The sequence below is a fragment of the Hippoglossus stenolepis genome, chromosome 22 (assembly GCF_022539355.2).
Source record: "Hippoglossus stenolepis isolate QCI-W04-F060 chromosome 22, HSTE1.2, whole genome shotgun sequence".
NCBI lineage: Eukaryota > Metazoa > Chordata > Actinopteri > Pleuronectiformes > Pleuronectidae > Hippoglossus > Hippoglossus stenolepis.
Window position 1 is genome coordinate 9,589,055 of NC_061504.1, and position 144,179 is coordinate 9,733,233.

General features: G+C 42.9%; 6 protein-coding genes and 1 long non-coding RNA gene across 16 annotated transcripts in view; 1 reads left to right on the forward strand and 6 right to left on the reverse strand.

Moving 5' to 3' along the window:
* gxylt1b (glucoside xylosyltransferase 1b) overlaps positions 1–2,815 on the reverse strand; it is a 10,595-nt gene extending 7,780 nt beyond the window's left edge. The window contains exons 1-5 of the mRNA XM_035146864.2: positions 2,567–2,815; positions 1,139–1,346; positions 904–1,035; positions 329–580; positions 28–151 (exon numbers count right to left, since the gene is read on the reverse strand). Coding sequence (XP_035002755.2) covers positions 28–151; positions 329–580; positions 904–1,035; positions 1,139–1,346; positions 2,567–2,754 — 904 coding nt within the window. The 5' untranslated portion in view covers positions 2,755–2,815. The remainder of the gene's footprint in view (positions 1–27; positions 152–328; positions 581–903; positions 1,036–1,138; positions 1,347–2,566) is intronic.
* Positions 2,816–3,990: 1,175 nt separating this feature from the next.
* Positions 3,991–24,139, reverse strand: yaf2 (YY1 associated factor 2). Its single transcript, XM_035147816.2, has 4 exons — positions 23,942–24,139; positions 23,446–23,568; positions 9,356–9,511; positions 3,991–9,236 (listed from the first exon to the last, which is right to left on the reverse strand). The coding sequence occupies exons 1-4, from the start codon at positions 23,965–23,967 to the stop codon at positions 8,981–8,983; spliced, it is 561 nt and encodes a 186-aa protein (XP_035003707.1). The 5' UTR covers positions 23,968–24,139; the 3' UTR covers positions 3,991–8,980.
* A 1,382-nt stretch (positions 24,140–25,521) lies between these two features.
* zcrb1 (zinc finger CCHC-type and RNA binding motif 1) lies at positions 25,522–27,969 on the reverse strand. The gene is made up of 8 exons (XM_035147815.2): positions 27,823–27,969; positions 27,537–27,639; positions 27,426–27,454; positions 27,201–27,312; positions 26,620–26,727; positions 26,351–26,460; positions 26,192–26,270; positions 25,522–25,907 (listed from the first exon to the last, which is right to left on the reverse strand). The coding sequence occupies exons 2-8, from the start codon at positions 27,618–27,620 to the stop codon at positions 25,764–25,766; spliced, it is 666 nt and encodes a 221-aa protein (XP_035003706.1). The 5' UTR covers positions 27,621–27,639; positions 27,823–27,969; the 3' UTR covers positions 25,522–25,763.
* Positions 27,932–45,265, forward strand: pphln1 (periphilin 1). Of its 7 annotated transcripts, none has more exons than XM_035147808.2 (12): positions 27,932–28,059; positions 28,565–28,601; positions 28,936–29,000; positions 29,220–29,435; positions 30,255–30,316; positions 31,599–31,715; positions 32,210–32,388; positions 32,538–32,624; positions 33,700–33,735; positions 34,478–34,533; positions 38,801–38,941; positions 44,278–45,265. In XM_035147808.2, coding segments are annotated over exons 2-12 (1,227 nt in total). In that variant the 5' UTR covers positions 27,932–28,059; positions 28,565–28,600; the 3' UTR covers positions 44,545–45,265. The 7 variants fall into 7 exon arrangements, with proteins under 7 accessions (XP_035003699.1, XP_035003702.1, XP_035003703.1 ...); XM_035147811.2 differs by having other exon boundaries at positions 32,210–32,382; XM_035147809.2 differs by having other exon boundaries at positions 27,933–28,011.
* Positions 45,266–45,548: 283 nt separating this feature from the next.
* Positions 45,549–76,484, reverse strand: prickle1b (prickle homolog 1b). 3 transcript variants are annotated; one of them, XM_035147807.2, is made up of 8 exons: positions 76,368–76,484; positions 53,406–53,606; positions 52,165–52,278; positions 50,997–51,134; positions 48,921–49,124; positions 48,622–48,808; positions 47,542–48,531; positions 45,549–47,448 (listed from the first exon to the last, which is right to left on the reverse strand). In XM_035147807.2, exons 2-8 carry the CDS (start codon positions 53,592–53,594, stop codon positions 46,493–46,495), a joined length of 2,778 nt encoding a protein of 925 aa, XP_035003698.1. In that variant the 5' UTR covers positions 53,595–53,606; positions 76,368–76,484; the 3' UTR covers positions 45,549–46,492. The 3 variants fall into 3 exon arrangements, with proteins under 3 accessions (XP_035003698.1, XP_035003697.1, XP_035003696.1); XM_035147806.2 differs by lacking the exon at positions 76,368–76,484 and adding an exon at positions 73,352–73,590; XM_035147805.2 differs by lacking the exon at positions 76,368–76,484 and adding an exon at positions 57,519–57,890.
* A 15,945-nt stretch (positions 76,485–92,429) lies between these two features.
* LOC118101265 lies at positions 92,430–103,348 on the reverse strand. The gene is made up of 2 exons (XR_004694514.2): positions 103,263–103,348; positions 92,430–92,627 (listed from the first exon to the last, which is right to left on the reverse strand). It is a non-coding gene; the product is annotated as an uncharacterized LOC118101265 (long non-coding RNA).
* A 34,455-nt stretch (positions 103,349–137,803) lies between these two features.
* Positions 137,804–143,510, reverse strand: pus7l (pseudouridine synthase 7 like). 2 transcript variants are annotated; one of them, XM_035147471.1, is made up of 10 exons: positions 143,428–143,510; positions 141,649–142,468; positions 141,343–141,502; positions 141,032–141,251; positions 140,028–140,126; positions 139,695–139,776; positions 139,261–139,426; positions 138,699–138,825; positions 138,489–138,542; positions 137,804–138,405 (listed from the first exon to the last, which is right to left on the reverse strand). In XM_035147471.1, the coding sequence occupies exons 2-10, from the start codon at positions 142,427–142,429 to the stop codon at positions 138,088–138,090; spliced, it is 2,007 nt and encodes a 668-aa protein (XP_035003362.1). In that variant the 5' UTR covers positions 142,430–142,468; positions 143,428–143,510; the 3' UTR covers positions 137,804–138,087. The 2 variants fall into 2 exon arrangements, with proteins under 2 accessions (XP_035003362.1, XP_035003361.1); XM_035147470.1 differs by having other exon boundaries at positions 143,305–143,441.
* Positions 143,511–144,179: the final 669 nt, after the last annotated feature.

A 144,179-nucleotide genomic window follows, 5' to 3' on the forward strand; every position in this document is an offset into this window, starting at 1 on the left:
AATTGTGGTCTTGTTCATTCTCCTCACCAGGGTTGTGGTGGAAAATGATATTGAGAAGGTCCTGGTCCCCCCAGGTTATGTTCAGTTTGTATTTCTGGAGCAGAGGCATCAGCAGCTCCTCCCAGCGCAGCCCCACAGACGTCATGTCGTTCTGTCAACACACACGAGAATCAACAGTCAAAACTCTGTAGGTATTAGTGCGGAGCTTCAGTTTGCAACAGCATCGAATGGATCCGTGGTGGACAACTGCAGCAGGAGAAGGACATCTAGTGGCCACTTATGGTGGTACACTGATACACTGGGCAAAGTTCCCCCTCTCAGCCCCTACCTTAAAGAACGTGTTCCTCATCCTGGTCATGTTCATGAGCATGACCCCCGAGTTAATGCCCGTCCTGCCGTAGAAAGGGTGGCGGGCGAAGCGGTTGTACCAGGCGATGCGGGGCTCCTCGTGCTCGGGGGCCATGGCCGCCAACTGGGAGGAATTGAAGCGGGGCAGGAACGCCCACAGTCGGTCTACGGGCTGCAGGAAGAGGATGTCCGAGTCCACGTACACGACCGAGTCGATGTCCTTGAGGATCAGCTGCACAAGTGGAGAGTGACACAGACGTTAGTCACTCAGAATATGGAAATAGTGTGGATGCTCTGCAGTGTTTTGATTGGTGCATTAAATTGGTATGTGCTGCTCAGGGGAATTTTCCTCTTATTTCATGACACTACATTTCACTATAATGTTCCTGAATATATTGAGGCAAAATGTAGCTTTTCATTTATTTACATTTATAGCAAGTATTAATTCATGTCAAAATTCAAATTTGTATTTTTGCAGCCACCATCTCAAATTGTTCACAGAAAACCCAGAATAGAATCAGGTCAGAGTTAAACTGGGGTCTATCTGAAACTCACGGGTAAGAAGAGCCTCTGAGAAGCGCAGGGTTTGAAGAGTTTCTTCCACTCGGCTGCGTTGTCACTGGGGAAGCTGATGGAGTAAACTGTGTACTTGAACCTGGAGCGAATGAATCCAGGCCACGAAGCCAACTGTGACAAAGACGGGGGTGTTCAATAATGGACATGGTCAACACAAACTCCGGGTCCCCAACACTGTTTTCCAATTTAAAGATTCCAAATGTTTCCTACTCACAGCTTCCATGAAGCTGGTGTGGAGCTGATCTTCAGCAAAGATGTGCAGGTCGAGTTGTCTGATGCTGAAAAGCACAGCGGACTTGATCATGGTGAGGGTCTCCTCCAGCCGCTCACCACAGGCCACCACAGCCAGGTGCATGGGGGGCTCGGGTCGGCTCTGGACGCTGCCGCCGGCCTCCACCTGACCCCGCTGACGCATGACGTACCTGTGAGAGAGAGAGTCGCACAAAAGGATGTTTGACAAATTTCGGGAAAAACACACACGTTCAGTAATTTATTTATGGGTACGTTTTTATTTGCTATAGAGATATTTCAAGCACAAGGCTCTTCCACCTCCTATAATAGTTTGAAGTTATCAAGTTTCCTGACTTGCACTTTTTTGTAAGGTAATCGGAGTCCTAACTTGTAATCCTGCATTGTGAATATCCAAGCACAGTCTAAACTGAAGGCTTCATCAAGGAAAAAACATTTTAAAAATAATAAAAGGTTGTATAACACAAAACTTGCACTCTAAATATCTTTTTTTGGGAAATAACATGAACCAAATGTCAAGCTACCAGATGACATTTTAATAAATCCTCCAGAGAAATACAAGGACGTGACCTTGATTCTTGAGTCTGTTAAGTACCTAAACTTAACAATCTAGAGAAGTCCAACTTTTTTTTTATTGTGAAGTTAATTGTCAGGTACATTTTCTTCTGCCTTAAATGACTCAAAGTATTGTTTGACTGAAAAGCACCAACGTGTCATTTAAGAAAACAAATACCATCATACTCTGGTCCCATTTATGACCAATTGTAGCTTTCCTCTATCTAATGACTGTTCCTGACCTGTTGGCCAATCAAACAATTAATGGAAACTTAATTAGCTCCTCCCATCAGGCCCTCTCCTAAAACCCTTAGATACATAAACAGTGAGGTGTGAACACCAAACGGTTTATTGGCTTGTGTCAACCAACTTCAAGGTGCATCTACTATATCGTCTTCTTCCTGCCTACCACCAATCATCTACTTGTTATTGTTGTTTTTTATAATGGCCCTTACAAAGTGCTTAACAAATAAGAAAACAAAACATCAAATACAACCAGCAAATCAACACAATAACATGTCAGATCAAAGGCAACACATTTAACACATCATTTGAGAAAGGAAACACAATGATCGCTCAAAACAATCCGAGTAAAAATCAAAAGTAAGTTTGGGGAGATGGTTTTAAAACGTGACTTGTCTGCAGCCATAGAGAAAGTTGCGGCTGAATGACGTGAACTTCAGTGCAGCAGCGTCACATTCCTGCACATACCCAGCACCGTGCACAGTCCATACAAACACGCGCGTGTGCACTATTATAAAGTGAAATGCAGTTGTATAGATTTAGTTGTATAGATTTCCACTGGAGACCTTTGAACACGCAGACACACAAACTGTACCAGTGAAGGTTTCGGGGCCCAGTTTGGTCCGCGGCCCCTCGTCTGGCTCCGGGCACCGGGATGAAGCCGCTCTTCGGCCCGGTTCCTGCGACAGATGCGTCCGTGTCCTGAAGCTTATTGTACACGTACAGACCCGAGAAGACGGCGAACACCGTGCACAGCGTCAGTGCGCGACCGTAGCGCCGCATGATGGAGTTTAAAGACGCAACTCGGGACGACAGTCATGACACAGAAACTCACCACTCATAATAAACGTGAGAAGTGGTGAGGCACTTCCGGTTACAGTTTAGAAAATAAAAGTCGTGTTCAGGATTATCAGGTGGAGAAACTACACCCTCTGGTGGTCATGCCTGTCTTTTTTTAAAGGGACAATGCACTCATTATCTACTCACCACTATGCCGATGGAGGGGTGGGTGGAGTGTTTGAGTCCACAAAACACTTCTGGAGTTTCAGGGGTAAACAGCGTTGCAGCCAAATCCAATACAACTGAAGAAACAATGCAATGCAATTCTTGTGTCACAGGTTCCCTTCTAGCCATGCTCCAAAATATTTGAAAAACCACACAAGCAAAAAAATTGAATATAAGAACTAAAATATACATTATAAACTAAAATAAAGTATCTTACTAAATAGAACGAATGAATGAATGTAAGTAATACTGATTAAGTAGTGCAAATATTACTAGGTGCAAAGTTTAAAGGAATGAGAGTCTTATGGCAGATTGGAAGAGTTTAACAGTCTTATGGCCTGGGGGATGAAGCCGTCTCTGAGCATGGTGGTGCGGGCCCGGATGCTGCAGTACCGTCGGCCAGATGGCAGGCAGAACAGTTTATTGATGGGGTGATAGGGGTCTTTAACGATCCTGTTGTCCTTCTTCCTACACTGCTGGGTGTAGAGGTCCTCCATGGATGGCAGCTCCATCCTGGTGATGTGCTTTAGAGCCTTGCGGTGCAGCTGCCATACCAGGCGGTGATGCAGCCAGTCAGGATACTCTCTATGGTGCACCTATTGCAGAGAATCCTCGAATCCATGTTGAGCCTGCGGAGGAAGAAGAGCCGTTGTCTGGCCTCTCTTTGTGATGGGGTGCATACTGCTCCTGTGGTGTCACCAAAGTGTCCGTAAACCCCGGCTATCAAATTCGCTTAGAAACTAGGTCGTTTTTTAGCTTAAATGTCTGTGGCTCAGTAGGATGATAACAGCGGACATTCATTTTGGGTGAACTATCCCTTTAACCATATTTACTTTAAGTGCTTGAGTAAAAAATAATTTTGAGGCTTTCATTTACCTGTCACCTGTTTGTGGTCCAACTTTTTCTGCAGTATGCTGTGCTACATACTACCTTGTTACAATATACATAAACAATCTAAACACAATGACATAAATTAATGGGGTGGTATGAAAATGCAGTATAAACAACACAATATTTTACTCACATCAGATTTTTATTGTATTTGAACTTGCAGTTTATTATGGTTTTGATTCTTAACACTTTTAAAGCTACTTTTTCTTTCCAGAAAGAACGTATTAGTGCCAAGAGTCAGGGGCTCAAGAGCTACATATAACCATTTTGGGACATATCATTTTGGGCATTTCAGTTGAAAACCAGCATTTGAATTGGGGAAAAAATATTAATTTGCAGCCACTTGTTCATTTTAAAATAACAGTCTAAACTCAACATTGAAATTAATTCATTCTTAATTCTTAACTAATTCAAACTAACATTCAAAATATATATATTCAGATTTTCCTCCTGTTTGGCCAGAGGTAAGAAAAGTGACTTTTGTGTTACATTTCTGACATTTCATTGAATAAAAATAGTGACAGCAATAATAATAATTATTTTCTGATTACAATTTTGGTCCAAATTGACCTTTTGCATCTCTAATCACCACTTCCCGTGCTTTTACTCTGAAGGCCACCGCAGACTTCCGGCTCCTCCTCTCTTTCTCATTCAAACCGCTTCACTTGACTCTCTTCATGCAGCTGAGGCAGGAGGTTGAGACCCTCACGTGGGGGGAAGGGTGGGAGCGATAAGCGGTGTTGACCCTCTCCCCCTCCCCCCAAACACTAACCCCCTCACCCCCCAACCTCCAGTCTGTGTCTGCTGCAGCTTTGAATTGGTTTCACCTCCTGAAAAGACCCATTCAGCCTGGCTTTAAGTGACTAGTCTTTATTGAGGTGGCTGCATTGGACAAACAGAGCTGCACGTCAATTGCATTTGGATGTAGTGGGGGGGGAGATGAGGTTATTGACTGATGCAGTGGTTAATTAGTGTGATAACCATACCCTAACTACTCTATGCTTATATACAAGTATGCCATCAAGAGTTCTGATCTAACTACTGCATGGTTAAAAACAAACTTCATATCAATAGTTTTGCATGATGAGCACTCTCTGTTATGTAAACTCTGAACCTGCACGAACACGATCTGAGGAGGCCAACGTTACACAAGTGTTTCGGCATGAAAGAACTGGAAAGATGGAAAGAATCGAGAGCTTTTGGCAGTTAGGGCCCACGTCTGTGTCAATTGGCTGTAAACAAAAACAGTGGAATTTAAACGTCATGCCCTGCCGCCTGCATGCTCTACCCAGGATCCACCCTAACCTGAATGCTTTGGACATTTTCCTGTTGTTGTGAACATGTCCGACCTGGACAATGTCCTGCTGCGTCCTTCAGCTGTGAAAGGACAATATTCGGACCCAGTTTTCATCCCCGAGTTCATGTCTGAAAACGGCTTTAGAGAAGTCAATTCACAATCTGTTTTTGTGCTACTCTAATTTATTGTAAATGTTAAACAAATGATCAAATTGCAGGCTAATTATGTTGGGCAGACGTTAACGATTTAATGTCTGAAAACAGCTTGTGTGTGTGAAAGAAAATCATAAAAATGTGTGCATCAGAAGAGGACATCTTTGTTTCGACTTTTCTTATTTTCTTATTCAGACATGTAATAAACAAGTTCACACATTGAGCATGACAAAGCAAAACAAACAGAAACAATATCAACAAGTGACACCAACACATTTTTAAGTGTCTTCCACTTTTGTAACAACCAAATAACAAACGTCTGTCCGAACAATTCCCACGAGTCCACCCACCTAGTCCCAGCTAGTGCAGTGGACCTACGAGAGTACATCTCCGACAATCAAAACGATACTAACGAACTAAGAGACATAACCCGTCCCACAATATACCGAGACCGTAATATTATCATGCTGTGACAGTTCTCAGAATGTGTGCTAAAATGTTTAAAAGTAAAAATATTGACAATAACACTGATATGATGGATAATAAAGCCACGTCAAGACATTGTAGTACAATATTTTTTTTAGAAATATCCACTTTTATCTGTGTACTTATTCTACAGGTTTTTATAAGTTAATGTGTAGTTAGCTTGATCTATAATTGTTCTGCTGGGAGTTTAGTATACTCTATAAAGTTTCTCCACTTTGTCCTTCGTCAAAATGGAGGATTCAAACGGCTCCTTGAGTCCCATCACACCGCAGGATGTCCCCGAATCCGGCTCATAAATATGTCCAGAAGTCCAAACTCCCCCGTTTCAGTCCTGCCGTGTGTCCAAGCTGGGTCCCGTATGGCAGAAGAACAGTGTGAGCACCCACTGGTTTTCCACTCGGACCCTGAACAGGTGCAGCAGAGATTAAAAGGAGAATACCGGCGTCATGTACAGCCAAAGTGCCTTTTTGTCACCTTCCAGTTCGCTGACTGTTTCTTTTATGTCTCTGACACAAACTTTACTCTGATAAACCTGGTTTGAAACTGGCTCTTGTTGAAGAAAATAAAAGCACAAATGAGATCAGTGAGGCTACAAAAATTGTTGTCGTGACTACCTCGATATAACTTTTTGTGGGAAGTCATGTAATTGACAAAAACCACGGTGTACCATTAAAATTAAGGATTGGTAACCAGTTTAGGAAATTATGTATTTTCAATGTCACGAGATAAAAGTATGACCAAAAACTCTCGCATAGAAGCCATCTTGGAAATGCCCATGGGTAATTATTTCAGGCTAACAAGACCAGGCCCCCTATCTAAATGATAAAAGACGGCCATAACTGCACTTTCAATGGACCCTGGGGCATAAAAACCTGCATGTTTAGAATATATTGACTTTGCCCGGAAAAATAAAAAAGTTTAGACCACTTTTCCCCCTTCAGGTTACAGTTCTGTGACGCAAGCGCAAGGTTTCAATGCACCAACTTCTTTTACGGGTCACTCCCCAGTGCCTTATATTCCTTTTATTCTTTCTCCGACCGACTGCACCTGCAGCAGTTTAAACAGTTGCGGACCCAAACTGTGGGCTGAGGTCAGTGCAACACGATTGGTTTAATGTGTTTCCGTGCTCAGATGTAAGAAAGCAGACGACTGGCTTTTATGTATTTTACGACTGCCATCTTTGCCGTTAAAGACTTTCTATTCTGGATTCTTTTAAATGGTTTGTTGGTTTCTCTCCTGTACGTCTCTGCAGAAGTTTAACGCCGACAGTGATGAGTTACAAAACTTGGATGATTGTAAAAGCTGCAGTGAGTTTGTTGTTTGACAGCTAGAGGGCAGAAAAGAAAAACTTCACTACATGGAACACAGTCCTGAGATATTATGGACTTAAGCTGTTATAGCTAATGTTTTTTCCCCCCGCCTGCTCTCATCTGTCAGCTATTTACATTAGTAACACTTAAGATGGATGTTTCTACCTATTTGACCAAGTTAAGTCCTATTTTCACCTGACTCTTAAGTTTTTATGTAGCGAGTTAGTAAATTTCTTTACAAGCTTCTAGCTAACTTTAAACTTATACAGTTTCATTCTATCTAGGTAGCATAACAACAGCTTTTCTTAAATATGTTTGGAGTAGTTGTTTATCTAGTTGCTGGTAAAGACTTCCTCGACCAGCAACTTGCTAATTGCAAACTTCTGTATCATGCTTGCTAGGTAGCATAGCGTCAACTTTTTTTGAACTATGTTTATAGCTGTTAGTTATCTAGTAGCTGGTTAGAACTTCTACTGCTGCACGATAGCTAGGCTCTCAATCTGAACTTTTTGCTTGACAGGGAGGATCAGTGGTTGGTCTGTGAGAAAAGCAGAAAACCAAGACAATGATTGAAAGGCTACATCACCAGAGAGTTCTCTATATTCAACTTTTCAAATTTCTTACAAAATTACAAGTATTTTCGTTCTGTTTTATATCAAAATTATCACTTAAAGCTGGAGCACTGGACTTGCGTATAGAAAAAGCAGTCTGTTACATTCAAGCCCTTGCGAAACAAGTAAACTATGAGCTGATTAAGTCTACCAGTGCCAGGTAAATCTCACCGTATTTCATTGTACACCAGAGAATGCTAGCAATGATTGGGTTTACCCGAGCTTAAAAGGCGGGAGTTGGCTTTAACAACTATAGCGTAAACCTATTGAGTTTCTGATACTCTGGTTTAAAAAAGAAACGAAAGAAAGAAACTATTGGTGTGCCTAAGACGTTATGTTCGCGTCAACAATGTTTGTCATTACTTTCACTGCCAGAAGGGGGAGATAAAAGTTTTGCACTATAGGTTTAATGCAGGTTTGTTTGTGGGCGTTTATAAACTGAATAAAATGAAAGGCCGCTAAGATAAGAAAAAATTACACTCAAATTGACTCGGGCACAAATTTAAAAAACAAACTTAACACCGGTATTACCCTTTTGAAATCATGTGCTGTACATTCTCTGCCAGGTGCCATTATGAGGACATGTGGAGCATTACTGAACGAAACAACCTTGCTCCGAACATTATGGAAATCAACAAACAGTTCCACAAGTGTGGCCACTATGCTGTGTCAGAAGTCACTCTTCAGCAGACGCAGTCCTGAAGTCAAAGCTTGGAGTGTCAAGAACAGGAGCAAAGGTTCGCTGTCACATTGAAAGTTCAGTGTGAGGACACTGGGGAGAAAGTGTGAACTAGACGGTTCAGGTTTATGACAAGGTAGGTAGAGAATCCAGGCAGTGGCTGAGAATTCCACGTGGGGGAAGAATAGGTCACTCTGCCGGCCACTGAGCACAACACCAAGGTTGAGGCTGCACATTTTGTTCAGTAAAAATATTGGAAATCTTGATAGGCAGGTGCATCTGAAGGGAACCACAGAGGATGAAAAATGCAAAGGTCCAGCACACTGTCCAAACATTTTTGCGACGTAGACTACTGCATCATCCAAGATGCGCTAAGGGTTTCTAGGTCGCTTTCTAAACGTGGAGAATTTGCCAAATCTGAAGGGTTGGCACCTTGCTCTGACAATTACTGGGAGTCAAAACTCCAGAAGAAAGTAAACGATAAACTGTGCAGCTCTAAAGTAAAAGTAGGATTCCCTTCCAGTGACTTGCAGATGAGATGTGGATGAGGATTTGAGGGAGGGGGGGAGGGGTGGGACTCAGTGGGACTCTCCGTTGACTGAGCTCCCCTCTCCCCTGGGTGAGGAGGAGCGAGAAAGACCCTTCTCTGTGTTTTCTGAGCTGGAGCCGTTCTGGCTGTGGTGGTCGACCACCGACGACGCGGCGCTGGAGGACGTGGCTGAGGTGGACGAGGGCTTGACCTTCTCCTTAAAGTCTGTAATGATGACCGTCAGGTCCCCAACCGTCACCTCCAGGTGCTGGGCGCTGCTCCTGTCGATGTTTTTCAATCTAGGCCTGAAGGTGGAGAGAAGGATTTGAGAAAGAGATGGAAAAAGAAGAATCTATGAATTCCAATGTTCATGAATGCATCCCTATAATATCAGATTCCTGCTACCTGGTGTCAGTTTGTTTACCTCATCTTCTTGTGACTGTTCTTCTTGAGCGCTGGCTCCCTGTCGCTCTTCTCCCTCTCTACCTTCTCCTTCTTTTCCTTTTTGGGCTGCAAGGGCAACACAAACTGCTGCGTTACCTGCTGCTGTGAGACGAGCTGAGAGACGGGACGAGGCTTCCTGATCCAGGGGCAAGAGGGGGGAGGTAAAGAGAGAGACATAAAGAAGGGAAGAGAGGGGGGAGACAATGTGGCAGATTAATGAGAGGGAAAATCACAGTGAACACCTGGCTCCATCTAACGTACCACCATAATCAAGAGCCAATAATCACTGCCAGTGCTGGTTAGGAATGGAGCCGCTGAAGTGTTCTTAACACTGGCAGCAAGTGGCAACACATACACACTCTCTCTCAGCGTGCATTCAGAATAAAACCCAGGATTCAGCCATCTGTGAGATATGCAGAATACCTGCACAGGCTTGTGTTGGCACCCACCCACAGGGATACACACTGACAAGATGAGATGTGTTTCGCTGAAAACAAAAGATGTGACAGGAATTTTAAGTGTGAAAAAGACACAGTTTTCAGAATGCATCACAAGTATGCACGTGCATGTATGGTTTTTCAGGAGGAAACTTAAAACTACGAATGATGCGACGCTGTCACGAAAAGGAGCTCAGCCATTGCTGGAAGTACAATGCCACATTTTTATTGAAGGTCACACCCAACGTGTTTTCACCCCTTTCTTTCCAAATGAAAAACATTAACATCTCCTACACTACAGTTCTTGTCTCATAACTCCAGGGGTGGGTGTAGACAGTGCAGGGTTTCACATTAATTACTTAGACTGTGGCAGCCTGCCATAGTTTCATAATGGAACAATTTTTTTTTTTACACTTCTCATAATAAACATGACATATCTAACTTTGTGTTTTGTGCTGTCTTTTCATAGCAGAACTGTGTGCTGCGCTCTCTCTCGCTCTCCATCGGCTGCACCAGTAGAAATCCTGTCAGTGTGTCGTCAAAACATCCATCAGGTTTTTAATGTCCTTGCAAGCAGTCTTCATCATAGCTGTGTGTGTGTGTGTTCTCGTGAGGGTTATGCGGTTCTCAGCAGGCGGGGAAACTGCAGTCTTACTTGTCACTCAGTCTCTGTATGTGGACACTCTAAGACCCCTGTGCAGCTACTGCCACAGTTTGATATTATTCAGTTGGAATTAAGTGGGGTCTCCTGCCACTTCTTCTCCATAAGCACCGGTCTTTACTGTCGCTAGAACTCCGCAATCCCTCTCCAGCTTCCCACTTCCTCCACAATCAGTTGTGTGAGGGGCTTTTGTCCAAGTATAATACTTTCTTGTAGGCTCTACAAAAGGTTGAACATGGATCTGATGTCAAATAATCACACAATGTAACGTGCTTCGCCAAATGTTCCTCTTCAGTCACATTCTTTTCCTCTGAGTATCAGCGGTCTAAAAATTGATGCATTATGCAATTGGTCTTGTAACAGTTTGCACGCATGAGGACTGATCACATTTCTCTTTGTTTGTTGAATGTTCCGAGTCCGTGAGTGTTGAAAATGCTCTGTTGAGAGTCTCCACATCCACACACAAATAGGCACTTATGCATGTCACAGCCTGCAGATACTTCACCTAAAGCCACATGTATGTACAAATCAAAAAAAATGAAAGGCATGCAATTAACAGGCAACACATTTAGACCCATGTCTGTACACATGAATGCATGCACGCAAACACACACGCAGCAGTGAGCAGATGAAGTATCGGGGCATGATGAGAAGAGCAGAGGAGCACAGCGTGTCTGTTTTCTGAGCTCTGTCGAGCAGTTGTACTTGAAACAACAGCTGTTGGAACCAATTTCATATTTCACGAGCCAGTTCATGTGTTTAATAAGATAACTAATATATTTACCCAAATCACCATATGCTGTGATATTTGAAAATAAACCTACTGCTCAGAGAACATAAAATATCTTAGTCAGAATTTAAAAGCATTAAAACTCCCACAGTCCCGAAAAAGGAAAACAGCTTCAGTCGAGTGTACTAACCTGTGTATGAACCCTTTTGAAAACGTATTGAAATGACAAAAACGCTTCAAGGTGCTCCGTGAAAAGAAATGTCCTTTTTGCACTTGCCTAATGTAATTATAAGGGTGCAACACAGCACAAGTACAGAGTGAACTGAACGCACTGGACTTAAAACAGAATCCATCCATGGAATTAGTGTGAGCACCGAGACAAGCAGTTGCAGAGATATGCGACACAGAAAGAAATCGAGCCTTTGAGGCTTTTATTTCATTTTCTACGAGGAAATGGTGAATATAAGCCGAGGCTGCCGTCTTGTTCTGTGGGCCAAGCTGTTGTTTAACAGTTCTGGGATGACCTAAATTGGGGCCCAGCTTCAAAGCGTCTCTCCTAGAGTCGTCTTCTTTTTTTTCTTCCCTTTGACTTACTACTGCCCTCACAGAACATGCAGTGATGCTACTGAGGCTTGAGTGGAAATGCAAATGGGTCTCTTGGCCAACATAACTGTCTGATAGGGAGGAGATGTAGAGATCCTCTAATATGTCTGTCTTGTCAGCACAACGTTACAGAAGTGCTGACACTTTTTTATTTATTTTTTTAATAAAAAAGGCAGAAGCGTCTCAAAGTCCTCTTGTTTCCAGCTCGAGCGATTCGCGGCTCTCTCCTTGACATCCGTTAACTCCTCCTGCAGCAACAAAGGCGGTGTCTGCTGCTCTTGAATTTACTGGAGCTTGCAAACAAAGCAGCGGCTGTCACTAACACAATCGAGCGTCCTGCACTCGGGACAAATGTTAGCAGCTTCCCGAAATATAAAAGAAAACAAGACTACATCTGCCTCATTCAAAACCATCTTTTTGGTTTGTGTTTGTTTGATGAATTCAGTGTGATTTACTGAATCACTGATGCCTTTTTAACGCAGCAAATGAGCACAGTATAGCAGTTTTTAGGCTTGAGCTGTAGTGGGGTCTCTCCAATATCGCCGTCTTTCCAAGTTGACATATCTGTCTGCGTCTTCTACGTGTATGACACCTCTTTTTCATCCTGAAATATTTGTTTTCTTTTGGTTTTCAGCTTCGTGTTTTTGTGTCTCAGAAAAAGTAACACGCCCACTCGCTCGCGGTGAATGTTCCTGACATTTTCCTGCTGTACACTTGGACGTTTTACTAGGTCGCTGCCAGGAAATGTTCTGTAAAATGTCTGGCGCAACTAACTCAGATATTTGTGTTCTCACATACAGCCCTTCCAGAAAATTTCTGGAAAACGTGGGGAATTCAGTGCATGTCTGAAAGCAGCTTTGGTGTTTGCTTAATGGGTCATTAAGGGGGGAAAAGTAATCTGAGCCTAATAATGATCTTTTCTTTAAGACTCAAAGACTGTCTGTGCCCAAGAGCTATGAACGCTAGCTATAAACATATTTTCTATTTCCTATTTTCCTCATGCATTACAATGAAATTGATTCTCACCAACAGAGCCAGCTCAATAAGCTGGAGGTGAAAGAGGAGACCACCTAATACCACGGCGAGGCAAAGCAGCCGCTCTAAACAGAGCTGCCTCTGTTAACCCAATCAAATGGTTATTATCTTAGCACTTAGGCCTCAGAGGCTATGTGTGCGCGTTTTTGTGAGTGTGTCTATTGATTGCAACAAGAATTTCTGTGCCTAATGTAACAGCCTATTCTTTCTGACATTAATACTGCGTGTTGGAACTGTTGTTCCAATCGATACGTGCTCTACTCATGCTATTCCACGGCAGCTAATGGAGTCCCACACTGGGAAATTAGGACGTTACGGAGAGGGATTAACCCCACAAACCCAACTGTATTTCCTTGAAAAGAGGAGAGTGAAGACAACAATGGACATAAGTCACAATTGCTTTGTTTTAGGCTTTTAATTCGCAGAATGTGATCAGGAAAACAGTCTATCTAAGAGGATACTAAGGAGGAATCCTAATCGTCTGAATCATAAAAACAAGCATAACTCTCACACTCCAAAGCCGTTTTCAGACATGCAATGTTCAAGACCGGAATTTGTCTTTCACATATTAATAATTCAGTGGGAGATTTTCCTGGTCAGACGTGTTCACAACAAAAGGAACATATCCGAAACCTGCAGGAGGCAGGACGTGACGTATAAATTCCACCGCAAAAAATCATGTGTCTTTGTTGACAGCACATCGAGACCGGCATCTGCCCTCATCACCAAAAGCTCTCAAAGTCCTCTTGTTCATCCTGAGATATTTGTTTTCTGTTTTGCATCCGTCATCAACGTGCCCAGTAGTTCGCTGTGAATTTTCTGGACATTTTCCTGCTGCATTGTCACATGATCTAATATTTTGAAAAACTTAATATTTTATAGAAAATGTCTAGAGCAACTGAGACAGACATTTGCATCCTCACATACGGCTCCTCTGAAAAATGTCAGTGTGTTTGAAATACGCTCAACTCTCATGCTTTGTCTTGAAAGCTTTGCTTGCCCGCCTTTCCTTACACACCCCACTAGATCCCCCCCGTCAAAAAAGATACAAATAATAAAAACCAAGGTCCGAACCGAACCGTGGATTTGGAGAATCGTTACAGCCCTAGTAAAGATGAACCTGTCGTGTCAGATGCTGTCACTGATCCCTCAGCGCTTCATGGACCTGGGGGACTCTGGCCGCCCCCCTTCTCAAATGTGTCATCCGCACACATGCACCCACACGTCATCTATCATTATCGCTATCTCACTCGCCTCTGTCCTTCAGCACTCCTCTCCCTCCTCCACATGCACCCACTGACCTCACTTCTGGCCCGTGCTCGAGAACAGAGGAGAAATAAATACAGAATAAATAATTAACGTCCTTCATGAACCAACACTACAGGAAATTAACGCCTCTGGTTCGGATCCTGTCAGAGTTGGAAAATGTTTCTACATGACCGATTCAGTGGGCGGTCACATTATGAGACGGTTATGTTTCTGCCACAGTGGACAAACGGGTCAACACCACTGCTTGTTGTGAATCAGCAATTGGAACAGATGGTGTGTCGGTGTATGAGCCAGGATTTTTGAAATAGACAAATGTGGTAATAACAGACTTTATAATACAAATGACTTTGCAAACTCCTGGTATATTAGATTTGATCCCACTGCCAAAGAACATCTGCTGACTGTTTTATTGAGTTTTACTACATATCTGGTTGAACAGTAATAATAAACCTGAACACGTGCTATAATAAATCTACATCAGAGGGTGAAATGTCTGTACAAGGACATGAAGGCCTACAGAAGAGGTACAAATCAAAAATCTTGTTTTAAAAGTTGGAGCAGTATTTAGAGGAAACCTTACAAGTATTTATATGGCACCCAATGCCCTATTTAGGACAAGTTGCCTTTACCCATTCAGGCAGAAATGAACACAGCGTTTCTATACACAGGACTTTTACTATCACCCACCATTCATACACTGTCAGCAGCCGTCGGGGGCAATTTGGGGCTCAGTATCTTGCCCAAGGACACTTGGGAATGTAGAGAGGAGGAGCCAGGGATCAAACCACTGACCTCTGACTTCAAGGGGGCCCATGTTTGGGTGGGTGGACTTATCGGGCCCATCTATCGGACAACATTGCCCGTTTTATAATATTGTATAATGTACTGTTCTTTGCTCATACAATATTTATTATACCAGGCCGAGTCATATTGCTATACTGTCTATTATATAATATCTCTTTGAGATGGTGCTACTGTAAAAAGCACAAGGTAAATAAAGGGAATGCGTTAATTTGTTCATTCATTAAGCCCGTCTGTGTTGTTTATGTTGAAATTCAAATATTCTGCTGATATCTGTCAAACACTGAAGATGACAATCTGCTGTCTACTCGGCAGAATACAACCTCTCATCTCACACACACACACACACACATATATATTCATATAGAGTGTGTGGGGGCGGGACAGGTACAGAAAGATGTGAACGCTTCTCAATCATCATGCTCACACTGTTTTATGGCAGAGGCAGTCAAATATACAAAGTGAATCGAATAAAGAAGCCAGCTGGACTTGAAATGAGGAGTTGGCTGATTGGTCGGCACTTATAGAAAGCTCTGGTTACATCCAAAAGGCTGCAGCACAGGACTGCAGATGTTTGGACGGCTCGCTAACATTTGTCGAGGACAGTGGGTGATGAGCAAACAGCCCACACGACAGCTGATGGACTGCGAATAAGCGTGTGTGCTTGCACAGATATCTTTTGTGAGGACCATTTTGAGCCTACAACGTACAGAGTGAGGACATTTTGGACGGCCCTCCTTTTCTGACCCACTTATAATTGGCTGTTTGAGGATTAAGACTTGGTTTTAGGGTTGGAATTAGGTTTAGGTTAGGATTAGGGTATGGGTGAGGCATTTAGTTTTGATGGTTACGTTTAGGGTAATGAGCTAAGGAATGCATTATGCCAAAGAGTGTCTTCACTAAGATAAATGTACAAACGTGTGTGTGTGTGTGTATGCGCTGCTATAGACAGATCCCTCAGTTCTAGGATAATGATTGTAAGATCATTGCGAAACAGCTTATTTTATGCCCTGTTGAACACCCTCGGTTCAGGTGGAAGAGTGTGAGTGTGTGTGTCACGTTTTCTATCAGCAGGTTGTAGGCTGCTCCTGGGAGCTCCTCCAACCCAATGATTAATGTCTCTCCCTGCCTGTACTTGCTATCACCGTGCACGTGTGTGTGAGTGAGAGAGAGAGAGAGACAGATGGCTCTCCACGTCCTGTGGTTTATGACACCATCTACAGCCTGCTCGCCACACTCTACCACATTCTCCTCACACACACACACATCCACACAGAGCAGTATGTCATGAATCAGTGTCACCATAGTAATTACAGGCTTATCGTGTAGCCATAATCTTGAGCCACAGTGACGTGATAACAGCCAGCTTCATTGTCCCTGGTGTACGCTCGGTTTTGTAGCCTGTGCGAGCGCCAGCACCAGTAAACCCACACCACTGAGCCCACTGTGTGACTTATAGAGGATGTCATAATTCAGATGGGCTTATAAAACACTGATTGGTTTGGTTTACATGCATTATACCTGTTTATAGATGCAATCTGTGTTGTTATTGTACTTCCTCTATTTAATTGGTTGCAGTTATAATGGCAGTTTATCTCCGCTGCAGATTTGATGTGGCTCATAAAAGCGTTGCTACACACTCTTTCCCCACACTTCCTGTCTGTCATCACGGACTCTATGAGGTGGGAGTCAAATGTGTTGATCTCTGCCAGTGATGCGTTTCTTTGTGGGGAAATTAACACAGCAGCCAAATAGGGATCTGTTAAGGTGGAATGTGGTAAATATGCTTTTTCCCTAAAAAGGCTGTAACATGAGTGGAGGAGGGCAAACCTAAACGAGAAGCTAAAGCCGTTTTCAGACATGAACAGAAAATTGGGTATTTTCCTGACTTTGTGTTTCAAATATGAAGGACGCAGCAGGAGATTGTCCACGTCAGACATGTTCACAACAAAAGGAAAAGGTCCAGAACATTCAGGTGAGGGGCGGGGCCTGGGTAGAGCATGCAGGAGGCAGGACATGACATAAATTCTATTGTTTTTGTTTACAGCACCTTGACACTGGCCTCGGCCCTCATCACCAAAAGGTCTCGAATTTCTTTGTCTTTACTGGTGGACATCTTCCTTTGTGTGTTGTATATGACACATTTTTTTCAGACTGATAGATCAGTTTTGAGACGTTGTGTATTAGAAATGTCATCGCACGCCCACTCAGACATGTTACTAAGGGGCTAAGTTCAGAAAAATGTGACTGCAACTGACTCGGACATTTGCATTCTCACTCACATCACCATAAACAGATTTGACATGAGAATTTGCATAATCCTAATCTTAAAGCAAGGGACAAGATTTTGGAGCCGAAAGCTTTCTGGTTTCTGTTTTCAAGTTACAATCACATTTGATTGCCTGCAGATAATCATTCCGTGTGGAGAGTAAAAGAGACATTGACCGAAAGGCATCGTCTATTCAATCTCTGCATTCATATTCAGATAGCTGGTAATTGAGATCAGCCAAAATGTTGTCCGGACCTAAAACATTTACTAAAAGTCAATAGCTGCTTCCTTTCTCATATACAGCCCCTCAGAAGACTTTCAGGAAAATGTCCAGAGTTCAGTACATGTCTGAGAAACTCCTAATAATATGACAGAGATGTAAAGATGGAGTTACTGATTTTACATCTTCATTCAAGTTCATGTTTTAGTATAAACATGAACACAGGCAGTTTCATAATATTGAAATACAGAAAACTTGCACTTCAAACTATGAATTTCAATGATACATATTTATCTCCAGGCAGCATTTAATCTATGCACAAGTGCACATACAGCATTATATGGTGTATTACTATTCCACAGAAGAAGCACTTATTTTCCCCAACGTAGCTAATCTGAGGGAAAAGAAAAAAAGAGATAATTAATCTTTTACTTTTTGCAAATCAAATTGATTCTAACCCAACTTTGAGAATCAGCTCTCTGTGCCACAGCTCCCGGTTTCCATTTCCCATGAATCTAGACGACTCCAGCGGGCTGATGATTATCTCTTGTTTATGATGGATATCTGCTGAAACCAATCACTGGCTGGCTGCATGAGAAAAAGGCTTTGAAGCGGCAACAGTTTTATTGTTGGTATCTGCATCGGAACATTGTGATTCTTCTGCTGTGCTCCTTTTTTTGGGGGGGGGGATTTGTGATCACATTTCATTTATCTCGTTTATATACTGTTGGTGACGCTTTTATGTTGAGCTGAAATTATTTGACGAGCGACAGAGAATTGCTGTACAGCTAGACTGATAATCAGCTGATCTTTTTCAATCGTGTTTCAGATGAAAATGCCCAATATTTGCAAGTTTTCTTTGCTTTGACTTTGAAATTTAGGACTGTTTAAGAGACAAAACAAGACATTTGACTTTTCCTGGATTTAGGGAGACTATACCACATTTCAGCAGATGAATTTATGATAAACTAGCACTTAGCAGTCGAAAGCAGACCTCCACCAAGGCCCAACAGTTCCCTTAAATTCAATCAAGCTGCCCCTCCAAACCTAATTTCATACATAGATATAATTTCCCTATATGTGCCCAATTTTTCCACGTATTACCTGGGAAATTGATGAAAATGTTTAAACATTCTCTATCTCGCAATGGAAACAAAAGTGGATAAAAGTCTCTGGATCTTCCCCCTGATCTGGATCCGCACCAACATTTAATGGCTTCTTCCCTGACCCAAACCGCATCCTTACACCAGGTTTTGTGGTTATTATCAAGTAGTTTTGTGTAATCGTGCTTGCAATCAAACAAACAAACCAACAAATGGACCGGGGTGAAAACATAACCTCCTTGGCTGTGGAAAAAAACAATTTGGAGCCCTACCATGTTGGTATTGGATATTAAGTACTTCCCTTAATGCATTGCCCTGCTGCTGTTCTTCCTCAGTTTCATTCTTTGATATTAATGTTTCAATAAAATATCCTGGATAATTCAGACTGTCATGTTGAAAGCTGCATTATTTAAAAGTAAGAGAACGAACTGGATCTGCGCCAAATGCACGGTAACAGGTCAATTTTGAGTGTGTGGCACTGCACATGAACTGTGAGGGTGAGCTTGTGCGGAGGATGATAAAACAACATCTAAGCAGCCAAAGGCTCCCAGCCAGCCAGAAGGCGCTTGTGCTCATTTCAGGCGGAGCCGACAAAAAACCTTCACATCAGTCAATCTGTCACCGGGAGATGCCCAAGGTTGAGTTCAACTTTTGAAAGGAGCGTGGGACGGAGACGCTGCTGAGAGACGGGAGAGTAAAAGGTAGCGAGAGAGCAAACACAAACGAGAGGGAGAAGTAATACTCCAGAAACATGATCAAGCTCACTGTCCTGACCTGTAGAAATATGATGCTGCCAAACAAGTTCTTCAGCGCAGAGCGTGCACACACTGAGTGTTTTCCCTGGTGGGCCTGACGAGTCAGAGCTCAGCGAACAGATTCAGAGAGTTGAGGTGAGACACGCACACACACTGCTCTATTACACCCGGCAGTATTTGCCTAAGGAGGGTGTTTAGATTTGGGCTTAACTGCTTTCTGTCAGCACCTTCACACACACACACCTGACATTTTCAGCTTTTGTTCACGTCTCAGCCTTCATTTTGTATTTCAAACCTCAAGGTGACGCCCTAATCCAGAACAAACCTTCATGGTTGAACTGGGCGGGGACCTTCACTATCTTGCTCAAGCCAAGTTCACACGACACTACGTGCTGTCTTGTGTGTTCATACTACAAATTATGTTGAGTATAGTAAGTTTGAATGATCCTCCTCCCATTCTGTCACATCCTGCTCACAGAATGACAGATCAAGCTGGAGGATCAGAAACGCTACAGTGGACATCACAGTTGTATCGAATACAGAGTGGCTCGACCCATACCTGACAGGCATTCCTTTTTTTTTTTTGTCCAAAACCTGGTGCGGTTCATATGAGCTGCAATGAGTTTGTGTGACTCTAGTCGGAGTCTACGCCTCTGTAATTGTGCCTTTGAAGAGTTCACACATGGCGATTGGCCACTGCAGATCAAAGCCCATTTGGCTTTGACCTGGAGCTTTTGTCAGCAAGTTTCAAAAGTCGTTGTTGACTGGAAAATCAGGCTTAAAGTGTTGTGTGAACTAAGCTTCATCAAGGTTTTTTTCTATCTCGTTATTTCAGCTGATGCAGCAATCAAACCTGTGACCTTGCACTTATCAAACAGCCTCTTTTTATGTACCACACCACTGTGCTATGACGTTCATCTATCACACTGGTTTTCAAAAGGCGGGAACTGGGGGCCAAAGAGTCACAGCAGATAAAACAGCCATTTTTCCCTCAGCAAAGTCTTGAGGTAATGAGGCCGCGTTGTGATCTAAGCTCCTTTATGATAGCTTTAATTTAATACCCTAAGCTTGCAGCTTGATCTAGAGGAGCAACATATTTTTCCATATAAATCTGCACAAATGACTTGGGGATAGAGAGAATGTTTTAACACGCAATTTCTGTTTTATGCCTTGATCCACTCCTCGAATTTGACTTCCGAGCTGCAGAAGCCAGGTCGCTCTTTCTTCCATTTCAACTCTGCCGATCTGCCCGTCAACTTGGATCGTCAGACAGATTTAGGGGCAAGATTCCTCCCAAAATTCATAAGGCATTCATCTTCATCTTCTGAGGCTATACATGCAAACTCTCTTCCTCTGAAAATACTTCTCTATCTCATCTTAAAATGCTCCCCCCCCCTTTTTTTTTTTTAAGAAGCCATCACTTCTTACACTGAAGAGACTCAGATCCTGTCAGGAAAAGGGACATTTCATGTATTACGATAAGGCTCTCAAGCTCTGACAAGTGATAAATTGATTTTAATCCACAGAACCCACTCTAGCTGTCAAACCCGTGACCTTCAGGCTATATGGGACACTTCCTCTCACCACCGGACGCTCAGCTCCTGCCTGTGCGAAACGTGAATTCATTACATCACGGTAATAGCTCAGTCATGCTTGTTTAGTAACCAGTGAGAGAATTTGCCGTGTCCTGCATTTTATATTCCGCGTGGTGTTTTGCCCTTCAGCGCTTACGGCTTGCTCAGCGGAGCAAACCCGCACTCGTCTGCTGTGATCGGTCATTAACAGCTGCGACCACCTGTGTGGCCATTTTGCTGCAGCGTTCGCCCCCGTGTTTCGAGTGCTTACGTGCGGCCTTGTGCAAGAGCGTGAACACACTACTACTGCTAAAACGCTTCTGCAGCACTGCAGAGGGGAAGAGGAGTTATTAACATTAAATAAGACCTTCACGCGGACGTTGGCGCTGGGTTTCAGGGGTGTAATGGAGAATTCCTGGACCTTTGCGTCCTTAGAACCTACGTAACTCCAACAAAATGATGGGGGAGGACAAAGGGTGTCCAAGCTTGCGGTGGATATTCCTGGCAACCCCGTGGGCCGCTTGTTTGTTACAGAAGCACGCCACAATCTCTGAAGCATCCTCAACAATCAAAACTCGATTGCACTAAAGCTGGACCAGATGACAACAGCATGTCTGCTGCTCAGGCTCTTTGTTTGTGTGAGCGGCAACTGTGTGTTCAGTGTGTGTGCATCAGGAACGTGCACTTGTGTGCGAATATGTATGCAGTCATGTGTAAAATTTGCATGTTGAGTGCATCTGAACATCAGCGTGTGTGTGTGTGCGTCTGACAGCGGGCTGATTAAGCTGTTGCATAGTAATGAGCTATGGCTGTCTGTCTGGCAGCTGCTCTGACAACCTCTTTTCACAACTTGGCCCTCCCACTCACACACACACATACACACACACACATTAACGCAGACTCACACACACAGGCGTATATTGTGTACTCGCATGCACCAACAAAAGAAACAACTCTGAACAGATATCAGAACGAAGAACTGCACCACATTGTTGTACTTGTTAAATCCGTGGAAAAGTAAAGTTGCGTAAAAGCAGACGAGGATAATTAACAAAGAGTTAAAGGAGATCACGTAACAACACACTGCTTCTAATAGGCCGAGAGGAAACGGCAACAACTCCTCTCCTTCACCCTTTTGTCTCTGTTGTTTTCATCCGGATAATGACTGCCACTCAGGAATAAGTCATTTCCTGCTTCAAATCACTGATGTCAGGAGAAAATATCATCCACAGACACAGAGAGGGGGACTGTGTGTGTGTGTGTGTGTGTGCATTTGTATGCTTGAGTACCTGTATAGCACCCCCACCTCCCCACCCCCCCTTACACATATCTCCAGGGCAACAAGATTGATGTGTGCGCTTTCAAGAGAGCGCCGTGGCAGTCCCTCATTTCACTGAGGTCAGTGTCAGTGAGGGAACATGGAGACTAATGCGGCGCGTAGAGGAGGTGTGACGAGGAAGGAAGTGACAAATAAACATGTTGGGTTTGATAAGAGAAAATATGCAATAAACCAGTGTTTATGTTTACGGACTGATTGTCTGTCCAAGGGAAACACTGGGAAGGCTTCAGAATCTAAGGCTACATCCACATTACAGTGTTTTCATTTGAAACAGTAACTCTGCTACAGGTTCGCCTGGTGTCCATACTACTCTGGAGTTTTAGAGCCGATAAAAACCGTTTGAAAACTTCTAATCTGTACGGGCAGAAACAAAGATGTTGGAATAGAATGATGCTGACACTCGCAACTGCTTGCTGAATGTTTTAGGTCTGGACGTAGCCTTCTTCATTTTACAATGATACTACTGCTTACATGCGCGGGAGATGAGCTATTATTCGATCGATCTGCAACAATTCCTGTGTCCAGCGGGACCCGAGCAGGACGCATACATGAGTGGTCGTGTTGTGTGTGTTTTCAGGCATGTAAGTGTGGACAGGGATTCAAACTGGTACGGAGCCAGAACGTTTGTATGGACAGATCGTTTACACATACAAGGAATTTGCTGTAGTGTGTTAGTGTACTCATGAATATAAAACATCGGAAAAAATATAGATCTAAATGTAATATGTGTTAAATTTAAATAGTTATTGTGGTACAGGGGCAAACAAAGGGGGGGAGGGTGGCGGTGAGATCAAACTAATGTCCCTGTGGGGAATCACCTCAATATATGGTTGTACTGACTCATGAAATGATCTATAAGCTGGTGCCAAATATCAATATTTACAGATGCTTTTTCGATTTTTGCCATTTATTGGTTATTTTACATTGGAATAATGGCACGTGTGGACACTGACAGGTTACAGTGTGTTTGTTAGAGACTATAGAGGCACTAAGATAAGACTTTGTGCACTTTATTTTGTACACGGCTTCAAACCGACGCCAATCTGCAGCGAATAAATACACAAATCCTGCTCTTCACCTATTCTGATTCATTTTGTGTTATTCTTGAGCTAGACAGATGTATGACTGTCTTGCAATTTAACGATAATCGCAGAATCGCTGTACCGTGATATTATCGTTATCGAGGGCCATGTATCATAATCCCAAAAGACCCCCCCAGAACAAACACACACACACACTCGTACAAAAGACACCAGGGGCACATCCATCCTTACCTTGTTGAAGTCCCCTTCCTCACATCACACATCATGCACTTGAAAGCCTCGGCCGTGTTCTTGTACGTGCACACGCTGCAGTCCCAAAACCCCTCGTCGGAGGGCTTCAGTTGACGCTTCGGCCTTTAAAACAATAATAAGGAGAAAATTAAAACCCAGATGAAGGAGGGAGGTGGAGGAGGAGGAGGAGGCGGAGGAGGAGGAGGATGAGTCCGCGGACACTATCGACAGCAAACATCACGGTGAGCCTGTGGGATTTTAAGGGGGAAATCATGTGCGCGCGCTGTGATCCAACACTGTAATTGGCGATGAGCTCTTTAAAACACACACACACACGCGCACACACACACACATGCAGTGCGCGCGACACCGCGAAGAAGAAGAAGAAGAAAACCCCATTTTCTCCCCCCCACCCCCCACCGCCGCCGCCGCCGCATGTCCGCTCAACCCTCTCGTCGTCGCCCTGAAAGCACCGCGCACTCGGCCCCGCGTTTACCTTGTGGGACTCCGCTTGTCGCCCATGCCAGACCGGGGTTCCTCTGGAGGCGCTGAGACGAGCACGGCTCCGGTTCTTTCTCTCCGACGACGTTTCTTTTCACAGCGGAAGGGAGAGAAAAAAAAAACGGAAGCGATGCGCCCGTCGTGCCCGCTCCGCTTCCAGCTGTCGCGGAAACTCCGCTTTGGGAAATGGTCACGTGACGCGCCGCGGCCAATCACGCGCCGCGCTGCGTCCCGAGGCTGACATTCCTCATGGTGAGTCTGTGAGGCCTTCGCGTGCGCGCTGCAAGCTCGGACTTTTCCCCATCCATCGAGGGTTATTAATGTGTGGTTGTTGTTGGTGTTGTTGTTGTTGTACTTTAATTTAATGTGCGCGAGTGGGATGGTTTTAAAAACACCTTAGGGTTGTTTCCTACATCATCCTACAGTAGACCTATTTGATTTGAATATTCTAGATTACAGATTACACGGGAAAGATTGACTTGTATATACATGTATATTATAAATTATTTATGAGAATGATTTAGCCTATTGTATACCGTCTGTGAAAAACGCTCAGTACAAAAAACAAAGCCGACCTTAACTATTTAAAAACGGACCTTTTCTTATAAGAATCTAAATTATAAATTACTTATGATTATAATCACCTTATAGCCCCAATTGATTTTAATATTCTTGTAAATAGATTATACAGAAGAAAAAAAATCTAAATCTGTCAACGCCATGAACTGTTTATACATGTATATTATAAATTATTACTATATTGTATAGTCTTTGAAAAACATTGGGACAAAAAACCAAATGTAGGAACACAAAAGACCAATCTATACAGATGAGGACTTTAAAAAAATATATCGGTGACTTCTAATCATCGCATACAGCAGTAGTTACCCCTTTCTCCTTGACGTAAACGCCGTCGTTTTCCCATTTCCGACAGCACCCAAACGCAGCAATAGACGGTAGCTGATGTTGCGTCTGCAGCAGCAGCGCGTGAACACGCTCCCACTCACTGTCCCCTCGCATCCCTCCATCTTTGCGTCTGCTCTCCCACCGCAGACTCGCCGCACAGGTTCATCATGAGCACAGACGCGTGAAAACATCGGGGAATCCCTCGCTTTGTTTTCGTGCTGACGCAAGCGAGCTCCACAGATCCTCCCAAAAACCTGGCTCATTTCAGGGATTAACAAAGTGGATCCACCGCTAACGTCACCAGATGGAATTCTACCGCACTGAAACCTGGATTGCAGCAATTTAAGACTCACATGTGCTCATTCCCTTTGTGATAATCATCTTCCTCACTTTTGAGAATGTAGCATGTGGACATTTTTTTGTATAAATAAAATGTTTCTTTGGCAAGACATGGTTATTCAAAGTATACAATCTTATACTCACCTGACATACACAATTACTCATATACAAAAATAAAACCAATAAATTGAATTTTTTCATCAGCTCTGTTTACTACCCTATTGCCATTTGCTTTATTGAACTTGTATTATTGAATCTCTATTTTCTTCAAAATTCTTTATCTGATTTTGTGTGAAAGCTGGACTAACCATTCATTTATTTAGTCGGCCATTAAGAAACAATTCTTTATTGACTGACATAAAAAACATACATGAAGAAACACAATCACTAGTCAAACAAAGAAAAATTCCACCGTTTTTTTCTAAAAATGTAAAAATGTCTCGGCTCTGGAGGGGGAAAAATGAAGCATCTTATTATTTTACATACCCCCCACTGTAACACAAAGAAACTCAGAAAATTGAATCCATATGGACCAAACTATTTGGTGGTTATGTACTAAATGTTCATTATTATTAGTCGCTGAGCTCCTCCTCGTCACTGAAGTATGCGCTCTTCTTAATCCTTGGTTTCCTAGAATCTGAGGATGTTGACGCGTTCGCCTCTTGAGACAAACGCGTCTGCTTCCTCTTTTCCTCCTCTTCCTCAATATGGGCTTGCTGGAGGGATACAACAAGAAGAAATATGACAAATTGGTGATTGTTTAGTTTTCAAACTCCTATAACTTCCATCTCAAACAATGATACATATTAAGCTCCTCTTTTCAATAAGTAAACATGTTTTATTTCTGTAGGGATGTTACAAGTGATGTTTAGGTCACAAGGACAAAAAAGGACACGAACATTACTAGATATAATTCACAGTATAATATGCAAAAACTTGAGCCAGATGTTACACTACACTGTTTTTTAAATTGTTTTCTGTAGTATATGTGCACACTTACCTCAAAAGCTATAGCTTGGCTCAGACTGTCTAAAGCCGGATCCTCTCCCTCTTCTTCACTTTCTTCTTCTTCCTCTTCGCTATTAGAGAAAAGGTGTAAGAATTAGAAAAATAGTCAATTGTACAATATCTCACAATATTGGCTTTAGTAAATACTTACACATGTTCATTCTGTAGGGCCTTTTTCTTCTTTTTCTTTTCCTTCTTCTTCGGGGGCTCCCTCTCTCCCAGCATGTTTTTGGGGCACGCGTAGCTCAGATGACCTGTATCCTGTGATTTTATTAAAAAACACAAATAAAATGAGAGTCAGACATCAGACAAGCTTCTGAGATATTTTCTACACACCACATTTTATTTTCCCCCCATTCAGAAAGGACTGGAAACAGATAACTTGCAATTGTGATTCAACAAAGTTTGATCCTCACTCACCCCACATTCATAACATTTGGTCTTGTCGGTGTAATTCCGCCTCCTTATGAACTCAGTTGCTCGTCCGTTGTCGACTGCAATGCTCGCTTTCACCAGTCTGCCAAACAACTGGGACATGAAAGCATTTGTGAATATCAATTAAAGAAGCATCAATAACAAGGACACTGAAAGCCTATGCTACAATACAAGGACACCAATATTAACAAGATTAAGAAGAGAATATTTTCTGGTTACCTTAACCTGAATATGGTCATATTCTGAATAAGCAATAATTAAGAGATCTGGAGTATTTCAACCTTAGTAGCATTATATAGATATATATATGTCTTAATCTCATTATGGTGTTTACACAGCATTTGCAACGACTGATGCCAGTAGTAGGACGTAATGTTGATGTGAGTTATAATCAGACTCTGCTCTGTAACATGTAAACAGGAATATGAATGGAATATTCTCTTAGCAACTTATGTGAACATCATTATTGAAATAACGTCTTATTCAGAATAAGGTAAATAGTTGAAATATTGCTATAACAACATAGTCAGTGGCACACGATATGTGAAAACATAACATAGACTCACCTGTTTGTTATTTATTGCTCTTGCACAGTTATGAGCCGAATCTCTGTCCAGGAAGAGAACAAACGCCACCCCTTTACTCAGCCGGGTGTCTTTATCTTTAACAATTGTGACCCTGAAACACATTTAAAATGGAGAAACACATTAAGAGCATTTAACTGAAAATTGCAGGGGATCTGCACCAGCTACAGTTTGGTTTTCATTAATCATTCATGAGCCAGGACTTACTTGACAACTTTTCCATATTTGGTGAACAGCTGAAAAGACACAAAGAACATCGTCTCTATATGAGTTAACTGTTATTTGTGGTTAACAGATATGATTATTAATATAAATTACCTTGTGTAGATCACTGTTGGTCAGAGAGAAAGGCAGGTTGGACACATACACTGTGCTTTTACTTGGTGCCAACCCTCCACTCATCCTGGACACACTCAACACACTGTAGAGACACAAGCACTGTCACAAAATGTCTGAATAAACAGTAAACAACTAGCTACTTGGGTAGCCTTCACGCTACACTTCATTAAGTCCACCATTAATTCTTGTCACGTTTGACCTCATCAAGTTACGACAAACGATTGATTGCCAATTATATATACATTATAATAACCAAACGACTTACCGCCACCATTAGAATGTTGTAAATTCGCTTAAAATCGTAATATTTCAATGCAGGAAGCTAATGGCTAACAAACAGCAACAAACGCCATACATCAACGTCGCAAGTCGATGACGTACACTCGCCTCTCGTCCAATGAAAAAACGTGTTGTCCAAACGGGAGAGGCTACGCTAACTATCCGATAGAGGAGGGTGCGATTGTGTTTTGCTATTTTGCGTGGAATAAACCACCTTTTCAGTGTAGGTTAGCACACGCACGTCCATCGATAGGGGACATTGCTTCATTATACACATTTATACTTTGTTTTGTATGTAACGTTACGCTAACCGCCGGGTGGAATGAAACGTGCGGATGTTTGCAGCATACATGGAGGCTAGCTAATTAGCAATGCTAGCTGCTAGCTCTACATGGAGACACAGAAGCTAGGAGGGAATTACCGCTAAACAGGAGATGTTGCGTTTGTTTTTGTAACGGTGTTGTTTTGCGGGTGGGTCGGTTGCGTGTCAACGCGTTGTGTGCCGGTGTTGTTAGTCAAATGGATGTTGTGGGTCTGTGTTGTGCAGAAAGTAACCTCAACCTGCTCAGTAACTGGATTCATGTTCAAATGCAAACACTGGTCCTCCTCTTGTCTCATTTCATGCAAACAGAGGTCTCCCTCCTTTGTCTGTGAAGACCTCGTTAGAAATACAGGCACGAAAGCTTGTTGCTAATATATGGTGTTAATTGCTGTTTGTTGTTTTGCAGATTGTGCTGATCATCTTATATAACACAGAGTCCAAAAGTAAGTTTTTAATCAACTCTGACAGTGCATCAGTTTAACTGTGGTCTAGAAAACAACAACAAAATGCCTCTACTGTTACAAATTAACAAAACATGGTCATTTATTAGAGGATATTTCAAGTGGCACATACAAGGTTTGGGTTAACATTTAGAGATTGTATGTCTTTGAAAGTGTTTTCGCATGACTGGCTGTACTGTTGCAAAAACTAGTCATCAGAATAAATGTATTACTCTCTTTTGCATCTGAATGTCACTTGTAACTGTTTTTTATTTATTGTTGTGTGGGATGAAATGTACAGTGCACTCAGCATCTTTCACTCTCTGCCTTTTTGCAGTGACATACAGGAGAGAGAGGAGCATACGAGAGGTGTATGATGAACGCTTTTTAAACGAGAGACCAGTGAGTGTGAACCCAGTCGCTTCAGGATCTATTTTGTTTCCCTGGTATTATGTATAATACACTTTGCTTATCATAATTTAAAGTATACAAACACAGTGAAGAATGTCTTTTGAGAAGCTGGAATATGTCCTTTTATTGGGCAATGGTGGAAAGAGAATAACACAGCTTAGTCAACTGAGAAAAATGTCCAATCCATCAAATGTACCTGTGCTTTTGTAGGGTCCGTACCCACGAGCAGGTGGACCAGTGGAGAGGAGGGGCCCCTTTGGCAGACCTGAGGAGGACTACAGCCGGGGTGGGTACGAGTACGAAGGAGGTCCCCGCTTTTTCCCGAATGGAGGCGGCCCCCGGAATTACCATGAAGATCAGAGGAGCTATCACGGCGACAACCTTCATTTCCCTGCTGAACGCAGAGCCGTTCCGCCTGCAAGAAGGGTGAGAGCCACGTGTCAGACATTACTGCATCACTTGTAATATGCGTATGAGCTAAGGCAGAGGATAAAAATGAGTGAGGACAAGATAAAACTGAAAAATCACAAGAATTCGGCTGCCTCTACTCAAAAGAACACCATTAAAGAAATTATTTAATTCATAATTTAACAAAGTAAATCAGAGACAAACTAAAGCTGTAGAAACCTTCTTCAATAACTTAATATGAGAGCCAAGAATGTTTTTAAAAGTCAGACATCTCAATCCATCTACACTCATCCTCGTTGAAAAGTCAGTTAAGTTAGATTAATCTGAACGTAGGTTATTGCAGGTTTTTTAGTACAACTGCAGTCAAGTGGCAGATGCATACCATGGGAGTTAATCATGCACACGTATAAATGGCCAGCTGAAGGTGCTACAGTAAAGGGTTAACATTAGATATTTCAAACTCTTCCTTTTGAGTTGGAGTTTCATGCCACAGTGTGTGGCAGACATTTGACTTGTTTGATTGTGAAATAACATTATGATGGCTTTTATTTTTTTAACTAAGCATTTATCTTTATAGCTGATGAACGAACTCTGTGGCATTTTGTTTATACTCGGCATGTTCTGACATTCTTGCAAACATTTTCAGCCATGAATCCAAGAGATACGATTACATACACTGTAGGGAAGTAATTGGAGAAGAATGGAAGTTTAATGCACCTCTTTAAGTAAAAATAATGTTGGTTTACATTGGGACACATCCAAATCATGCAAAAGAAATGGCATTTAGATTCACCCTCACAGTTTTTATTTTTACATTTTCTCAACTGTGTGTTGCAGGAGGATTTTCCTTACAGAGTACCCAGAGAGGACCCTCATCCAGGCCGGACGATGGAGTTTGGGTAAACTTCTCCTCTGAGGCTTGCCACAAGTCTTTGGTGTTTCATTCCTCTGCTTCAGCTCGGGCAGGATTTCATCAGGCCCCTGTTTGCAATATTCCTGTTTTCAAAAGCGTGTTTACACAGCCACAATCATTTATCATGGTTGGCTTTGGCCCATATTGACCCGTCGCACCTTATTTACATTTCTTCAAGCCTCACGTCTCGCCTGGCTCCATAGTATTAGACAACTGCTAAGATGAGCAATGTTTGCTGAGCAGTGGCAGTACTTAAGCTGCAGATCGGATTGCAGGAATTCAGACTGGAGATTTTAATTGACAGATTCACTCTGTCTTTTGACCTGTGCTTCCATCAGGGCAAGCAAGTCTAACATTAGTTGACCTGTGACTAGCTATAGCTCGCTACAAACAAGTGTGCAAATGCATGTGGAAACTGTACTTGTATAGTAGAAGATTAGTCTTTTATCCTGTGTGTTACCAGGTAGCAGTAGCAATATTGTTACACAACAGACAACAGACTTCAGTGTGTAAATTGTGTAGCGAGTGGGTGTGTGGAGGCAGGGCTGTGTTGAGATGGTGCTTTGTTGTTCTCCTGGCCTGTTTGCATAAGCAACACTTTATACAGAGGCAACATTTTACAAAAGAAACTACCCCTAGTAGAGTTGCCACTTGGCAGACACACAAGGATACAAAGGCTTTCATTGCGAGCAATGATTGCGAGTTGTGAAGGGGCGCTGAGGTCAATTCCGGCCTGTTGATTGGTGAGTTTGGTCCAAGTACAGGTCAGAGGTCGGTAGAGAGGTTATGGGGAGTTTGGGAAAGGGTCACAGAGGGAGCATGAAGGGAGCACGAAGCTCTATAGAAGCAGCTTCTCATGCACATTTTGACCTTCTGATTCTTAAACATGAATTACACTAAGAAAATCGTCTTTGTTTTAGCCACACTGAACCAGAACTTGTCTGTTCAGCCTGGATAAATGTTTCAAGTCAGGTCAAATCCTGATAGAGAATAGAGACATGATCCAGCTACTGGATGAGTTCCACCTTATATGCGGCAATATATTGTGTGTAAGTCAAAACCATATGTGACTACTTTTGGGTTTTATACTTCTCCAGATTCTTTATGAGACATTTTTGCATATTGAGGAAGATGCACAAGCTTAAACACTAAACCAAATGATTATTACAATCACTGTTGAACCAGATGTTTCTCATCTTTCATATTATACAATATTTGTTTGTGTATTTCTGTTTATGTACTTCTAACACTGTTTTTTATTGCCTTAGTGCCCGTGCTCCACCTCCTCACAACGTGCGAACCCAGGGAATGTACCCGGCGCCCAGGTCGCTCCCAGAGAGCGGAGAAGACACACTAGTCCAGGCCATCCTCAACCTGGACAGAGGGTAATAATAATCATGATAGTACATTTTATTTATAGGCGGCTTTCACAGCACTCAAGGTCACCTTACAAGGCACAGATAAAAAAAAAATGCATCAGAAAGATCAATAAAATTAACAGTGATTAAAACATTATGTAGGTTTGCCAGATGGAAATCAATCAGGCTGAATATGCCAGTTTATAAAGATGGGATTTGATACCAGATTTGAAGATGGAGAGAGAGTCAATGAGATTTCTTTTAGATTTTTGACATTGAGAACGGTTTTACAACTGATATCATTGGTAAGAATGAGTCCTGTGCAGTGGCCTTTAAACACCACTAGATGGCAGCATTGTGCCTTGTTTGCACAGAACAATACTAGTTGTAGTGGAGACTGGTTCAGAATTGGAAAGGTCTTTTATGAAAAGATTAGAAGGAGATGATTTTTCATTCACTGTGACACTAAAAGTTTGGAGCATTAAAATCATAATAGGTCACACGTTCCTCTTCTATTCCAGGGAGGACAGAGACCATTACAGGAGAAAGGCCGCCCCGTTCCCCCCCATCAGAGAGCGCTCTCCTGTACGCCGTGAGGTGGCACGCTCCCCCCACAGTCGCTCCGGCTCCAGCGTCAGCAGCAGAGGCTACTCACCAGAAAGGGCCAAGAACCTGCCTTTTCCTTCACAGCAAGGCAAGAGTATGTAGAGTTCTTAGTTTCCCCGCAAGCTGACGCAGTGTGGAGCTCTTTCACATCAGGACAACCACCAGCAGAAAATTATTTTATTTTGTTTTTATTTTTATTCACTATCAATCCACAACTGATAATCTGGCCGGCTGGCTTTGCAGGTGCAGACGGTCCAGATGGTCCCGCGGGTGTCACTGAGCACCTTTGGGGGTCGCTCTTTCCTCAACAGGGCGGAAATGACACTATGGGTCTGTACATGGAGCCATGTGCACATGAGCTTGGACCTGGGTGAAGAATAAGATCATCTGTTGTTCCTCGAATGTCACTTTGCATCTTTGTCATGTCAGACAAATGTTGGCTTTTGTTTGGATGTCTAAATCTTGAGAAAGATGCACGGACGGAGGAAATAATTAATTTAAGGCCTGTAGATAGTTAGAATCATTGATACATTCAAGTTCAACCCTATAGAATATAATTGAGCACCTATATTATAACCTAAGGAATCCAATTTAAACAGAAAACCTTTATGACACTGAAATTCGATCACCCAGGTCTGAAGTAAATTGCATCATCTGTTTTGTTTCTTAATTAGAATTAGAACTAAGTGGTGATTTTGGTGTAATGAAGTCTTTCTTATAAATCATTTCTACTTCCTGTTTTGGAGTTGCATTAGCACTTCTACACTGTACCTACACTGATCTGATTCTGATTTGAATTTTCTGGTCTGGAGCAATATTCAAATGATGATCAACTGTACATAAAGATGGCCGAGATTACAAAGCCAAAGCGTCTCCATTGACGTGACCACACTACCATCCGCTCCCTCCCCCGATCACTACTGCACACACTGGCTCTCTGGCTTAATTTCTTGATAGTGGGAGGAAGTCCATTTGCAGGTTAACTGAAAGTTATCAGAATCAAGTGGAACAGAAAAGTGCTAAAGTATCTCCTCGTTCACTGCATGTCCTTTGCAGGATTTGAAGCTTCAATCCTTCTGACCTCCCTGTTTATTAAGATCTGCTACCATCTTCAGCCGGGCCATTTCTCCTTTTTCCATTTGATCTGTGCTTTTTTACTCACGAAGCTCACTTGACTATGTGACATCATCGTAATGCTAATAAGGGGAAATTCCAAATGGTTGCTAGATGGCAGCAAACAATGACTGAAATGACTACAACCTCTTTAAAAGTAGTGCAGAACGCCATTAAGCCTGTTTTTGGTGGTGCATCAGAGCAGTTAGAATGCTTGCGTGTTTGCTGGAGGAGAAACAAGCGTAGTTATTATGTTCACAGCCAGTGACCTTACGGTTTGGTCTTCCTACAGGTTATGAAGAGACTTATTCTCAGAGCAAGATGACTGGTAAGTACAGAAGAGTTGTCATAGAAAGCTTAGAGAAGTTAACTGAGGAAGTAGTCGATTTCAGCACGACTCCTTTTTACCGTTCTCTGCAAAGTCTCTGCACCGTTTCGGCCATTTTTCCCCCCCCAATATTAATTAATGACTTGACACGCAGAGGATTTGTTTTCAGTAATAGTCAAAGGTTACAATCGTTAAACTTAACCTATTCCCAGTCTGTGTAACCTGAGTGAAATGGAGGGAGCGTTTCTAATGTGTCCCGCAGTCGTCCTCCCCACTCTGTCTGCCACTTTGTCAGGCCTCATAAAGATGCCACCAGGTCATGTGGGGATGAAGATGGAGAGGGGATAGGATGTCTGATGGATATTCCTGAAGCCGACATTTCCACTTTGGGACGTTTCTTTTTACTTTCTTAAGTGCTTACAGCTCGTATTTGTTCATAGGAGGTGACTATCAAGATGGCCGGTGAATCCTCTCACTGGAGTTTGGAGCTCGGTGGCAAATGCCCTGTTTGTTGTTCGTTCCAGATGTTCTAGCCTCGGTACCTGTCTGGATCCTGAAACTAAACTTGTTCCCTAAAGTCCTCAAACACACTCTCTTTCTGGACTCACTAATCGTCCACTTTCCTCCATTAAATTTCTGCGGTTTCCTTCCTCTCTAGTATCTTGTTCTTTACTTTCAGTTTGTCCCTTGCTGAAGTTTGACCATGTCCAACTTTCTTGTGGTTTTGTTCTCATTTCTCCAGACAAAATTCCCGGCCTGTCGAGAGAAGGCTCTCCACACAGCGCAACGTCGAACAAGGTGAGCGGAGGCAGATGACAACTGCTTGCTGTAATAAGCTGCTTTCAGACATGCTGATAATCGACTGAAATTATCTGGAGGGGCTGCATGTGGGAACGCAAATGTCCGAGTCAGTTGCTCCTGACATTCTCAAGAGATTTATTTTGCAGCCCCTGAGTAGAAACTCCGGATAATGTCCAAATTAGCGAATGTGAGAACGAAGCTGGAGAACATGTCGTGCATTTACTTCGAGTGATGCCATTTTTAGAAAGTGATGGATGCAAAGCTAACAAAAAAAGAGGTGTCATACATGTAGAACACAAAGAAGATGTCAAAATGGAAAAAACAATGAGATTCGAGAGCTTTTGGAGACGAATGCCGATGCCGGTGATGCCGATGCCGATCTCTACATTGGAATTTGTGTCATGTCCTTCCTCCTGCATGCTCAGCAATGTTCTCCTGAACGCGTTTGACCGTAGAATATACGACTGTCATTCTTCATATGTGAGATGCAAACTCGAGGTGAAGTCTGAAGATGGCTTTTGTGTTTTTGCACTTGAATTTGACTTTTGGACGAACAAGAACCCATCACAACCCTTTGTTTCTTTTCATGAATATAAACCGGTTGGTCTTAAAAACAGAAATTCAGTCCTAAATGTACGATGCACCGCTCTATTTATAATAATAATAATAGCTTGAATTTATATAGCGCCTTTCAAGAGACCCAAGGAGGCTTATTGTCCACTATGTCACTGTACAGCAGGATGCACCTGGAACTTCTTAAATTCCATCCTTCTAATAAACATCTTGTCCCATTGAAGTGTGTTAATGGGTTTTAAAGTGGCACTCACACAGAGCATGAAAGCCACCAGGCCTGGGCTTTGTTTACCTGGGGTGTAAGCAGACCTCAATCACCAGAACTAATGGGAGTTAGGGGAGCTCGAGTGACGACCAATAAGTAGTTCCCCTCGTTTTAAAAAGAAAATACTTTTACTGTTTTCAGTAAGTGCTGAAGGTGGATACCCCCCGCTGCCTGTTTTGAAAATAATAGCTTGTTTTGCTGATAACTACGCAGGGGAGTGTAAATAGAATCAGATGTGATTAGGCGCGATGTGTCTGGCTGTGGCCACCCAGAAGTGAAGAGGCTAACTCGGTATCCCCGCTCGCAACGTTATCACGGCATCTTTGCTTCGAGTCCCTGCGGATCTCATTGGGACGTTTTTAGACTGTTTTTCCTTTTTCTGCTGAAGAATATGAATGAATATGTTTGTTAGCTGGGACCGTCTGGTGCTTGTCGCAGGTCTTGTGGTTGTGAGGAGCAGATATGCATCGTTAGACTCACAGGAAATGTCTTAATGTATATATCAACAGCCTGCGTCTACACACACATCATATGATATGGATGGCAGAGAAAGTAAAGACTTCAGTGTTGCCATTCAAGAAAGTTATGTAGTTGCAGCGTTAAGTTTGTGAGGGTTAACTTTACTGTGCGTTGACAAAATTACAATATATCCACTAGATCTGGTCTTAACTACCTAGACCGATGGACCTCCAGACATCCATGTTTGCCTGATTTTCAGACACTTGAATTAAGTGCTAAATTGTATGTTTTAAACTGAGATAACACAAACTCTGATTTTGTGTTTGCTTTCTGCTCTCAAGGACTGAGACATGACCAAGTGTCTGTGAAATAAGAGAGTCAGTTCCAAATATGACCAAATTCTAGTGGTAGTAACTGGTCTATCAGTTTTTAAACCTGATGAAATTACCTGTGAAACACTTGAATACCTTTTTATCAAACATTACATGAGTTAGTTGGTTACTATGGTTCCCACTGTACACTATATTGATAAAAGAAACACAGCCATATATAAAATAGAAATACTAAAGGTTTATTTTCCCAAAGGAAAGGTTTTCTTGTCTATGATCACTAGAATAAACATTTCCTTTCTGGCTGATGATACATTTTTAAACCCATTTTCGTTCCTTTTTTTTTTTTAACAGCACTGCTTTTGTAGCAGCTGCTCTAAATGTCTAAAATGAAAAAGAGAGTCATTGACATTGGTTAACCACCTAATGGCCTCATAATGTGCTTAACTTGTAATATTTTTTACAAGTCACAAAGTCACTTTGATCAAAAAGCCTGTTAAACTTTGTCGTTAAATTCTGCTTTAATCCCGAGGGAGCATCATTATTTATCTCATTAGGCATCTTTAGATCTTTTTAAGATCCTTCTGTAGGTCATTTGAATGTTGCCATTATGTGTTCTTAATGGATAAGTTCTTGAAGGGCACATTGATGATTTTTTTTTTAAGTCACAACACAGAAAAACTCCTTTCCTCTTCTTCTAATGTCCTTTTTTTTAAGGAACCACCCACCGCCACCCCATCAACTGCTGTGATCAAAGTTTTTTACTAAGTGCTCCACCCCTCCACACACATACACACTGCAGCGTCTGCTTCTGTGTTTGATCCAGCCCGGGGTGCATTGTTGTCCTCTGTTCTAGGGGGGCACAAACCCATAACCTTGGCCTAGATGAAAGGGCCTGTGCTGTGCCCCCAGTAAAGCTCGCACTAATGGCCCCGGCCGCTGCCTGCTGCGGGGATTCAACAAACACTCGTAGGCTCTCTGGAGCCACCCCAGACAGAAGAGACAAAAAGAGGGGGGCACCAACAGAGCGGCACCAGCACTGGCTGTGACCCGGGGTGGTCTAATGGGTGTGGAGTTGGTCCTGGCACTGCAAAGGTCGCCAGAAGGTTTCATCCCAATACAAAGCTGTAAATTCCGGACAATTAAAGCGCGATAACAGGAAAAACTTTTCTTTCATCCTGTGGAACATCTACCAAATAGCTTGGTTAATAAATGTTGATGGTTATAATAAACCCCAAACCTTTCCTGTAGCAGTGTTGTTGTACATACACTATGTGCAAGATGATGTTCCTAAAAGGTTTTTTACTTTTGTTAGGAAGGTTTGACCTTTGCACGAACATGGCTGGCAAATTCAGTCTTAGTAAAAAAAAAATATATATATTAGCCATTAACATAGGGGAGGCAGGGTTTATGACCTACACTGCTAGCAGCCACCAGGTGGCAGCGAAGGAGACATTTTGGCTTCACTTTTGGCAAGCGATCATTCTGTCCCATCTTTATATGCATTCTAAGAATCCAAGCCAAGCTTTGTGTTGAAACAAAAACATCCCTCCCAGGTTTTGTACCCATGAAGCTGAAGTGAAAGACGTGGACCGGGATGTTTTTTCACTGACAAACACAATTTTACATACATGCACACACAAGTGAACACACAGGACTTGGCTTCAGGGGAGGAATCTGAGGGAGGAATAATTGGATGATGCTTTTATGAGCTGTGCCTTTTTATTTTAGACCACACTCGACTTTGTGATGTACCATCTCCTGTAATTTCTTCCCTCTACCATCTTAGACGTATGACGAACCCTGTGGCTTGTTTCCCTTAATGTATGAGTGGACTTTTAGTCATGGCTGGGCAGTTCTGCTCCCCTGCCTTCAAATAGTAATAGTATCAGGAAATGAGTAAAGAAAAAAAAATTGAGCGGTGACTCAAGTTGGCCTCGTTTCACCCCCTGTGCTTTTCTTTTGGCTTTCACAGTCGTACTTGTGGGTACTAGAGTTTCCAGTCTTCCCATTAGATGGCCCACCATGGCTTATCTGGCTAGACTTTTGATGCTCTTAAGATATAAGAGTCAGTTACACAGAGAAATACGCTTGGTGTTGGAGCCAAGCTCTTGTCATAATCTGCTAAGTAATAACAGAGCGTGATATAAAGGGCATGTCATTTGATATAGTGCATATATTTAGTCCATTGAAGTCTTTGACCTGTTGTAGATGTGACTCTGCCTTTCCAGCCAGAGCCGCTTCTTCAGGATATCTACGTTTTTATACTTCGCTTCATCAACCACATTTTTCCTGCGAAGTTAGTCAGTATAGGTCAGGTCATGGCATTGTACTGACTATATGCGATGCGCCTATAAGTTGCTGACCTACATTCTATAACATTTCCCTTTCTCTGCAGTATCTTAAAGATATCACTGACATTTCTGTCATCTTGGTATATTGATTTTCTGAGTTGGCCTTAATCATCAAAGGGAACTAATGGAATCAGTCTCCTCTGTATTATGGTTTTACTGATGTTTTATCAAAGCATTTTCTAAGATCTACCCCTCCTCTTTTAAAATGTTTCCCCTTCAAAACATTTTTAGAACCTGTCCCCATGGAATTGTAGCTCACTCTTTTCTCTCCTTGAACATTTCAGGAGGAGAACCATCCTCCAGAAGCTCCAGAAAAAGAGGACCCCCTGGTAGCTCCTGTGGTGGAGGAGAGCCAAAAGTCCGCTGAAAGTTTTCAAGAGCAACGAGCGCTGGCCATCGCAGCTAAAGCCCAGGAGATAGAGAAGGTACGTTTCCAGCACATAACGTGTGAAATGCAACTCCCAACCGGAAAAAAGTTAAAATAACTATTGAAATAGCACATTACCTCTGGAAATCTGTGAGTTTTCTGTTATATTAGAGCCTCTTAAACATTTCAGCTCCATTTACAGTAATTTATTGTCAGAGCTGATAAAAACTGTTTTGGATGGACACAGCAGTTTGAATTCCATATTAGTATTCATGTAAAAAAATACATTAAATCATTTATTTTTTTGGGCAGCTCTTGGAAAATCACTGTTTTTATAATCCTCCCATTACAACTTGGTAATTTGTGAGACTTTTCAATAAATGTCAACAGTGCATGCATGAGACTCACTCTACCTCCAGCTTATAATCCGATACATATGGTGACCTTGGGTTCTCTGACTCACACATGGGTTGTTTTACTGGACAGGCCGAACTGGAACAGTCACCTATTACAGGAAATGAACTTCTCTGTCCACCAGTTTTGGGGGGTTGATGATGATGATTCTAATGTGCGTCAGAGGCAAAAATGGAAAAAAACTACAAAAAGAAAAGAAATATCTTCCGGTGAAAAAGCGGCGCCATACGTGGAGAAGACACCGACGAAGATGTTGAGAGTTTGTGGTGATAAGCGCTGATGCTGCTGTCTGAGTGTCAATAAAATCACATGATCTCCGCAGCAGAGTTAATACATCAGGATTTGTTGCTGTTGTGGATGTGTCTGTAAAGTGAACCCCCCCGCTGTGTTGTGCATGTGTGAAAGGCAAAGTCCAGGTACTTTACAAATACACACACACACACGCGCACCGACCTGCACACAGTGATCTGGAGAGGACACATATACATGAACATATAAATGTAACCAGGAACACAAGTCCAGTCTAGTCAGGGTATATAGGTTTTCACGTACACTGAGTTGGGGGGTGAAGCATTTAACAGAGCTAAAACCACCCAAGGCTCCAGGTTACAGCTCCGCTCAGTTATCTAATGAAGGCAATTCCTGCACCAGTGAGCGCCACCACCGCTTTACTGGGACCATTAAACCTGAGCCAGCTCTGCCCTGGGGCACACACTGGGCTCTCACGTCAAGCTGCACCACAGGGCCCATAGGCTGTTATAACACTGTTGCTGACGCTGCAGCCTCTGGCCCATTTTACTGCCTGTCTATTTCTCCACCATCTGTGACTCCTCTCGCTCCTCGTATAAGACGAACTGTGTAACATTTAAACTGCGGTGCATGAGCTTTATTTCACATGCTCAGGTATTAGGAAATGTTTGAATGCTGTCATCACCTCCCCCCCACCCGCTATAATCTTGAATTCTGGAAAGACCTAAAGTGGTCGGAACAGCATGTTCCACTTTCACAGGGATATGAAGTTTCATGTTTTCATTCCAGGATTTCAGATTCTTAGATGACTATCATTTTCTACGGACTATTCCAGCGTTTTTTCCTCCTCTTGTTCCTTTCTTCGGCTTTTATGAGATTCAGTAAAGCGGCGTTTCCTCGGTTGCGTGTGACTTGGCTGTCCTCACGCTGTCATCACAAGCCTGGATTGCTACCTCCACCAAGGAGGTTAGGTTTTCGACAGTGGCAGTTTTCTCGTCAGCGAGATTACACAAAACCTACAGAATGGATATCCACAAAACTTGGTGGAAGGATGGGACATGGGCCAAGAAAGAGCCCATTCAATTATGGCACAGATCCAGGTTCTTCTTTTTCACTTTAACAATCAGGTTTTTCACATTTTCACCAATTTCCCAGGGAATAGCCTGAGCTGATGGGGGAACAATCTAGCATATTTAGTGAACTGATATCTATGAGTGTGTACAATTTGGTGTGATTTGATTGAATGTAAGTGGAATGTTGTCATGACTGTGAGTGAGAACACAACCAGCCCATGAAAAGAAGCAATCAGATCTAATCAGATTTTGTTGCTTGTTCTCTGAACAAATCTGCGCGAAAACGTTAGAAAAACATTTCCTCTCTTGAATCAAAACCTGATAAACTTTCCTTCACATCGTGCTTGGTCACCTGCCAAAGTTGCCTCACAAAATAGACCCTCGGAAAATTTACGAGCACTTGTCTGGTGGCTGTTATTAATTCTCCCATCATGCCCCAGAACATGCGGCTAATCGCTCTTAACACACTTTTTAACACGCACTTTCACACGTGCTCTGCCAAGTCACCGCAGCGTCTCCGTCGCAGCAGGCGCTCGCGGTTCAGCCACTTGAAAAGTGTCGGCCAGATGTTTGGCTCGGCACCCGGTCCGGTTTCGCAATCTCTTCTGCACACACGACCACAAACGCACTCCTGTCCAGTAGCTCTTCCAAAAAGTCTCAGATCCAAAGCTGAAATCACTCCGCAGAAATTCAACTTCTTTCAAAGTTAACTTTGGCTGCTGCTGCTGCGACTAACCGGTTGTATTGAGTGACAGGGCATGAGAGGCAATAAAGGATATCAAATTTTCCTTCTCGTAACCTCGGTTTTCATATAAAGGGAGTTTTATTTCATTTGTGAGGAATCTACATATATTTGGCTGCAACACAAACGAGTCAGAGAGTTCCAGCCTCGCTGAGGGTTCATGTGTGAGGATGGCGAATCTGCACTCTTTCATTCTTCTCTTTCTCTCACTTCTGAAACCAGGCAGCCTCACTCACTCACTCCCAATCTCCCACCTTCAATTAACACTGTCCAGCCACTAGGACATGCAGTTTCTTCCGGCTATAGAATAAATTGAGTTTAAAGAACAATACATTTTTAGAAACGTCTTGAGTGACCCCTCCCAATAAGTCAAGAACCGGTCCCTTCCTTCCCTATTGGACAACAAGGGAGGGATTTCAGGAAGTGCGTTCGAATACAGGATGTATAACTTGTATAGCTTTTCCCAGGATCCATAGAGGTTTTTGTAAGCGTGCTTGATGGATACTTCCTCAGAAGAGCTGATGAATAGATAGATGTACTGTTGAATTAGACCACGGGACATTAACTGAAGATTAGAAGGAGAGATGGCTATCAGAAGTACAGGATGGCTGTTCTGATTGGTTAGTCTGAGAGTTGTATAACATCTTCCACTTGATCATTCATTTTACATGAGGAGCGTATAGAAACGCCCTGAGGAGATGACTTAGGTGTTGATTCCTGTCATTGTTTGCGATTCTGTACTGTACGGCTGAGTTTGCTGTGGGTCAAGACGGAGGAAGTTAAGAGGCCTCATTGTTACATAAAGGTAGAAACGCTGGTCTCACTCCTTCACCGGGAATCATCTTCAGTAAATAGTCATCGTCAGGAGGAAATTCCTTCTTTTGCACTGAATTCTACACATTTTCCTGAAAATTTCTTGAGGGACTGAATGCAAGGACGCAAATGTCAGAGTACGTTGCTCTGGACATTTTCTGTAACTCTTCCTGCCAACTTCTCATCTCACGTCCTGCCTCCTGCTGCTCTACCAAGTCCCCACCGCTCACCTGAATGTTCCGTACATTTTCCTGTTGTCGCGTCTGACCTGGACCGTCTCCACTGCAAACTGTCCAGACCCCAAATTCCACACATTTTGCGGAGTTCATGTCCGAAAACAACCTTGGTGTGCATGTTTAATACGATTTTGGAAAGCTGCCAACTGTTGTCACTAGTACATTAACTCTGTTGGCCACCAGATCTTTATTTGAGATCTCCCCTCAGCTCCGAGCACGCTTTCCAATCCAGGAACATTGTGGAAGTCTATAAATAAGCCAGCGAGTTAGAACGCCCTGCAGCACAGAAGCCACTGTTGGCATCCAGTGAATGGCTGTAACCCACCCTTGCCTGGCCTAATTTTACACACACACACAAGCGCACGGGCTCATTCATAAACACACACATCCGTGCACAGCCCCTGTCATTGGAAGTGCCCTTGTGCGTCCGCCTGCGGCTCTGAGACTCGATGTAACAAGCTGCAGTGTTGGTCAATTAAATCACTTTCCCTGGGTCAGAGAAGAGACGTGATTAAAAGATGGAAGTTTGGACAGAATGAGAAGAGGGAAAAACACGTGTATCATGAAATGGTGGAGGGACAGATGGAGAAAAGGGAGTAGTGACCCTTAGAGAAACAGAGATATGACTCTCTGAACTTATTATTTTTATTCCTATAGAGAACCACACTGTCCAATTAGTTGTCTAATCCTTGTGTGTCGTGCATATTGGCAGTTATTTATTTTAAGTCTTTTTTCAAATATAAAGAAACAAGAGGATAACGAGAATATAACCGTGTATGTTGCAGGTCGTGTTTTTCTTAACCATTAATGCACTGTAATCCTGTGTATTCTGAGTTTTTTAATTCCATCAGATGTTCCCCTCTCTATGTGAGATTTCCAGGTTCTCCTTTTTTCTTTTTTTTTTGAAACCATTCCTTTAATAATAACCAACAATTGTTTAGATTATCTTGTATTTATTCATAGATACAAAAATATACAAATTCCCTGGATCCAGCATCTAAAATGTGAATATTTCAAGTTTCAAGACCATTGGTCTGACAAGTAATTTAACACTACTGGCTTCTTTAAATTGGTGGTTGATGTATTTGCTATCTTTATTATTTTTTAGACCAAATGACTAATGGCTAAGATAATTGAGAGGTTAACTAATAATGATTGTTGAGGGTTTTTTATTCCTAATAATCCCCCATAAAGTGGTGCCTGCAATTTCTTTGTTATGACTAATACTTTATTCAGCAGGATTAAGGAGCAGGATTTATTTACATTTCTTGGGTCTGGGGTTTATCCACAGAATGTCAGGAACTTCATCCCGTCTTAGAAAATGGAAACTGATACAGAAGTATTACCCTCAGTTGAAATGTCTATTTCATTGTGAGCTCACGTGAAGGAACACAAGTTTCAAACAGGTCTGTTTTGGTGTTTGACAAATCGAACCACTCTGTGAGGAGGCAGCAGGCTCCCTCCATTGTTTTTATGTGATATTTGAGGCTGGGTGTGAAATCCCAGCTCCCTAACAAGACTCCAGCACCTCTTCCTCATTGTCCCTCAAACACCTATTATATGCCTCCGAGCCTCCACTCAAGTGGCTTTTATGGCATCTCGAGCTGCCCTGTCCTATATGAAGGGCCTCATTAAACTTGAGAGGATAGGTGTTTATCGTTTGACGCTACACGATGCGTGTTAACACCGGAGTGACCGGCTCAGGCTCTGGAGGATTTACACCAAGGTGACAGGTGGAACAGGAAGGAAGCAACTTCTCATCCCCTCATAACCCTCCGCCTGTCGACACTTTGTAGAACTCAAGCTACATGCAAATGGGTGTAAATGTGTCTGAGATCAGGTCTTCACACTGTTTGTCCATGTCCAGGTGTACCGGCAGGACTGCGAGACGTTCGGCATCGTCGTGAAGATGCTGGTGGCCAAAGACCCCAACCTGGAGAAGCAGCTGCAGGTTCCCCTCAGAGAGAACCTCGGGGAGATCCGCGAGCGCTGCCTCGAGGACCTCAAACACTTCATCAGCGAGCTGGACGAGGCCGTGCGGCAGCCGGAGCCCTCCGTCTGCGACTCGACCACGCCGTCCACGTCTGGTCATAAACTCTCAAAGACGGCCGTGAATCACAGCTCCTCTTACTGACATGTCGTTAATTGAGACTAAACATAGGAATGACTCTTGGAACGTGATGGATATCTTGACATAAACTGTCGCTTGCTGGACTGAAGCTACTTGACAGCACGGCAACCTGAAGAACAACGCGGCATGGAGACGATGCAGTGTTGCACCTGGGGGACGATCAGTGTTAGTTGCGAACAGAGCTTTTTTTTTTTTTTCTACATTCAATTCCTCTGTTAAAAGACATTGATTATGACATATTCTTGAGTTGTTCTTATGTCAAATGTTCAAAAATAAAACATTTTGTCTATTTAAAAAGCCACTTCTGTCACATCCCAGTGAAAATGGTTAGAATTGGTCTCGTTCTTTAACCTTTCTTTCTTTGGCGTGATGTTGGCCTGTTGTTTCCAAAAGCCAGACTAGATTTTGATTTGAGTATTTTCAGTCTTGTGAATTTCTACGATGTGATATTTGACTCGGTGCTGCTACAATTTACAACAACAATGTTAAACGTTATTGTATAAATTTCTTACTGTTTGAAAATGCCTGTTCAGTTTAATTTCATTGTGTTGTCTCAAACTTTGTATCCCTCATGAAAAAAACCTGCACAAAGCTTTTGTTATTTTTGAATACTCGAGACAAGGCTTTGCACAAACGTCTCTGAAGGTTGTAGTAAACACGATTTCAGTTACAATTTGTTTATTGTCATCCATTAAAACAAATCTTAAATGTTTGAATATTTTAAGCAGCAGTTTACGTTCATTGCATGTCTCGATTACAGTAAACATCTGACATATGTAAATTCAAATGCATGCTCTTTAATGATTTTATGCTTCCACAAGTGGTTTTGTATGTTAACAAATGAATACTTAATTAATGCTGTGAAATATTGAGTATAGCAAAACCTTTTTATCCAGGATTTTAACATGATCCACCACATAATTCCATAAGCTATTCCACATTAAAAACACTTTTACAATATGGGTCAAACAGTATATGAAATTTGAGAAAGAACGTCAAAACATATATTTGAATCTTTGGAGAAAAAAATATTTATTACAAGCATCTTTACAGCACAAAGCATTCAGGTGGTTATGTCTGAGCGAGGGTAGTGAACACTTGGTCTGAGTATGAAACAATGCGGGTGTTACTGCCATTCTCTTTATATTTTATACACCAACAGTGAGCATCGTGGAATATATGTTTAAAATAGACATTGTTATCGAGTAACATGGCACTTTACTGTGAAGAACACAGCTCATGATGTGGCACCTTCTTTGTTGTTTCTCCTAAAATATTATCGAGGTCTCTTCGTTTACCGTAACAACTGCTATTGTTTTATATATCATTCACTTCAAAAGAAACAATTCTTAAAACACGGATATAAAAATACCAGTATTAAAATATTAACTTAGTATATACATCATCATTTTGTACTATTATGCATTAAATAATTATTTGGTTAGTCTCTATTTTCTACTTTTATCAACCTCTGTGTACAACAGTGTTGCCATTTTGATGCACACAAAGATATCGCTGCAAAACTTACGTGAACGTTTTAAAACAACTTAATGGCAATTGCTGAAATAAAAGAAAAATGTCTCCACTCTGCCATAGTTGCCGTCGGTTAAAGAAAGGCTTCCGAATGTCCATGCATCTAATTAGTGCTACAATTTAAATAAGCCCAGTATCGAGGCCAAAATCGCACATACACAAAAAAAAAAATCTAACGGTATGTTGCACATATTTGGTCTTTTATTTGCTCAACAGTTACAATTAAAAATGTCTTCTTTCAGTAGATTTTGACCTAAAGTGATATGTCTCTTGACATGTCCTTATGTCGGCACATATACAGTTTGTGCTCATGTGTTGTTTGAAACGGCCTTTCTAAAAACTTGACCTGTGTAAACCATCAGAGAGTCTGATATTATTACTTTGTACAGTGCAGGTCACAATGTGATGAACTGAACTGTTAAGAGATGATGCAATTTTTAGAGCGGTGCCTCTTCCTGCGACCAGTCTGTGAGCCATGAATCTGGGAAGAGAGGGCTGTTACCCTCGTCGGGAAGTCCTCAGCGTAGTAACGCCCAACTGCTCGAGGCTGAGGGATTGGCTGACCCAGGAAAAAGCCCTCCTCCTCGGAGTCTGACGACGAAGAAGAGCAAGTAGAGCACCAGTCTTCCTCATCTCTGTGGAGACCCATTAAATGTTCAACCCGTGGGTCTCCTTGTGTCGCACCCTGAAGCATATAGTCAGATCTAGTTTGGGAGTAGGCCAGGGGCAGCCTGTGTGAGGGGTGCGGTAAGAGCATAGCACCACATGGAGGGTTTAGCAGACCCTGCTGCTGGGGCTCGTACGGCCTCTGGGCTTTGTCCAAGGGAACCATGTGAAGGGCGTTGTCCGAGCGGGCTTTGCGACTCCTGTGGTGTCGGCCTTGCCGGTGGTGGTGCTGCCTGGTGCGCCCATGGTGGCTTGTAGAGTGGCTTCTCTCTCTGCCCATCTCCTCTGGGCAGTACACCCTCCGCTGTGGCTTCTCACTCATGGGATGCTTTCTAATACTGACATCAAACCCATCGTTATATCCATTGTCCACAGTGTCTTCTGTGAACTTAACCATCTGAGGAGGCCTGGATTGGGACTTGCTTCTCCTCAGAGCTGGGGCATGGACAAAGGAGGCAGGGAGACCTTCAGAATGTGGGGACAGAGCATGAAGTCCTCCTAGTGCACCCCCCCTCATTGCCAATGCTACCTCCTCCTTGTCTCCCTGCTCCAGGATAAGGTTCAATGAGTTGTTACTATGGTGATGATGAGATGAGTTAAAGGTTCCCATGTTGCTCATCTTGTCACAGTCATCTGCCATCGAGGGATCCTGCATGGCAAGGGTGTAGACTATAGGTCTCTCCCTGCCATCGCCGTCCACTGATGCACCTTAAAAAAAAGTGAACAGCACATTTTAAAATCATGTTTAGAATAAAATGAAAGTACATTATGACTGAATCCATCAAACAGTAGCCTCCTTACCAGTGATGTTTGAGAGTGCCAGGGAGTCCATGGAGTCTCCAACACCCTGCTCAACCTTCCTCAGCTCGTCAGCGATGCACTCAAGGGAGTCATCATACCACTGCCTGGTGTCTGGCCAGCAGGCCTGTCTTCCTGTGCCGGATTGGTCCTGATCTAATTCCAACTCTTGGATCTTTCTGGCACTGGCAGGACCCGGATGACTCCCATAGGCAGAGTCTCCCAACCCATCCTGGGACTGGGCCCAGTACATTTCAGGCAGGTGTTTCTTGCTTATCAGCCCAGGACTAAGGCTGTTGGCTCGGGATTGACTGGAAGTCTGGCTCTGGGTGGGACTGGCAGGGGTGGGAGAGGAGGCGGCAACCCCCATTGATGTAGAATCAGGCTTTAGCCAGGGATCAGAGACACTTATGTGCCCAATTCTGTCGCAGCTGGGGGTGGGGGATTTCACGGGTGGCTGCTGAAGTTGGTGTAACATCCCCCGGTCACCAAACTTGAGCAGCAGTTGAGTCATGTAGTCCTCATGCTGCGCCCACTCCTCTGGGTCCTCCTCGCCACAAGCATCCTGCTCCTCCCGCTCCCTCCAGAACCTCTCCTCGAGGCTGAGATGGGCCAGCTTCCGTCCCATGATATCAAGGTCACCCTCAGCATGTACGTCACCATCACCATTCACAATCTTATACTCAAACGTGGGGATGGCCGCAGGGGGATTAAACAGCTGTGACTGTCTCCACTGCTCGGCAGGTCTGCTGCTCTTCCCCATGCGGACGCTGCGTCGCGATTCACGTGAGCGGGCTGACTGGAAGGCAGAATCTGATGAGTCAGAGGCATGAATATCTTCTCCCTGGCTACAGGCCTTTGAGCAATAGATGCGACCTTGCTTTGGAAGGAAGGGACAGCCAAGCAAGGATGTTTTGCACTGTGCGCAACAGAAGCACTGGTCGGTGGCATGCCAATGTACACCTTCGTAGGTCATCTGGGCATGATCGACACCTGAAGGATCATTAGATGAAGAGATAAGCATAATAGCAGTAGCAATAGCATTAGCATAGATCTTTCTTGACCTTCACAAATATAACTTACCAATGTTTTCACCACAGGCCTCGCAGTACTCTGCATACAGGGACTCGAAGCAGCCACAGCAGTAGGGCCGGCCATCTTTCATGATGTAGCGCTGCCCACCGAGCATGATCTCGCACTCGAAACAGGCAAAGTGCTTCATATGCCAATGACGGCCCTCCGCTTCAGTGCACTCATCTGAAAAGATGATCTGAGGGGAAACACACACTCTGCTGTTAAGTATGTTGAGCTCTTTCTCATTGCCATGGTTCACTATAAAACACAAAAGGATCGTGGGTACTGCTTCAATTATTGCCACTCACTTCGTCACAAGAAGAACATCTTGGTTTGAGAAGCTCAGCGTGGTGTCTTCCACAGAGAGCCTTGCCATTTTGGTAGAAATAGATCAGATCCACCAGCAGCTCTTGACACGTGGCGCAGACAAAGCACGCTGGGTGCCAGCAGGGGCTCGGCCCAGCTCTGGAGGCAAAAATTGCCATCTCCCCTCCGTTGATGCCTCCGCTGCACTACGATCCAACACAAACAACAGATGATCCATGAGATTAATGCTTCAGGCATGTTGTTGCACAAGTTGCAGTGGCCTAAAATGAACATTGGGGATTCCAGATTCCAGATTGGCAGAGCACGTTCATCACAGAGAGTATCACCTTGCGTATGTCATTATTTATAAAGCTGGGTTAGGGTTCGGGTTACCTTGAGTGTCAGCAGATAATTTACGCTACCTTGAGACAGTCACACATGGGAGTGACTTTTTAAAATAGAGGCGACACAGTTGATGCCAGTGACTCATGAGGAATGCAACATAAACAAATGAGAGATTATGGCGATAAGTATTCAGAATATATCTGCAGTGATGCTAAAACAATGAAGGCCAAACAACAGATGGTCATACTGTAAGCGGCAGAGGAACATGATCCATTCCAAACACATTAGTAACCCCACAGTGAAGAAACACAGCAACAGCTCATAACAAAGACACAAAGCGATTTTAACTTTCTAAGGCAACGAGCATGACTATGTTACAAATGGTCTCCAATCAGGGGCTCTTTCACTTTGGTGTAAAAGTCAGTTATTCATTGGGTGTTGCTGAGGAAGTGACATTTGTGGCCACTAAGAATAATCCAAAGCAGAATACACTGGCCTTGGACTTGAGTACTAAGATCGAATGACTCCACAGAGACTATCCAAACAAAACGCATCTGAACGTGCAATCATGAGTCTTTATATAACCCTGTGCAGCTATGGGATAGCATGCCCAGCTGTTAAGCATTATTACCAGTATGGGGCCTTGGACGTGGGGGGTGTTGCATGTCCCAGGGATTTACAGCAGCAGGAAACTGGAGCCTAACAAAGTGAGTGTGAATGTATGTAAATATGTGCGTACGCCCTTGTGTCCGTGATGTATCTTTTAGACGACCTGAGCATGTGCACAATGTTTGCACGAGTGTATGAGCATGTTTCTGAGTGTGTGTTTGTGTGTGTGTGTGTGTGTGTGTGTTGGCTGACCCGCTGCTCTTGCTGGATTCCTGGCGGAGGATGTGGTTTTTTCATTGGCCACGGTTGAATTTGCCGGAACCCACATAACACTAATATTTAATTTTGTTGCGTCAAAAGTTTTTCAAACAAAAAAAAGATCAAGGGGAGTTTGAATGGCACTGCATGCTTTGTTTGAAACACCATCACCAAATGAAAGATAGGAGATTTGGGAATTTTTTCCGATGCTGTGTTTTGTAAACTGCTATGACTTGAGATGGAGGCCAGGTGTACAAAGATGTCCAAAATCCCAGAAACAAATAGCATGCATCTCAAAAAAATGTTCCCCTGTCCACAGAAACCTCCAAACTCCTTTCCAGCTGCACGTACTGGGCTGAGCTGCCTGCAGTCATACCAGCAGATGAGGATTTATCTGCCACATACTGTGACTTGTTTGGAAAAAGCCAGGATTTCAGAACGCTACGCAAGAATCACTTATTAACCTGTGCATTTCTTTTTTTTTTCACTGTCCGTCACGCTGAGCTATTAATTGGCGGCAGGAAATTGGCCGAATTCCTCAAGAGGAACCGGCTTCTCTACACGGCTTGAGCATGAGCCTCCCCAATTTCCCCCGCTTCCTCTCTCGCCCTAATGAGGACGTTTATGTCTGTGATTAAAACCGTTGCATTAGCCAATCAGGGTTGCGCCTCGGGCTTCCTCGCGTTGGGATTGGGCGGTGGGTGTTAGCTGCTTCGTGATATAAATAACTTCAGACCCACCGGTTGCTTACTTTATGGCTATAGGAGCGCTAAATGACGCAAGTGGTCTTCGTGTGCGTGTGTGTGTGCGTGTGTGTGTGCGTGTGTGTGTGTGTGCGCTCCCAGGGATCCATGTGTGGGACTTACATGTTCACAGCGGGTGTGTTGCAGAGCTCGAGGCAGGATCTTGGGTGTTCCTCTCCCCAGTGCCTCCCTCTTCCTCTGGGCACTGAACATGTGGAGCTCCCTTTTCTCCTCCTCTGTCAGAGTATGGCAATAACGCACCTGGTCAAAGAAAAGAGTTGACAAACAGAAAAGAAAGAGGTCAATTTACAGATAAAAGGGTGGACCAGTCAATATGGGACTTAAAAACATGCAGCCATTATTGCTGATGGTTTTAGCTTTTCATCTTTGTGTATCACGCATGTATGGCTGGAGAAGGGGTTTCATTAAAGCTAATTTCGCTTTAGGCTGCGTCGGAACGGATGGCGCAACCCCTTCATCTGCGTTTGGTGATGACGGCCTCAGATTAAAGAGCAAGACTGTCCTCGCAACCAGCTCGGTTGTTCTCTAAACAACAGTAAACGATGACACAGACACGGACACACACACACACACACATTATCCCTCCTAACCACTGTTATGCAAGGAATCCTGCGGCACTTTGCTTTCTCAACCACCAGGCCTGCCGACAAACATCATAAAAACAGTGTGTGTGTTTGTGTCTCTGTGTGTCCATTGTGTGTCTTCTGAGACCACCTCCGTCAGACAGAAGCCTCCCCCCTTGTCCCTCTTCTCTGGTGATAACCCCTCCGCCGTATCTCCTAATGTAAACTCTATTAACACAGATGTGAAAGGAGCAGTGCTGGTTTACACACCATAAAGCCATAATACAGAAGAGGCATGTGCTTTACTGTCACAGGAGGTTTTTTCTTTCTGTTTTTTGTCAAGCGGTTGAGAGAATGCGCCCATTGTTTTAGTTTTACTAGAAAAGGCGGCGGAGATTGTCCAGGCTTTACTCAGCTGCTGGCTTTAGTTTAGTTGGGGCTAATTATCGTTAAAAATAAATTCTTGCCATTATGATGCGACGCTGATCCCAAAACTCATTTATTTAATGCACTAACAACTTTAAGTATAGTGTGCAATATTTACTATGACTACGGGAACATTCTGGTTTAATACCAGAGACGTTTTGAAAGAAACAAACCGCCTAAGGAATCCTGAATAAAAAAGTTTTTTCACATCAGGATTTTTTTTATCCACCAAACCCTATCTCCCAACACCCTGTCACCCGCCTCGACCTCATTATCTCTACCTCATTGTCGTGCGGCGGCAGCTGGTAGAGGAGCTGTCGAATCCTGTGCTTCTCTCCGGGGCTGTTGACGTACGGCACCCTGTCCTCCGGCAGACAGGAAAAATACATTTGGACCTGCAGACGGAAGAAAAGTAGGAATGAACTCCAGCAGACAGTGAAATCAGTAGTTTCCAGAATAATGTGAAATGAATGCTCAAGAGGACATTTCTTATGCTACAGACGAAGGAAGTACTTGTCCCAACTCTCTTTAATATGACTGTAGAATTTGATTTTGTTATATCGTATCTTCAGTTAGACCCAAGAAACCAAAATCAGCAAGTATACGCACGTTTTTTAAGCAAGAAACACAACAGAGGAAAGCACCTTGGTGACCTGGGACAATGATTTTAGATCACTTAAAAGTTCAATGCTGGAAAAGGTGCATTTGGAGCAGGAGCTGATTAAAACCTGTGTCTACTTTAGACTCATTTGACCCCGGAGTGAATGCCGTTGGACGAATTCCCATTACAGACAAAAGCCAGATATTAGCAAGTGTTAGTGGGTTTTTTTGACAGGTGGAAAAGGGGCTTAAGTGAGACATGTTGTATGCAACAGTGTTGTCAGAAAAGCTGGAGGAGGGGGAAAGTCCAAAGAGGAGAGGAGAGTCTGTCCTCATGTGACACTGTGGGCCAAACATATCAATCTCCCTTCAGTCACAGGCGCCTGAGTGTGAAATCTCTGCACACACAAGAGACCGGCACGAGACTGGAAAGGTCAATATTTGCCACGGCTGATTCCCCCTGACAGCGGAAACAGAAACTTGGAAACATTTAAATTTGTTGTCATGTGTATCAAATCTTTTAAAAAGTGGTGAGGGAAAGTATGCTAAACTGTCGGCATTGGAGGAAGCTGTTTCCTTTTGATGTTTGAACCAACAACATGTGATGTGCGAGGCCACACAGCCTCATCTAAAGTATGAGTATAACTACCTACATCACATTTTACAAAATGGCCAGAATTAGACTGCTTGTATTACAGTTTAGTGATAATCCAAACTAAATCAGCTAACCATGTGTGTCTTTGAATTCATGCAAATGGCTGTTAAAACATAGCCAGCTTCAGTAAGACTGCTAATAGAATGTCTACATACTTAAAATCCAGTGCTAGTAGAATACCGGTGTATACCCTCATTCTGTGAGAGATGAAGGGTATAATTTCTACCCATACAGAAAAGTTTAAGTATAACACGTCAAGGTCCTGACCTGCTCAGGCCGGAGTCCCGGTGGCACCCACGCATACTCCTCCAGTGCACACCCGGAGTCGTCATCGGAGGTGGAGCTCCTCTGGAAGCCCACAGATATCTTCCCCATCTTTCCACCGGCACGGGCCTCCATGTCCAGGCCTCGAGGAGGAGGAGGACGCTCCCCTCTCTCACTGCGCTCCAGATTCATCACACTCGAGCGCTGTAAATATAAAAGAAAGGGGATTTAGGAAAGACGGTTACAGAGCCCAACTTCTTCTACTCCTCCTCTGTTTGCTTGATTCATTTTCATAATTGTGCCCAAAGCTCGAGGTTACTTACTTAGGTAACTTGCACTTACTGTAAATTACTCCGCATTACCTTTAATCCCTGTATTTCTCAACAAGATAATAGTTTTTGTCCCAGCAATGACTTGGAGGTTGAAGGATCATGAAAAAAGGGAAGAAAAAGACAAGCTTGTCCCACCTCTCCCGTCCTTTCACAAGTCCAGCCTACTGTGTCACATTCAAGAATAACTAATATGATTTTCCATCCCATGTATGGCTCTGTGTTTTACTTTCTTTGTTTATCCATTATCATACTTGATAAAGCGCCCAAAAACAGTGTTTGTCCATCTTCAAAGGGGATGTCACACAAACTCGGATGATATATACTGGAAAACCATACAAGGCTTTTTCCAGCACGATGCTCTTAATGCAGGCGACCACCAGGCTATGGCAGACTTGAATGTACTGATGTCGCGTTTTGTGAATGACATAAGACGATGATGCTTGAAAGGTCTACATTTCTACAAATGGGTCATATGAAAGAAGGTACATCTAGTATATTTAGGCAGTTCTTTTAAAAATCTTGGTTTGTGACGCTTTGACTCAACACGATGCAGTAGAAATGTGCATATTACCCACCAAGTATCAGTTGGTCTGATGCACTGAGCTACAAAGCACTGAAGGGTGTGTAACATGGCGGCAACACGCAGAAAGTCAAAATCTACTAAACTGTCTTCATCCACTCAGACCAGAGCCTTTCTTCAGCATTTCAAACTTTTACAAGCTGATAAGAGTTGAACTGTTACATGAACGGGGATTAACTTGTCTCGTTGCGGAGCGTCTCTCCCGCCTTCAGCAGTAGCCCTCTTATCTCAGTGGCCATGTTCCTCTGAGCCCCCTTGGCCTGATAACGGCGCTTTGGTCTCAAGGTGTTGAAAAAGCCACTTGTGTTTTGCCTCTGGGTCTTTTGACGTGTAAATTGGCACCAGAACGGAACTTGTTTGGGTGAAAACAGACAGAAACCTCACACACGGGTCATTGCAAACTTTGTAGGCTTGAAAAGCAGAACTATCAGGGACATTAGGGTCTTAATTGTGTCCATTGACTCATCATTATGTCTTTGACTCGAGATCAGTCGGTTAAATTAATTTATAACATGTTGCTTGTTCCAGGTGATAATCAGTTACTTAGGGTCTGTGTGAAAATGGCAGAAGTGGAGAGTTGGGCTGAAATTTATGCTTGACATTTTTTTAAATACCAAGACCCTCCCGAGGTTATTAATAATCGGTTTACAGGGTTTTAAGGTTTTTGTAACATGGTCCATGAGTTATTCTCTGAGAAATCGTCTTATTTCGCAATGTTTATAAAAGTGGGGGAAGAATTCCAGGATCCTCCCACTGATCCGGCACCGCACCAAAATTTGATAGGTTCTGTCAAGACCCATAATGCATCCTTCGCCTGTAAGAATCCTCTTTCTTACTGACCCCACTTTCCCTTTTATCATTTTTTAACAGTCATTATCAGATAAAATAAGCTCTCGATGAAAAACAAAAGTCCACGGTATGTCTACATCAGTACTTTGACACTTCTGTAAGTCATAAATCGGCGCTATAGTTTACTGTACTTTGTGCTCGTCATTCTTTTTCCTTTCTGAAAAAAAACTGACGATGTATCTAAACCCTGAAGTCGTGGTTTTCTTGCTGCGGGGGGGGTCAAAGGTCAGCTGCAACTGAAATTGCAACCCAAACGCTGCGGGAGTGAAACCCCATCCTCTCAGAAATGTCCACTCCTGTCTGCACAGCTCGCCCTCCGGGCTTCCGACACCTCACCACATATAGTCAAACCGCAGTAACAAGTGAGGGGGAAATATTAGCATTGGGATTAGCATACAGTTGAATGGAGCCCAGGGCTTCACAACACTGACTTTTAACAGCATTTCTAATCTGTAAGATTCAAACACCAAAGCTCTTATCATGGGACAAAAGGGTATTTGACTGTTGCTTTGTTCTTCCGTGACTAATCTATCAGGTTTTATGGTGGGACAGATAATGTTATCACTCAGAGGCTTTTCTCTACCTGCTCTGCTTTATCTCACCTAACCTAGTCGAGACCAGTAAGTGGTGCAATTAATAGATTTCTCTATATTATTGTTGTCTTTTTCTTCTTTCTGTTTATCGGCGGGTGGCTACCAACGTCAAGGTGCATTACCGCCATCTACCGCTGTACTTCTCTTTCGTTTTCATTACATAAAAGTGTTTGTTCATAAGACATTTTTTTGCGGAGCTTGGCATTTAGGAGTAGGCAGCCATTAGTGTTTCCTTTGATGTTTTAGCCAACATGGCTGCAGGTTTGGTTTACGGCTAAATTTACGCATGACATATGTTAATGGAAACGTGGGCTGGTGCCAGGGTTCCAACATGTGATGTCTGAAGCATTGGGCCACACAGCTTCATCAAAAGCATGAATATAATTACCCACATCACCTTTGACTAGATGGCCAGAACCAGACTGGTTGTATTAATGGTGATGATTCCTTGTGCAATTCAACATGTTTGAAACTTTGAATCTGGCTGAGTTATTGAAATAACTCCTTATTGTCCATTATCAATTAATCTGCCAATTATTTACACAAATAATCAACAAATAAGAAATGTCAGAAATGTTCTAAAAACTTGTTTTGTCCAACCAACATCCAAAACCACAAATATATCCAGGTTACTACTGAGCATGAGAAAATAAAAGCAGCAAATCTTCCCTTTAGAGAAGCTAAAAATACTCCAAACCATCACTCAGCAAATCGATTAAATGACTAATCGAATCAGTTTGGTGTCGTGCATTTGAGGATTTCTGTCCGCCACCTTCCGTCCGCCCTTCCCTCACATCTCCTGCCTCTCATCCCACAAGTAATGGGGAAACGATGACTACGGATTCCTGAGCCAACACACGCAGCAACTCACATTTCACCATGTCACCTCCTGGCAATAACACAAAGGCGTTCTTTGTGGAAAAACAAAAACAAAATGTCCACCCATTCCTGCTCCAGACTTCACACACGACGGGGATGTGACAGGTTGAGGCCGGAGGGGTTAAAAAGAGAAACTTTTTTTGGGGAAACAGACATTTAACCGTGTGTGTCCCTTCCTGCTTTACTGACACTTTCTAAGCGGCTCTCCGTCACCGAGGGATTAGTCAAGCACATATTATTTTCAAATGAATACAACCTCAGGCAAACTAAAGGAACACTTCCTAATTTACAGACTGTGCCAAAGTGTATCATATTCTCTCTATAGGCAGATATTTATTAAAACTGGTGCATTACAGCTTTAGTTACCAGATGTTGACAGGAGATACTGAGAGCTTATTGGAACTAATAATGGTTAAAAAAGTCTATTTTTCTTCAACATTGTGGGATTTACTTTAGAAAACCCTTTAAATTGTGGAGTTCAAAGGCCGAGGTCATTGCTCCTTGACTGCTTGAGTGTTATTTTAAGGCCAAATGGGTGTCAGGGGCTGCACGGGGGGGATTTAACACAGCTGGCATGGGACCACCTGCACACACACACACACACACACAGTCCCTTCACTGTTGTCCATGCACAAAAACACAAGATGGAAGACATACACTCATGCATGTTGCACTAATAAAGCAATACACACACACACACTGGATCAACTCTCAGCCAAGCTCAAGCCTCTTCAGCTCTTTCTCAACAAGTTCAACCAAGAAAATCTCCCACAATTCATTTCATGAACAGCTCACACAAGCATTTTCCATAGTCGAGCCGAAAACATGCTTTTCATTCAACAAAAACACTTTCAAGAAGTATTCACATCCGTGTCCCTCTTACCTCAAGGTAAAGCATCTCTGTTTCCACCTCTACATAAAGCTCTCATCCACTTCCGAAAATGTCCCGGTCCCGCAGAGCTTACATGTCTGCAGCATCAAGCTCAGCCGGTCCAAGCTCTAATCAGATCCAGGTCCTGCTCAGTCTGGACGTATCCCTCACCCCCCTAATGTCTCAGGCTTTTTGAAAGTCAGCTGTGGTGAAGTTGGGGGTCCTCTCTCAACAACTCATTTAGCCGTCCAAAACTTTGAAGGTCCAAAGAGCAAGGAGGGAGGGCGGCGAGGTGACGTCTCTATCTGCAGTGTCTCTGATCCCTGTGAGTGTGTGGGAGAGTGAGTGGATCAGTGTGTGTGCAGCTCTCGGGGCAGCCAAGCTGTCGGCCCCTCCCTCATTCCTCCCCCTCCAGAGCAAATCGCCCTGCACTTTAGGCACACACACACACACACACACAGCCTTAACACCCCCTCCCCCGTCTCTATTTCACCCCCCTTCCTCCACCAGAGTGACACCTAGCCCCTCTACCACCACCACCCTCCGCCCCCAAACTTGGCTGCGGGACCCCTGAAAGCCATATGACATGTCCACTCGTCTCTCACGCTCTTTTCTCTTTGTTTTTCTTTCATTACATCTCTCTTTCTTCCTCCAGATTTGTTTTGTACTGCAAGCCAGACCACTGTTTTTATCACGCCACATTCAATTCACTTTGCTTTCTACCTGCAGCAAAGAAAAAAGAAAAGAAGAGTTGGCATTCCACTTTTTTTTAGGCAGCGTTTAAAAGAAAGAGGCAGTTTTATTCTGGTAAGCTCCACTCTGCTCTTTATCTCCCTCCAAGACAAACTTTCTATTTATAAAACGAGTGACTGCACACTCCAACACATTCTCTCTGTCGTTAAATGGATCCTGGGGTCATCCGGTCTCATGCAGCTCATGTAATTGAGCTGAGGTCGAAATTAATTTGTACTCGGCTGCAAATTAGATCATGCGGCGGATAATGCAAATGTTTTTAGCCCAGCAGCACAATTATCTCAACAACAAAGCAGTTTGTGTACAAAATTTTACAAAATGACAACTAGAGATATGTCCATCCTGATATGGACGATATAGCTGCTTTCAAACATGCACTGAAGTCTTTAATTTTCCTAAAAATTCAAATGTCCGTAACTTTTCATGCCAGTCCTCTGGTAAATTGCAAAATGTCAAAAGATTCAAGTTCAATTCACTTAAGTCAAGTTACCTTATATTATGTATGTTTCTTGCCTCATTTCCTGTTTTATTTTGAAACTCACATCTTGTTTCAGGTTTTTTCACTTCCTGATCGTCCTGATTACCTAAACCTGGTCCATAATGTGTCACACCTGTGTATCGTGTCTGCTTCTTAATCGGATTGTTACTAACTTCATGTGGCATACTTTAGGTTTACGGGGCCTTTTCTGTGGAAACAGTTGCGTGCTGCGACGCTACAAAGCTCTGTTAAGTTGAGCTAAGGAATTGTATGGGGTTGACGATCTTTCATCTGTCATGTGATCCATTGTTAAAACAAAAATACTGATGAGAGAAGATCTAAGTCTTTGTTTTCCGACATATTAAAACTTCCGAAAATGGATCCACCGTGTTGGAAGCATTAGATCATTTAAAAGCAGCTAATGATTTATCTTCGTAAAACTGAACTCCTTGTGTCTCGCTGGGTGTCTTACTGGTTAAATATTGACCGTGCTTCTTCCTGAGTCAACCTCATCCATCTCAGGAAATTTCTCACGCAGGAGACATGTTTTCTCACTGATTCCAACATCCAACCCCCCACCCCACACCCTTCCTATTTTGGGAGATCTGAATGAGCCCAAGGGGGAGCAGGTCATTGTCATGCGCTTATTGTGAGCACTTCACTTCAGGAAACTCATGACAATGCAGCAAAACTAAAAATTTGAAGTCTTTTTGAGACATATCCCCTATGTGGACATTTTTTTGCGTTTTGCAAATAAAAAAGCTATACTAATAAAAACCAGTAGATGGACATGAAAACTACAAATCCACTGGGTATTTCAGAGGAAGTCCGATGTGATTGATTTGGAGAAGTTGTGCATCATCCGTCACTATGAAAGGCTGAAAAGCAGCAACGGCTTCATTTAAAAGGGTCTAAAATGACAAATGAGTTTGCTCAATTGTCCGGCAGACAAAGACGCCCTCTCCCCTGACAACCCCACAAAGTGACTTGCAGCGAGGGGCAACCGGGCTGCTTGTCACACGCCAAATTACCTGTTACGAATGAGACACGACTCAGTCCGCTAACTAGCACGGAGACGAGGAGTGAGATGGAGTGAAAGATTCCCTGTGTGCAGATAGATGAGATAGTCTTATGTGCTTTGCCAACGCGGCCTTCCTTTCCTGGCAAGCCAACGCATATTTGAAATTGAGAGAGACGAGATTGGCAGTCCAGTCGGCGGGTAAACCTTTCAGAAAAGCACTCAAGTTTTCCAGGGGTCTTGGCGCCGCTCTGCAAAAGCCACTTTGCGTTTCACCCCTCCGAAAGACGTGCATTGAGTTTCCTGAGATATTTATCTCGATATACATTTCAAAAGCTCTGGAGATCCTATTTTAGGAGGACGGATTTCAAGCGACAGACAAGAACTTAATTCAAATAACAATGAGCGGGTGAGGAATGCTCTTGTGTGAATAGGGGACATGTCCGAGGATGAGTGGCTTTACCCCCAGACAATAGGCAGATATCAGCCCTTCAGACCGGGCCTGGGCCTGTGGCCAAAGACCCGCAGCTCATCGGAAAACACAAGAGAACGGCTGACCTTGCTGTCTCTTCTGCTTCCTCTCAGAAATAAAAGGGAGAGGGTGCGCACGGAGCAAATTCTTTTGGGGTTTTGTTATTAGGTGTCAGTTAGTATCTATTAAAGCAAAAGAACATAATGATGCCAGACCTTTCTGCCACAGAAAAAAACGATCATATTGATTCCTGTATGACATCACGCTGTGATGTGGTTACTCTGCAGCTTCCTCATTTCACAATAAAAGCATCGGCTTTAATGGATCGTAGCGATAATAAGGCTAAAACGTGATACATCAGACCCGTGACAAGCTATCAGAGACGTTCTGAATGAATGATATTCTGGTCTCATTCACATGTCTGAGGCTGAAGAGCAAGAACTAACTAATGGCAGGTTTATGCAGTGACCTTTAATCCCCTCGTCCTTACAAATACAAACACATGATGCGCATATAGAACAAATGCACAGTTTCATTAACAGCTAGAAATAATCCAGTAAAAGGACAATAACTGACCAAATAATTTCAGTCTATTCCTACACTCAGTAAAGTCCGATGTTATTTAGAGTTAAACCTTTAGATCATTAGTTTTCTTTCAATGGAGGCAAAAAGTTTTGGACTAATGTTCAGCCAAGATCTACTACTATGCCGAAGACTATATACTACATACACACACAAAGACATACACTCGGCACAAGCCCTCACTTCTTCTTGGAACAGAACTCAACTGTTATTTTGGCCTTTTCTTCACCTTTATTGTGCTGAGGAAACCTGCTCTTATCCACCAGTGGTGTGCTTCATTTTAATTTCTTAGGGTCATTCACACCAGACATGACGAGCGACACTGTTTCATCGCCAGGAGGCAAGAAGGGGGTTTAACTGATCCCTTAGAATGCAAATATCAGGGGGAGACGTCCTTTTGGTTGTTTGAAACGGAAATCAACAAGGACACTGACATGTCCAAACTTGTTGCAGGGGCAGTTTGTCGTAAAAAGCCAAACTCAAACAGAAGACGGAGACAATTACTTGTGTGGAAGTAACACTAAGTGCAAACTAATGATATACAACATTGTGTAAATAACTATCCTAACCAACAGGGACAGTATTTGCAAGTTTGTAAGAATGTGTAGCTTTTCTAAAAAGCCACTCAAAGGCGACAAATCATACAAATGGGGGTAACAGTGCACACTAAGATTTCACAGTGTTGCACTTGGTTGTACACATGATGGAAGAAATTGCATGACGACTCAACGACACCTAATGACAAGTGGCTGCATTTGAAAAGTCACAAAAGTTGTCGGATGCATACCCCAACAATTCTGCTACCAAGAAGGTCTCAGGGAACTGGTTGACAATGATACTTTAAAAGCAAGACATCCTTCTACTCACTGAATAATCCTGAAAAAAGTTCTGTATCACGAGTAAAACTGTGGAACCGAAGCTGATGAGCTCACTAAAAATAAATCATCCATGGGAAATTTCAAACTCTTAAAGTGAAACTTCTAATGAAGACCTTACAGTAGATATTTAACAGTTTTTATTCTCTGCATGGCCTTTTGTCATAGGAACTGGTTTGTTGTAAGTGTATCTACACCCTCTATGCTAAGTAGCCTTGATAAATAAAAACATGTCATGACTTGTCTTTAACCAGCTAAGTTCCACTGACACAGGCCAGACAAACCAACTCACAGACACAGTTGCTTCACAAAAAGTCCTTAGATCCACGTCTCAATTCACATCCATTATGATTCCACCCTTCAGCCCCATTCACGCAGACAGACGCCTCTCAGCAGCTTTTCACACCAGGAAATGGATCTGTAGCCGTCGCCAACAAGGCCCACCAGTTCGACGGGCTGCCGCATATCAGATCCGTGGAGGTCCCGTTCTGTGGCCTCACCAGCTCAGTGTTAATATTCCCTGACACTCCCAAGTGGAGTGTGATTTAGGTTTCTGGTCATAAAACCCTCGGCTGAGATTTGTTAACCACTGCCGGGTGTTACCTGCACACCTCTGGGACAATAGGACTGGCCATAAAAGTGCTATAAAATTCAGGAAATTGTCAGGTAACTGGGGATTGGAGTTTTAGTAGTGGTTGTGCTTGAGAAGCTTCTTGTTCAGAACTCTACTTCCACCATTTTCAAGTAACACAAAGAGGAGGTAGTGAATTTTTAATGACGACTTTTGAGGAGGGCAATCTAGCCGGACCGTAACTTTGGGCCAGACTTTGGGCCGCCTCTTCACCTAGCGCCACCGGCAGGTCAAAAGTTAAATATCTCAACATATTTTAGATAGGGCTGTTGATTTTTCCAAAAGAAAGAATTTGACAAGACTTGCAATTTGGGTCATGCATTAGGTGGAGGTGACAGTGAGTGCCCTCTGCTGTGTTTAATTCAAAAAGGGTAATTACAGTTTTGAATAAATGTTTGAACTTGAATTTTCTTTAAATTATTATTTTCTTTCTTCAGAGAAGTGTACCCCTTGACAAGGCGGGAAAACTTTAGATATGGAGCTCTTATTTGTCATTGGTGTTTGTGCTCGCTCAGAAGATCAATAAAGCAAGACTTTCATGTTCTATTCATTCTCTTCCAGGTTAATAGCTGCTTCACTGCAGCTACTGTTAAACTGTACATATGTATCTGTCAATCTTAATGACACTTCTTTTTCCCTGACTGTATCCCTGCACATGTCGCCAATTATTCTGACATTCAGGAGGATTTTATTTTAATCCCTTCACCGCTCACAGGCTGATTGGAGTCTGTTGAGGAATTATGCTGTTTCAGGGCTAAATGGGGTTGTCCAAAAACATCGTAGATCCTTCCCTCCTACTTCCTAGAAGTTAAGTTCCTCATTATTATCGTCATTATTTTTCATGATTTGGCAGCATCAACCCCGCTTTAACTGCTTACTACATGTCATTACCTGAATCTGACTTCATACAAGGCCTCAATGTTCCCGTAGGCTACAACGCTTTGCCAAGCCAAAGTATCTGCTTGCATACAAACTGTTTAATTAAACTATTGAGTGGTTACATGGCTTCTGTGGAGCCATGTAACCACTCTTATTATTTTTTTTGTTAGAACATGCGCTCCTATGGTGAGATTAATTTATGACCTCCCCCAAGAAGATTTTATATTTTCACTCGTCTATTTGAAACAAGGTTATGCAAGAACTACTAAATACATTTCCACAAAACTTGGTGGCAAAATGGGAAATCGGTCAAGAAAGAACCCATGCAATTTTGATGCAGCTCTGGACAAAGGGGGAGATCCAGTGAGAGTGTTTTTTGACCAATTTCCTATTGAATAATTCACTGATCTTGATTTAAAATGCAATTTCATGCTGCTTCGTTCAATTTGACGGGACTGTTGGGCCTTGGTTGAATTATTCGCTCGTCTGAGTGGCAATTCTAGTTTTATATATTATTTATACTGTAACAGATGACATGTAGAGTGTCACACTCTCCCTCAGTCCAGACTTTCTCCGGAATGTGGCATTAATAAACAGCACAACACCTTGTGGGCAGGATCCAATGTGCACACTGTTCTTCCTGCTGTGTTTTAGATTTCTGTCCAGCACATACAGACCGTGGATGTGCACATTTATTCATGATTTTTATTTTTAGTCATGCTTTGCCAGGCAACATAGGTGAGACTCCAGTGTCTTTGCTTTGAATGATGAGTGAACTGACTGTGTGTGTGTGTGTGTGTGTGTGTGTGTTTGTTTTAGTGAGAGAGAGAGAGAGAAGTCTTGTGCAACCCATCCAACATTAATTTGATATTGTTAAGTGATGCATTCCTTCTTTAATAAAAGCCAGAGGTCACTGTAACCACCGCTGTGAAAGCTGTGTGTTTGCGTGTGTGTGTGTGTGTGTGTTTGTTTGAAGCCTCGTAATAAGAACCCGGCCTGCTGCGATCACCTTGTCTCACAGTGTGTGCTTCAAGATGATCCTCGACAGAAGAGAAGGAGGCAGATATTTACGAGTGAAACAGGAAAAATATCAAGAACCAGACCGTCTCGTTCTTGTTGAGGAAAATGTATGCATCACTGCAGTTTCAGCTTCACTTGAATGGTAATATATACACAAGGGTCACGACTGGGACACTGCTGTGAAGCCAATAAAGTGAAATAGACGAAATTAAAGACGAAAAGTGAAATGTCACAGTTGCTTGTTAATTAAAAAGGAACTCATACTGTAATTGTGAGGGCATGCGTGTTCCCAAAAGACGAGAAACCAGTTTCTCTTGTTCTTGTTAACAGGAAAATAAAGGTTGGCACTGAGGCTGCTCCCATTCCAAATAAACATGCCTATAATCGATGTGTCCATGTTGCTGATTTATAGTGTGCCACTTATTTCAGGCCAAGAAAAACAGAAGGGCTGTGCCAGTCTAACTACATTTTAGCAGACAGACAAATTGGAAAAAAAGCCAAATATGACAACATAATGAGGCAAGATGAGCAGGAAGGTTGCATCACAATATACATGGGAAAGTGTGTGTGTGTGTGTGTGTGTGTGTGTGTGTGTGTGTGTGTGTGTGTGTGTGTGTGTGTGTGTGTGTGTGTGTGTGTGTGTGTGTGTGTGTGTGTGTGTGTGTGTGTGAATCCCCTCATGAATTTTGTATAGGGGATAAATGTAGGCCAGGGATTGGGGTTGTGTACACGGAGGCTTAATGACAGGATCCTGGAGGGATGGCACATCAGTCAAGCGGAACTGACAAGACAAGCACACACACACACACCTGCTGTGTATTACACAACTTTCCATCACTTTCCCATAATTTAGCGCTGAAAACAAAACAAGAGCTGGGAACAGAGCATCGGACCAAGATTGCAGCCTCGAGCACTTGTCACACTCGGGCTGCGGCTTGGCCTCAATTGGCCGGCAAAGTTCTCAAGGCAGCACAGTGTCATAGGAGGGTGTGTGTGTGTGTGTGTGAAACCATATATCCTTTAGTTCCACAGCACATTCCCAAGGCGCTTTTTTTTTTGTTTAGCTTCATATGGGATACTGAGCCAGCGATTGAGAGAGATTTCGAGGAAAGACAGATAAGAAAACAGCTGAGTGATGTCAGCTGAGCTCAGCACGGCCGCAGAAGCATTTTGGTGGCGGGTTTGGATGCCACGAGGGCGCCAGATATCGAGGCTATGTGTTATTTGAAAGCCGCTTTGAGTTCTACACTTAAATAAACTCCCCTATCACAGGAAGAGTGGCCATTTTTGCGGGGTGTTTGTCCTCCTCCTCTCCCACAGACCTGTGGTTGAAGTTGGCCAGGCAGCCGCTGTTGGCATTCCACACTGACCCTCGAGTAGCGGGCCTGAGGTTCACGGGTAAACAGACGAACCGTTTGGTTTGCTGGGCTGCCTGAGGGGCCGTCTCACCCTCTCGCTGTGCGTCTCCCGTCCCTCGCCTTTGTTTTCAGCCGTATCCTCAGTTGGCCTCTCTGTTAATTCAGACCTACCTGACAGTGCTGACTAAAACCTTCTGGGTTTACTATCAGTCCTGCTCGGCGACAAGCTCAGCTCTCTAAACACACACTGGACGCTAATCTGCAACAGATGGGAGACGGACCCGGGGAGGAAGTAGTATAAAAAAGGATATACGGTATATTTATACCCCTCTGAACCAAACGATAGGGTTTCAGTGAAGTTCCAGGCAAAGCCGGAGGAGGGTTGTAATGATGTGCATGGCGGCGGCTCTCGAGGGGCTTAACTGGACATATTACTCGGCGATATAAGCTGCCCGTCCACAACCAGATGTCTGAGCATCCCTGAGGGGGATTCCTGAGAGTTTTCTTCTCTGATGGGAGCGCACTCCCATTCACACACTCCTAAAAAGACGTATGCAGTATTGAATAAACAAAAACATGTGCGATTCGATGAAAACACACAAACATACCCCCGCACATGTTGGATTTCACGGGTGGCTGGTTAGAGATAATGAACGCTTAAGCCCCCCCGGTTTACTGTCTGGCTTTCGAGGTCATTAGAGTAAACACAAAAGACATTTATTTACTAGCTCATTAATGCAAGTGGCAATTTAAGCTCACTTTCACAGGCAGGGGAAAAAAACAGGAATGGATGAATCTCACAGCCCTGAAACCCAACAGTCAAATCACTGTTTGTATTGGTTTTGCAAAGAGCACTCGGGAAGCCCCGAGCTTTCATCAGCTAATCACTGTGGTGCGTATCTGTTACATCCTCCCTCTCAGGGAGATGAAGTCGTCCTGGCTGAGGGATACACCGCCGCTTGATTACTCGCCACAAGTCGGAAGCTTGTTTAAGGAGGAAAAGATTATTAAAAGATGGTATACCTCTTGTAAGAAAGTGCAGGTTTCCCTTTGAGGAGACGTTTACCGTCCAGGAACGTCTGGTTTGAGCATAATAACCACTGACATATTATTGCCCTTTCAAGCTGATATTACAAATTTACACATCAAAGACATACAACACAACATTAACTTTCATTTGGAGTTGAGTTTTGGCCACTTGGAAAATATTAGCTACCTCTGCCAAGGAGGTTGTGTTCGTCCCTTTCCATTTGTTTGTTTGAGAACAACGTTAAGTAAAACTACAACACAGATTTCCACACAAAGAGGTTAATCCAGGATCTTTTTTCCACTTTAACATACCGAGATATGGAGTTTTACATTTTTATCTATTTTCCCATAGAATCATTCATTAAACTTGATGAAAAAAGGCCCATTTATGTTACTGATCGATTCGGCTTGAATGATATTAGTCATTTCATCTACTTTAACTCTAAAAATATTGATTATTGCAACTTCAATGACAAATTTCTACTGAGAACACGACTCATGTGAGTTCTCAAGCACGAGTGAATGTGCAACTTTTAGCGAATTTGGTGAAAATCCTGTAATTCCCCCCAACCTCACTTATACAGTGTTTATCATAACAGCCAATTTCCTGACTCCGGTTTGGCATCAGATTGGCTGGAGCCATTTCCCCCCCTGGATGGATTAAGAGCCTGGTGTTCCTCTGGGACAACACGCAGATACAGTGACAGATAGGGCATGTCCCTCAGAGACCACTGCGGAGACAGACGACCACCCAGCAGCCAAGGTTTTGGGGAAAGTTTAAATATACGTTTCAGTGTAGATATTTCCTTTTCAAATAGTGCAACCTATATTTTCACAAAGCTAAAAAAAATAATCTCTGCCTCATCTGCTTCTGTTTTAATAAGCAGACTGACAGTGATTAGTCAATGGAAAAGACAGATTTATGAGAGCATCCTGTGCCATGTGAGGTGAAACGGCAAAAGAAGACCCTTTATACAACCTGTTCAAAGCTGTAACGTCGGGCCTTTATTCTGCCTCGCCGTTCTGTACAAAAAGTACAACCAGTGAATGGATGTCGCATTGTTCCAGCTCTACGCCGGCAGCGTAGAGCTGGACTGTACAGATCATACTGCACTGTAAAACACGTCATTATGTACAAGAGAGCTTGGCATGGCAGATCAGAAGCCGACGGTGTTGTGTTACACATCGCGCCTCTGATTCCAGAAAGCCGGCACACTATCTAACATCACCAGCATTAATTCCAGCTTTGCTCCAGTGTGAACAAGCAAACCGAAATAATGAGAGGTCTTCTTCACGGCATCATAGCGGGATCTCAGTTTAAAAAAGGGATAAAGAAGGGAGGCTGGTTAAAGGAAGGGAAAGGAAGGGAAAGGAGAAGACTGTCTCTGATTAGAGTTGAGACGTTCGGCTCAGGAGTTGGTCTCAGCCTCCGGAACACAATGTCCAACACATGAGACCACATGAGACCAATTTAAGACGGGAGGACTGAAGCCAAGTCATGTTTTCCTGAGGCATGCATCGAAGATCCTGATCCCAGACTCGCACATAAAGAAGTTCCCCCTATATACATTCACTTTGGAGTATTTATGAACAATTGCAGTTTTATCGCTCTTTAAATGAAGTTATATTTCCCCCCATGATGGCTCGATAACTGCTTTCTGTCAAAATGAGTAAACGTTGCTTACGTTTTAAAGGGACATTTTTCAAAATGTTTATATGATACAAACGGCTGCAAGTTAAACTGTTTTCATGGAACGGGGCTGTGTTTCGATCACACTCACGATTGCATGCCATAAAAATGTCAGCTTTTCACTATCAACAGAAAGATTCTTTTTTTTTGGTACCGGTGCAAAGGATGCATTATAATGTTCTCTCGTCAGTTTAGAAAAGGGTGGGAGAGAAAACATGAACCCACCAAACAGTAAAAGACGTTTTCAGACATGGAAAATGTCCGGAACATGCAGGAAGCTGGACATGACAATAATTCCACTGCGGAAATCACGTTTTTGGTTTGCAGCAAACAGATACCAGCCCCCTCGCTCGCAAAATCTTCCTGCTGTTTTCTCACTCTGACATTTTCTGGACATTTTACTTGGGAGGAAAGGTTCTAGAAAATGCCCAGAGCAGCTGACCCGGACATTGGCATTCTCAGATAAAACCCCTCTGGAAAATTTCTGGAAAACCTCCAGACTTCAGTGCATATCTGAAAGCAGCTAAACTGTGAAACACAATCACGAGAAGTGGACGTCGGAGGTTTTCACATCACTCCGGCAATAATCTGAGTGATGTAGAACCCGAGAAAAACCCCAAATCTGTTATGGAGACCTTTTATGTTTTACCCAATCAAAAACAAAACTGAAGGCTATCATTTGTGTTGCGCCTCAGGGTGGTCATTTGACTGGGAGTAATTATGTGGTTGTTCCTGTCTTCCTATACGAGACTGCCGTGCTTCTATCTATACTGTTTACCTTTCCTTGAGCTTTAAAGCCTTTTAATTATTATCATCTAATAATCGTCGCCTTTAATGTCTCCATAGCTACCATGGCTGGCGACTGGCAGTGTCTGGGCAGATGTGTGTGTGTATGTGTGTGGCTGTATTCATCATCAAATAGAGCTGTGTGTATGGGTAATTAAGTTGGTGCCAAATTGACTCTCACTTGCAGGCACGAGTCGGGAACTTTCAACAACACCTCGCTCTTTGCATCGCTTCGCAGAGTGCTGCGGGCGACTTGATTTCAGCGGCAAGTTTTGACACAGAAACAGGAGTGCAGCTCCCTCCCAGAGTCCATTACTCAGTGTCTGATAGTCTGCCTAAGCCCTGTATTACTTTTCCTCCCCACAAGCTGACCATAATACCAGGCTTGTGGAGCCAGTGCGGCCCGCAGGCTTCGCTCTGAAACCACTCAATGAGCTCAAGGATCACGATTAGCGTTCGCACATCAAGGGTCTGCCCCCCCCGCCGCCGCCCCGTCCCCGAACACACACACACACACATTCACACACTGCACCCTTCACCCCCTCGGCACAGCGATGGTTTGTGGTTACTGTGAGCCAACACACATTTATAAGCAATATAAGCTTCTCTTTCACCATTTATAGAGCAATATTTCTTTCAAAAATAAATCACATGACCAAAAAACTCACTTTACCTTGACACGTAGTGAAAAAGCCAAAACTATTTCAATGCAGGGCTGCAGCTAATGATTATTTTCATTATTAATTAACCTCTTGATTCATTACTCTGTTCATAAAGGTGCTTTTTTATTTTGTTTGTAACGTTGTTTTATATTTTTTATATTTTATTACTTCACAATTTGATTGTGTACAGTATATGTGTGTGTGTATATACATGTTTGACTTATTCTGTTTTACTGAATGGGGGGAAAAGGAAAAACAAAGGTTTGCTCCTATATTTTTGTATATACCTAGTGTTTGTATCCTAATTATATAAACTAATGAATAAGGATTTGGATGATGCACCTGATAGCCTGTAGAACCGGGTGGTTCCAGTCTAAAACTATAATTATTATATTTCTGTTCTTCCAAGAAAACGTTCTGTTTTTCATTGTGCACTGATTCTTCTGTTAAGCGACTGGCACTTCACTGTTTGGCCCCTCACACACACACACAACTACAGGGGATGGCTGCTTGGCAAGCAAATGTGTGTGTGTGTATTCATATGTGTGTGTGAGGGTGTGTTTCCTATGGTTTGGAACCACTCGCGCAACCCCACACTCGATTTATTCCAGTTTGACAGCACAAACTTGCCTGTGTGTGCACATGCTGGTCTGAGCCGTACAGACATAACAGTGTTGACTTGGATGGAGGCCTCACGCTTTCTGTTTTTACACACACACACACACACACACATAAATGTCACATTAATGTTTATGTTTCTTATTAGTTCCATTTATTTATTCTGCTGCCAAATCTTTGCTCCAACTCAAACACAAGATATCTGCAAATACTGCAGGACTCCCACTGATCCAGAATCAGCCAGCAGCAAACAATCCCACATGTATACACCATTAGTTTCTGGTTATAATTTTATGGACTGTAAATTTGTGAAAATGCTCCAAAACACTGTAAATCAGTGGCAGGTCGTGGACTTTTCTGTATGAAGGGCCATAAAGGGGCCATAGTTTACAAAGGGCCCAATTATATGTCCAACATCAATGTGTACGTCTTGATTCAGTAAGGTTCACATTAACACATTCCTCTATAGCTTTGATTCAAAGCCACACATCTAATTGTCAAAATTTATGAACAAATTAAACAGAGGACTGGGGCACTTCAGGAGTTAATCAGATTTCAGCTAGGGCCAGTGCCCCCTGGCCTCATCCCTAGAGACACCCCTGCTGTGTATTAATTATTGAGGGGGGCAGAGCCATTACATTTAGCAAACCAGGATTTAAGCTTCCCATTAAAAAGTTGCAAAATTAGTCTTCGTGCTATTTTAAATCCTGTTAATCTCCTTTTTGGATTGAGTCTTCAACAACAGTTTCACTGCAGTGATCATATGAGGTGTTTAAGTGGCGAGGCCAGAGGCTCTAAATCTAGAGCACCGTTGGTCGCTGAAGCAGAAAAAAGGTTTTCCAGGAGAGAGTCCAACAATATCAAAACAATCTCCAGGCTGGATTTCCTCTCTGGCACTCAAACCCCCGCTGGAGGACGAGAATCTGGGCTGCACATGAGAAAGCACGAAGACGTGTCATCGAAAAGATAGCGAAAAATGTGTCTGTTGGTTTAGAAATCAACCATAAACAAAAAAGAAAGAAATGAAGCAGAAAGTCATGATCCATCATCCTCTTCTTCTACCAAAGCCAGACTCATAATTCTGTGATGCTACATGTCCAGTCCAGAAACCTGAAAGGTCGTCTCTTCAAGATCTGCGTCATCAGCCAAAGCATTTTCACTTTGACGTGTTTAAACAGAGAATCTAACTTTATGACATGATGGATAAATTCTGCTGCGGACATCAAAGTTGGGTATCAGTCATGTTGGCAGGGCTGTCTGCTAAATTTTACACTGCACCTGCCTGTTGGACATTTGCATTTTCACATACGGCCCTTAAGAGCAATTTCTGGAAAATGTCTGGAGTATATAAAATAAGCTAAGCAGCAGCTACCTCTACCTTCATTGTTAATTTACAGACACAAGAGTGGCATCAATCTTCTTCTATATAAAAAGTTCACGTTGAACAATTTCTTTAATTTAATACTGTTGCACACGTGTTACTGTTGACGTGTAAAATATGCAGCTTCTGAATTAGAAGCACAGAATCTATCACGTAGACGTCAAACATACCGATCACCTCAGCTACTGCCTGACTTGATTCTCCCTTGCGGTCCAAATGGCTGACCAATTAACAGCAGCTTAACTCCTGAGCCCAAACACCTATCACACACACACACACACACACACACAAATGCATGACCACAAGCAGAGTCAGAAATGCAGATGCACTAAAGAACACAAATGTGTGTACGCAAAGTAACATAAGCACTTCCACTCGGTACCACACACAGACACACACACACACACACACACAGATACGTACTCATTAACAAAGGCTTAGCATTGCAGCATGTATACCCCCAGCGCAGTCTGGCCTCCCACAGAGGGGGAACACACCTCATGTCACCTGATCCTTGGCTGCACTGATGCTGGATCAGCAAAAACTGCCCGGCAGTCTTTGATTGCTGGCACAGGGTGCTTTAATACATCCTCAGCATAGACATGTTTAGTTTGAGCTCCAGATTAGATTGAATAAAATGTTGTTAACAAAGCTAAAGATTTATTATTTGTTTTAAATAACTCTCACCTAGGATGCTTTTGAGTATTTGCACAAAAAAAAAAAAATCATGAACTTCCACCAATGCAAAAACACAAGAAGATCCCAAAGGCTGCAGCTCTCACTCACTGCAGCATCTCCACCAACCTCCCCAACCGCTAGGTGCCACCACTGGCTTCAGTACAGATCATACTGCACTGTAAAACACGTCATGATGTACAGGGCTCATGATCAGTGCTCAAACATTCTTCTTGGGCCTTTTTAAAAACTCATTTACAAACTACTTGTGCACAAAGAGGTCAATACAATGCATGCAACTGAAGAAAAAAGCAAGTTACACCTGTTTTAAATGTGGATTTAATTCTTCAGTGTGATTTGAATATGAGAAAACGCTTTACTTCTGTGTGGCTTCACTCTGTAATGTTTTCTGTGGATCTGGGGCTGTGGTCTGTCAACGCTGATGTGATTCTGAGGAGCTCGTAAAGAGAGAGAGAGAGAGAGAGCGAGAGAGACAGAGAGAGAGAGAGAGAGGGGGACCACCTGAGTGACAAGCAACAGCTGAGTCCACACATCTGGAGACCAAAATGCAACCCCCCATTAAGTGCGTCTTTACGCACAAGAGCGCGCACACACATTCCCCCCGGACGCAGCCACAGATTCCCTTTTTTTCACTCTTCTCCTTCAGGGAAAACGTGTCATCGAGTCTCAACCACCTCTCTCCTTCTCGTTTCCCTGTGTCTGCCCTTAAACTCGTGGAGAGACGAACTATTTCCCTTTTCTGACGCAGGAATATTTAAAAAAAAGATTCAGGCAAACAAGCCTCTCTACACAAAGTTTTTCTTTTCTAAATCACAAATGTATAAGACACAAACAGCTTCATGCAGTTTAAGCGCAAGGTTGGAACATTTCTACAGAAAACAAGAGGAGCAGCCCTGTGCCAAACCCGGAGCACTCACCTCTCAGAGGACACAACTTGATCCAGGAGTCGGATAATCGAATAATTCCGTTTATCCAAAAATAGTATCACGACTGTAGCGGTGGTGGAGGAAGAGACATCCAGCAAACACAACACGCACCTCACTGGATGTACAGGAGTGATTTCAGTGCATGATCGCGGACACACGCAGCGATGAGACGAACACCAGGGCTGAGCGCTGCGCAGCTCTGGCACCAAGTTAAAGCGTCGTAGAAATGACATTAGCGCTGCTGTGCGCCTATTGGCTTAAACTCAAAGTCGCCCCCCCTCACTCCCTCCCTCCCCTACACACATACACACACACAGGCCTCCCCCTCTGCTCACTACAGTGAATTTTATATACATCCACCCCGTGAGTTTTATGGAGGCATGACTAAAAAGCAGTGGCTGATCTAGGATCTTTCTAAATCAGGGGTCATAAAGGGGCCCACAATTTAGGGCCGAGTCCAACATCCATGCCCAATTCCTGATTCAGTAAGGTGCACATTTAAGTAATTCGCTGTTAGCTTTATAGAGCGCAACAGTCGCCACCCACTCTAACAACGTTTCTGGTTTCCAGAAGTAAGTTTCCCATTATTTTCTCTCCATTGACGTTTCATAAAATCCTAATTAAAAGAGCTTTAAGCGTGGAATGAGGCCGACCAAAAAAAAGACAAAGTTGCAAGACTGTGTACATCCTTATTTTAAGAGTGAAGGAACTAAACATCCCACAAACCATTGTGAACAATCCCTTTCTAACGATTTCCTCTTGAATTTAAACCTTGGAGTCAATGAAGTGTTGCAGTGTAGTTTGTTTCTTCCATGTATGTGTACAGCGTTTCATATAGTGTTAGTAGAGTGAAAGTGTGGTAACGCTGAATGATTTAATCATGGCCGACATCATTTCTGTGGTAGTGATGAACATTTCCATGGTATCAGCGATCTCCACCAATCAGAGACGTCCCTACTACACCCGTGGATTGTCGGCAGTGTGGTATTTCCCCTCGACAAACATGTTTTTCTTAAAGCGCAGTTCATATCATGTAACTAGTGACTTCTAAGGGAGCATTATTTCACAATCTCATAGCTTATGCTAAGTCTACCATGGATGGTTAAAATATTTTGTAGATCAATCTCTATTCAGAAGAAGAATGGGCTTTTTTACTTCCTGAACCATGTTGTTTAGCTCTATAGCTCTTGAACAAAGCCACACATAATTTAATGTATTTTGAAAATTGCTCCTTGTTCAAGTGCATTGTGTACTTCAAAAAAGCTTGGGAAATATAAGAATTATCAACAAATTGTCATATTTTAGTTTGTATTGTAAGTGACTACTGACAGGACAGGGGCACTTCAGGGTACCATTAAGATTCCATCTGGGGCCAGTGCCCCCCCATGGCCCTGCCCCTGGATCCACCCCTGACGAGAATACATGGTGTACTACCTCCAAAAGATATGCGCTCTCATCAGAATCTGTGTTAAAAATACCAGTCAGTATAATAAAGTGACTGTAAACTCATCAGGGACTCTGCCACTGAGACACCCATCACAATACAGCAGTAATTATACGCCATAAAAGGCCCTTTGGGTTCACCTCTTCTTTATAAATTATACACAAGGGTTTTTACATGGGCCGTTTCATCTGATTTATGAAGGTTATGAAGGTGGTGGGTGAACGCTCCTCTTTGTGGCATGTGTGACATGCGTGGATGCAGGCGTGCGCCACACACAGTAGCCTCCGTGCTGAAACTCCAAACTTGACACTTGGTCAGGATGTGTGAAGGTGTTATTTACTACACAGTGTGTTATTCCAAGCGCTGCCTGACACATGAACCTGTGTAGCTATGTCCAGTATTTCAATAATCCAGAGCGGCTTCCTTTCTACTCGCAGACTCAATGGGTCATTAATCAGTGTGCAATTGAGCGAGTGTCAGACGCTCGCCTGCTGCTTTCTCTGAAAGCGAATGACAGAGGTTTATCTTCAACAACAAGCTACTGATGTTAACCCCTTCATTCCCCCACCCGCTAGTGTTGATGGCTGATAAAAATATAGATTTCTTTTACAGTACAGCAATTTTTGGGTATGACAGGAAGAGGCTAAAGAGTCATCTTCACCACATCCACCATATTCCGTAAGAGCATCAGTATAGACGGTTCCCTGAAATGAAACGAGATTCTGAAACTGAATGATATTCGAGAACTTTTGGTGATGCCTCACTGCTTCGACGCTGTGCTTTCCACATCGGAATTTATAACACTTGTCCTGCCCCATGCATGATCTATCCAAGTGCCACCCCTTGGCTGAATGTTTCAGAAATGTTCCTGCTGAATTCTTCACATGTGGAAGGCAAACTCCAGAAAAAGTCTGTACCCAATTTTCATGTCTGAAAACAATGTAATAGTAATAGAGCTCCATGTTAAAAGCATGATCAGGATGAAGAGATGAGGGTCAATCTGAAGACCCAATCGGGAGCAAGCACACGACCTATCACAAAGTTGGTGTCATAGTTTGACAGAAGACTCCCCCTGGCAACACAAACAAAAACCAAACACCTAACCCATTCCACTATTTCGTTCTTGCCCGTCAAATGTTGAACTCTTCTCGACACAGACGTGGATTTGTCTCCAGAAATATAAGGTTTCAAAATGTGGCAAGTCCCTGATTTGTGGGGCAGAGTGCTCGGATTGAATTTTCAGCCTGGGCTGTGAAGTCAGGGGAGGGAAGAGAGCTCGTTTGAATGTCCGTGAACCTGGCAGTGGGACAGATCGAGCAGGTCAAACAGTATGGCTTATTGTCCCTGCCAGCCAGCCAGCCCACACAGCGAGGGACCCACGGACGCCCTCGTTCACCCTGCTGGCTGCTGCTCTGACAGCTTGATTTACAACCTGCATTACACACTCTCGTCTTTGCAGCTATGCTCTTATCCAGAGGCATTCGCGCTGTTAGTCAGCAGGAGAGTACGCTTCAGTTCATACTTACAGGATATCTTCAAATAATAAACTTTATCACTACACACCACTGTTTCCAATTCCCTCTGAATAATCCTCCTCGGGAAAAATACTCATCAGGGCCTGGATTTCATCGTCGGTCCATCCGTCACAGGCTTTCTTCTGTGGCTCCAAATTGTCGATATGTCGAAGAACAACAGGAAACACATTACACACGCAGCTACAGGTTTTTAGAAAATGGCAGCTGAAATAAAACACTAAAACAAATCAGGTACATTTAGCCATCCTAAAGGTTCTGATACTTTCATAAAGTTATACCCCCTGAGCAGGGACATTTTTGGAGTGAAAAAGATTTACCTAGAACTTAAATGTACACTAAATAACTTTGGCCACTAGGGATGTCTCAATAAAAAAAATAAGAAAAAACTTTGACGGTGATGTCGACAAGCTGCATGGGGTCATGGGAGTTTATGTGTTCACCATCATTGGCGATGAACATTTTCTTTTTAAATGGAATTACACAAGTCAACAGTTGTAGACCCTGGTCTGTGCGGTGGAGACTCAAAAACTCAAGTAGTTCCTGCAAATGTTCCTTGTTCTGGGGGAAAGTTCCTGTCATCGTAACGTGGCTCTAGCTCACCAGACATAAAGAATGTGCAATGCTATAGTTTCTACAGTTTTTGTTTCATTTGTGCTAAGAAAAAGTGCAAAAACACTTTCACCTGTTTGACTGAGCAGCTTTTGTCTCCACCTGTTACAGTCACATTCATATGCATCAACCCACCTGAATAACACACATAGCTGCTGAACCTTCTAACGGGAAATCGGATCATCTTCAGTGTCCCTGTCGTTCTCTTTCCACCTGTTCCCATCGCCTCCACGCAAAATAGAGTCAGCCTTTGTGCTTGGCCCCGGCTCTTTGTGCTCGCACACAGTCATCTGTAACATTAAGCCTATTTACAGCAGACACAGGGAGCGGGTATAAAAAGGTAAACCTATAGGCCTACACATGCGGCCAGAGAGGAAGCGAGGATCAGCGCAGCGTGGAGAGCACAAAAGAGGAGGGGGCCCTCTGGGTCGGTAAATCCTGGCCCCTGTCACCTTCTGGTGCGTGGAAATACGGCACGGTGGATGAAAAGTGTCGGAGCTGGGGCGCAGCACGTTGTTCGTCTCTGATCCTGTCCTTTATCTCTGCCATTTCTCCTCCTCTTCTCCTTTTCTTTCTGGAACACTGCTTTGAAAACAATCCAGATTGATGTGGGACTGCGCGCTTTGTGGCGGCAGTTTAAATAACACGAGCGATGAATGGCTTAGACCACTATCTCCCTATCAGCCGATCTGGTTGTTGGAAAAGCATCTCACCTGAGCTCAAGGCTCAGCTGTCCTGAAGTGGCCTGGTTAGCATTCCCAGGTATTTATTGGATCGGGAAATATAAGTTATGATTTTTCTTTCTTCTCTGCACATGTTTGGTGATTAACTTTAATGTGGAAACGTTAACTGGGTCCGGGAGATAATATATTTGACAGCAGTGAGAGCGAAAACTTAAAAACACGGCTTATGATTTGAGGCCTGGTCTGAAAGGTGATATCCAGTCATTAGAAAAACTGGATAACCTCAGAGTGTGTCGTAATCTTGACTAATGAATTTTGCATTTAAGTGACATTTAACCCTGTTAAACTGTCGGACGGAGGAGATAAGTTGAGCTGGACCAACAAATAGCTTCAAATCCAGATATTTGGCAATAAAAAGCCTGGAATACCATTTACAATTCAGATCGCTGGTAAAATAGTTTGATATCTTTAAGCAATATGCAGGGAAAAAATCTGTTTCATTACCCACCAGGCCCCTCCTCACTTTGACCCTGTATAACCCATCTCTAAAACCTCCAACCCCCTCTCAGAATGAGGTAAGTGGTTCCAGATTTTGGCCTAAAGGAAAACTGTCAATCACGGTGTGGGAGTCGAGTCTGGGCTGCGTTTCGTAGTGGTCCGCTCGTCCACAAAACATCATCTGGAGGAGACAGAGAACTGAATCATCCTCTTCGTCTGTCTCACTGAAAACAAAAGTCTTTTCTCCGAAGACAAAAGCAAATGTTTTTTTTAGAAATCCAGATAAGAGGATTTCACAACAGCTCCATGCACGTCTGGTCAGTGGCTGTCACTCATCACGTTTATCTACCTGTAATCTATGTTGTCTTTCTCCCCCCCCCTCATTTGTCTATCTACCTGTGTCATCTCTGTTGTAACCACAGGCAGAACGGGGACGGGGGGATTGTGGGGAGGGGTGCACTGTTATCACTACGCTGTCATCAGATGCAGTTCACCCGAGCTTCGGTTACACTTACTGGAAGGATCTCCCTTGGCTAAACAAGGACATTTTTCGGATTTTTTTTCTGGAGTAGAGAAAAGACTTTTGTATTTTGAAGTATTTCCAAAAAAGTATTTAGCTTTTTACCCTGGTGGTAGCTGGTATAGACAGAGCTAGGCTAGCTGTTTCCCTTTATAAATTGATCAGCTGATAAGATAATCCTTTATTATTCCCATTAAGGGGAAATTTGCAGAAAACAGCGGAATTAAGCAGCTGTTAGCAGTTGCTTCAATTGACTGGACGGACAAGAGAGTGGTATCATCCTGCTCATTTGACTCTTAGCAAAAAAACAAAAGAAATAAAAGTGATGATAAAAATGTCTTATTCTAAAATAACTAACATTTTTACAAACAGTACGTTTCCTGTATAAAGCCCAGTGTCCTGTCCAGGTGTCACTAAGCCCAGCACCTATAACCTGCCTGCATGCCCCAAATAATTAATTTTTAAGCAGGAGCACATAACTCAATATGACAAGTGGACTTTCCAGGGTGAGACCGGGTATGACACGAGAACGGCTTAGCCGACTAATTAAACTAATTCAGGTATTTTTATGAGAGGAAAAGGCTCCGAGTGGAAGGACTGGAACAGTCTTTCCTCATTTCTGGAATTCCTGCCACCTCTGAGTGGTAATTGTTGAATGAAGTAGATCAACAGTTGGTTCCCCCCTGCAGGGACACACATACGCACATGCACACGCACACGTACACATACAGAAACTTACAGCTTCCTGACTCACTGGTGTGGTGTTATTGCAGACAGGTGTGTAACAGTAAATGTGCGCACTGGTTAAATGTTAATCCCACTGAGTGGATGTACTGTTCACTGCTCAGGGCACACCTAGTCCTAACACACACACACACACACACACACACACACACACACACACACACACACACACACACACACACACACACACACACACACACACACACACACACTACCACCCTGCACAGGACCTCCAGCAGCTCAGTTACCATACCTGGCATACCTGAGCACTTCGTCAGGGACTTGAACCCCTGAGAGCCCGGTGCTTTAACTCTCGAGTGTTTGACCATATTAGGTCAGGTGGTCGTCGAGCTCAGCTTGAATAGATGGAAGTCACCATGTCGCCGCCTGCAGACCACCGCTGCATCCCACCGCTGCATCCCCACTCCTGAACACAATTACTGAACGTGTCAAGTCACCGCCAGGCCAAGAGACCCACACTTGACTTACATGAGGGATTTAATGGCAGCCCCTTAGGAAAGGCGGCATACATGTTGAATATGTCTGCAACATTTTAATGCAAATTAATAGATACATTTGAGATTGCTGTTAAACATCTGGTTTTGGATCAAAGTTTCATAGGACAAATAATCTGCTGCAAAAACAAGAATTAGATAGTTAATATTTATTACTGTTATTATTTCATGGATTTCCTACTTTTGTCCTTTTTTCCTTGTCAAGGCAAATTTGTGATTGGCAAAACTGTTGGTTATACCATCATAATCCACATGTATACCACTGTCATTGATTGTGTTCCATTTGTTCCACTTTGTAAACCTTAAGTGGGTAAATACTTTACCTATTGTTTGTTCAACCTACCAACACACCCACCAACCAACTAGCAAACAAACACACGAGCAAGCACAAAAACCAACACACACAAACCAACCAACCAACCACATCTATAATGTAAGACTGTGTTAGTGAAGTGCAGTTTCCCCCTCAGGACTGGACTGCGAGGCATTGAAATCCCAAACTCAGCAGCAGCAGCATTGTTCGTCCTGTAACTCAAGATTTAGGCTTTGGATCCTCACATATGGTGAAATGTCCAGTAGTGGCTGAAGAATCAGCTATGTCAGTAAACGTTGATGGTGATTGACTAAACAGGCGCTCTGTGTAAGTCAAATATCATACACAGTTATTGTGTATTATCTTCTTTTATGAATAATGCCCAATTCCAAAGTGTCAACACATGGACTTTAAATATGTGAAAGTACATTTATTGATCTATTCAGTGATTATCTGGGTAAGTTTCCAAAGTGTTAAAACTTGAATTGTATTCTACCAAAAAAAATATAATACAAGAAAGCAATATTTGGCTAAATGTCCCTTGCCTAGTCTCCCATGGCCTGACCTACAGTATCTCTAAAGCTCTATGTTGGGCTGCACAATGCTGTGGCTTCACCCATTATCATTCAGCAAAGGGTGGAAAAAAACTCTTGTCCCTATTTCTTCAAACCAATCACAATCGGCTTAGGCGGAGCTAAGCCAAGTTTGCAGCAACACGGGGCCCCTGTCACATAGTGTTGGGGGGAGGGAACTTGTTTTGATGGAACATTTGCACATGGGGAGGTGATCTCTGTCATTACAACGGCGGATTCTTCATAAAGAAAGTGCCACAAAAGATGTATGTCAAACATGTGATTGCACGATCTAAACCTTCGTCAAAACTTGGCACTCCCATTGTGTCGGTTGCTAGCTCGGAGGTTGTTGTTGATCAGTGTGGAGGGTATTTTAAAACAGGAAGCGGGAGGAGAGGAAAATGCCGCCTGATATCGGCACCAAATGGCAGGTTCATATCTGCCATCTACCTCCGATGAGTCATGCTTCTGCCTGGATCAAACCTGTGACCATATATAGGTCTAGCCATTAACTCCTCTGTATATAGATCTTAAAGTGAGTACCTCATTCTCTGAGTTAATGCTCAACCTGTCTTATACGACACTGTGTAATCTTTAAGCCTTTGTTGACCCAAAGACCACCAAACATGATCAACTCCAAAGCTGTAAAACAAAGGAGTGCATTTAACACGGATGCAACGTTGGTTTCATTAAAAGCTGTGTAGCCTCCAACTCTAATCATAATCTCATGTAATTCAGTCACTTGGTCATTTGGGCTTTGCCAAAACTAAACTTTAGGTAGATTGAATGTGAAGTGTGTTTGCTATGAGGAGTGAATGAGTGAATGATAGCCGTTTCAAATGCAAACTCACTTCTGTGTCATTTATTTGTTTCAACACGGTTTACGAGAAGGAGCGCATACGAACACAAACTCGACTCTGTGGGTCTGCGAGTGAGTGGGGGTTAAACAAATGAGCCTTTTGGCTGAGAGCTTACTGAGGCAAGCTAAAAAGCAAACATCGGGCATTTAGGCACGATGCGCGCACACACACACACACACACACACACACACACACACACACACACACACACACACACACACACACACACACACACACACACACGTAGATAGAACGACATGGGGTGGAGGTGGGGGGGCCTTAATGGTATGTTTCACTCTAATAAAGAAAGCTGCCTGACATCTTTAACATTCATCAACTATACAAGCTCACCAGACGTTCTTGTTGAATTTTATGTCTTCTGCATGAACAAAGGTTTCGCCTAAACCCGTCCAACTTTTTGTACATTTTTTGAAAATATTTGAAATAGCAAGCAAACTCCCTCCTCCTCCTCCTCCTCCTCCTCGGGGTTTCGGCCCCAGGGAGGAAGTGTGTGACAACACGGAGCTCCTGGACCATACTGAGGAATTTCTCTCAACACACACACACACACGTAGGGACACACATACAAAATCCAGGGGGTATGTCAACCAAGAGCAGGAGTGGAGATCAGAGGGTGGGTGAAAGCAAAGGAGAGGAGAATGAAGGATCAAGGAAAGGAAAGGAAAGGAAAGACCTCGGCCTGCACTCTCGCCTTGGGAGGCCACAGAGAACAAATGTCTTTGACAGTCCAGAAATGAATTTTCCTGCCGCTGTTACATGTGGAGCCAAAAACGTCAAAGCCTCCCTTCAGACCACAGCTTGTCAAAGACAGATAAAATATTGGGAAAATACTCTCTGAAAAATGTTCTCTTGAAGGTTCCTTAACTGAGATGTCCCAGAGGACTTGGTGTCTTCCTCTTGCAGATGAAGTGTTTGAGTATAAACCACTTTATAAAACTATTTGTTATCTGCTTGGAGTCAATACTATCATTTTGTCCAAGTTGCAAATTTGACATTATTTGTATTAATTTTGCGATATTAGTCGTGGCTCAAGAGTAGTTGTCTTTTGGAATGGCTCGCTTGATGTGAACGAAAGTTGATATTTTGGGAAATACAGCTTTTTAGAAAACTTTCTGGGGGCTTTGTTGATGCTGCACATATGAAGAACGCAGTGGGGGATTGTGCAGGCAGATGCGCTCAAAACAACAGGAAAATATTACTAAATGATACTAAAAAATAATACTACTTGGATTCTTTTTTACAAGTTTCTTCCCTGAATTATTATGAATGACTGATAAAAATTGTGGGGTGGGGGTGCATGGACTTTTCTCAGCCTCTGAAGGTGCACCCAATGGTTTACTCTGTGCTAAGCTAACCTGCTGCCTGCATTAGCTTTCCATTTATTCAAAGCTTTATATTCACTGCTGACAAGTGTATCTCACAAAATGTTCCACAAGGTCAAAAAACGGGTTCTCCTCCCACACCCCCGTTTGCTGTCATTCATTCAGGTATGTGGTCCGAACCATTACACTTCTCCACTTGGCGTCGAGCGGCCCCTGCAACACGAGAAGAATCTATTTCTCAAATTTGTCTCACATCTCCCTTCGCACATAAGCCCGGAGGCTTTGGAGGTGAGAACCTGGCTCGGATTGGCAATTGAAACTCAATTGAAACCCCAACGAGAAACACATGTCAGGCACACGGACATTCTCTCCAAGGTACGAATGAGCGCTCTCAGCAGTACGCCCTCGCTGAAACTCCTCGCTGTGTTTGGTTTCAGATGATATATGCACTGAACGTATACACACAGTGATCCGGCCCCCATAACATATAGGTTATGATAAAGTTACGGTGGTGATGTAATGTTGTGTTTTATGGCTTCCTATCAAGTACACCCAGGGAAATGTGCATCGTATGCCCCTTAACGTCAACCCTGTCCTGCAGAAACTCAGGCTCCCACGAGCTTCGAGACAGAAAACAAGCGCAGATTCCAGCCTGATAATGCGGCCATTATTTTTCTTTGAGAAGAAACAAAACACTTTCTGGCAACGAAGATGTGTCTGGCAATTTCACGGAGTCCTGCCCCAAATCATGTTGATTTAATTCGTAGAGTTCACTGAGTTGGTTTGACGCATCCTTCTCTGCTTTATGTCTTTTTACTCAGCAGAATGAATTACTCAAGAGACTGCCATCCGTTCCAAACCTGTTTAAAACGTATTTGCATATCCGATATCTGCTGCTCTATAGGACAGCGAACGTATTCGAAGCCCAGGCCTTTTCCAGTGGCCGTGTGGTGTTCAAAGCGCTGGTTTCGACATCTAATGCTCGGAATCTGCTGGTGCTTACTGCCAGAGAAAGCACACTTACAAGACATAATCCAGATAGAGAAGAAAAAAACATCTACGAGTATTATTTCTTCATCTCCATGATCATCTTTACACATGGGGTCGTCCACTCTCCAAGTTCCATTAATCATGAAAAATCAGGAAGGTAGAAATAAGCTCAAAACCAGATGATGGTGTTAGCGTTCATTACCTGGCTTCATTATGGGAGCTTCCATCGCCGAAATAGCTTTTACTGGTAATCATTTAAAGGAGACATATTATGCTTTTCAGTTTTTCTTTCCTCTGGTGTGTTTTTTGTAAAAGCTCTGCAAAGTTAGAAAAGCCTGAGAAAGACATTACCGTGGTGTCAATCCAAATTTTATTCCCAGCAAGAGAACATCTATCCATCCATTATCGATACCGCTTATAAAATGAGATAAAACTTTATTGATCCACACATCAGGGGAAATTCAGTTGTTACAGCATTAGGCAGGTCAGAATGAGATAGACAAGAGAATACAAATATCATGAGTATGTACATTATATACACCTTTTCACTTTAGTGGTTTGTATGAAATGTCATAAGTAAATTGCAGTGGCACAGGCTGATTGTACGAGCAAGTAAAAACAAAAATTGTATATAAGAAAAAAACGTTTGTACATAAGAAGAACCCATTTGTACATAAACACAAATGTGCAAAAAGTTAATTTCTGTTAAAAAGATTTGTGCAAATAGTATAAGGAGACTGACATGACATTCTTTGAGGGTCACGGGGGGGGGGTGGAGCAGGAGCCAATCCAAGCTGCCATTGGGTGAGAGGTGGGGCACAACCTGGACAGGTCACCAGTGAGACAAACAACCCTTCATGTTCACACCTATGGTCATTCCAGAGTCTCCAATGAACCTAAACCCCACCCTGCATGTCTTGGGACTGTGGGAGGAAGCTGGAGAAAACCCATGCAGACACTGGAGGAACAAGCAGACTCCAAACAGGAAGAAAATGTTGATTTGTTGAATAGGGATTAGTCTAGATTTTAGTTTGAAGCCCACTCTACTATATGAACACTTGTATTTATGCATCACTACATCCAGGGACAATAGGATGTGACAGAAACTCATGAAGGAATCTTTCTGTATTACATGTTGACTGGCTACTGACTTTACTATATGTTCTACCAGCCCAGGTCGGTCTGGGGATGTTGAATGAATCCATTCAACATGTGTCCTGTGTCTGGGCACGGCTGAGCATGTGTGTGTGTGTTGGTGTGTGTTGGTGTGTTGGTGTGTGTCTAGAGGCTCTGGAGGTTCGTCTGCGCAACACGTGCCCGGGAAGTTCTGTCGTCACCTCTGTGAAGGAGCTGAGCAGAGAGGGAGGAGAGCGGAGACAGATGGAGGAATATCAGGGGAGGGGGAGAGATATAAAAAGTGAAGGAAAAACGGGGGGTATGAGGAATGGGAGAGATACAAGTGGGACGTACAGGGTCATGAGGAGGGGCTGGAGCTCTCCAGAGGAGGACCTGATCCCTCCCTGTTGCCCCTGCAGACAGGGCTCTTGGCTCACGTCCACTGAGTATGCCTCCTCTGTGGCTGGTCCATCTATCATTCTGTCTCCCCCCCTCCCCTCTTGTCGTCTCTCATCCATCTCTCGGAAGTATTGAAAGCAGCACTGACTGAGCCAAGTCCGGAGACCCTCGTAATCTGGCTCTGAATCACTTCACTTGTACGTGTCATAAATGGACAAGGATTTGTTTTGCATTGGAGACCAATGGAGGGACACATCAACAAATAACGGATTAAAGCAAAGCAAATGCTGGAGCTCTTGGCAGAGAGTCACCAGGATGGTGCAAAAATATATGACTTATAGAATACTATACATTTAGTTTATATATATAAACTGTATAAATACACATTCCATGTTCAAACACTGTTTTCATTTATTCAGCAGCTGTGCAGAGACCAATGTCCATATATTCCATGTATTTATAGATACTTATACACTATCCTGAAGAGGTATAAATATGTCAGTACTTTAAATTGTCTGGTAATTTGATTCGATTGGCCCTGAAGTGCAAAACACAAAAGCAAATAACAAAACACGACAAACAACAAAACACAACAACAACAAATCACACGACCCAACAGTAAATACGAAAACACACACGGCAACAAATCACAACAGCAAATCATGATACACAACAACAAATATGAAGACAGAACTACAAATCACAACAACATTAACCTCCCACAGAAAACCTTGGAACCTGCTCAACAAGGCTCATCACTGATTGGATGGATGAACTGTCCATGTGTTTTGTGTTTTGTGATTTTTTTTTTTTTTTACTGTTGTGCACTCTTATTTGCCATCGTGGTTTTTTTTTATGTGTTGTGTTTAGTATTTGAACTTTTGATCGATCTTGTTTTGACTCTTTTTATATATTTTTATGAAACTTTGTGTCTGACTTTTTGTTGAATTGGTGGAATTTCGATATTCAGTTTGGTTTTGTAATCTTAAAGTTTTTGGGATTTATATCTATTTGCATCTGTAGTTCCTGTTGTACTTTGCAGCTTCTTTCCTTGTGTTTCTCTTGCAGAGTTTTTCCTCCTGCTCCTGTGATCGTCTGCACCTTCCTCATGTGTCGCACCTGAGTTCAATTACCCAGCCTCCCTCTGTGTGTGTATATAGCCTCTGTTCTCTTCACTCTTCTCTGTTTGTCTGTTAACACACCTGAGTTTCCTCCTGCTACACTTTTGCTGTTTGTTTGCCTGCGCCTGCCAACTTTATTAAATTCTACACACTGTAACTACCTTGATGCCAAAAACACAAAGTGTGAAAGATACTGGTTGTTTTGTGCCAAGAACTCAAGTCTTTGCAGTTTTATTCCATATAGACACATTTTATTTGAATTAAATGTCACTTTACTGTATAAATTCAGTGCACTGCAGTCGAGCACGAGTCTTGTGAGCCCAGTGTACAACTTTATATAAGTTTAGTGTATTTAGTGACATTTGATAGAACAAGTGTCTTAGAGTGCAAAGCCTGACACATAATCACATTCTCCTCCACCAAGGAGGTTATGCTTTAGCAGGATTATGCAAAATCTACTCAACCGATTTCCTTGAAATTTTGTAGAAAGGTGGAGCATGACCCACAAAAGAAACTGTTAAAATTTGGTGCAGATCTGGACCAGGGGGTGGATGTGTTTTCCAACATTTCTGTTGATTTCTCAGGCAACAATTCGTTGTCCACTCTCTCCTTTGATTTCTTTTGTTAAGGATGTATCAATGAAATGTGTAAGTTGAATTCAGATGTGCAATATACGGATCTATTGTCGTCTTTTCTCTGGTTTCCTCAACAGAAAACACTTAACATGAGTGTTTTCATGATCTTAGCACAGTTTCACAAGTCAACAACACTGGCAGCTCAACTTTCAGTCTAGTAACTTCTCCAACAGTGATTAGTGGGCAGAGCGGCGCTGGTTTACTCTAATGAGCTGTTGCTAATGGTAAAGTGTGTCAGTGATGTAACGCTATACCTGCCCGAGCTCTCCTGGGGCTGGTGCTGCTAGGGATAGAATAATACACTCACTGGTGGGCTCAGGTGTGTGTGTGTGTGTGTGTGTGTGTGTGTGTGTGTGTGTGTGTGTGTGTGTGTGTGTGTGTGTGTGTGTGTGTGTGTGTGTGTGTGTGTGTGTGTGTGTGTGTGTGTGTGTGTGTGTGTGCGTGTGTGTGTGTGTACAAGAAAGAGAGCAAGGGAGCTGGAGAGAGAGGGAACAATCTGTGAGAAAATACAGATTTCATTCACCACCAGTCCCACAGCGCATTCCCACTCAAATTATCTGCAAGTGATGATGCCACCTCTGGGAACCCTTGTGTTGTTTACGACCTCGTGTCTGCAGCACAAGGAACATAAAACCATCAAATACGTATTATTATGACTCTGCATATTGGTGGTTCATTTCACTGTCAGAATCTGAAATCGTTTTGAATTTGATCTGTGGACACCGCAAACACATTCATTACAGGGATGTAAAACTGCGAAACTGTGTGAATACGTGACTTTAGCGACAATTGGGAGGATGCATACGATAAATCTGTGGGCAGAAAATAAGGGCCGATGTCATTGTCGATGACAAAAACGTGATATTTCCGCAGTGTGTGTCATGTCCTGCCTCCTGCTTGCTCTGCCTTTGCCAATTGTATTTTTCAAAGCGTGGACCACGTCGAAGGACAGTCTCCTTTGATCCACAATCAATATTAAAACAAATTAAGCAACGTCCTCAACTTGATCTTCAAAATAATAGCATTGATTCCAAGTGAAAACGTCTGATTATCTGATTTGGTGCAGAGGTTCTTCATTTGCGATAAGTCCACCTCCTCTAAGTGTGAATGGTGCTGCAGCTCCTCATGCTACATTAGAGTCCAATGAGGCATTTAGCCACCAGGATCGTGTCGTGCTCTGCTTAACCACAGCTCACATTTTACAGGCTGCCCGAGTACTGGAGAACAATCATCAATTATTCCATCTTATCATGTCTGTTGATCATTAATAGGGGCTTTTAATGCAATCTATGAATGGTGACGTGGGCATTTTTACGTGTGACGCACACCACCATAGATTTCTGCAACCAAGCACAGAGCATCTTCAACTTTTTAAGTAAACAAAGCGATCACGAAGATTCTTAATGCCGTCCCCTGCAAAGGGTATTTGTTTGTTTTCACTGGGTTTGGATGAAGAAGAAATGAATATGCACAGAGAAAAGAGAGGGAATATACAAACCCACAAAAAGACAGAGACAGGCCGAACTCATCCATACTGATTCTAACTTGAATCTGCAAAACCTCTGCATCTGCCCGGCACCTGGTGTCTTCCTTCTGCCCGGAACCCCTGTGGCGTGTGTGCGTACATGCATACGTGTGTGTTGTTAATGACTGGGTGCCATGGCTCCTTGCTGTGTTCTTGCGAGCTATGACTCACAGTCGCTGCTGCACCAGGCTGCTGCCTTGGCACCGCGCGTATCGAGCCGACACGCAAGCCAACTCCCACGGAGTCTGTGTGTGTGTGTGTGTGTGTGTGCTGTGACGGAGAGAGAAGGAAGAAGAAGAATATATTTTTACCTCAGCTCAAATCTTCCTCTCTGATAACGGTGCTTTTTTAAGGAGCACAACCATCTGCATGCAGCAGCAGGGAAGACAGGAATTGAGATAAAGCCTGCTGCTGAGATCAATGAGTCCCCGAGGACTGAAGCCATCAGAAGATGCCCCTGTGGATTACTCTTAATTTTGTCCCAAACGCGAGTCAATCCCCGGCATCTTTTATGTCTAATTTTGGTTGTTTCCCTTGAGAGTTGGTGAAAAGTTTGGCTCACAGTGAATGCAAAATACAGTAAAATCAGGGCAGTAGCATTGTAGGCTACATCCGTACGACTACGTTTTAGATGTCGTGTAACTGTAGCACAGGCTGCGTTGTGACCATAAAAACCCAATCAGCAAGTGAGTGTCTACGTTTCCAAACATCTCTTCCTGCCCATCCAGAGTAAAATGCTGCCCTGGAGTTTTCAAACTAAAATTAGGCCAAACTTGTCCATTTTAGTGGCACTAAAACTCCAGAGTAGTGTGGACGCCAGGCATATCTGTGACAGAGTTGATGGATTTAAACGTATTGTTATAGATGTAGCCTTAATAGTCAGAGTAATCATTCAAAATACAGTCAGCAAGACGAAATGGTGGATAAAAAGAATCATCCAATATGTCCATATCTCCTTTTTAAACCTAAACCCAGGCTTTAGTATTATGCAAAAGAAGCAGCTTGAAGCACAGCTTGAAAAAAAAGGAGGCCAGTGATGGTTCAGTGCAGCAACAGGACTTAATGATTAATTTACCAACAGATGACAAACCTACAGGATATAGCTCCACACGTTACATAAGGTTACAGATCCCACTGTCTACACACACACACACCCGGAGAGACTTGCAGTGTTAATGATGAACTGCTGTTGTCTGTAGTTATTTGGCTGCTTTGCATTGGCGCAGTGGGCGTTTGAGAGTTTTTTTAATCTTGTCATGTAGTTTGATCCACAGGCAGCGACAGCAGCACTGATACCAACATGTCTGTGTGATGGTGCTGAATAAATTCACATCTTACAAAGGAGGTGTCATGAGAAGGTGTACTTTCAGTCAGGAGCCAGGTGGCCTGTAAAAAAAATATGAAACGTAAATGAGATGTGTTGATTGAAGGAGGTGGTACTACTCTCACAAAAGTAATTCATGTTAATGTATAACATGACCTAAAATAATGTCAGGGGATCAGTAAACTTTAAAATATTGATCCTCGGGGGATCATGAATGTTTGCACAAAATGTCCTCATGGCAATACATCCAATAGCTTCGAGATATTTGTTCTAGACCATAGCAAGACTGTAAATGGCCTCCACGAAGTCGCCTGGGATTTAGTCCCTTTGAATTTTAAACTGCGATAACAGATTTTGGGGAGTAACTAGTACTGCAATACTACTGCAAATGTGAAAAAAAGTGGTACAGACTAACATCTTTTGGCTCCAGAGAGAACTAGAGAATTAGATTTCAGGTATTAGCAACGTAGAAAAATGTGCTGTCTCTGGTTTATTTGTTTATATACTATTTGCAATTAATAGGAAAATTCCAACTCAGGTGATATTTAAATGATCTGAAAGTAGTATGAAAGTAACAGTGAACTTCCCCAGGCTACCTGTAAAGTCTTTAAAAATCATCAACCTGCTGCACAAAGTATTGTGAATCTGTAACCATAAATCAGTTGACGGCAGTTTGAGTCTATAACAAAATGTAAATACTTGTACATGAGCGGACAGGTGATGTGGGGTGAGGCAGACGGGCGCCTTGTGATACAGTGGTTTCACTTTGACCTGCCAAAGTGGAGGTTTGGTGGGTGAAGGCGATACTGGGACGGGACGATCCAGTGAGATGATAAGATGGAGGGAAAGAGAGAGAGAACTGTGTGCACGTCGCCATGGTTCGATGAAACCTGTTGCTTGTTGCCAAATAAAGGGACCCTGATGTTAGAGAGAAACGAACAAAGGAATGCACGCATTCTCTGGTGTGTGTCACACTGCCACAACACGGAGGGACACGCACACTGACACACAACTTGCACAACCAACACTCCCTGATACCTAATGAAAGCTTTCATTATGTGTATATGGCCACTACTTAGAGCGTCTCGCACACTAATGATACCTATTTCCACAACTCTAAACTCTGACACCAAAGACTGGTTGTAAATCACTTGCTGCTCATTGCGCTAATTAATAAAGCCATGCCAGACTTTGTGACTCTGGGGGATATTTAATGTTCACAGGAAAAAAAAAAGAAAAACCTTCAAAGTCAAACTTGATTATTGAAACGAGGCAGTTTTGTTTTTGCCGACTCAGCAGCTGCGGAGCTCGGCAGGTATTTAAAATGTGGCCGCATGTGTTGCTCGTGAATGTGCGCGCATATGTTTGTGTATGTGGCCTTGGGGGATTGCAGGCCTTCAACCCTCTCAGTGGGAATGCACCCTTGTAACTGCTGGGGTCAACGCGTGGTAACCTCAAGGCTACCACAGGGTCAAAGGTCACCCGTCCTCAGGAGAACCGGTGGCGACACACCAGACCTACAGGCTTGACTCAACCGTTTGAACACTGCATCGAACTTGACAGCCCAACCAAGGAGGGGGGGAAAAACATAATCTGATTCGTCTCAACAGATTTATTAATTGCATAAATTGCATTGTGAAAGAGCGGGCGTGCTAATTAATCAGCTCTTTGGAAGGACTCTTGGCCTCATTGCAACTCACCCGGCTCATTTAGCCCGCTATTAGCCCTGGGACACGACACAGACCTGACCTCAGTCCACCACAACCAAAACAAAGACACTCACAAGGTCACGTGTGTTAACGTTAAACGGTTCTGAAATGATTTGGAGCAGAACAGAAATGACAGAAATTACGGAGGTCGCACTTTCCTGTTTTCCCGTCCACAGTTCACAGAAGAAGAAGAGATTTAAAGGTTTTTCTCCGACACTTGAGAAAACCCTGGAGTTCTTATTGGTTTTTAATTTAAAAGTAATGAAATGGTTCTGAAAGTAATGCACTTTAAGTTATATTAAAACATTATTACAATACAGTTTTATATTTTACTAGTTATGGTTAGCCTTTTATTCTATGATAGCAATTAATTTATTTTTATGCAGTAATTATCTCTCTGTATATTATATATCAGTTTTGGCGAGGTGCATCATTACTGCACTACTTTCAGTTTGTCTATAAGCACAAGGGATTCACAAGAAAACAACACACGCATGTAATTCAGCACAAGTACATTTTTTTATGAATTATTTATGAATTATTATCAGCCTGATGGTTTACTACTCTCTGTGTCTGGGATGTATTAATTACTACTAATGACAAAAAACAGTATATATAGATAGCTTTTTATTGCAAAGCAGCCACAGGAAATGTGTATTTGACTTTTTAGTTTGGTCCATGTCCCATCAATTAACATGGAGGAGGTGGGGTTTCACGTCTATACTGCAGCCGGCCAGCAGGTGGAGACGCTTTGGCTTCACGTTTGGGGAGCTGTCATGTCGTCCATCTTTATACACGGCCTATGGTTTGCACTGGAAAGAGAAACATCAGTTAGCATCAGTGGTAGCGCCTCAATGTTTGTTTACTGCTGTTATTACAGTAATTGACCAGGACTGAAATTTGATGCATTATAATTAACAGTAAGATTTATATCTCAACCAGCAGTGCAGCTTTAAATGGACTAATTTTTAAATGACCTTCAACTGTCCAAATGCAGAAAAACAAAGGAGGGCTACTTAAATGCCATCATTCCAAATTTGGTTTGGAAACACTCCTATTGCAAAAGTCAATCAAATTATGCACCGTTTAAAGTGTTCTGTCGGACCCTAAATGGGTTGGCGGGTGGTTTGATGGATGTGCATTTCCTGCCAACCAGCTCCCATTCCACCAGAAAACCATACATCATGTCTGATTAAGTGCCTTACAGCTCCGACACCTCCGCCACTTAAACCGATTGTGACCAAGAAGTGTCACAATCATACGTCTGCTGCTTTTTTAAAGTCACATTTATGCTCCGACCGAGAGTCTGGTAATCGCATCACAGCCTCCTAATGTTGTTACTGAGCTCCCTCCAAATCTGTTTTTTTTTTCGAGGCAACCCGAAACAAGTTTTATGCATAGCTAATCTTGTCATTTTTTAATAAAAGGACAAGGTTTCAGTGAGTAATTCACTTCTGCTCCCGTCTGAGCTCAAACCGAGACCACCTAGGAGACATATTTCGAGTCGATGCTGCAGCCAATCCAAGTGGAATAAAGACACTATTCATTGACTTACTGGCCCCGATTTCTGTTGACTTAGGCAGTGGGGGCAGAAAACACCAAAACACATGCTGGTTCAGACTGCCTGACAACCTACAGCCTCTCTGAATTTAATTTAAATCCGAGCCCTGGATAAGCTAAATAATGCAATTTGTCAATGCTATCCGTTTGACACGGGTTAAATCAAAAAGCGCCAACAACGCATTCCTCAATAAGAAGATGTTGATGAAGAGTGGTTTCTGTGTGTAATCCTCTCGTCTTCGACCTGCCCACTGTATGTTGTGATCGCTCCACTCCTGCACAGTTTGTCCTTCACACACTCTGATCCTTTGTTTACTGCAGATCATCACTTAATGCTCAGCTGTGTCCCACAGAAAGCCCATGCTTGTTACTCACACCCCATTGATTCACAATGGATCCAATGTTGGGCCAAGCACACGGCCCATATAACAGCACAGCCACTCTACAAGCCGGGATGGGGGGGGGGTTAGATATAGAACGGAGGGAGGAAAATGACCATAAGGTGCGGCCTGTATCTTTTTGCCCCCTGTAGGTCCACACTTTAATGTCATGTTCTGTCAGCTGGCAAAACTTAAAAGGAAGGAAGGCATCCTCTGATAATAATTTAGCAACACTCAACAATATCCTGGAATATTGCAATGATCTGTCAACATTTACTGAACTTTTCCTCCTGACAATTTGGTCATGAACTATACTGGAGCCGGCCACCAGGGGCCGATCAAGAAGATTTGGCTTCCCTTTAAGGGAGTGAAACACTGGCCAGTTTATCCTGGCATTACTTCTATGGCTAGTGGTTTCTTATCATATTCTTTTGTGCAGTAATAGGTTAAATGTCCGATTGTGTAAGCTAAGCCGATAAACAAGCTAACGATATCAGGAAATGGTCTCACATTTCCTTATCCTTTGTATAATGCTCGGACTAACCAGCATATTATCATACGAGGATGCCAATTATTTTTGTCTGGAACAATTGCTGCTTTAGCATAAGTGTTTTAGCTGGATTAGATATGTAGCAAGGGCCACAGTGTCCAATAAAAGTGAACCACCATTTTCATCCAATTTATGATGCTATTGTTAGCGTAATTAGCTCGTAGTGGCAATATCATCCAATAAAGTTGACGGTTGCCAGCTAGAAATGAGAATCCTTCTTTTGTCCACACAACTTTCAGAAAACAAGAACCCATTGTGCTAAATATACTCAGAGTTTCAAGGGATAAATTAGCCACACTTGCAGTAAACTGCTTTACGAGATGTGCGTAGCAAATGTAACCGAGGGGGGTAAGTTGACGATGTATGAGAAAAGTAAGAGAAGCAGCTAATTGTTTAAAGCGCAAAGCCTCATGAAAATGGTAGAGCACAAGAGGAGGACACTCAACGACTACAGCAAGTGAAGGGGGGTTGGAATCATGGGAGCTTGATTAACCCTGATTGTTTGATTGACTGTGACTGTGTGCACGCTCACATGGACTTTTCTCTTTGTGCATAGCCCATGTATGCTGTCTTTTGTGTGCATGCTATGTGAGTCTCTATGTGTGTAACGGCCTGCTGTTGCAGCAGTGTTCATTAAAGTGGAGCGGCCCCCTGCAGCTCAAAGCTCAACGTAAATATAAGAGCCCAGGGACTAACAGGCCTGTTTTACACCAGACGACTTGAAGCTACTCAGGAGTCTGCTGGGCTGAAACCGGCGTTGCAAACCCCACATCTATCACATCCCGCAAATTTATTTAGAAAGCATTTTTAAATCAAACGGGTTAATTATAAAGAAGCTGCAGATGATATCACCCTGCAGCCCGACGGCGCGTCAGCCAACATCAACCACATTAAGAGAGTCATTGTAAGTAATGTGGCTGACGGGAAGCGGATCTGAGAAAGTCTTGTACAGTGCAGCTCATTAACACAAAGAGCTGCTGCACACTAACAAGTGATGCTCCAAATTCTACAGCGCCCCAGGATTAGTCAGCCCTTTGTTTTATAATCTGTGTGTTCAGGATTAAGGCTGCTGTCCGTTACGTGGATCCCCTGTACGTTGAGTGATTAATCGGAGGGCAAGAACGCACAAAGACCTGAGCTGTTGTGATGTTATTATTCCTGTAGCACAAACAGGAGCGGCTGCAGTTTTCCCACCAGAAATATGGGTCACCACCACTATGAGCATTTCAGTCGCTTTTAGGAAAATGTATTAATTGGATAACAATATAAATCTCACGAGCAGTTTCCTTCCAAAATAAGACATCAACTCTTTTCTCAATACATTTTTAAGCACCGAGGTAAAAGTGTTACATGAGATGGATTTCTTAAATGAGTAACCTGGGAAATCAGGGTTGGGGATTAAGAGAAAGTTGGTCATGTTTATCCAGGATTGTGAAAGGGGCTAATCTAGATGACGTACGTCAAGTAAAAGTCATTATAGTGATGTTGAATGCTGTTTGCCGAAGAAACAACAGAATAGAGGTTTCTTTTTAGTGTCCATTTTCCTGTTGTATTCTCACATGGGCCCACTCTGACATTTTCCTGATATTGTACTTGGGTGTATAAGAGGTATCATAGTCAATCGGGTATCTGTGTGTGTGTGTGTGTGTGTGTTTATCCTTTTCTCTACCATGCCCTGTTATTATAATCTCCCTGCTCCCGCTTGCTGCTGTTATACCAGCCAGATAATTAGATCATGAATTGGCAAAAGGTCAATATCGCGTCATGTTGTTTGCGTCCCCAGCTCAGCAGCTTCAGCTATTCCTGGAGTCACGGTGGATGTGTTGACATTTACTTCCTCTTCTGATACCAATTAGGAGTCTGGTCCGAAGGGGAACTGATCGGGAGAAATATACAGAAAATGGCCTCTGTTCTTGTATTTTCTTTTAAATTTCTTTTTAATATGTAGATTTCACTTCCAACAAATCAAAGCTCCACAACAAAGCTCAAGACGACTGGAAAGGTTTCAAGCCCCGTTGTTGGTTTTGGTAATTCCTCCGACGTTTATGGAGACGGACAGATTTTTTCTAAACGACTGTATCCGCTTTACATTCCAGTGTGTTCTCCTGACCTTTTCAATTTGTGTGACCTTAGTGGCACTCGAATGCACCACAGCGGGGCCGTTCACTTTCAGCCGTGCCCTTTCCTGCACGACTCCACCGGGGTTTCGTCATTATGCGGGAAAACACATCGATCATCTCCGAGCGAGACGCGCAGCCAGCAAAACAGACAGATGTGTCTGAACTCTGCCTGACTTTTCCTTGGTCCTGAAGCGAAAGCCCATCAGTGTCAACTTGTTACTGTCAAACTGCAGCTTCACTCAACCCCTGACATGTTGAAATACACGTGCACCTGCAGCAGTGATGGTTTATTTTAACATACTTCAACGTGTGTCAGAGTTTCAATCCACTAACCTCAGGCCATAGATATTCTTCGCAGATATAATGTGATTTATGCTGAAATACACACCTGCTGTTATTAAAATGAGTGATTCTAGCACACGAGAGACACGGAGGATGTTTCCTATGTTTCTCATCCTCGCTGATTTATCGTGCTGACTAAGCATTGATGGGCCCCTGGGTTAATACCATTTGATATATAATGACATTAAAAATTCAAGATTACATTTTTCTTTTATTGCTTTTGACCTCGTTTCTGGGAATAGACGTCTTGCATTAAGATAATGCGCGGACTCGTCTGACCACAGTGGCCTCTATACAAATCATTTGTGACGGGTTCACCGGCCTCAGCGGTACGGATTAGTCATCTCATTACCATGTCCTGTGTAACAAAGGCAGAAAATAACTGAATCTTGCTTTATTGGAGATGACAAAAATGACCTGGACCATGTCAGCCGCCCTCCTGCAGCGCTGCGTCTGGGAGTATAAGTGACAGGAACATCCAATCACGTAGAGGTAGTCGTAATTAAAGAATGACACAGTTATGACATAAGATGATGATGTCCGATCGAGATCACCAGGGTGATGACTCCTCAGGTTCACGTCACCATGGACACCGATCAATTATGTATGTTACAGTGTGTTTGTGTTGCTTATTGACGCTTTGGCAACAGGACACGGGAGGAACAGGCCGGCGGCAGCGATCAGAGATGTGAAAGCAATTATAGGTTTATGTCAAACTGCATGTACACAAGCCCGGCCCACAACACACACACACACACACACACACACACACGCACACGCACACCACCCTGATGTTCCCATGACTCTGTGATACAAACCTTATACAATTAATTATTTTAAGAACAACTCAGATGCCGTCCTAGTCGAACACGGACCTATAACTCATTTAGAATTGTCAAAAGTAAGAAAAGTTAAAATAGTATTGCATGACACTTTGACACATTCATACATTTAATATTTGATTCATAATGCAAGTTAGACTTTAGGATGTTCCGGGCCTTTCGTTGAGGGTGTTTTCTGGACCTCTTTCAACTCTACACACTTTAAGGATCAATTTACAAAAAAACATGATTTTAAAACTATTACATTATAACATCAAAGGTGAAGCTATTATGTGAAAATATAAAAAGGCGTCATGAGAGGTTTCAGATCCCTTTCTGATGCGGCTGTGGTTACTGTCAATCTGACAAACTGCTTTTATTCTCAGTGAGAACCATAAATGTTTTAAGGGGTAAACACTAAAAATAAGTGGGCACGGTCAATAACTCTTCCACAAGGTGGGGGAAGTTTCTTGAACTTAAAGCCCATTTCCTTTTTACATGCACAGAGAAGATTTCCTATGTGTCCCTGGAGCTTTGCTGTCAGACACGGTGGGTCAAAAAAGTAAAAGAGCCCGTATCCCCCAGACCTAAATCTACTGGGCCCCACAGAACAGGTTTATGTCATGATGAGGGATCCACCAAGGACGAAAGTGTAAAACCCCCGTCTCTTCTAAATGACTGTCACTATACAGTGGGTCTGGGAGTTGTCTAAATTCCTGATATATGTCTGGAGCATGAATTACTCAGGCTTACCCTGGTTATTCATTTCCACTAATGGAGACAAATGAATATATAGGTCCGTCTCTGTGTCCTATATACAGGAGCATTGTTTTTCCAGATTAGACAAAGAAAATGTGCAGCCAGCGAGCGAGGACCCATCCAGACCCCCTCCTCCGTCTGATATGACATCATTATACTTTACAATTACTTGTAAAGCCCCCCACTCTCAATATCTTATATCTACGATGCTGTGGCCGACTATAACTGATGGGCCACGTTTTCACTACCTCATCTTATATTTTTCAGGTTTTTCGACATTTTCACTTACTTTTATCTAAAATGACTTCGCTCAAAACTCCTGCATATACATTAAGGCCGTCTATCTAATCACCAGACACCCCCTCCCCATCCCTCCATCATTATCTGCCCTCATCCTAATAATATACAGACCGAGCCTTAGCCTTAATTTGACCCCTCGTGGCGCCCCCGGCCCCCCACCCCCGTCTGTACGAGTCCATACGATGTGGGACAGCTTGAGAAACAATGGAGAAGTTGTTGTTTTTTCTGGCCCTGTCTGCGCCGCCTCCTTTTTGTTTACACCCTCAATAGTTATGTAACGTGCGATAGGTCGTACATCAGTGTCAAAGCAAATCAAGGCTATTTAAGGCTGCTGTCAGAGAGTTTCTCAAAGAGCCATGAGTAATAAAAATGTCCATGTACAAAGACGTCACAAGTATATTTAGGTCATTGTAGTTGTCGCTAAAAATTTACTTCTGGAACCTGAGCCGTTCTAAAAGTGGGTGGTCACTGTTTTCACTGATACTTTATTTTAAAACTTCTACACAAAACCGTCAAACCTGGACTCATACTTAATAAAATATCAAGTCAATTTCTCACACTCCAGATAATATTCTTCCCAAATCCCTGTGAATAATCTGTGTTGGACACACGGATAACTCTGGTGGCTGCGTTCTCTTTGTGCAACACGGACACGCATCTCTGAGGACCCGCAGATTAACGAGGAGAGAGGCTGAGCTGGAGACGTTCCGGTGACAGCTCTCTCCGTCTCTGTCTCCGTCTACTCGGCCCCCTGGAGTCTCGCAAAACTCAGAAGGGCCCCAGTTGGAAGCAGGATCTCTCTCTGCTTGAAGCCCATATCGCACACATGACACAGACATGCACGCCTTCCCTGTTCCTCCGTCAGCGACACACAGACGCACACTCCTCTTGAGACAAGTATATAAAAATATTTAATTGCGGGCTCTTCTACACAGGGGATTAGACTTGAGCGCATCTGCCCAGCGAGGACATGTTTTGTGGACAGCTGGGGGATGAATCACAGGAGAGAGGAAAACTAATATGACAGGACAAAGAGAAAAAAAAGTGCCAAGACAGGGGTCTCCCACATGTACGGATTAGTGGAGGGTTGATGGCGAGAAGCAGTTTTGTGAATGAATAAAGAAGAGCTTCATCTGTTTAGTATTCATGCTCTGCCGAACAAGAATCAGTTACATCCACTTTACAAATTTAGAATATATGGTTTTAATGGATCCCATTATATATATATTTTAAATGTCTTTAGACTCAGTAGTAGGTCGAGGGATCACAGAGGGCCTGTAAAGTATGTGGTGTATGTACATTTCCCCCAAAAAAGAACAAGCACACTGGAATGGCACTGAGAGAGTTTATACCTCCGCCAGGGCCCAACAGTTCACTTCTGTAACCATATTTTAACTCACTAGTTTATGTTTTTTACTTGGATCTGCACCAAATTGCACACATTAATGAATATCAGTTCCTCAAATATGCCAGATTTTTCCATCAAGAGTGAAAACGGTGAAATGCAAAAAACTTGCCCAACAGCAATGGAAAAAAAATACTGGATCCGCTCCGAGATCTGCATCCGCACTTAAATATTAGGGTTTCTCATAACCTCCTTAGCGGAGGTACAAATCAACTTAATCTGTAAATCTAACAATGTGGCTCAAGGTGGAACAATGTCCTGATCCAGGTCCAGGTGAACCACTTTGGTGCAGATTGAAATATTATGCAATATTCAGAGATTCATTAGGTTACCGGAAACAAAGGTAGCAGCAGTAATAGAGGTAGATGAAAGAATCACAAACAAGTGCTGAATGTGCGGTGACCATGTTTACAAGCATGTCAATGTGTTGGAGTCTGCAGCAGGTATATGCACATATGTAAGTGCTCGGATACAGAGCGGGGCTGTTCTCAGGCCTCCTGTCCCTCCCCATTCCTCTGCAAGTCCACATGTGTTTTATTAGCAGGCAGGCCCATTGGTCTGTAAATTCCAATGGCGAGCTGGCCTGGGGATACGCACAGCCCGAGGTTGAGATGGAAAGACTGCAGGGAAAGAGCGACACGCATGGGAGGATTCATCACTCTCTTGTCATTGTGTCTTTTGCAGCTTGACCTCTAAACTTTCCTTTCACCTTTCTAGTGGGTAGTATCTGCCCTTTGTTGCATGTGGATCCCCCTCTGTTTTCTGATATCTGTCACTCATTTCTCTCACATACTGTAGTTACCTCAGCCAAGGAGGTTATGTTTTCATTTGAGCATCTCCTATCCTAGCAGGATTACGCAAAAGCTACTGGACAAATGCAACTTGGTGGAAGGATGCAGTGTTGGTCAGGGGATAATCCATACAATTGTTGTGCTGATCTGGATCAGGGGGTGTATCCAGGAATCTTTTTTCAGAGAATAATCTTGATGAAAACTAAACATATCGCTCTGTGGTTGTAAGCCTTTGCCAACCAATGGAGTTTTGTCATACATTTTTTACATACATATTATGCAGAATCATGATCTTTGAAATTGAATCATATCATTTTTGAGTCCGAATGAGAACTGTTGAAAAGTTGAAGAAATCAAATAACTTTGACCTAAATATTGTAATCAGTTCATCCCTGAGTCCGAGTTAGTGTTTTGTTCCTAATGTAATGAAAATCCATATATATCATGTTCACATGAACATGAAGTCACAGCGACCTTAACCTTAGACCTTCAAGCACCAAAATCGAATCAGTTAATCTTTGAGTCCAACTGAACGTCTACCAAATGAAAAAAATGTCAACGAAGGTGTTTTTGAGATATCGTGTTCATCAGAATGGGACGCAGGGACAGACGACCTGAAAACACGATGCCTCCGGCCACTGGCCATCACTTCCGTGGAGACATTGAAATCAGGCATTTTTAAGGGACACATGTTTGTGAGTTTTGTACAATTTGGTGCAGATCTAGTGCATTTAAATGTGGTTTAAGAAGAAGAAGACTGTCGGGCCTTGGTGGAGGTTTGTGCCATTCTGGTTTATATAGTTTCCAGCTCTGGTTTGCAGGCAAATTCTTTCTGGCTCTTTTGTCTTTCTGTCTCTCATTCTGTAAGCGTTGTTCTCATATTTTCTCCCCTCTCTGCACTTCTCCCTCTCTTGCTCTCCACTTCCCTCCATCTGCCTCGCTGTGCTCCTCGCTCTGAGCCTGTTTCTGTTAGCGTCAATCTGTGTTCTCGTTCTGTGACTCCCAAACCGCAGCATTCCCACAACAGCAAACACTTAGGAGACAAGAGTTGTGGCTTAAACAATGGTTTCCGTTTGCCCGGGGACGAAATAACTCACTCTTCTCCGCCCCTACGCACACAAACTCTCTCTCTCTCTCACACACACACATACACACACACACGCTCCAACACGCACACTCAGACACACACATGCCCAGATCCTCGTACCTATCGTTAAAATTTATGTTAGCTTGCTAATTTTCCAGTCTCTTCCCTCTCCATCAACGTGACAATCACAATTAGAGCGTGACACGACAGGTCGTGACCCGCACCCCTCTGATGCCCCCTGAACCCTGACACCCACCCTGGGGTGATTGGCTTACACATACACAGAGCCTCTGGGTGCAATGCAGGCCCCTCGCTTTGACCGTGCGAGTGTGTGTGAGGGAGAAAAGTGGAAGTGATACGGTTTAATCAGTGGGAACACTGGTATTGGGTGTCAGTTTCATCCAAGGGAAGCGAGATGCAGCTTAACACCGATTGAAAAATGTAAGCACGTGGTAGTTTAGTTAGTTAGGTCAAGTCTCCTAAGGTTACAGTTCAGAAATTAGCATCAAATGATTTAATATTAATGTTCTTTTACAGTATGATATAACTTTAAGGGAAAACAAAGGAATTTGCTGACTTGCTTGTCAAGATGCAACTCAGCAATGAACTAAGATGTCCAAAGTCACTCTTCTTCTCAGGATATTGCAGCGTGAATCTAAATGTAAAACAAGGGGATTTCTGAGATGGTATGTGCTTGAGAATGTTTGCGAATGTCATAAATCGGAACTGTTACGACACCCAGTTAAGTGTTACACTGCTGCAGGAGCCCCCCCCCCCCGAACATAACTGGGTGTTGGATGCCGACATACTTTCCAAGACATCCATTTGCTGGGCTCTGCCTCCAAAAACTAAATTTCCAAGAACAGATAATAAAAACCCTTTATGAGTCTGTCTGATGAGAAAATATGAAAAACAGTAACTTTCATGAGGAACCAATCTATGCTGGCAGGGATTCCGTTGGTTCAATAACACAAATACATTCTTGGCAGTGAAAAGTTTAATTCTTTACTGTTCTACATTTTACATGATATTTTTCAAGGGGTTCTCGTGAGGACGATAATAACCATTGACAAGAAACTAGAAAATTGAAACAACAGCAAAAGTGGTCGATGCACTTAAGTCCTGCATTTTTCGGTGAACCTTAGGACATTAATCTTTATCCAGGGACTTCCTGGGCATTACGCTTCTTTTTTCCACACATGCACTCTGTCACCACACTCAATTTAATCCCTTTTTACAGATACACAGGAATTTTAGGACGAGTTAGGAGGTAAAAACTTCTCTTGAAGACTTTACAAGTGGTGACGCCATTGTGCTGTGCAGTTTAATTACCTCTCTACCAGCAGGCCTGGTTTCCATTATGTCCGCTAACAGCCAGCTCTCCTCTGCACCGCTCTCCTCCCCGCTGCCTTGTCCTCAGTTGGCATCTCTGTTGCCACACAAAGAAATGCTCATCTCAACAAGTATTCCACTCTGGCATTACTTACTTACAGTCCTAATGTAAAATGTCAGCCACAATGGGATACCTGCGTCGTGCTGCGCCATAAACAACATTAATCGGAACCGTGATGCTGGCTCAGGAGCGTTTTTCCATAAGACGAACTTGGCGCTCGGAGAGGTATCGCATACCTCGATGATGTGTTTGAAGCTTTAATTTTGACAGGTCCCTGGCGCGAACCCAGACGATGTTGAAGATGGACAGTGTCTGGTTCCAGCACACATGCACGAGAACCAAACAACACATGCATGTCCTTTCTCCGTGTTTTTCTATTTCTCCCTCCCTCCCGGGCTTCAAAGACAGGATGTGGACGGAGTGTTGTACCGCTAAGCTAAAGACAAACAGCGATGAGGAGAGAAATCAAACCGAGGGGATGTGACACAGGCCGTTGCTGAAAGAGAGGATGTGGTTGCTCTGAAACAAAATAGTGTTATTCCGTACAATATTCGAATGACGCATTTCTTGATGTTTGCAAAACTGCACTCAGGAAAAAGATGCCTTTGTTTGAAGAGTTTGGTCGTTTGGGACAATGGACATTTGTTTTACTTTTCAATGCATAGACCTATGTTGACTCAGTTGGAGTTAGCATGATGTTACTGTGCTGACAATGTGCACGTTTTTCCTGTCAAGATCTGTCTGTTAAATTCAAATTAAAAAATGACACGTGTGACACACGCACCAGGTGACGAATGCAAAAATGCAAAAAAAACAAAAATAATACGTATCTTTTCTCATCTCAGAAGAAAATGAGGTACTACTTCACATAGGAGACGCCAATGAAGTTGTCAACTTGGAAAGACAAGATTGAAGATGTTTTGGAGATGGGGGCCAACAGCAGTGCCCCACTGGAGTTTATACGTCCTGCCCTAGCTCCTGCATGCTCTACCCAGATGCTACTCCACGCCTGAATGTTCAGGACATTTGGCTATTGTCCGAAACACATCTGACACGGACAATCTCGTGCTGCAATCTTCATATGTGAAAGGCAATCCCCTGAAAATGTCTGTACTTAATGTTTGTAAATGGCTCTACTGTGTTTGGTGAGACACAGATTGCTCTTGTAGCACCACCGTGAGGCTGACATCTGTCGCTTTGATTAAAAGCTCCTCTCAACAGGATGGATTCCCATGAATATTTTGAATTTGTGTTCCCCTCAGGATGTTTTTTAATGTGCATTTCTGATCCCTCAACTTCTGATGCTGAATATGATGACAAGGATTTTAACATCTGTGATCACCCACATGCACATACCTCTGTTTCCCATTACAAAGTCCACTGGGGGGATTCTCCCCAAGCAAACAATAAAATACTGTAACACAAAACTTTTATACAAAACGTTCCCATTGGTTAATACACAGGTTAACTGGCTGGAATTATGCCACAAGTTAATATGCTGAACAGTAAAATGCGAATAAAAACCCAGTTTCTCCAATTTAGCGATCCTTTTTGCACCATCAGCCAGAAAAATGTCTTTAGGTAGTAGGAAGCGCTGGTTGCCAGTGAATCTTATTTGCCTATGTCATCTCCTGTTGCCGCTTTAAGAGGTAACACCACCCCGGACTCATTACCTGCAGGGCTTTAGGATGAAGAGGATGTGGTCTGCTTAGCCAGGATTTACTTATGTTTTCCCCCCAACAAAGACTCCAGCTGTGGGCACAGACACACAAGTTCATGTGCTTTAACATGTTTGCACACACACACAAAAAAATATATTTAGAGAAAAATGGTGTAACATTATAAATTAAATTGTGTCCGTTGCGTGTTAGAAACATCATCAACTTGCTCGCAGAGACAGGAAATCTCTGGAGAATATTCGAGCCCCCTCCCGACAATTACAGGAGATTATCTGAAGTTCAGTGCATTTTTGAAAGCATAAATTAAAACTACTATAGGAAAAAGTTGTTCAAAGTTGAATTTACGAGGATAAAGTTGTAATTTTACAACAAAAAAATCATAATTTTGTAATAATCCACAAGGATTTGGAGGAAATTGCCTCTTTTTTGGAGGAGGAAATGTTTGGTAGTGGTTGACTGTCAGGTTAACATCAGTTATGTGATATTCAAAGGGCTTTTGTACTTTCTCCAGAAACAATGAGATTCGTATTCATGATTTTGGATCCAGAAGGTGTCGAACTCATGTTCTCACTACAAGTTAACTCATAAATGTAATATCAAAATATAATTTTTAAAATGTTTAAATGACAAAAATCTTGTAATATTGCAATTTATTAATATATAATTCAATGTGACGCAGCTCTTTCTCAGCTGAACTAAGTGGGAGAAAGACACAAAACACACAGAGGAGGTAAAAAGGGTAGAGGTGTTGGAGAGGGCGGGAGGAGGAAGTACAGTGCCTTGCATAAGTATTCACCCCTTTGGACTTTCTACATTTGTCATGGTATAACCACAGATTAAAATTTATTTCATCGTGAGTTTATGTAATGGACCAACACAAAATAGTGCATCATTTGGAAGTGGGGGAAATATTACATGGATTTCACAATTATTTACAAATAAAATCTGAAAAGTGTTGAGTGCATATGTATTCACCCTCTTACTGTGAAACCCTAACAAAGATCTGCGACCAATTACATTCACAATCACATTTGCAAGTCACATAATTAGTAAATAGGGTCCACCTGTCTGCAATTTAATCTCAGTATAAATACACCTGTTCTGTGACGGACTCAGAGTTTGTTGGAGATCATTACTGAACAAACAGCATCATGAAGACAAGGAGCTCACCAAACAGGTCAGGGATAAAGTTGGAGAAATATGAAGCAGGGTTGGGTTATAAAAATATCCAGAGCTTTGAACATCTCTGAGCACCATAAAATCCATCATAAGAAAATGGAAAGAATATGGCACAACGCAAACCTACCAAGAGGAGCCCACCCAAACTGAAGAGTCGGACAAGGAGAAATTAATCAGGAAGCAACCAGAGGCCCATGGTTACTCTGGAGATGCAGAGATCCACAGCTGAGGTGGGAGAATCTGTCCACAGGACAACTATTAGCCTCCACATATCTGGCCTTTATGGAAGAGTGGCAAGAAGAAAGCCATTGTTGAAAGGGATCCATAAAAATCCCGTTTGGAGTTTGCCAGAAGCCATGTGGAGACACAGCAAACATGTGGAAGAAGGTGCTCTGGTCAGATGAGACCAAAATTGAACTTTTTGGCCTCAATGCAAAACGCTATGTGTGCGAAAACCAACACTGCCATCCTGAGCACACCATCCCAACAGTGAAATATGGTGGTGGTAGCATCATGCTGTGGGATGCTCTCTTCAGAGGTACGGAAACTGGTCAGAATAGAGGGAAAGATGGATGGAGCCAAATACAGGAAATCCTTGAAGAAAATCTGATGCAGTCTGCAAAGACTTGAGACTGGGCGGAGGTTCATCTTCCAGCAGGACAATGACCCTAAACATACAGCCAGAGCTACAAAGGAATGGTTTGGATTAAAGAATGTTAATGTCTTAAAATGGCCCAGTCAAAGCCCAGACCTCAATCCAATAGAGAATCTATGGCAAGACTTGAAGATTGCGGTTCACAGACGGTCTCCATCAATCTGACTGAGCTTCATCTTTTTGCAAGAAGAATGGACAAACCTTTCCATCTCTAGATGTGCAAAGCTGGTAGAGACATACCCCAAAAGACGCAGCTGTAATTGCAGCGAAAGGGGTTCTACCAAGTATTGACACAGGGGGTGAATACTTATGCACCCAACAGATGTCAACTTTTTGTTCTCATTATTGTTTGTGTCACAATAAAATTTATTTTGCACCTCCAAAGTACTATGCATGTTTTGTTGATCAAACGGGAAAAAGTTTATTTAAGTCTATTTGAATTCCAGTTAGTAACAGTACATAATGGGAAAAGTCCAGGGGTGAATACTATGCAAGGCACTGTATATGGGATGTGAAAATGGAAAAGAGAAATGAGGAGGGTCGTGTGGGAACGAAAGCCAAAAGAAAAGACAGAGATATGATTAGTGCGTAGCCGTAGCTCTCTTTGTGTCTTGTCCAGGCCTTCTTCTTCTTATCTGGGTTATTTGTGCCACATTCCAGACAAATGCAGAGCTGTGTCTCCTCTGTCTCTGAGAGGCTGCTAATGTGGCCATTATCTCTCTGATTCGGTGATAGGGGACGTCCAGCAACTCTCCTTCCCAGTGAATTACAGGCTGGCCAACCTCAGCCAGGTCATGTGAAAAATTTTAAAGTTACTTCCTTCGCTATTGATCGTCGCATATTTCATTAAATATACGTTTTAAGAGCTGAAAAGCGTCTAAGTCAATGTGATTCAGGAAAGAAAAAGCAGCACTCAAGGGTATTAACTCCCTGGATTTGAATTATCAGCTGCAATTTGTATGAGTCAGCCACAATGCTGCTAAATTATGAAAAAGGTCAGACATGCCTCGTGATAACTTTTGAAATAATCGAGTGGGAGCTAAGTGGGAAATAGCAGGAATACAATTACGTCGGAGAGCTCAGCGCTCGTTCCCAGGAGGTGAAATGCAGCCGTGGGCAGAAGGACCAACTTGACCCTGCAGTCATCTGAGTAATTACCCAAGTGAGAAATGTCTGGTTTGATACTCGGGATGGAGGAAGAGGGAGCTGACGATGAGAGAGGCAGAGTCAGATAGGTGGAGGCGTACAAATTATCCACCATATAAAAATGATTAATGCGAAGCAGAGGCGTAGAGGAAAAGAATGAGAGACAGAGAGAGATAAAGGACTAATGGACTGGGATGGGCTGTATAATAAGTCTGCAGGTAGGGCTGATACTATCTCTCTGGCAGGCATTTTCACCACCACAGTACATCACTCACACTGACTCCGAAATGCCTGAGGACACTGGCCTTTCACAAATGCTCAATCTCATTACAATCTGTGTACAGGATAGTAAAATGTACAGTGTGAGAGGCCGAGCGTGTGTGCTTAGCTGCGTGTCAAGTTTTGGGTTTCTCTCCAAGAGTAAGAGGAGAAGATTGATACCACGCTCATGTTTGTGCCACAAGTATGGAGGCGAAGCCTGGAGTCGGTTATCTCAGCTTAGAAAAAAGACACCGGTGGCTGGTTGCAGTATAGGTCATAAAGCCCATATCATCCATGTTAGCGTAAAGGACATGGATCAAACAAAACAAAATCAAAGTACATGTCTAATAAATGTTCCTCTAAGGGCATGTCTCAATTAAGAGTCTGCATCCTTAAGAGGACGCACTCTACCCAGCCCATGAAGACTGCCTCCTTCTTGGGCTGCATAGGCTGCAAAGGACAAACTGAAATGAGACTGGTCTTTGGGGGACATCCGTGATTCGCACCATCAGCTTGTCCCGCCCGTGATACTCAAGCATTTGATATGTCAGTGCTTGCCGGTGCCATTATCTCCTCGAAAAATCGGTTCATCACTGAAGCGCCACCTGCAGACTTATTATACAGCCCATCCACCCGTTGGAACCTTGTTTTCTTGGGGATGGAAGGACGCATTTGTCAGCCGCATTCAAAGGAGCCTACGAATTGGGACAGTCTCGTTTTGCAAATGTGACCCAATCGGTCTTCACATGTAGGATGCAAACACAAAGGATGCAGCTAAAGATGGACAACATGTCTGCTCTCAAAAATTGAAGCCAAAGCAGCTTGGTCACCACCTGGTGGCTGGCTGTGGTACAGGCCATAAATCCCACCACCTCCATGTTGGCATATGGGACATGGACCAAACTAAAATCTCAAAGTACATGTCAAATATTTATTTTTCTTAAAGATGAACCTTAATGATTGACAGCTGAGACTGACTCTCGATTGGTCCAGTGCATGTCTAGGCAGGACCTTCCTACCGCTACTCCATCTGCCAATCGCTACTCAGACTTTGGCTCTAAATGCAATATGGTAGCATAAATTTTAGGGATATTTTGGCTTTATGTCTGGATAGTGGGAGGAAGTGGAGACACGTCGTCCATCTTTCGATAAAGTCTATGAGGCACATATTTCTGGGAAAGACATTATAGTGATAGCATCTTCATTCCTAACTTCATACATTCCTGAAAGGAAATAGATGAGTGTATTTTGCCAGAAGGATCAGTAGTTCTTCAAGAGCCACATTCAACAGGGCGATCAATAGTTCAATTCTGAGAGTTCGTACTAATAAAAACATGGTTTAGATGTTAATATACTCAATAGTTCAGAAGTGTCCTCTCCATTTTAATTACAGTGCATTATCAGTCAATTTTAACATCATTAAATCATTAACATTGTTTTCTGTTGTCCCGAATGGCTTCAATAAAATTCTTAACTGTTTTCCACCAGCTGAACGTCCCAGAGACAAATATAAAAGAAAAGGTCTAAAATCAAACCGGCTGCTGATGGGTGATTATCATGAAAAGTTCCGTTTGTACATCCTGTTTTTTCCACACTAACAAGCTTGTTAATGTTCCACACATTGGCTGAGTTTCCCCCGGTCACTCATCAAAAGGAAGTGAATGGACTTTCGCTGAATTAGCGATGGTGTTGCTTGCAGTGGGAAGATGAGGTCCGGCCTTGTGGCCACCAGCTGCCTCTTATTTTTTTGTTCTTGGCTTTACACCACTTTGATTTGCCTTGTGTCTGAGTGGAGCTATATCCACAACGTTGCCTCACCTTGCTTGTTGGAAATGACTGGAAATCAGTTTCAAGAGCAAGTACATGAGAAAAATATCATACATAACTCCTTTTTTGTAGGCGTTCTGACGTGTTTGGACTGTCAGAACAACCAAGAATGAGTACGTTTCCTCGAGAAAACAGAAAAACTTGGGCACTGCGTCGAGATTCCTGTAGTCGTCCAACTTGGGGTCATCCTACCACAAACTCCTGGCTCCACTGGAACACATAAGTTAATAAGGATCCATTCGGGTGACCAGTGTGCATGTGTTTTTTCACGACTTTTAGAAAAGCGCTGTGAAAATGTTTTTCACATTGGCCCAGACCTCCTGCTGGCTTTCTGAGTAAGTGCGGAGAGGCTCGTTGCAGAAAACTTTGGAAGGCAGTATTTCTTCCCTTCAGTCGGCTGTGAAAGCGTTACTTTTCTGCCCAGAAACTTTCTGGCTTTGTGTGCAAAATTAATTAAGACCGAGGAGGTAGGTGGATGAAGACGAGAGGATTTGGACCAAGAGAGGAGGAAGACATTGACGAGAGAAAGGGAAATTTAAGTGAAAAATGCAAGAAAGAAGACAGTGAACTTTTTATTGCTTTGATTTAAGAGGCGGTTATCCGTCCAATGGGAGGAGGATGTGGTATTTATAAGACGGAGCAGTAAAAGTGAGCTGGATACCCGAGAGCACTTTAAATCAATGCAGAGTTGTTTGTTACGGAGTACGGAAGATGCGGATGATAGGGCTGAGGACACGAACCTGCAGGATCATGAAAGTGGAGCCGACTGATTAACGCGTTCTGATTTTCCACGAACTGAGGCTTTGCTTTCCATTGTGGTTTGATTTCACTTTGAAACTTCATCCCGTCAAATTCATCAACAAAAGGTCACGATGCACAAAAAAGAAAAATAGTCTGGAAGAAATGAGGCAGTAAAAACGCTGAACCATAAACATTGCAGGTTCACTCAGACTGATAGTGGTACAACAGAAAAACTCCATCTGATTCATGGAACATGGCAGCAGGCACGTAGCCGGGCCGGGTGAGACGTACAATGTCAGCTGTGCTCTCTCTGTGCACTTTACAGCCTCGCCATTCATCTTCCCATTCACACAACTATGCACGACCATTTGTCTTTGTTATGCTGGAGGATGTCATAAATCTGACCACTGAGAGTGCTGTGTGTGCATGTGTGCGTTTGCATCCCTGGCTTAAGTTACAAAACAGACACCAAACGACTAAGTGTGTTTTTTCTCCGGTGTTTGGGGATCCGGTTTCCTCCACTTACATAAGCCCTACCGGCAGGTTGCCTGGCAACACCTTGGCTAAAAGCAGGATTATGCTCATTTGTTCTTTCACACACAAGTTTGTTTTAATGAAGCTGAGGCCCATAATTGGTTTAAGATGCGCTCGCTCTTTAGCGGACATCTTGAGGAGCTTAACAACGAGTATCCTGCGAATTTGAAGGAGCACAGAGGGATTTGAGGATGGAGCTTTTTTGGGGGGGGAAATTAGAGAGCAACCAAATAAAGTGCTGCAGATCAGATGGATTAGTAACATGACACAAAAACAGATAATTAAATCTAAATCCTAAACTTGACAAAACTTGCTATTTTTAGACATGAACTGAGATGAGTCTGAAATGTTTTTGCCTTTTCATATATGAAGAACCCAGCAGGAGATTGTACGAGTGTGACGCGTTCACATCAACAGGAAAACATGCGGAACATTCAAGCGACAGGTGGTGCCTGGGTAGAGCATGTGGGCGGCAGGACATGATGTATAATTCTACTGTATTTCTGTTAACAGTACATGTGACATCGGTTTTGGCCAAAAGCTCTCGATCTTTTCATGTTATTCTTCCAGTTTCGCACGAGTCGCGTGATAGAAGCATCATCAACATGCCCATTCGCTTGCTGTGAAATTTCTTGACGTATCCTCATATGAGCTCAGTTGGGCATATTTTAGACACTTTACTTGGGCGTTGGCCGTAAAAGTTCCTGAAAGTTTTCTGAGCAATTGACAATTTCAGGAAACTGTCTGGACTCCAGTTCATGTCTGAAAGCAGCAGCTTTCATGAACTGCTAACATGTTGGCGATCCCGGCCTTTATGAGCCCAAAGCTCTATTTTCTCGACACTGTGTCATTTGCTCATTCAAGAGTTATAAATAGAGACGACTCCAAAACCAGTGAACGAGCTACATGTCAGTTAATAAGTTCTTTAGCCGGGTTTCTAATATGGCAAAGAGTTTTTTTGTGGAGCGCTTTATAACCTGACATTGAAACAGCCTTTCTCCCTTTCAGGATTTAATATATCACGATTTGTCTTTCTACATTTGCATATATTTACTCTCATTTTTAGAAAAGGGACAGGAAACAGAACTGCAGGGATTCAATTTGTGACTTTACATAGTTTATCTCACTCTCCCTCCTCTTGTCTGATATTACTTTCACCTCTCTCTTTCTCTCGCTCTCTCTCACAAACACACGCACACACACACACAGACTATCTCTCTCCTAATCTGCGTGGTCGTCTGGTATGGCAGGAATGTCACACATCACACACACACAGACTCAGACGCAGCAGCCTTTTCACTACGACCACACACTCTCAAGTGTACTGTCAGTTGACAAGTGGATTATCAGACCTTGAGGTACAAGGACACCAGGCACACACACACACACACACACACACACACACACACACACACACACACACACACACACACACACACACACACACAGAGCTATCTATTTGGAACATGAGATGTGAGGAAAATTGAGCTCCTTCCCCCTCGCTACCATAAGTGCAAAAATGAGAAACCCTAGTGGGGTTAAAAAAAGGAACCAATCCCTCCTCCAGACACTTCAGATGCTCACTGTCTCACTCTCGGGGCGCTTGTTGGCTCACTGTTACACGCCAGACACACAACCCTTGGAGCGGGTCAGCAGACAGGGTCAAAGGTCAGTCTGTGTACCTAATGAGAGGCGAAGAGCGATGGAGTCGCCGTGCCCGAGTGAGATAATCTGTATCGGTATGACATCGCAGAAAAATGTCTCGAGGGAAGAATCTTTGATCTCAAAATCAGGTTTTGGAGATTTAAAGTCTCATCCATGATATTTGACTGAAACACGGACTTCTGTCTTTTTGTTTCTGCGTCTAAAAGGCCACCCAGCTAGAAGACCGATTCATATTGTCGACGTCATGGGGCTGATCACAGCGTAGATATGTTGATCTTGGACTCAGCTGGAGGAAATGTCATCGTGCTTACTTAGCAGTTCACCTCCCTCGTGATGAGCTGCGTGCAGCCTCATACACGAGGTCAATGTCATTTCAAGAGCTGCTTTAATAATATGGGTGTGGACAGAAGGGTCACGACTCCTTTGCAGCACTTGAGAAGGAGAGAAAGAGATACAAGAGGAAAAAAAAGACAGATGTGAGGTTGTGAGCGAAGGAGAAAAAAAACAAAAGACAAAGTGGAAAAAGGATTTAGCGACATGAAATGAGTTGAGCGGGACAGTCGCAGGCTTCAGTCGGATGACAAACTGTGGCCGACGCCACAACGTGACATTTAAACGAGACCATGAAAATGTTTTCCTCATTCAAAGCTGACTTTATGGCTTTGTTTAATATTGCATCGCATATTTCCAAACTGCCCGTCTCTTTTTCCGCTGCACACCAACGACTTCATGTTTTTCACATCAGATGCATTCCTGTGAGCCGTGGGAGCATCATCTGCGCTTCACAGTTTCCATTGTTGCTGTATCTGTTTAAAGGGAAACGACTTTGCTTGGACCAAGAGAATACAAACAGCATCCTACGGCTCTTAGAAAAGTACTCCCCTGGTGATGATGCAGATATTAAGTGCTTCACGTGTACAACAACGTTTTTTTGGGGTGGTATTTGTTTATTTTTATACTTTATTAGAGTAATTGAGTACAAAACTTTGAGGCAACAGCCAAAACATTTCGCACAATGTTAGTTTATTAGTTGATCGACCTGAAACAACTCTTTATTGGATTGGTAGAATTTCTTTTGCAGACATTCATGATCCCAAGAGGATGAATCCTAAGCCGTTTTCAGACATTACCTGTGTGTCAAGAATTGGGTCCGGAGTTTACCCAGACTTTGCCTTTCACACATGCACAACACAGCGGGAGGTTCTCTGCACAGACGCTTTCACAACAGCAACAAATCCCCACTTAAGATCATGTGATCATGTTTACATCACCCGACACGGTCGTCAGCTCTTATCACCACAAACTCTCTTGACATCTTCGTCGGTGTCTTCACAAGGAGATATTTGTTTTCTTTTAGTTTTTTTGCATCTGTCACGTGGTAGAAGCGTCATCGACACCCGACATTTTCATGCCTTCACAACCATTCACATCAATGATAGTATCAGTTATTAGAACACAGTCCTGCTGCTACATGGTTATTGTGTCTGTCACTGAAATATTATCCAGTGTCTCACTCTCTGGCGGATTTATGACGATGGAGAGAAATCGTTTTTGGGCTCACCAGGATATGAAGGAGGGGGGAGTGCAGATTGAATACACTCACACAAATATATATATATATATATACACTCAGGGCCTCTTTTCATGGGGATCCCTGCAGTCTGTCTGTCATAGAGGAATGAGTTTAGACTGATGAAAGAGGAAGAGGGAGTCACATTAGAGGGCTTGTCATTATATCACTGGAGAGGAGCTGAGAGGAGTCGTCGGGGGGGGAAACAGGGGAAGGCCTGGGGAGCGGAGACTGCAGAGGCCATGGGGCATATTCCTCAAACATCTATCAAGGCAGCAACGTATGATTCATGGCGTTGCCAAGAGTCCACTTTAAACAACCACCCCCACCCACAGGGAAAGACACCGACAGGCAGACGGGCCAAAACCAGTCTCCCCCCCGTCTGTCTGTCTGTCTGCTGTGGCGTGGACGAGCTTGACGGAGAGAAACGGGTCGGAGGAAAAAAATAAAATAGAGTGGCGGTGGTTAACAACTGTACTGACAAGCTGAGTGACAGGGAGAGAGGTCAGACAAACAGAGAGCGTCGCGAAGACATTTACGCTTAAAATCGTGACTGATGAGATGACAGTTCAAACGGGGGAGGGTGCAAAAGGTAACTCGAAATGTGGCTGTTTGTTAAAATACACAAAATGATACGTTCTTAAAGCTGCTAGGTGCCGGGCTGTTTTCTTTTCTGCCATCGAAATGTTTTTTTTCCTGCAGAAGACCACAACCACCATCTCGCAGTATTTTAGTGAAGCCATATATTTACAGTTATATGCTACTGTATTGAGTCTAAAGTTAGTAAATGTATATGTTCTAATCGAGCGGTTTACGAGCTATATTTTGTCTATTTAAAAAACATCTGCTCCACTTTGAAATTACATATGAATTCAACGAAGGCCCAGATGTCCCAGTTTACCAGCAGTACTTAAACACAGCATGTATTTGTGGATCTGAGTGGAGCTGGAGATACATTTTACATTATGCATTATTTACATAAATGTTTGCTACTTTATTATATTTATACTTGAACATACTTTATAATATATATTCTCCCTCATTGCCTTTAAAGATGCATTGTTACAAAAAAAACTAGTTAAACAATAAAAACATTGCTCCACAGCGCTACTAGTGGTATAAAACACAGCTTTACTTAAAGGAATGATGGTTTAAAGATAAAAACTATATATAAATTATTGCTGATAATTCATGGTTGACAACATTTTAATACTGACGACATTTAAAATATTATTGTTTTTGCAGTACATGTTGAGAAAAGATACCTGGCTGGGATTGTGTTTAAATGTGACGCTTCAACTCTAAACTGATCTCTGAGTTTTTGCAAGCCCCATTTTAGTTTGAAAACTCTGTGTTGGGGAATAAGGATTTGTACTGACAATTTGCAGCAAATTATTTCAACTAGTGACATTTCTATGTCTAAGTTCTGATAATATGCAATTTTTTAATCTACAAAAGAAATCTGCATGTACATGAATGTTACAGTGACCACTGACTATTCAAAACTAAAACAGATCCTTGCTTACTCCTGCCAGTTTCTTCATTAGGCCTCACATCCAATGCAAGACTGTGCAACTTTGCATTTGTCCTATAAATATTTATATCTTGGGCGTCTCCCTGACAAAGTGACCTGCAGTGAGAGCGTCGATGGAGGGAGCTTCATTTCTCACATGTCCCAACTTCTGCAGCCGGCCAGAGAGCCGAGAGTTCACAGAATAAATATTTCCTGCAAGATGGAGAACAAGAAATGAAGCTCAATCAACGGCCCAATTTTTCTCCGAGTGACAGACACCAAAAGATGGGGGGACGCAGAAGAAAAGAACGGAAAAGAAACACAAGAAGGGAGAGTTAAAGCGGAGTCGAAGCCACAGTCAACACAAGCATGTTGAAATGATCAGATAGATCTCAGCAGACATCTTATCAATCAAGGACAGCAGACCGCAGCGTGTGTGTGTGTGTCTGTGTGTGTCTGTGTGTGTGTCAGAGAGAGAGAGAGCATGTGATGTGATCTGCCAAGAGATGTTTGTCTTAAGGCTGAGTACAAAGAAATGCTAACAAATGCTGTGGCAGAGGTCCGAGCTGAGTGAACACAGACTGAGGCTCCACCAACACACACACACACACACACACACACACACACACACACACACACACACACACACACACACACACACGTGCATGTACAATCACACTGAGAAATTGCTCTCTGTAGTCTGCAAATTTGATAGAGATCTTGCAGATTCAGGGCACTTAGCGTTGGCAGCTGAACAGACAGAGTGATTGCATCTGTGTGTGTGTGTGTGTGTGTGTGTGGTGTGTGTGTGTGTGTGTGTGTGTGTCCATATGTGCATGTGTGAGTCTCCCTGCTGAAGACACTCATCATAACAGGAAGAAATAATGAGAAAAAAAAAAATATGGATGCTCGCAGTGATCTCACCACTGGGATCGTGCACAAAGATTTTTTTCTTTCACCTCCTGCTTAACTTTTTCTTTAACTTGTGCCACTAAATGCGTCGTCTGCCTCTCTCTGCACAAACCAAACACACACCACTCGGAGGTGAGCCCACTGAAAGGATTTGTCGTCCACTGGATCCTGCCAAGTGCTCTCTCTGGGAATCAATCACTCTGACACAGCAAGAAGAGAGAAATTTAATCCTTTAACTCACCATCCATGGCTTTAATTTAGTGTGGAGCAGCTTTTGGCCCGGCCTCTCAACCAGGAGTCCAATCTTCAGGGGTAGAAGCAGTTTTTAAAGTCTGAAAACGCACTGCAGGGAAACTCATCCACCTGAATATCATCGCTCACATAAAAGATCGAGATCACAGTCCCCAGAATAGCACAAAAGGACAGTTACACAATTATCGCATTTGAGATTGACATTGTTTCAGAAATGACTGAAACTAAATTGTTGTCAATAGATAAAACCACAGTTTACTCTTCATTATTCAATCTGTGATGAAATGTATATGTATATATGTATGATACCTTTTTGAGCTTCAGTCGATATTGATAATTATCACGATAAATGTCCCTTTATTATTTCTTTTAACTTTAAAAGCAGTTTGTTCTCCTGACTTGTGGTTTAAAACTCTTCTTGACAAACAGCAAAATATTAGTAAAAAGAATTGTACAAAACATAAGCATCATATCACTATATGTTGAACCTTTGTTATTTTGCTATTGATACAAATTATATTGCGATAAATATTTATATCGTTTCCAGGGGCTCCTCTCGTCCACACTCGGCCACTTAATGAGTTCATCAAAAACACCTTCTGCTTCTCACCACCTTCCTCCTGATTGGCTGCTTCTCTTTGCATGACGGCTTATTTAAGTCTCTGGAGTTAGTGGGTCTGTAAACTGAGCTGAGGCTGGTTGTATATGTTGAGGAGCACGTGCACCCCCTCTCATTTTTGAAGAGCCTCTTTATTTTATATACAGGGATTGTTCTTTTGGGCTTGTACACACCTGATACAACTTCCTGAGACGGGAGCACAAACTCTTCCACCTTTTAAAGAACAAAAGTGGGCACGAAATCACTTGAGTTTTTATCTAACTCAAACATTTACCTGCGTCTGAAGGATTTTTATTAAGCATAATCTCAAGATTAGATTTTTTCATTAAGTGCTGGTGATCAGGTTATTTTCACCTTGAGATGATTTGTTCCAGCATTTGACAAGTCGCCTTCTGTCGGACCATGTCTTACTGCGGCTGCTGCTGCTTTGATTGATTTATATAAATCTATTTATGTTATCGTGCCATCTATACTGAGTAGATGGACATAATGTATTCACACATGGCCTCTTGATATATTAGTTATGGAGACCAGCAGTCGTCTAGGAGAAACAAAGGCAGACAAAAATGAACCAGTGCTGTGTTTGTGCCGAGTTACAAATGTGCAGAGAATCCCAGCCAGCATGCCACAGTTTATTGAGGCCCGAGCTGTTGACACGATGCAGGACTGTGACTCGACCATCTGCAGACGCCGGACCATCTTTATTACTCGTCGCTCACGAGGATCCAGCAATTATCTGTACACAGCTAAATGCAGCCTCATGGCAAAAAAGCAAGAACCCTGAACCCCACCACATTGTCTGTCTCTCTCCTCCCGTCTGCTGCTTGTTCCCCGATATTTCAGAAATTGCAGCCATATGTCTTGAGGGGGACCCCAGGTTCAAACCCACTTTGAGCAACAACACTATTATCCACCATTGGCTTTAAACTTTTTGAGAGGGAGCAATCGTTCAGGGAGAGGAGAGGTGGCGGTGGGTGGAAGGAGATAGAGATTAAAAGAGAGAGACGGACAAGGTTAAGAGGGGTGATCCGTGTGTGTGTGTGTTTGTGTGTGTGCATTAGCCCCCTCCTGCAGTCGTCTAAATCCCAGGGAAGATTGATTGCCTTCCAAGGATAATCTGTCCCAGACACTTGAAGGAAACCCCCTTCCTCTTTTTTTTCCCTCCCATCCACTTCGTACTTCTCTCCCTCCACTTTCTCACTGTTGTCTACCTTCCCTGCCCTTTGCTCCCCCGGTCGCAGTAACCTCTCCATCCTGTCTCAGCACCCTGAAACTCTCCGCCCTCCCTTGTGATTTGTTGTCTTCATTTGCACATGCAACAGAAGAGAAGGAAGCACGAAAAGGCCTTAACCAGATCCTACACTTTCCCCTAAATCTTTACATGAAGCGAAGTTATGCGTTCACATGTCCAGAGAGGAAATGTATCAACCTCTGTCTGTCTTTCGACTTTCTCACAGTCTGTTCTGCTGTCTCAAAAGAAAGATATCCGACTCTTTCCATGGCCAGTGTCTGTCTAATAACCCTCCGCTCCGTGTCCAACCCTGAACCTACGTCTTAAGAATTTGTAGGACAGGCTGCGTAACAAATTTCTTCCATCTGGATGTAAGATGGAGGATGAATAAAACATCTGACAGACAGAGAGGCACCTTCACGCCCCTTTGTCCTCTTCACCCTGCCACCAATAAAGAAATAAAGACAAGAAAGCACCTTAGGGTGATGCATAAAGTCAAGGTAGCAACTGATTCGTTGGGGTAAACAACACTAACGCTCCATTTACACTTGCCATTTCAAGGCTCTTGTATCCAGATGAAACCCAGATGTGATTTTTAAGGCCCTTTCATTTACATTTAGGTTCATATATTCTGATCTTGTTGGCCGAATCAACAATCCAACTGCAATCGCAGGCTACATGCAATCAGGGCCGTCCTTCCTCCAGTCCACGATGAGGTGATAATGTTCATCCAGCAAATGTCAAAAAAGGCCAGAAAATAAATTTCTGTGCTTGAGCAGTATTTCTGAACTTTGAGCAAGGTGCAATTAATTTGTTCATGGATCAGATTTCATGTGCCTTGTATTTGATCGTATGTGTAGAATAGAGTCCGGTTCTGGCCGTGATTTCTGTCCGAGCCCAATGTTTTCCACGATTAAAGGCAAATGCAGTGTAAAAAATCTTAGAAATAACCCAGCAAACGTGATTAAAACTGAACCACACCCGATAACATTTCAACATTTTCGTCAGAACCTAGCCCGACTCGTTGGGACCCACACTCAAGCTGTTTTCCCATGTTGGTTGAACAAGATGGATAACAGTCTGAAATTTTCGACTAATTTCAGTAGCCATTGACAAAAGGACAACCAGTTAGCATGTATCTCAAACTACTTCCACAGGTGTTTTAAACAACGAGATCTTGAATCCTTCTTGGATGCATTTATTTAGTTCAGATAGTTACAGTATCTGATCAAGCACAAGATGCAGTGACTAAGTTAGTATCTGAAAGTCTACAACCAAGCTAGCAGCTCTGGGAGGCTGCTGTACATGCAGTGGTCCAGTGAGCTAAATGCTTATGTCAGCATGCTAGTGATGACAATGTTAGCATGTTGGTGTATTGTTTATCATTTTTACAACCTTGGTGTGTTTGTTGCATGCTAACACTTGCTAATTAGCACTAAACCCAAAGTACTGATGATGCAGCGTCATTAGAGTTCAGCCTCACGGAACCATGAACAGAAAGTAACTCAGCGATCAATTCAACAGTTGTTGATTTCAGTCCAGACCAAAGTTGAGCAATGACAAATAAATGTTGTCATGGTGAAAGCAAATGAATGAAAACAGACTTTTTATGGTTTATTTAATAAAAAATGTCCCAATTTCTCGTTGCAAGCACATGTAAGCACATCTGTCACCTGGAGACAGAAGCAACAAATTATACAACAGAAACTGGTCAGACCTGCTCTCATTCAGGCAGGAATGGAATAAAGACCAAAAGCCTCCATCACGGCAAAGAGCGTCAGCACTTAGAACACGGCTAATTATGAAAATGACGCCCTGCTTTTCCCTTGAACTGCTCCTGAACCCGCTCACAGCGATCAAATGATGCCCCTGTGTTTATGTGTGACCCTTGCGTGGAAACAGCCTCCCCAGTTATCCTTGGAAAATTGCAGGGTACAAGCGGAGCGCATGTGGCTATCGGCTGCCAAGGCGTCTGCGGGGAGAGAAAAAAAACACATTGTTGCCATTAGCGTGTGACTCTGACTTTTAACAAATGGCTGATCTGTTGTGACACGCTCTTCCTTTTTCCCCGGGAGACCAATGACGGGGTAGCTGCAGGGATGAGCCGCTGTTGGCTCAGCACAGCAACCGTTGTTATTGATTTATTAAGTTAATTTAAGCTTATTTGATTAAGTGTAAGCTTCACGTTTTGTGCGACAAACATTGCAGTAACAGACTTGAGGCTTCAACTTCAAAAAGTGGAAGAACAAAAGTTATTTTTTCTCTCTTAACCTCTCTCTTAGTTTGAGTGTTGCATTTTGCAGTACCAATATGTACAAATACCCATTACAACAATAACATTAAGCGTGACTTGGAACATACTGTACATACATCAGTAAAAAGAGTATCATAGGGTGAATTCATATTTTTACTTTCTTTGCTCGTGGTGCGTTACACTCCACATTCCAGGTGTGCAGGATGAGACACATGGAATGTATCTGTTGTTGATTTTGCTTCAAGATGAAAAAAAAAAAATCCATCACTCAAAAAACAGATGGTGACAGACGCGCTTACAAATTGATTTATACCGAGGCACAAAATGAAAGCGCACTGAGGTGACTCGAGTTGACTAAGCAGAAGTTTTTATAGGCTGATGATAAACCGATTGATAAAGGTTTTCCTGAGCGTGTTAACTCTCACATGTGTTTTCAATCTTCCAGGAGATGTAGCACATTAAACTTAAATTAAATTACGCTGACGGATGTTTCCGTCCTTATCTCGTGTGTCAGGTGCCTTCAACTACACCATTTGCTAATTCTATTACAGCGAGGACTTTAATGCCGCGGCGTATTTTTGAGTGCAAGTGTCAGTCTTGTCAGATGCAGGATATCCCTTGGTATGTTGGCATGTATCTGGGTTTTGTCTAAAGTATGCAGCTTTGAACCAGGAGTCGGATCGCAAGATAAAGCCTTGTTTTGGCTTCAGTATGGAAAGCCTGCAGTCAGGATTCAATGTTTTAACTTAAATTATCCAACTGATCTCGTCCACTTGCGCTGTACTGCCACTGGGAAGAACGAAGAAAGGTTTTACAGTAGTGTAGCGTTTGCTAGAGCTAGCCTGAATGTCTGCAATATTTCACATTGGAAAATCAATTAAAACAGCAACGTGTATCATTTCCTGGATACATTTATTTGTGTTCTTTTTCACTTATAACTGTTAAACTATAATACAAGAAGTTTCATGGCATTGATTCTCTACATGTATTTTTGTTTTGAAATGGTTGAACCTGAGCCAGGCCATACAACAAAGCAATCATCACTTCCATACAGGGTGAGTAGCTTACAGTTGTTAAAATACGTTATATATATTTTCTTTAAATGCACCAGTATCAGATCGGTACTTGGTATCGGCCGATATGTAAAGTCCAGGTATTGCAGCCGGTAGCGGGAAGGAAAAAAATGGTATTGGAACATCTCTAGATGAATGTAGAAGTGTGGAAGTGTTCTAATGTCTTTCAGCCCATTGTTTTTGTTTCCTGGGACAAAGATTTGCTGTTTTGGTTCGCTCTATTCTTTCTTTTCAAATTAAAACTATATACAGACTACAGAGCAACAAAGGCTTGTAAGAACAAGTGTTGAAAGCTAAATTCTTCACTCTCTAAGGTATACAGTACGGCAATAAGCTTTGGCCCATCCCAATTCCCTAACACATGACAGAGCTTGGCAATGAATTCTCATATTACTGAACAATAACATCCATTAGTGATGGGACTATTAACATGATCCAGTTTGTATTGGCTGGCTCTGCCTTTCACATGGCCAAGGAATAAAAAAAATGGCTAAGGGAAAAGAAGGAATAAGTCCGAGGCATTAAGGCACTATCACACGCTAATTTAGACGCATTTCACTAAATCCTGTCGTATGGAGTTTAGTCTGGGACATTGCTCAGGCTCTTTAAGGAGATTTAATCCAGGCTGAGAGTGATGGCCTGTGACACTAATAACAAGCCACCCAGTGACACGGACCACTACTTTGAAAAAAAAAAAAAAGGTCCTTGCACTCTTTCCCGTTAAATTCAGATTGAATTTTTTGCACCGGTGAGATGTTTGCCAGAAAGTGAGATCATTTCATTTGTTTTCCAGCGCAATTTGATATTTAAACAGTTGGTTCTCCTCAGTTATTAGAGACCACCACCTAACTGCTCCGAGATGGAGCCATGGGTGGAGGTGAGCAATCAGGGTCATGGTCCCTCTGGGTTCACCAAGGGTCTGGTCGCCAACAATAAGAAAGAAATATTCTTTTTTTTAATAGAATAGTTTCCATCACATTTGTCCCGACTTAAAGTGGAGAAGCCTGGATTCCACGCCTCAGGACTGTACAATACAATCAGTGACATATCAGTAACATACAGCACAACCAGCGTCTCGACTCTATTCCCCACAAAAACCAGGACCTTTGTGCTTTTTCAACAACTGCCTTTTTTTCCTTAAACCCTGTCTATTGTTACAAACAGATCTGCCTGTGATCAACACTGTGCTTCGAGGGGTGGCTCAGCAGAACTTTTCCTGATGAAATTCTATGCTTGATGGTAAAACCTCAAGCCAGAAACAATAAACATCACAAACACATGTTTGTTTACTTGCCAGCCAGCACCGAACATGTGGATGCGGTGTCGTAAACCGGTGGTACGGAGACGTTAGCGAGCCTGATGCTTGTGGGAAATGGATTAGTTGCAGATTTAGTGTAAGTCCCTTTTTTTTTTCTCTCTCGCTCACACACACACACACACACACACACACACACGCAGTGACTAAAAGCCTCTAAAATCTGCCCTCAAAGGCGTGTGTGAAGCCGTTCTTTCCGACTGTAAAATGGCCTTTGTCAGTCCGTTCACATGACAGTGGTGAACTTTGACGCTCATTTCTCACCCTTTACTCCGTCGACCTGCGGACCATGAGTCTCATGTCTGGGGGTGTTGTAAAAGCACGGGGGCATTTTTTCTTTTCTTTTCTTTTTCTTTTTTTACCACAAAGTTCGCAGCAGGAGCGTTCACATCACACAGACACTTCACAAAAACCAAAGGGACCCCACAGCAGTGTGATCAGACATGTCGTCTGGCACTGAGGCTTTAGTGTCTGACATGTCAAGGGCTGTTTACACTGTGTGGAAGTCGGAGGGTTATAGTTTTAGACACTTTGGGAAATATTCTAATTGGCTTTTCTTTCTTTTTTGCCAGCTCTGATCAAAAGTAACAAAAATTCAGTTTAATCATATTTACACATTTAACTTTTGCTGAAGTTAAACAAAAATATAAGAGGTGCTTGATACCTTCAAATCGAGCTAGGCTAGCTGTTTCCACCGTTTTGAGTCATTGTGCTAAGCTAACTACCTGCCATCTAACCTTACATCTGCAGACACCAGGATTGAACGTAGTAGCACTGTGTGTAATTGTACTGTGATAATATTTGAGCATGAGCCAGAGTGGTATCAATCAACTTGTAACTCTCAACAAGGAAACAAATACGCATTTTTTCCTAGAATGTCAAACTATCAGTTTTGGAACATTTCTTTTTTTAATTCATCCTTATTCTATTTCTTTTGTCAATCTTCCATTTTCTGCCTCGAAACCTTTTGCCCCTTTTCTCACGAGGTTCTGATCTTAATCTGGTCGGCAGACCGAGCTTGTCTCCTTTCTTATCTCAGCGTTCATGTGCGTATGCTTCTTGCGGATTTCACATGCTGCACACTCTTACAGTTTTGCACAATGACATCGCTGTGGATAATCTGCATAGGTGCCTGCATCTCTATCTATGTGGGCCAGTTCTGACACATGCAGCGAGGCACGTGTTGGGCCAGATCGTACGTTTCATCTCGGCCCTAACCCAGCTCTCCAATGCCTGACTGGGAGTGTGGGAGTGTATCATCCAATACCTCCAGCAGGACCTGTGAGAACAGGGAAGGTAATGCAGCAGGGTGGGGGTGATCTGATCTGATCAACGCAGATGGGAGGAAAGCTCAAGAAGTCATATTTTATAGGGTAATATGACAGTATACCTTTATGATGCAATGCATTGTAGTTCACAGCCTTAAAGTGAACTCGGGTCGTGTTTTAACAAGCTGAAACAAAAGATCCCCGGCAAAGGCAGGAACTTGGACTACGCATCAATTTAAATTCTTTATGAGGGGGGTAACAGCTGCTCAGGTGCTGCAACCTGCCTCCTCAGCCTCAGTGGAAACACCGTCATGGCTGTACCAGACTTCAACCCCAAATAAACACCACTGGGATCATTTTAAACCAGTGTCACACACTTTATTTTGAATCAAGGCCAAAGCATACTGCAGCTGTTTTGGCAGTTTGTCACGGCGCAGCACTCTATCAAGACACATATGTAAGTGTTTCCTTCAAGTTAGGGATTTCCTTTGGTCCTGATCGGAAGGTCACACCGTTATAATTTTTCCAAGGTGTAAGTGATGCATACTTAAAGCAACATTACAATGTAAGAAATGCTCTCTGGTACAGGTGGAGGGTCATTTCCTCTTCTTTGATTCCTCTGGCAATGTGTGCTTTGGGTTTTTTCGCTGGTTCTACCATGATTTCCAAGTTTTTCTTAAAGCGACCTTCCAACACCGGCTCTGGTTGTGTGTGACGTATGCCGTGAAGCCTGTCGCTACAGTATGACTGTCACACACAAACGAGATTGGGTGATGGTGCCTCACATGTTAAAGATGCTGCTACTGATAAAGCAAACTGTTGTTGTTGTGTCAATGCTTGGGGGCAGCAACAACCTAAAGGGGATATGGTGAACACATCGGCAAATTGTAGCCGATTTTACACATCTGAGATTTAGCAAGAGTAGCATTTATGGAATCCAGTTTATAGCCACCTGATGAAAATATGTGCAATAGTTACTCCAGTAGGTTAGCTAGTTGTTGCTAACCGTGGACCCTTCTGCACAGCCCTCAATTCGACCTGAAGATTCAATATACAAGGTATAAGCACAGAGTGGGAGTGAAGGGTCTTAATGGCAATGCCTCTCTGTTTTAAAGGGACTTTTATAAACCATTTGGTACTTGGTAGCATACAGTGGGTTCAAGAGCAATTTACTTAAAACAGATGGGAACAGTGCGTATGAGAGCTGAGAGAATCAATTAAAAAGTTTTGGATCATAAAACCAAAACAATGTGCTGAAAGACACTAAAATGCTTCACAGAGCCGAACTGCAGAGTCAGACGAGTGGTTGTCACTGAAAATCCATTTCACATGAGTCATTTTATCCATTCCCAACAAAATAATTGACTACAGCTATTTAAAATATTGGACAAATGTACATTGTGCATCAGAGCAGAGCAGATGGACAAGAAATTAGGCACAGCTTAAATACAAGAATTGAGACTTTCTAGTTTTTCCAGACTTGATTAATATCTACATTAAAAATAATGAATTTGTTCAAGTTACCCCTCTGTGGACTCGTTATGGAGTCAAAGTTTCCCTCGTAGATGTCTTAGAGGAGTAATAATATCCACTTTGTAGTTCCACAATGCAGATGTGTGACTACACCTCAAAACCAGCTTTCCCGACCATCACACACTGTCCAAACCACAGAGGTCTAGCTTACAAAAAAAAGAAAAGCCATTCAAAGTCTATTGAGTCCCTCACTTAGCAATAGACAGAGGAGAAAAGGAGGGAGAGCAGTGGGAAACTAACAGAATGATAATACACAAAGATGCGAAAATGTGGAATGCATGATTCAAGTTTAAGGTTATGACAACACAGGTAATTTTTGTATTTATGGAGTAACATAAGCCAATCCCAATGAGCTGTTCACGGGAGAGAACAGGAATTAAGCAGAATTAAAGAGAGGAGTTGCGTAATTGCTCCTAAGCAGATTGTTTTCTTTTGCTAAGTCTTACTGGCCACACCGATGAGATAATGTTTCTGGAACCGATGCATCTAAATATACCCAAGTAGGGCAATTTCCCTTTCTCTCCTCCTCTGCCTTTGCTCCCAGCAGAGCTGCAAGAAAACACACGAAGAAAGGTTGATGCAATAAGCCAGATGTGACAGTAGTGAGCAAACCTTGTATTATCGAGTACGTACAGTATGTACCCCAGCAGATGTTCACATGTATTAACTGTTGGTTACAATGTTCCTTGAATGCCGGATATTCCTACAGGAGAATGTTTCTTTGATATACGCTAAACTATTGTGCATTTAATGATCTGAATAGATCCTTGGAGGCAACGTAAACCCCTGTAGAAAACCAACTATGCTAGTTCCACAGTTACTCAGCCCTTATCTTGATAAATCACGTACACTTGACAAGTGAGTGTCAGAGTCAACAGAGTCAGCCCTGACTCATTCCTGCTTTTTCCACCTTCATACACGTGATTCAAAGTAGCAGAATCCGAGGGGACTTTTAAAATAGACATTAAAATAAAGTAAATAATACATTTCACACCATGGTCCGTTGGTCTGGTCAAATTTGGCACAACTTTAAAATCACAAATGTCAATCAGGCCATCGCAGTGAAAGTTTAACTTCTTAGTCAAGCATCCAGTGAAAAGACGACCCGGCGCCCTGTCCATGACACCCAACGGAGCTGCTTTTTGACAGGTTGAATACATTGATGTAGGAGATTAAATCCATTTAGGATAAATTGGCTGTGACAGATGTTCTCCTGTCTCCCTGAGATGATTATTGAGACATGCAGGCTTTGTGCTTCTCCAAAGAACCATGTCAGTGAATAAAAAGGAGGCCATGGCGGCCCATTGAGGCTGTGTATTTACTCAAATCATAGCAAGGAGCTGATGAGAAAGTTCAACATGGTGCCCTGCATCAGTCACGGCTTGGTTGTGTATCTTGTAGCTGCAGAGCTGTGTTGTTTTATCATTATGTGCATCTAAAAGCAAATTCACGTCTCTCCCCTTGTGTGGCCATTTTTTACAGTTTTATTCTGAAATGAACCGCATATCGTGGCATCTGTTGTGCTTGTACTTGACAGAAAGCCACCAAGTTAGTGGTTTCGTGTTCATTTATAATGATGAATGGCTTTGCTCATTCTCTCTTTTTTTTTTTTACTCCTAGCTGCACCAAATCCATTTCCTCTGCAAGAACAATGGCCTTTAAGGAACCACACGCACACATGCATGTCAGGTTTTTCCAGATGCCCCAAAACAATATCTCCATTCTTGGCGAATCCCCCCCCCATAGTAAATTTAATTGGACATTGAACCGCTGCATGCTCCGTACTTTCTGTTCTGGCTCTGGCGAGCCCTTTTGTTGTTTGGCGTCTCTGCCCCGTTCACTGGCAGTTTGTGTCATTTGGGTTCACAGACGAGCCGCGTGATGCTCCGTTTGTCTGGTGAGCACATTTAGTAATAAAAGACTATTTATCAACTTCACAGATGAGGAGGCTGACAAGAAAGACACGTTTAATGCTGAATGTAGCCTGGTTTGAGTCTGTTAGTCTGGATAGAAGTGCAGTCCATCTTGAATGGATTCTTGGAGAAAAATAGTGGCTGCCTTCTTTGTTTAAACGAATTAACAACATATTAAATCACAGTCTTCAACCATTTTCTACCATTTCACCTTCCAGGAGTGTTGGGTTCCATTTGCGCCACTATTCTAAACAATTTCGGTGCATTCAAGTTTCTCAGGGAGGAAAACACGGACATCTGAGACCTAATAGCTGAAACTCCAAAGGCACAGAGAGAATCGACATTAATTACTTTTGAAACACGTTGCAAAATAAAAGTATCGAGTTACTAAAAGCCCAGAGAGCAGGAGACAAATATACCGTATGAGGCTTATGATGGTGTAAGATCAGGGCTGCTCCTCAGGCAGCATCAGGATTGATTTTCCAGCAACAGCACAACACCTGCTTGCATTTAGATTACCATGTCTAAAACAAAAACAATAAAGATGATTTAATGCTTTTTGTGATGGATTCCTGATGTCAGCCCACAGTTTCAGATTTGTGCAAGTTAATACTTTTCTTAAATGAGCTTAAACCAATAACGTTTGCCTGGAAGGTAGGAAGTCGATTTAAAACCCTGGTATGCTTTGGCAGGCATTCAAAGTATACATGCTTCGTGGTTATTGGGCTAATAGAAGCTCAGAGTACTCGGGTATAAAACTTGAGAAATGTTGCCTTTCTCAAATGTTAAATATGATAATGGAGTTCTGATGCAGGTTTGAGTTTCAAATATCACATATTTTACGATATTTTCTTATTATTTCTTTTATGACATTGGGTAATAGTCTTAATATTTTCTTAGGGAAAGAGTTTGACATTTATCGAAGCATGTCTACTTACTAGAGCTGCTTTTAGACATCCACTGAAGTCCGGACATTTCCTGAAAGTTTCTGTATGTGAGTAAAACTGCAGGAAAATGTACAGAAAACTCGGCACGTTGATGATGCTTCTAACTGGAGTAGGACACAAGCGTAAAAAAGAAGTCAACTTGGAAAGACAACGAGATTCTAGAGCTTTTGGCGAAAAGGGCCGACCTGACCTGGACAATCTCCCGCTGCATGTGAAAGACCAATCCCAGAGCCCATCAGTTATTTTCTCATGACGAATTAGCCTCTGGAGACAGCGGCCAATACTTTGGCCAAGAATCCATCTGACTATTTACAGATTTGCAGTTCTGTAAATGTATTCCATCTCTTTTGCCCTCGGCACAAACTGTTGAGCGGGCGACCAAAGCCTGCTCAAAGCCAGTTTGATTGGTCCAAACGCTTGCCTCTCGCCTATTGATTCTGCATAATCACATGCAGAATGTATTCATAGAGAAAGGCAAATTTCCAGAACCAATTTTCCAGACATTTCCTCGACTTGATGTCTGAAAACAGCCTTTGTCTTAGTTCAGTTGTAGACCGGTGAGAACAGAGGATAAACTGTGATTACAAAGTAAGGGAGTGGACAAACAGTGGTGAGATATATGTGCCACAGGCCTGACAGACACAGTGAGAGAGAATAACAACAGTATATACTGTATGTGCCACGGCCAATTTTAGCCAGCTATAATGGGCCTGTTACATTTATGATAAATAGTGTTTTTACTTTCTTCAACACGTTATCTAATGGTCTAAGCATGGCTGGATGTGAGATACGGTGCAGATAATTTGGTGCATGGAGATATCAGCAGGCCGTACGTAAACAATATCTGTCATTCCCCTGTAAAACAAGGGGGAGAGCGAGGGAAATGGGGCAGGGGGCTTCGCAGAGGAGAAGAGGGCGAAGGAGAATGGAAAAAAAAAAAAATGCAGTCGGGGGGAGTTGGGGCAGATCGGAGCAGGATATTTTAGAGCATCAGGAAATAACCATGGTCCCTCAGAGCTCCTCAATAACCTCCACCAGGACAGGAAGCTGCTCCATCAATCACCACGAGGACAGCTCTCCCTCTCTGCTCCTCAGGCTCTGAACCCAGCAGACGCACACCGGTGCAGCTGCTCCCACAGCGGCCTGCCCCCCATTTTCATTCCTATCTGTCTATGAGCACACACACACACACACACACACACACACACACACACACACACACACAGCTGGGATTTAGTGTACAAGGTAATTACAGGGCTGCAGCAAGACCCCAAACCCAACAACACCACCGAGACACTGAGTGATGTAAAAGAGAGAGGCTGATGGCAACGAAAGGATAGAGGATGCCAAACACCAGCGATGTGCCTCTTGAGGTGTGTGTGTGTGTGCGTAGGAGAGAGAGAGAGTGAAACTGAAAAAGACAAACTTTTATCCTTATTAGTAAGACTAGACCGTGGCTCCATGTATCGACAAAATCTTGGTAGTAAAATTGATTATAACACACCTTATTTTAATTCAGTTCAATTGTATTCTATTTGTATAGCACCACATCACAACAATTATCTCAAGGCACTTTACATAACAAGATCGAGACCTTTCAATATTATAGAGAAACCCTACAGTTCCTACAACAAGCTAGCACTGGTCCGAATCGCACCAAATTCAACAGTGCTCTACTTTGGGCCCTTAATAATACACCTGCCAAGTGTGAAGGCAATAAGACAAATGGTTCTTGGGATATGCGAGTCACATATGGACAGACAGAGATTTGTGGCATTCGTAGATGATATTTATCATAGTTACTTGAGGAGCTTATCTCGAGTGAACAGTATTGTGTTTGGAAATCTTCATGAGACTACTTTTTTAAAGTGTCCTAATGTAGCCCTATAAAGTTATCTGTCAGGAATAGTTTTGAGTTAGGCACTTTCTTGTTGATATCTCTGTTTGCTAAAATCAGCACAAAGTCTGGACAAAAAAACCTAACAGCCATCTCAGTGTGAAAGAGTAACATCTGCCTTCATTCCCAGGTCAGATGACTCAGTCTTCGTCATGGGTTTGTATCAGGAGAGACGTTATAAGGGAGGAGATAAACCCTTTCAAGAGTTCTGAGTAGAATAGTCAACAATTCCAAAGACGGTGGTTTTATGACACATGTCGGGCTCATCCCTGAAACAGCCGGTCTTCTGCTAGATTGGAAAATACAACAAAGTCGTCGTGGTGACTGGGGCAAAGTTTTGAAGTAGTATACGTGTGTACTTTTTATGTTCTACTAACCACTGAGGATCCCAGTTGGCTTTCTCCCAAAGATGGAAATCACTGTGGTAGCCTTGCTCTGTTCAAAGTAGTTCAAAGATAAAGGTGTCGATAAAACAAGGTTTTAAACCACGTTCTCTACAGAAACGGAGTTGCCCAGGCTCACAGGATTGCTTGAAGTCTTTGCCAAGGACGCTGATTTGGCACACTCAAACTAATTTTAAGCACTGGAGTTGGTGATGCTGGTAGTGACCTAACTAACCTAACTAACCCTAATGATATTACAGTGGCAACAAAATTGACGAAAAACATATGAACTGGCTCATTCATTTTCTCCATTGAACAAAAAAGACTACTACCCGTCAGACACGCGCCCGTCTCCATCCCCAATCAATGCCAAGCATAGGTAGAGGCAGCCCACAGAGGTAATGACAACAGGATGTACATATGTCATTCAGAATTTGCTGGTGCGCCTCCTTAATTGCAATGTGACACCAAAACTCAAATGTAAAAAACTATATAACAAGACAAGACTGTGAGACCCGTCTCAGACGAAGCTTTGGAAAAAGAACCTCCTCACCCAACTTCTTGGTTTCACTCAATATCTGGATGCCTGTGTGATATGTTATTTGATCCCATAGACACTCAACAACTGAGCAAAGAGCCCAACATTGCTGTTTGACATAACTTCAGACTACACCAGATACTTAAAAAAGGTGTCTCAAGGCATTTCTCAGTTTCTCACTCTCTGATCTCCTTTTGATAACTTATGTAATATTTTTTCCCATCTGCGCCTCCTCTGAAACGGATTCTGGCCCCTCTGGCGAAGGGGCTCCTCCCACCACGAAAACATCTGGTCGAAGCAATTTAGGGTATATCATTACTGTGTAGGTTTCCATGAAATATGCTTCGTGTAATGAGATAAAATCCTTAAAGAATAATGGAAATATATTTTAAACATTTGTTTTGCCAGGGGAGAAATGATGGTAACAATAACACACTGCACGATCATGTTCTTTGGCCTTTATATGACAGCACGGGGTCCGTGCATGCTTACGCTCCAACAAGGTCTCAGTGTTATAGCCTGGAGCCAGCTAAGGCAGTATTATAGTTCATCTCTCTCTCTCTGCTTCTCTCTCTCCATCAGCGGAGAGACGCCATTAAAAATAATGAGCTTTCCTCCACCTCTCTCTGCTTTGCAGCCAGTCAACAGACTCTTCCACTCAGGCACAGAGTGCTCACTGTACCCAGGCAGAGAGTTAACAGTTTTTTTTCTCCTAACTTTTACAGTGTGAGAAAATTCCCAGTTATAGCGAGGAACTCATTAATGGCTCACGTGCAGGCAGTTTACCTGGTGTTGGGCCTGAGTGTGTAAAAAAAAAAAGTTGGGTTTTCTTTTTTTTTTTTTCTTGGGTCACAAACGGGGCAGGAAATTAAATTTTCCACTGACTGGACATTGTGACTGGTCCGACCCGAAGCTCCACAACCCCTTTTTATATTTTAGCAGCCAGATGTTTTATGATTTTTAGTGATAAACAAAAAAGGGCTGTGTTGGATCTGTGCTACATTCATACCCGGAGATATAATTTACCAGCACTACGTTTATGACTGTATCATAAAATCTCCACACTGAATTGATTGTTTGAACCAAAGTAATAACTTGGTAATTAATGACACAAAATTTGATGTATCCTTAACCTTTAACTGGGGCTCAAGCACCTGACATGAACTTGTCATGTTACGGATCCAAATCCTTGATCATGAACTTTGGAGGGAAGTTACACTGACATCATAATAAACACTAGTAAAGTTAATATACATTTTGATTTTTTTGGGGGGTGAAAGCTCAAGACATATTACTCATTATACTCTGTTTGATTGAATATATATATTAAATAAATTGTTTTTGTTTTTCATCCATCGCATTCTTGTGAAAACGATATCGGAATAGGATGAATTTAAATGATGTGTTGAGGTTTAAGGTAGAACAAGTTGTGTTGTTATTTTGCTTTACAGAAGTTTTCATTGTAAAACAAAAGGCTGCCATCGTTGCACATTTGATTTGATGTTCTTATTATTTAAATATAGAACTTGGTTTGTGTATCAGGACTTTCTGAACATTTTCCACACATTTGAACAATACTGCGATAATACTCACAACCGAGAGAACTTCGGTCACTATAATCTCGATGCAACATTTTCCCAGTTTCATCTCCACACTCATGTGAAATCATGGGAACATTATGTCCAACTTTCACACGCTCTCTCTTTGTCTTCTGCTCTACATGTACAGGATGTGGTGATGCTCCCAGAGCGCTGCAGCGTTACTTCCATCCATTAATCAATCTCATTTCACATAGGCATTGCTTTTTTCTCCCTCTCTTTTCCGCTTGTCGATCGCTGCGCTGCCGTTATCAGGTCAATGTATTTTCCACGTGCAGGCCTCTCAAATGTGGGACACTGGACTGGAGTACGCTAAATGGGTGACAGAGCAGCCTCTGGGCAGCAGAGAGGTCCCCTGGTTTTATTGTGGAATGACACTCGCCCACAATGAGCGGGTCACAGGTTAAGTCTTGCACGTGCCTCGTGCGTTCAGCCACGTGCGCTTTTTGAGATTTACTTGTTCTTTTATACTTTCGTTTTTACAAGTAAGGTCAATTATGATTTACAGTCACTGTGAGCATTCTTAAAAACCTGTGTTAGCAAATGTTTTCCAGCAGCAGAATCATCTATGGGTGAAATATGACATATGAAACATGTGGTAGAACCATTTCCCAATTATTCAAGATTTAGAACAACTGCACCTTTGTTAGCTTTATTTGTTGCAATCAAAATGCCAGAATCCAACCCAGCGCTCCTGAACTCTGAAAACCTTCACTGTCACCTCAGTGTGACAGTTAAATAAATCACTTAAAGCTCGGGGTTGGTAATCCTGGAAAGGAGGACGCTGCAGACTGCACTTTGGAAAAATGCAACCTACGCATCCCGCCCTCTCTGATCGTCCCTCTCGACAAAGCATCGCTCCGAATCTCATGAACTGAAAAACACGTGCACCGACTGACAACTGCTAGAAGACGACTTTTCCGTGACTCGCACGTTAACTTCTGACTATTATCTCAGCTTCAAAGGTTTGATACCTCTCCACCTCTCTGGCTTGTGAAGACTCTGGCCAGGATGAGGTTGGTTGGTGAAAGTCAACCAGACATTTTCCAATGTCCGGAGCCAGACTTGGACATCTGCGCTCTCACCTACAGCCGCTCTGGACAATGTCTGGATAAGACTTCAGCGCCTGTGTATGCCATAAGTATGAGCTCTAAAGAAAACACTTAAAATCGCAAAGGAGGATAAAAAATGCCATTTAATATTAAAAAGCGGATAATGTAAAAAATGGTGAAGGGGTTGTTTTCTTTACCTCAAAATACATTTGACATTGTAACAACATGATTGCTTGTGCTTACCCAACCTCTCTCGACCGTGCTCAGACACCTTGTGCAGACTGTCACGTCTGGACAACGCTCGGCGGCAACAGCAACACGGTTGACAGGAGACCAGAAAACACACGCATACACTCTTTCACTTTCTTTTTCACAGGCACAGACAAGCTCACAAACACGCACCCACACAGAATGTCCACACGCACGTTCCCATATCAGTGTAATAAAAACACAGTGAACTTACGCGTATTCATGACTAAATAAACAGTTATCATAGAAGTTATGAAGGTAATAACTAAATACATTTTCAGGGATTATAAAGGGCTGAATAAAATCAGCGCACTGTACTTTGCTGCTTCCACATTTCACTCTGTTTCACGGCCTTTCATTACTTTCATCTTCCTCCTCAACCGTTCGTCCCCAGGAGAAATAACCGTCCATCCAAGCTACACGTCTTTCATAACCCTTCACTTCCCTCTCACTCTCCAGCCTTCGCTCTGCGTCTCATCGAGGCGAGACGTGTCGTTAAGTTGTCATCTTTGACAACATTTATCTACGGCCGGCTGGACCGGGGATGAGCCAGAGGACGAGTCAGTCACCCACGTCTATCTGCACCGAGGAATCATGGCTGACGAATACTCAGTATAGTCCTGTTCAGACTAACTGCAATTGGAGAATCAGGCCAATTATTCTCACTACTGCTCGTTTGAACTGCAAGTGAACTGGGCCTCAGACACACAAGAACATTATAACATATCCTATATTTAGTGCAGTGGTAAAGGGAATGTTGATCATAATCAAATATGTATTTGGTGATGGATCATATTCACATTTTTATGCTGGGATTCAAAGAGAGGCAGAGCAAACCAATGTGCATGGAGGCAGTCTATTTATTCTGACAAAACCTCAGCATATTACAAAGTCAGCATGTTACTCTCTAACTTTAAACTAGTGGATAAACTTACAGACTTAATGACAGAGACTAAAATACGGACATTTGTCAAACCAACATGTCTCCTGTCTCCCATGGCATACAACTATACAAATGGGATAGGTGAAGACACACTAAGACAGATGATCCTGAGAATACAAGTAGAACAGTAGAAGAATCTCTCTTATTTGAGACAAAGATTCGTGGAGGGAGACAGAAACGGGAGCATTTAAAGATCTGATACAAGATCTGGCTGAGATGAGAGAGAGGCAATTTCTCAGGAGCTAAATTTAACAGCTCCTATTGATCTGTAACTGAGCTCCGTTAAGACAAAGACGAGATCTTAATTTGAATTTTCATATCCTCCAAGATGCAGCACAGGACTCTTAAAGGTTCAGTGTGCGGAAGTTAGTGCCATCTAGTGGTGAAGGCGCACGTTGCAGCTGAACACCCATCACCTCGACCTCCCTTTCCAAGCATGAAGGAGAACCTGTGGTAGCCTTCAGTTGTCATAAAAACTCATAAGGTGTTTAGTTTGTCCAGTCTGGGCTACTGTAAAAACATGGTGGCCTCCGTAGACAGGACCCGCTCCCCATTTTAATATAAAGGGCCCATTCTAGGGTAAAGAAAACAGCAATTCATACATGCAGGCGATTATAGACGAATGAAAACATCATTGTATTCCATTTCTGCCAATAGATCCCTTTCACCTTAATCTGCATGTGAATATGTGAGAACAACTTCACCCTATTCAAGAATTTGTACATGTGAAGATTAAGTTTAACTCCCCGAGGCGAGAAACACAAAAAGCACTTTAATACACAGTATAGGAATCAATCTGTAAGTGTTTCAATCTGGTGTCAGCTGGATATATGGTGTGGTTTTGTAACCAAATTCTTGAAACTCGTTACTGCTAATGCGTCTCTTCTGGCAGACAGTTTAGCTCACAGGCAGCCCCTTCATCACGCGGTGCTGTGGCTCGATGACAGACTGCGTGTTGGAACCCACCTCCGGACTATCCTCGGTCCCTTCTTCTTCTCACGTTGCTCAGGGTGACAGATTATTGAAAACATCCCAGAGGTATCCAGTGTGAATTATTAATGAGGTGAAGTTTTATTATGCAGGTCCCTTTTTTACGTGCACCAGATTTGTCACTGGAGGCAAAGCTGGCTCGGTTTTTAACGCTGCCCCTACATGCACCAGGGGTTTCATGCTTCATTATATTATATCTATAGGTTCTTTAAACGGTTTTCTCACAAGGATGCAATTTTCTTTCACATCAGAGTTTATTACATGAACCAGCACTGTGGATTTAGCCTCAGATTCGAATTTGTAAGTCAGGTACTGCTTTCCCTCCAATTCAGAATGTTAAATCTTAAAAGCTTGACCAATATTAAAGTTATGGACAATTACGCAACTAAACACTGATCAGTTGAAGCTATTTGAAAGGGGAGTGAGAAGGAAATGTAGACAAATATTGTCATATGTCTCTATCTAGTGGTGAAAAGTGAGAATAACAACTACAATTGCTGTGTGTGTGTGTCCTGTTTTAATCTTGTTGTCTGACTGTCATCAAGATTAATCAAAAACTACTGAGCTGATTTCCGTGAAATTCTGTGGAGGGGTGGAGCGTCATTAACATTGTCAGGAAGTGTGTGGACACAATTTCATGGAAATCAGTTGTGTAATTTTTTTGTGTAATCCTGCCAATAGATAAACAAACGCAGCTGGTGACATATCCTCCTTGGGGGAGGTAAGAATTAAAAGTACAATGGTTTCTTATAATCAGAAAGTTTTACTCATGACACAAAACACAAATACTGTTCTCATGCTTTAACATTTAGATTTCTTCACATTTGGCAGTGGCTCCTCGTCATTGGAAGTTTTTTTATCATGTAATTATTCTATGTGTGGCCACAGTCGTCTGCTCAGTACAACAACAAACTAAAGGTCTACTCATATCATGTGACATTAAGGGCGAGTGAAGTTATAAAACGTTGTCGGTTAGTTACAAAAAGCTGCCTCTTCTCCCTCACACACGGACGCACAAACACAACTTCTACACATCGCACTTCATGATCTCTCTGAGGCAGATGGTTGCGTAGCAGGAGGAGTCCAGGTCGAAGTTTAAGGTGAGCGAGATCGTGTCCTGCTTCCTTTCTCCCATCACATCTCCTCCTCCTCCTCTCTGCAGCTGGTAGCTGAGGTTGCGTGGCATGGCCAGCAGGAGGCGGTAGCAGCCAGGCAGATTCAGTTTGAGGCTGCCCACTCGGAAGCGACAGTTGTCCAGCCCGTCTCTGGCCAGTCTCTCCTGGTACCAGGTCCCCATGGCGTTCTCTGGATATTTCACCGTGTTTCCTGGCATCGGCAGCAACACCTGAAGAAAATCATTTATAAAACAGTCGTGAATTGTGTTGAAACAGTCGTATTTAAAATAAGTGTTTTCCACAAACGACATACTTGTCCTAAAGTGTAGACTCCACTTTGCTCCTCTTGGTCGGTCACCACATGGATCTGGAAAAGCAAAGAAGGACAGGACAGTGGCATTAATGGCAAATTATGAAATGGGAATTACACATTACTTCAGCAGCTTGTATTCTGCTAAACACGAGACATTTCCTTTGCACATCCTGACAGGTGTGTTTCTTTTTCTGTTTTCTGTCCCGTTACCTGAGCGGAGCTGCTCTCTCCAGCCTCGTCTGCTTTGCTTTGTCCTTCCTGCAGCCACACCAGGTCTCCTCGTCTGGCACTGTGGCCCAGAGTGGTCAACCTGTGAGCCACCGCGTCGTTCCACACCCTGACGACCACAAACAAATTCAACAGAGAAATGAATATTAAAGGGTAAGAGCACCGGGATCTGGCTTTAATTTAATTTATTTTATGAAAGTTATTTATGAATATGTTGATTGGAATTTGTCATAATTTTTTGGGGGGCAATCCAAAAACAAAACAAAGTTTGGGAAATGGGTTAAAAACATTTTTTAATTGTGCAGCAAACTGAATTATATATTATTATTCATTGTAATTTTTAGAAGATACTGAAAACCAGGAAGTGTTAAACACCAGGTAAAAATCGGACGGAGGATTTGTGATGCACAAACTGGTGCGAGGTTAAACCCTGAAACTGGACAGAGGAATCTAGTAGTGGAAAATAAATAAATAAACAAAATGTTGATTGATTCCCATTTAATAAAAGAAGTCTTTGGGGTTTTTTTCCCCCTCGTCAGCTGACCTGCTGCAGTAGGCGTGCGGGTAGAAGACTCTCATGCTGTGGGGCAGGCTGAGCCAGGCCTGGGCGCAACCGTCCGCATTCGTACCGTAGCGGTTCAGGGCGCGCAGCATGAGCCGCTCCCTGGCCTTCGACAACGGCATCAAGGCCAAAGCCTCCTTGGCATTATCTAGTGTGGGGTGGGGGAAAAACAAAGGTGGAGAAAAAGGTTTAAATATCAAAAACTCACTTTTATGAAATCCGTCATAAATATCCTGCATTGGCTGTTCTCAATACTATGAAAAATATGATGGACTTTAGCAGAAATTGCTTGAGGAACTGGGCTGCAACATTAACAGATATTCATAGTTTCTACAAACTTAGTTTTAAGAAAATTATCTTTGTTAATTTTGAGGAAAAACAAAAGCAGAACAGCGAGTTCTCGTCCCGGCTCTCACCTGTCTGGAGGAAGTGTCTCTTCGCGTTGCTCTGAGGATCATCGACGTCCTCCGGGGTAAAGAAGAGACGCACAGCGCTCACCTGACACGCACAAGAATATATGACCGAAAGGACACGATGGTGAGACGATCTTCACTTGTCTTTCTAACTTCTATGCCTTTTACTGTATTTGTCTCTTCTCCATATTCAATTTTTCTCCATGTTTGTCGTGACTGTAAAGCACTTTGGGTTGACTCCTGTTGTTCTTACTGTCCGATATTAATACATCTGACTGGACTTTGCTGGGCTGAGTGGCAGCTCACATTCATTTAACAGTATTGGGCAACACTCACCATGTCTTCTTTCAGTAAAGCCAGGCCCACTCGGTCTGACTGAACGCTCTGTCCAGTCCCAAACCTCTGTGGTCCGTAGTAGTTGACGAAACCTCTGTCCTGCAGCAACAGAAAGTGGCAGTTTGTTCATATTGTTCACACAGTGAGGTTTGTAATACATGTCGCTGCTGATTGGGCAACACCCACCAAACGAGATATAAGATATTTATAAAGCATGTTGCACATCGTCTCAAGCAAAACGGTTCTGAGTTGTGCTTTTTGACATGTTGCATTATTAATGCAGGAAGTATAACTCCAGTCTGTCATTAGACTCTAATGACTACTGGCTCTTACCAGTAAAAGCTTATCAAAATTGACTGCAGATAAAAATGATATGGAGCAGAGTTGAGGTCAGCCTATTGGTTCCAGCCCTGCACAACTCTCCCTGTTTATCATGTGGCAGGTTCGTGGAATAATGTGTTTCTTCAGAAATAAAGATGAATGCGACAAGGCCATCTTCATCTGTTTCAGTAAATCAGAGCCGAGTGCAGAACTGCTTATAACTGTTTTTCTTTTTCACGCCATTCTGTCGCCCTCTTCACACTAATCTGGATATTTTGCAGAACAAACTTTTCACTCTGCGTTTGGGCCTCTCGTCCACACGTAAACAGCGACTTTTACAAAATCCTTCTAAAGTGCAGAATTACAAAAACAAAAAATGGAAACATCACAGCCTACTTAGCGCATGCCCCCATGTGATGAACATCCACCATCCATCTCACCCAATAGTACTTAGACAAGCTTTTTTCTCTGGTATTTGACAGAGCATGGATGTAGACTTCATCGCCAGCTACTGGCCCAGCATGCTTGTTTCAGCGTTTGTATTTTTTTTTAATTGAAGGTCGACAGAGAATTTTTAAAAACAAAAGGTGTTAATATCCCTTAAAAAAGTATCTGCAGCAGTGTGGACAAGTCCTGAGTAAACTCTTCACGTGTATTTCCAGCATAAAGAAAAAAACTAATACCTTCACGTTCTCCAACGCTTCCTTCACCAGCGCTGCCAGTCGAGTGTGTCTCTCTGCACCAGACGTGTGTGCGTCGCTGGAGCCGTGCGGCCTCAGGTCACGCACCACCAGGTCAAAGTGGTTCCCCTGCAGTCGTCCCAGCCGGAGAGGCTCGCTGACGGAGCGGACTTGAGTCAGACGCATCCCCCTCTTCTCGAACTCTGCCCTCTTCTCTTTCAGCCTTAACATCAAATGCATGAATTCAGATTTGTGACATTAATTATGCAGCTGCAATCTGTTTTGGTTTGAACATAAAGGAAACACAGCACTACCGTTGCGGTGACACCTTCTTCACCACCATGGTCTGGTAGGTTATGGCTCTCTTATCCTTGATCCCAGCGTAGGTGAAGTCCGACGGTAAGACGCCAAGAGCTGCTGCCATGTAGCTGATGGCCTCCAGAGTCTCCAGGTTCTCCTTATGCAGAGTGAACGCTGACACAAGAGAACACACACACACACAGGTTCACACATCACTGTGTTTCTTCATTTCATTAAACATATGTAAAGATATGAATTGGTACGTGACCTTGATAAAGCATTCAGGGTCATCTTTTTTCTTCAACATCCTACAACCTTACCAGTGTAAACCTCTTCTTCCTTCCGTTCGTCTGAGCTCCTCTTCTTCGGCCTGCCCCGCTCTCTCAGTCTCACTGAGATCGCTGTGCTCCCCTGGTCGCTGAAGCTCTTTGTCTCCACCAGCTTCCCGAACCTGCGGCTCAGGAAGTGGTGGACCGCCGTCCTGTGGTCCTTGTCGTCGTCGGGCCCGAACGTGTAGGACGAGCCCCGCACTTTGGCATCTATGAACCTGAAGAAGTCCTCCGCTTCGTCCTCCGTGACCAGCTGGGAGAGCTCCCTGTAGTCCGGGTCCTCCCTCACCCGGATTTCCGGCTGGATGGTGACGGTCATGAGGAAGGGGAAGCGGTGCCTGACGGCCCGGTGGACGTTGGCTCTGTGGTGCTTGTCGCTAAAGGATCCCAGCGACAGCTCCTGCTGCGTCGGCTTTTCATCTTTCAGGGTCAACACAAACTGCTCAAGCTCATCGCTCACCGACTGGCCCAAAATCACACCAAGATCGAAACTGCCTGGACTCGGCAGAGCTACATCTATTCCACAATCAGCCGATACATACGAATTGTGTGAGACGAAGGAATGATTATTCTGCGGAAATCTTGCAGTGGTCTCACTGGGTTTATATGCAGAGGCACAACCTTCTGCTGCCTCTTGATTCACCTGCTGTCCATTAATATCTATCTCCGTCACAACAAAGTCTTTGATAAAGTTTTTGATGCTTCCCAGAAAACCTTCATGGCTGGAGATGAAGCACGCAGGGACGTTCACAGCATCACCGTCCTGCCTCATGGTCACTTCATCCAAACTCTGCAGGGAGTCGGCTCAAAGCTGAGAAAAACAGAGGAGACATGTTGGAAGAGACAAAAAATACAGAAAGAAAATGTATACAAGGTATGGAGCTCAATTTATACACTATGCAGCTAAAAGAGAAAAACATATATACAACAGTGTCATAAGTATGCGGTTATAGATGGATGGATGGACAGATGGATGGATTGGTGAAAGGATGGATAGATGGTAAGATGGACAGACGGATCGATTAATTGGTGTATGAATAAATCGATGGATGATTAGATGGATAGATAGATGGATGGATGGATGGATGGACCGATGGGCAGATGGGTGAAAGGATGGATAGGTGGATGAATAGATGGATGAGTAGATGGATGGATAGACGATAGATAGATGGATGGACGGATGGGTAAAAGGATGGATAGGTGATTAGGATAGGCGGATGAATAGATGGATGGATGGATGTACTTTAATAATCCCAAACTGGTTACAGCAGCAAGGTATCAGGCACATAACACACTATATATGTTTAAATTATATGTACAAATGTAAAGTCAAACTACAAAAAATAAGAATTATATATATATATATATATATAAATGTATAAAATCTATACACATAGATACACACAGAGAGTAAGCATAGTATTAAGGAGGTGCAGAGACATTTGTTGAAAAGTTAAACACAAAGACACAACATAACATTAAACGGAAACAGAGGAAAAAGGGGGTTTGAATCAACCCAAACAGGAAGTTAGAGTCGGCGCGAAACTTATAAATAATTTGAACATTCTTACATCGATGACATGTTTTGCATTTCTGCTTATTTCTGCCTATTTACAGCCATTTCCGTCTCCTACAAATGAACCCTACCTCGACTCCCGCAGACAAAGAGCTGCGGCGGCTTTAGCGAGGACGTTACAGCGCATCTCTGTCTGTGAGCGGGGAAATAAACGCGTTATTCACGAACGGCGACTGTTTGTTTACTCTACGAACCTGCATGTGCCGCGTAAACCAGGAGCTGTTGATGTAAACACAAGCACGCCGAGGCGAGTCCGGCCACTTCCGCCCCACGTGACGCGTCAGGTGACGTTTCTTAAAGGGGCCGGAACAGATATCAAGTTGGAAAAGTGACTTTGAAAGAGGAGCTGTGCTGCCTTACAATAAGTTTAAACTAGTAATAAACCATTCATAATATTAAGCATGAGGATGAATAATCAGAAGGATAACTGCTTTATTTTTGTTTGGTTGTGTGCAGAGCTTAGATTAGACCGAGTCTATGGTGCAGAGGGAAGTTAGACAAGTTTGCGTTCATCCTTCCTGGTTTGTCTGCTGTGAAGATTTTATAGTCAAAATGATACTGAATTTACTTCATTGCTGTTCATGTGTGTAAGTTTAATTGTTCAACCCATCGGCTCTTATTTTTTCATAAATTGCGTGTCGGCTCTGCAGAAGTGACAGTTCCCTGAAGAGAAGAATAAAGGAAGCAGTGAAATCAACTGTGCAACAACACTCCAAAAAAAAAGATGGATCTCCTTTCTCTGTGTTTGAGCAACATCTGGGAGTTAATCTCATAAAGATAAAGACAATTATAACAAGTAAATCATTCTGTGACATTCACTCAGGCCATGACAGTTTTACAAAAGAATAAAAAAAACATTACAGCCTTGACTGGAAATGATTTGTAGGGTTAGTAGGAACACATTTCTCCAGAGTGAAAGTCCCTCTCCTCGCAGCTGTTGAAATCT

Excerpts from the sequence above, each read along its gene's own strand:
- yaf2 (XM_035147816.2), bottom strand. The coding sequence starts at position 23,967 with ATGGGCGACAAGCGGAGTCCCACAAG. Across the intron at positions 9,512-23,445 it reads AGGAAGGGGACTTCAACAAG|GAAGCCTCGTCCCGTCTCTC; the intron begins GTAAGGATGGAT and ends CCCCTGGATCAG. Across the intron at positions 9,237-9,355 it reads AACAGTCACAAGAAGATGAG|GCCTAGATTGAAAAACATCG; the intron begins GTAAACAAACTG and ends CTCCACCTTCAG.
- zcrb1 (XM_035147815.2), bottom strand. The coding sequence starts at position 27,620 with ATGAGTGGAGGGTTGGCACCAAGTAAAAGCACAGTGTATGTGTCCAAC. Across the intron at positions 26,728-27,200 it reads GAGCAATAAATAACAAACAG|TTGTTTGGCAGACTGGTGAA; the intron begins GTGAGTCTATGT and ends TTCATGTCCCAG. Across the intron at positions 26,271-26,350 it reads GCCCTACAGAATGAACATGT|CGAAGAGGAAGAAGAAGAAA; the intron begins GTAAGTATTTAC and ends TTTCTCTAATAG.
- pphln1 (XM_035147808.2), top strand. Across the intron at positions 31,716-32,209 it reads ATCCTCAACCTGGACAGAGG|GGAGGACAGAGACCATTACA; the intron begins GTAATAATAATC and ends CTTCTATTCCAG. Across the intron at positions 32,625-33,699 it reads GGGCGGAAATGACACTATGG|GTTATGAAGAGACTTATTCT; the intron begins GTCTGTACATGG and ends GTCTTCCTACAG.
- prickle1b (XM_035147805.2), bottom strand. Across the intron at positions 52,279-53,405 it reads CGGGACTCCGGCCTGAGCAG|GTCCAAATGTATTTTTCCTG; the intron begins GTCAGGACCTTG and ends TTCCGTCTGCAG. Across the intron at positions 51,135-52,164 it reads TGCCGCCGCACGACAATGAG|GTGCGTTATTGCCATACTCT; the intron begins GTAGAGATAATG and ends TTCTTTGACCAG.
- pus7l (XM_035147471.1), bottom strand. The coding sequence starts at position 142,429 with ATGAGGCAGGACGGTGATGCTGTGAACGTCCCTGCGTGCTTCATCTCC. Across the intron at positions 141,503-141,648 it reads GGAAGAAGAGGTTTACACTG|CGTTCACTCTGCATAAGGAG; the intron begins GTAAGGTTGTAG and ends CTCTTGTGTCAG. Across the intron at positions 138,826-139,260 it reads CCGCACGCCTACTGCAGCAG|GGTGTGGAACGACGCGGTGG; the intron begins GTCAGCTGACGA and ends TGTGGTCGTCAG.